At 35.9% G+C, this 144179-nt stretch overlaps 2 long non-coding RNA genes and 1 pseudogene across 2 annotated transcripts; 2 read left to right on the forward strand and 1 right to left on the reverse strand.

Annotated features, from left to right (window-relative positions):
- Positions 1–3296: 3296 nt before the first annotated feature.
- On the forward strand, positions 3297–117635 carry LOC119259406 (uncharacterized). The gene is made up of 10 exons (XR_008554112.1): positions 3297–3321; positions 5436–5482; positions 24845–24993; positions 44221–44303; positions 45149–45196; positions 50689–50783; positions 54784–54914; positions 110141–110330; positions 115799–115897; positions 117494–117635. It is a non-coding gene; the product is annotated as an uncharacterized LOC119259406 (long non-coding RNA).
- LOC119259407 (uncharacterized) lies at positions 38236–64129 on the reverse strand. The gene is made up of 4 exons (XR_005128449.2): positions 63803–64129; positions 61146–61204; positions 40625–40672; positions 38236–38450 (listed from the first exon to the last, which is right to left on the reverse strand). It is a non-coding gene; the product is annotated as an uncharacterized LOC119259407 (long non-coding RNA).
- Positions 97243–97627, forward strand: LOC119258492 (U6 snRNA-associated Sm-like protein LSm1; annotated as a pseudogene).
- Positions 117636–144179: the final 26544 nt, after the last annotated feature.

Here is a 144179-nt window from a genome sequence, read left to right on the forward strand (position 1 = left end):
AGAAGTGTCCTTCTAATTTAGTGAGTGAATATATATCACAGAAAGAAATAGTCTTGGATAATAAAACAACCCAACTCTGCTAAATAGACTATGTGACACAAAATATGTATTGCTTCTGAAGTAAATTAAATATGACTTAGGAAAATGAGCAAAAGAGACAATTTCTGGGACCGAGGGCCTAGAACCTCTTATAATAAATAAAATAAATCCTAACAAGTACAAGTGCTCTTTTTTCCCCTTCAGGCCTTTCCTATTAAACTGATAAATGATTATAAAACAGATACCCAGTTTCATAACCAAATAGATTGAATGGGACTGAGAAACATTTCATAACAGTAATTTTGATTCATCAAACTTCTGAGACAAAACTACTTTTAGATAAAGAATGAAATTTTAAATCAGAATAGAGTATGATGAAAAAACATTTCAATTCTAGTCCTCTTTTTGAGGTTGTATCTTTTTGGATGTTCATGTTTAATCATAGGACTGAGTTGGATTTATAGCCATAAAGCAAATGTTCAGAAGTCCTTGTCCCTCTGAGCTTGACTAACCTCACTCAGCCAACAGGGCTGTGAAACACCAGGGTTGGTTTTATTTATCCTGAGTAGGGGGCAGGAAGCAAAGTTATGCAAAACAAAATGAGAAAAGACATCCTTAGTTAAAATTCTGGGGCACTCAAATCTTTATTTTCAGCTGTCCTGCCTTCCCTGGCCCCCAGGTTCCGAAAGGACAGAGCTATGCTTCCTGATCTTAGCACCAGTTCACCAACATAAACCCACCGTCCATACAAACAGGTTGCTTATCTGTATGCCACTTGGAAGCCTTGGAAGCCGTAAATCCTACCGCCTTATCAGAGATTTCCAAAGAATGTGGATGCTCTTGCAGAATCAGCATAAGTGAATGAGTGAGAGGATTTGGAGGATGCAGCATAAGGAGCCAGGAAGTGAGTGCCAAGAGCCATCCCAGCTGCTGGCAGGAGATTAGACTGGTAGGATGAGGGAGGTCAGAGGCAGCTGCTGGAGGGGCAAGCTGAACCAGCAACTCCAGCAGAGTTGTCTCCTATGCACAGCAGAGAGCAGGCAGGAGCAGGGAAACTGGAGTAGAGCTGCCAAGCAAGGGAGTGGAGGAGGAGGCCAGCTCAAAGTCAGTCTGAGGTCTCAGAGAAGGGATCTGAAGAGTTAGTGGAAGTAGAAAAGCAGGCAAGCAGCAAACAGGGTATCACGTAATAGGAATATGAACCAGAGTTGAGGAGAGGGACTCATTTAATTCAAGTCCAAGGTATTTCTCTCAGTAGGAGGCAATATCAGGGGTAGGAAAAAGACTAGGAATCTCCAGACTGAGTGGGCGCCATGCAGAGGATGGTGCCTGGCTGACAGGTAAACCGTGATGCTCCATGTAGCTAAATAGAGGTAACCTCGTAGTCCCTCCACCTCCCACAAGTTGCCACTTACCTGGAGCACTGCCTGAAGGCTTGCTACACAATTTGTCCCTGCCATCCAGACAGATCTGAGCAGTGTTCCATGACACTCTCCAGTGCTGAGAATCAGAGGATCTCAAAGGTGACTAGGGACCTGTGCTTGTGAGCAACCTTAGTGGCCTGAGATTTGTCCTTCTGATTTCCTTCCTGATGACAAACCCCCAAGCCCACTGGAAAAGTCCTGAGCCTTATCCCTATGTCTTTAGCCATGCTCTGGAACTGTGAGAAAATACCTTTCTGTGGTTTAAGCCACCCAGTCTGTGCCATTTTGTGTGGTAGCCCAAGAAGGCCCAGATACGCTCTGCATCCTCATACCTCTTCACCACTGTGGAAATGATTTTATCACAAGTTCCTTGTGGGCAGTAACCAGCCCCATCAGGCATGCTGTGCAGTAATGCTTTACTCATTGTCTCCACCATTGTATTACACTGCAAATGTGTTTATTTTACAGATGAAGAAACTGAGTACTAGAAATATTTGAGAAACCTGCCTGCCTTTCCCACCACCCTGTGCCTGCTATAAACTCAGCTTCCTGGACATAGCTTTGTTAAATTGAATTCAGATTTGATATTAAAGTGGCTGATCCTAGGATATCTGTGGTAGTGGGGACTTTCTCTCTTATCTGTCATTTTTATCAGTTCGGCTCAACATCTTACTAGGATACTTGTAGGATTTTTATCATTATTCTTATTTTAATGATAAATATTGAGGAAGTTAGGTCAGCTGAGCCTATGTTAGAGATGTAAGTTTGATATTTTTGAAGCATATTTACATTTACTTAATAAATTTAGTTGAAGCAGAGGGAGTCTTATAGGAAGCTGGAGGTGAGGAAGTTGGTGGGAATTACAAATTTAGGTTATAAGAGTCATCAAAGCATGAGTTAGAGGTTTTAATATATCCAATGTGTGGGCCAGAAACACTGGCTAGCCACAATATAATACAAACAGGAGTGGTGAGAACAGAATCTAACTGGAGCAGTTATGCTTTGTTAAACATCTTCAAATTCTAAACCTTTTGAATAATGTGCAGGCAGCAAACCACATCTGCTCACTGAGTTCAAACTGGCCACTATTTTGCCACCTGAGGATTAAATAATTTAGATGTGTCTTTTGTAGGGGTAGAGGGTACAAAAATACCTCCTTTGAAGTCCACAGCAATATTCTTATTATAGCTGATTTTCATAGCAAACATCAAAGTTTAGTTTGCATTCCATGAACACACACAAAGTGAGGGTTGGGGGAGTTTGCCAAACATATGCTGAGCAATATGAGATACCATATTAAAATGACCTCTTTACAATATGGGTAATGTGCTCATAAATTTTTGAAAATGCCTTTCCTGTGATTTGCAGACCAGAGGGAGCAAATAAATACTGTTTAATACATAACAAAGTTACCAAGAGACAGATTTCTTTTCTCTAGTAGAACCTCAGCATTCCAGTGGAAAAGGATATGGACATGGGAAGCTGTCTTTGCTTGCCATGGACCTTGCAAGGGAAAAAGTGGAAGGCAGGAAAGTCCAACTATTACAGAGATAAACACGATGAGATATAGTCAAAGCAGAGTAAGAGAGGGTAGACACATTATCCTTTGTCTGTCTGTCTGTCTCTTTCTCTCTGACCTTGTGACCTTTCGGATCTTTTCCCACTTTTGTAGAGTTAAGTTTTGGCAGCTTCCTTTTTCAAGTAGTAGTTGTCTGCAGTTTCTCTCTCTCTGTCTCAGATTCACCAAATCAGAAGCTCTTCCAGTAGCAACCAGTGATACAGGTTTTAATAAACACTCCAGGTGATTCTGATGCATACTGATGATCAAGGTGGCCTGTCTGAAGGACATGACACTTTTATGGTAGGTATTTCTGCATCTTTAACTGATCAGTAGTAGATGGAGCAATCATTAGTAGGCAGAACTTCACAAATAATCTAGCTGAAACATTGCTAATACTAGCTTGTCCTTGTTGAGTTGTTACTACTTAAAAAAGTATGTTATGTGTAGTGACCCACTTTGTACCACAGGAGCACTATTATTAGTACAATATTATACAGGAAAAAAAATTCCAGAAGCTCAGAGAAATTAAGTAACTAGTCCCAGATCACAACATGTTCACTGCACACAAAAATCCATTCTTTTTTTTAAAAATATTTATACAAGAATTGGGGTACAGGCCAGATGCGCAGGAGGGTGAGAGGATTCACCAGAGACAGAGCAGGGAACAGAACAGGCAGACTGACGAAATGCACAGCTGAGGGGAGCAGTGGGCAAGACAGGAGAGGTCTGCGTCGCCATGTGGGACCCTCACCCGCTGGCCGGGATGGAACCCGTGCTCCAGAAGATGCAGACAGCTTCACAACGGCTCTCAACAGCCTGTGCCACCAGGGGAGGCCCCAAAAATCCATTCTTGAGCCATCTCCTATCAGGAAATCTCAGCTGGGGCTGTTTCTTAAGTGAAAATAAACTTCCCCTATATTCAAACCATATTATATTTTTGGGTCTTTTTTTTCACTGCAGCCTGGGTTACACTAGCAAAAGCACACAACAAGTCAATGGCAGAGCTTATATTCAAGTTCAAGTGCTTGGAATCCAGATTCTATGCTTTTAGCTCTAATACTGTACTTCCTGTCCAGAACTGCTGGCGATGCAAGAAATGTATTTAAAGGACGTCATCCTGTTTTTCACTTATATTGTCTATTGATCTCAGTCCTAAATTGAGTCTTGCGGTTTGATGATTTAATACAGCAATTATAGCATTGTGCCTTATACAAGAACATGGATATTTATTTTCCTTTAACTCCTATGCTGTTTATTTAGCAATGTCTCTTTCTCTCAAAATATATATTGCTGAATTATTTCCTTGACAATCTCATATTAATTTTCTAAATTCTTTCCTGGTATGTTTACTCCATTCTGAAGTCATGTTCCTTCCCCATCCTCACTCCCAAAGAATTGTCATTAGTGTACCTCATAGTCCTGATGCTCTAGCTTTTCTTATTTTTTTTTTGCCTTTTTAATGTCTTTAACTTCTATAAATGTCTTTTATTTTCATCCATTTGAAAATATCTCCCATATAATTAGTGTATGTTCCCATGGTTAATTTCTAATATATTTGATAACTTCCATGAATTTGACAAAATTTATGTGTTAAGTGACAACCTTGAAATTGCCAACTCATTTTCTCTAGGACAAATTTAACCAATAGTACTAGAATATATATCTATATACAGGGTTTGGTATCAAACATTTACGTAGTTTCATAAAGGCAGCAAGAGTACCACAGAAGAAACAGGAAGAGTGAAATCCTGCTGGACATGGACAGAGCTAGTGCAGGCACTGTCACTCGATGGCTGTGAGGCTGGGCATGCGCTCACTGTCTCTGGGGGACATTTGTGAAATGGCAGACTCAGATAATGCCTAAAGTTCTTAATAGTGATAAAATGATTTTTATTCTATATCTGAAGATTAATTTCAATGACATTTCCCACTGGGCCAGATATTCCAAAGAGAGACCCTTGATACTTAATGAATATAAGGCCAGTGTGTCAGTCAGGGGGAAGCCAGTCAAATGGAACACATTCTAAGTCTTTCAGTAGAAGAGATTTAATATGTGGCAAAATTTAACAAGTTTGGGAAGACCTTAAGTGGCCATAATAGGCTACTACTCCCAAGCTTTGTGTTGGAGGGGTAAAGGAGGAGGTGGCATCATGGCAAACCAGAACCAAGGGTAGGGCTACTTCAAAAGAGTTGGGCTCCCCATGGAGGTCACACTTGATAAGCCAGTGCTGGAGTCATGGTGGATGAGTCTCCTGAATGAGGTGCGAACATGATGGGAAAGGCTCTTGCATGAACTGAGCTACAAAGAGATATAACCAATGCCGGAACCATCTCCAGTAGAAACATGCGAAAAATTGTTTGTGTTTTTTTTTTTTTCTCCTCCGCCCCATCTAATTACTTTCTGTCACTTCCAGTTGATTAAGCTGAACTGGAAGTCAGTGGATGAAGAATCGTAGCAAATGTAAGTTGTTCTATTGAACATAAGAAAGAAACATCTTCTAAAAACTGTTAAATTAACATTGCATTATAACTTTATATTAGCTGCAGGTTATGCATCATTATAAACCTACATCTGCATATATACTACATTAAGTTTACCACTTAAAGTCCATTTTTTCCCTTCACCATGCAATTAATCCCTTTTTAAAATTTTTATTTATTATTATTTTAATTATATATATATTTGCATCATTTTTCATTTTTGCACAATGTATGCATTTTCATCTTGGTTATAGTCCCCATTCCCACCCCCTTGTTTTGATCCTACTCCCTCCTCCCCACCACCCTGTAGTACGTCTCTGGTTTATAGTTGCTTGTTGATTTTGATTTTTACTTTATTATAATTAGTCTTTTTTTTTTTTTTTTTTACCAATTTACTAAGACTTCTTCCACTTTCCCTTCTGCTGACTACTAACTTGGCTTTATTGTCTGAAAGTTTTATTTAGTTCATTCATTTTTTGGCTTCTCTGTATGCTACATGAGAGGTATGTAGGCTTTTTTTTTTTTCCATCTGATTTATTTCACTGAGCATAATAGACCTCTAGGTCCATTCAGGTTGTTGCAAATGGCAAGATTTTATCTTGTTTTACAGCTGAATAGTATTCCACTGTGTATCTATACCACATCATTATCAAAACATAATTGATGGGTATTTAAATTATTTCTGGCTCTTAACTATTATAAATACTGCTATAATAAAAATGGGGTATTTATATCTCTTCAAATTACTGTTTTTGAGTAAATACCCAGAAGTGGGAAAATTGGATCATGTAGCATTCCAATTTTTAATTTTTTGGAGTAATCTCCATACTGCTTTCATTTTCAATGAATTTCTTATCTTAAATTCCAAACTGAATGTCAGTGCATTTGTTTTTCAGTCCCAACTCTGATTAATATCCTATGGCAACTGTAAAACAAAGATAACTGCTCCTGAATATTCCTCCACAAATCCTGTTACCCTAGTCACCTCTGCAAAATACTGGTAGGATAGACAAACCTTCATGAAGAGAACCAGGATAAAGAGATTTATCTGAGAGCTGGTTATCAGGAACAAGGCTGTTTTTGGATTAGGAAGAAGAGGCATATGTACATTCTGTGGAGAGTGCCATTCCACCTTCACAGGAAGAAGCAGGTACAAGAAAAGGTATATAGAGGCAGGTAATGTGGTGCCTCTAAGCCAAGGACTCCAAAAAGGGCCTTCTATCCCAAACTGCAATACTGTATAAAAATGTGTAGTGCCTTCCTGAATGGAATCAAGGTGATTCCTTCCTTTTCTCAGCTTTCCACCAATGAGCAACTGAGTCCTATACTCCTGGATACTTGGACATAATACCCCAGCTCATGCTCTCTCTTTTGACTCAGTTAAACTTTGTAGCATTATTTTCAATGGAATAAAGTTAAAAATTGAGCCTCTAACATAGGTTTACTCTGCTTTGAAGTGTGTGTATATATCATTTGAGATTTTAGTAAGTTACAGACTCTGGACTGGATAATTCTGGGCTGGGCCCACAGTTCTGTCATTCTAGAAGTCCCCCAATTGGTGTCAATGGTGTTAGCCCACGTGCCTTCACCAAGGTTGTGCTGGTGGTTCTAGGAGGTACTCTTCAGAATTTTTATCAGGGACCACATTCCACTAACCCAAAAATTCAAGCCAAAAAGCAACAAGTAAAGGATATTTGAGTGGGTTCCTCCAATCATCTTACTCTGCCTGCAGACCCCAAAGTGGCAGACAGGTCACCTCACTGATGAAACAGTAAAGCTGGTCTCCTTGAGTAATAAAGAAAGATGCTTCACTTCACTGTATGGTGGCACTGTTTTAATAACTGATGAGAGAATATCCTTTAGGCAGAGCCAATAGGGTAGAAATAAACTGAGATGGGAATAACTCTGGATGGGTCACAATGAAGTCATGAACCATGTTGAGTTCCCAAATTGCTGTCACTTGCTTAGTGCCTATCAGAGCACCAGGGAGTTTTCTTCTCAGACACTGTCCACATATCCAACTCTGTTTTCTCTCCTTCCACAGGTGTTATGATTGTCCCCATAAAAAAGAATATGAAAGTTAAATGTCCTGGGGTTCTTTCTGAACAGCTCTAAAGGAACTTGACAGCTCTAGAGCTCTGAAAATAAGATTATATTAGATGATGTTAGTAATGGTTGATAAATTTTTATCTATTTTAATCTATGTTGTCTCTACATTGAGGTTCTAGGAGTTTAATCGCTTTATTCATATCTGTTTTTTTGGATTTTCTGGATTGTTTAAAGGAAGCTATGAAATTATTTTATAGGGAGAAGAGAAACAGTACACCATTTCTATTTCATACTCAGACTGAAGCGAGTGATTAGTATAGCTGGTAGTATCAATAAAAGAGAAAAGTTGGTCAAATCTAACAAATAAATAAATGTGCAAATAAAAAGAAATGATGAATTGGAAATTGGATCTGGATTAATGAGATAATCTCAGGGTATTACACTCTTTTCTTCACAATTCTTAGGGGTTTTGAGGTTCTTAGTTGATAAATTCTGAGAACTTTTTTAAAATTAATTTCTTTATTTATACATATTTTACATCAGTGTAGTCCCCATAGAATTACCACCACCCATTCACCTGTGCACCATCACCATAGACCCTTGTGCTCTTCCCGCCCTCGTTTTGATCCCTCTCCCTCCCCTCCCCTGAAGATTATCTCTGATTTATAGTTGTATTTGGTTCCCCTATATTCTTCCTGTAAGTGAACCCATCTGATATTTTTCTTTTTCCTTCTAACTTATTTCACTGAGCATAATCCCTTCTAGCTCCATCCATGTTTATGCAAATGGTATGAGTTTATCTTTTTTGATTGCTGAATGGTATTCCACTGTGTTTATGTACCACATCTTCTTGACCCTGTCATCTATTTTTGGGCACTTGGGTTGCTTCCAGGTCTTACCTATTATAAATAGTGCTGCAATAAACATTCTTATGAAGTAGGTCTTGTCTCCTATTAAAATATGCTTCCCTGTACTAATGCTTAGAGTGATGAGGGGATTTGGTCAAAGTCACATAACTGGGAATTTACGAAATTCCATTTAAACCCCAGTTTTCTGATTTCAATCCTTTGATTTATTCTGCTCAGTGCTCTTTCTTACATATACACACTATTAAGAGGTGAATGTTTGGGGTGCTAGGGGAATATGGGAGTGCCCCCTTAAGGATTTTGAAGCAGGATATTCTGTTGAGGTAAATAAACTTCTCTCTGTCATGAGGCATAGAAGTGGAATGATTACGTCTAAGCTCTTAAAATAAGTTCTTTGGCTCATTTCTGAACAAGGGATTATCAGTCTCATTAGTATTTTGTCATCTGTTTGTAGCCTTGTTGATATCCTTTGTCTGTTCCCCCTCTAGCTTCCACTTTCTTCTTTTGCTTTTAATGCAGTCAGCTGCTCAGTTGTTAGAGTTTTGTCATCCCTTCCACACATTTTCCTACTCATCACCTTTACTGAACCTCAGTGCCTTTATGTAAGGGATAGTATGGTTTGTTTCCTTAACTACTTCCCTTTTTCTGTTCTCAGCACCATGCAGGATTGATTACCTGTAGAGTTCGGTTGAGTTAACTTCATTTTATTTATCTTTTGAGATGTGTCTTTAATTGCTAAAGGGACTGCCTGCTATTTCTTTTCAAATTATACTGAAATTGCTGACTGAATTCCACACAACTACCTGGAGGCAAATTTGGTGGAAAATATTTTATGTTACTTCCTGAGCCCCATAATGAAACAGGCTCTGTTTGTTTCAAACTACCAAAGCTGGCTTTGGTCCTAAATAAAGTTTCTAAAATTCCTTTCTAGCCAAACATTTTAATTGTTTGTATTTTTAAAACTGCCAGCTTAAACAGCTAGGTTCTTCCAACTGTGCTTGTGAAATATTTGATCTCATTAAGGAGCAAATCATTTACACACTATGTCAGGGGACCATTGTTGGTGAAATTAGGACTCCTGTATCTACTGAGGTACTATCTCCTCTGGTGTTCAGCATTCCTAATATGATAGGATGGGATTAAGTGCATGCCCTTGCCTGGTTGGACGCCATATTGCTTATTACTCTCTGGCTGGCAGAGCAAATCACTCCATCTGCACTCACTCTTTTGTTTTAGCCCAAAAGACCAAATACTGCCTTTAGGCACTGCTGCATGCCTGTGGGTTAGATTTGGAATCTAAATGTCCTCTTTACTTTTGTGAAACACTTACAAAGGTAGACATTGAGTGTACAGTTGGTGAGTAGACCTGGTATTCATTTGTGTGAGCCAGTGTCTTAAGAGGGTATCTCAAATTTGCCTTCTGCAATGCCTTTCCTTCTGGTTTCCCTACAGATTGGTTCTTTGTGGTGGTGAATTACCTGCTCACTGACTTACTGCTTTCTACTATACATAGACTGCCTTCTGAAGATATTTGTAGTTGCTGAATGTTGGGGATGTGTTACAACTGGTGGCAAAACAAGCACACTGATCCATCTGCAGATGTTACTAATTAGGGCCAGTGCCATTTTTCACAGCTGTGGGCCCTAAAACTACAGTTCCCAACTGCGGGTTCAGAACTACCTAATCCCTAAACCAGTGAAAGTCTGGACCAAAGGGAATATGTGCAGCTCCTGTCTTTCTGGGTGTGAGAGCTCTAGTGAAGTTTTCTTCTGCAGAGTCCAGGCTCCTGGCTCGACTTCTGCTGGGGACTCTAGCATTTAGTTCCCATTCCAATGACTTACTGGGCCTGACCCTGATTTGGAGTTAGGGGCTTTAAATCCCTGTCCCAATTCTTGGGCACCAGGGATGGGCTCTCCTCTGGCATACCACTTTTAGAACCACCCATCCCTACTCCACTGTGGAATGGGATTTTATTGGCATGAGAAAATGTCTGCCATCTGCAGCTATGCCATGTCCTGCATCCTCAGGACAGAGCTCAGGGACCTGAGGACCGGCTTATGTTGAAATCAAGAGCACCACACCTCTTGAGCTTGGTAAGCTATACTCTTAGCTCCTCTCTAGAGTGATCCAGCCTTTTATTTCTGTCTGCTTTCTCCCACCTCTTTTCAAAAATGCCCTTATGGTTGGCTTATGATTTCTTGCTAATTAATTTTTCAGAATGTTGCCTTTTATTTAGAAATGTTTTCTATATATGTAAAATCACTAGCTGGTATGTAACATTTAAAATGGATGGATGGCATCAGGCACATTGATCAAGTAATAAAAGACAAATAGAATTTTAGGGATTCCTTGTTTTTTAATTTATTTCTGTTGTCTTCTTTGTGATTCCTCCCCAAGATTTTCTTTAAGATTTCTTTGTGCTAAAAGAATTATTTATCATTAATACAATGGGTGACAAATACTCGTATATATTTTCTTTTATTGCAGTTAAATAACTGAACTTTGAGCTCCTTATTCTTTCCCCTACTTGCAGATGAAGAAATAAACTTAGAGGGATAAGCATTTTGTTCTAAATCATACACACACAACACATAACCTTGTCATGATCCAAGCACAGGTACTTCTGACTTACAAGCTCCATTTAACTCTGCAGAGCCTAATTATTTGATCTTACAGTTAAAGAGAATAATACTCAGAGAAATTAAAACACTTGCACAAACTAGTTGATTACATTACATGAGTTTCCTGAGTGCAAAAGCAATACTTCTTCCACATTGCCTTCTAACTTAATTAGATAAAGCAATTGAAGTAGATTATACTAACATCCATGCAGTGGTGGAATATCACCCTTTATTTTTCTCTCCCTTGCCATCCCCTACTATCTTTTGTGAAATGAGGATGTTTTCACATTTGGATCCTTTTTCCTGTTTCTGTGCCCATGCCCTCTCTCTGTTGCAGGGCTGGCAGCCTCGGGGGAAATTTGAGTTGTTTGGACCCGAACAAAGTTGTTGCTTTTAAAAAAAATAATAAATTCCTGATAGAATAATCTCTTTCCCACCAGGTTAGCCCTTTTGTCCCTATATTTCCTGTACCATGAAATCGTCACTGTTTAAGCATCAGAAACCTCATTCTAATTCTGCCACACAAATTAGCTTACGTCAATATCCCCAGGGTATGATGGAATCAGTGAAGCACAGAATTTTTGAGCTGGAAAGGATCCTTGGTGCAGGTCTAAAGGAATTTAAGGAGTGGTTCTATTGAAATTGGGCATCATGCCTAAAAGGAATCTGATATATTCAGTGTCTGCTTTCAGTTCCCCTTTGATTTCCTTTTATAAGTGTCAGCATGGGTATAGACTTGTGCCCTCTTAATCCATTTCTGTGAAAAAGCAGTAGAATAAGGTGTGATGGCCTGGAAAGCAAATCACAGCTCTGTTATGTGTGGGTAACACCAATGTACATTTTTACACTGAATGCTTTTGAAAATGCTATACTACTAACAAGACTGATCTCTATGACAGTGTCTTTTACTAAATAAAGTGCTTTCTGGAATAAGGCAGAAACACATGGTGGACTCACTTTGGATATCCTGCATGCGAACTAGTTCCTCTGTCTTCTAGACAATCCTAAATTCCACTCAGTGCAAGTTTGTGTAAATTTCCTTGATTTTCTGACCTGAAGCTCAACAAATAACCCATAAACAAAATGACTGAAATATTTTGCTATAGGATCGTGATGCCAAAACAATTCAGAGAACCACAATATATACCCAGATTCACTTTCATTTATACAGGTATGAATGTTTTGTCACAGTTTCATAATATGATTATATTATGAAACAAATATTTGAACAAGACATTAAGTGACTAAATCATTCAGCCATGTTTATTTTCAAATAATTTCTTTTAGCACAAATCCATTGAGCTTTGCAGGATTGCATTGCCATTTAGAGAGGAGACATGTTTGGTAAGCTGAGGGCATAATACATTCATTTTGTATCAGATGAGCAAAGACTATTGGGGAAGGAATAATGTATTTTCAATTTTCTTCCCATATGATGGAATGAGACTTTGAATCATATAACTGACCAAAGTCCACATGATAACTGACATTAATTTTGCAACGTGAATAAACCTTGCTTCTTTTCCTCAGGAAACTGAAGATAGGAAATGAGAAAAGAAAGTACCAAAATCTTTGTTTATTCATTAACCACATATATCTATTGCACATCAGCTATTTGTTGGATTGTTTTATATGCATGGAAGGTACAAATGAAGAAAATTCCATTTCAATGCAGTTTACATTCTAGTGCAAGGAAACTACAATGAGACATACTAAATATACTAACCCTATACTATGATAGAAGACACTGCTATGGAAAAAACTAGAGCAAGGTTGGAGGGCTTAGGAGGTTGCATAAGTAACTAGAATAATCTGATAATCTTCTGAGAAAGCAACATTCCAGCAAAATGTCCAAGGAGGAGCAGGGACCCATGTGAATATCTGGGGGAAGGAAGTGTTGAGAAGAGGGAACGGCCAGGGCAAAAGCCTAGAGGTGGGAGTGGCTTGGATGGTTCCAGAAACAGTAAGGAAAGTTATCTGGAGGAAGTGTACAAGGAGGTAAGAACTGAGAGAAAACAGTGGGGTGTGGTGGGGAGTGGGAGAGGATAGCTCTTAAAGCTTTGTAAGCATTATTTTGACTCTGATAACAGGGAAGCCACTAGAGTGTGTGGAGCAGAGGAACAAGCTGGTCATCGGGAGCCCTGTGGCGCTGTGCTGGGTGGAGTGGGAAGAGGGAGGGGAGAGGCACAAAACTGGTTCGCAGCCTAGGCTATAACGTCAGTGCTGCTTGAACACAACAAGAATAATGGAAATGTCTACACTGGCAGAGTAGCCAGTGTCATCATGATATCGACGTAAGTGTGTCAAAATGCAGCCATTTACTTGATTTACAGTAATGCAAAATCAATAGTAATGGGCAGGGTGCTTGGGAAGTCTGTTCACTTTTTTATGATATACTGCAGTGTGAATTGGATTGTTCTATTTGTTAGAGACCAGCAGTCTTTAGATTTGAACTGTATCACGTTGTCTTCTGGCTATTTGTTCCAAACTCCACTCTGCTGAGATGAATGTAAGTAGAAATTTTTATTTTTAATAATGATCAGAACTCATTTAATCATTGATAGGGACTAACATTCCAGACTGAAATGAGGTCAGTGGTAGAACTTGAGCAACAGGGTTTGGGGGTGAACTTTTGGTGGGCCAGAGGAAGAGGGCTGATTTGAGAGGTTCACAAAGAAAGGCTCTAAGCAGCCAAGCTCAAGGTGTCAGCTCTGTGTGCATGAGAGGGAGTGTGAGGCCACTGAGAGGGATATGGAGAATTAGCTAATGGGAACTCCCCCTAATTCACACTTCCACTTTAGGGCCTCCCAGCACCCCGAACATTAGAAAAAGCTGGAACCTATGTGATTGGATTGGATCTGATACAGCATTAATATTTCCGGGAAATCTTTATGCCCACCATGTTTTCTTTAGGTTTGCAGCTGATCTGCTTGATTTCATTAGGTCGATTCTAAAGTGCAAGGGCGGTAATACTTCAGTGGAAAAGTGGTTTAGTTTTTTATTTGGAAGGAAATCTTTTTGTGACAGTAACACTAATTTTAATAATTAGATAAAGCAAAGGGTATTTCTAAGAAAGGAACTGAAATCTAAAAGAACCCAAGGCAGAGTAAGAACTCTGTGGAAGTTATGGCGTGAGGAAGAAGTGGAGAAACACTACGGAGTTGGGGGTGGTGGTTGAGGCTTCCATCCTCCCCAAGTCTGTGCTCCTCCAGTCCCCATACTCAATGCCACTTTGGAAGATGTCCTCTTATTGGATGTCGACACAAAATCATTTCGAGCCAATCCTTCCAAAAGGGCTCTTTTGGATGGAAAATCTTATTTGCTGACACTTTTCACCAAGTTAGTAAGAAACGTAGGCATGGAAAGAGAAAGAGAGAGAGAATATGCTTTGTCTCAGATGGACTTTTAATATATAAAAGTCTGGGGTTTCAGCTTCTTTTGTCTCTGGCAGAGCTACCATATCATTCAGTGAATGTTCACCCACCAGTGATGAGTCCTTCCTCTGCATTCCCCACAGCCCTACCCCGACTCTGCGGCCTCTTCCATCTTGGTACTGCGACAGGAGAACGTGGAGGGATGACTGTGGTCTCCTCCCTCGGGCTTTCTTCTACCTCATTGAGAATTTCATACATACTTTAGTAAGGGTAAATTCTTTTACATTTGGAAAAGGCTTAAAATGGAAATAGATGTGGAAGAAAGAATATTGATGTACTGAGATGAGTTAGGTAACTTTCTTATTGTTTCTTGTTAAAGCCACCAAAATGCCAGGCTAGCAAGACATGAAGAAAACATTGAAGTGGGTACAGGAGCATGATGCCATTGTGTTGTATGTGCTGGTGGAAAGGTCATCAGATGGGGGCCAGTGACCTACTCTGGTGTTCGGTTTCAGTTCCTGTGATAACTCCTTGCTCCTATTTTATATCTTTCTCTTCTCTGCCCTTTGTTTAATGTTTCCTTATTAATTATTGTAGCCTTGGCCTGGTCTTTAAAAAGAAACTGAAACAAGTTTTAATGCAATGTAGATGATGAATTTCCATGTAACCAATCCCTTTGACTCAGAAAGCACAGCTAAGGCATTGGTGGTTATACCCTGACAGCGCCCCACATTATCTGTCCACCTGGAAGTGAACAAAGACCTCAGGAAGGACTGCTGCATCTGAGGCTAGATATGGGCTGGTACATTTCTAGAGTATGTTAGTGTTAAGAAGAGAAAGGTGAGGGGTCATCTCTAAGGGCATCCATTTAAACAAGGGCTGAACTTGAACTATCTGTCTAACCATTTCCTGACAAACATTTTCCCTTGTCTTTGTTTTCTCTCTAATTCAGCTAAGCATTGAACAGATATAATGACAATTCTGTAATTGAGAGTGAGAACCACAGTAAGTGATATTTTCTTGAAGAATGACTTAGCAAGAGTTTTGGTTTTGCAAACTCCCCTGTAATTTTGCCACACTCCCCCAGCAGATGGGGTATATTCCTCCTTCCTTTCCCTGAACATGAAAGAGTATTTTAGCTTCTTCAATGAGTAGAATGTTGCAAAAATGACAGTACCCAACTTCTGAGGCTTTGTCATAAATTGGAAGATGCCTTCTGTGTGTGTGTGTGAGAGAGTGTGTGTGTGTGTGTGTGTGAGAGAGAGAGAGAGAGAGAGAGAGAGAATCTGTGTTTGTGAGTCTGTGATTTTCTCTGTATGAATCCATGTGCATCTGTCTGCATCTTTGTGTCTCTCTGAGTGAGCCTTTGTGTGTGTGTTTCTCTGTATGTGTGTCTGTGTGTGTGAGTCAGGGTGTGTGTGTGCCTCAGGATGCTTACCCATACAACCCAACCATCACACTGTCAGGAAGCCGAGCTCCCCGAGCACTATGTGGAGACTTCTGGCTGTCATCCCCATCCAGCTAAAGTCCCAGACAACAGAATCAACTGCCAGGTATTTGAGGGGATGAGACAGATTTCAGATGATTCCATTGCCTGTTGAGCCACTGAGCAATGCCAACAGCTGCCAAGTGGAGTAGAGTTGAACTGTCCCTTACAATCTCTTCCCAAAGTGGTGGTTTGTAAGCAAGGTAAATGTTGTTTTAAGTCACTGAGTTTTGGGATTGTTACAAAGCAATAGCTAATTGACTAGGCACCTAAATTTGTATTCGTATAAGAGAAAATTCTGGTCTATAGCAAGAACAGGTTTTCCTTTTAAAGGAAATGAAAACATAATACAGTTATAGTAGATACAGCTTCTGTGTTCTTTTCACTAATTTTATTACAATGTTTTCCATAAAACATTGTTCTTAGAATAAAATCATTTGATAGTGATAAAAAGAAATATGGGAAACACTGACTAGGCTAGAAAGGAAAATATATGTATATACACATACGCATATACACATAGTGCACCTAGATACTACTGTGTAATCTGTTCCAGGACGATGCAGCCTAGGGGTCTGGCTTTATTCGTGAGTCTTCTAATCTAACACCTTCTACTCGAAGGGTGCGGTTTTGTTTATTTCCTGTCTCCCATCTCCTGTTCAGCTGTCAAAAATGAGACTCAAGGTCACCAGAGGTTATCGGGTGCCTGCAAAGTAGCCAGCAGCTTTAGAGTTTGCTGAGCGCCTTAGATTATTGCTCTACTGCTTACGTGCTGTTATACGCTGCCAATGACATCCCTTGCATTCTTGTAAAATATAACTATTTTTTTAAAATCCAGTATTTGTACTTGTTTTCCAACAGAAATATTAATTTTCAGGGTATGTGGGCATTCATTTTCCAGAAACAAAAATTTGACTTTTTTATTAAAGGGGTAATTTATATTGAGTGATAAATACTCTTGTTTGTTTCCTCTTATGTTTCAAAATAGAATTTTCAATATAATATCCTTAACTGGAGATCACAATTCACTTGAAAGTAAAAGCTTGAAGTTTATTCTCTATATGATGCTCTCAAATAATTAAGGTAGAAAGGGAACTTTGGCTTTTATTTTTCAACTTTCTTTAATCAAATAAAGTCAAGGGTATAAATGAATGACCTCTCCTGAGATTTCTTTGAGCTTCATTTGGTAACCATACTTTATTGAAATCATTCTGGTTGGGTTTTTCTTTGTGGGTGCGGTCTTGAGTGTCATGAAGAGACTGTTAGGAATAAACTGCACCATTTTTTTTTTTAAATAAATGTAACCACTCTATTCAGAAGCAGTTGCAATAACCCTAAAAGTCAGAAGAATTAAGATGGGGAGAAGCCAGCTATTTAAAGATTTTAAGTACTTGAGCTATTTTGTTATCATTTCTGAGTCCTTTGGACCCTCCTCTACAATAGCATTTCCTTGTGCTTCCATAAGAAAATATATGCACATGTGGAACATATTCGGCTGCAAAGTGTGGAGAGAGATGCAAGTTAAGCATGCAGCTGGATCCCAGGCATTTGTTAAAATTTTAAAGCTTGCAGGGTAGAGGCAATTTTTAAAATGGTAACTTTTGCTTCTGAGGCGGAACAGACATTATCTCAAGCTAGCTCATTTGTGTTAGATTCTCTATAGTTTTTAAGGACATTTTTAACCAAATGACCAATCTGGGAAGACCGAGGAAATGAATGTCTTATCTATTATGGCTTGAAGGTCTCAATGCATAAATCATAAATCAAATGTCAACAGATGCTATATGAAGCAACTTTAAATTCAAAGATTCAGAGCTCTGAATGGTAATTTTGTAGGGAAGCCGATAGATAGTCAATAAAGGAAACAAAAGTTATTGGGATAAAAAATGAACAAATAGGGTTGACTTGAAGGAAAGTCATTTAAAATAACATCTGGGTATAAGGCAGTCTGACTTATATGAAGTGAAATGTATTGAAAAGAATGATTAGAGAGCATTTGATTATTAGGTAACTCCTAATCACCTGTGATAACTTGGAAATGCAATACAAATAGTTTGTAAAGTTTTACAAATTGTGATTATGGTACAATTTCACTGAAGGTCAGATATGATCCTCCAGGCTCTTGGGGATGAGCTGGTTTACTGAAAACTGAAATCATTGCTCTGAGGAATATGAGAGAATTGGTACTTTCAGTTAATTGCTCACATTCCCTCAAACTAAACTTCATTTAAAATAAGTTTAAATGCTACTGACTTTTGACACTACAAAGCCCTAAGAAAATCATTGTAAATCAAGAATAATTTAGATGCAAACCATCAAAGTTTATTAAATAAATAGAATTAAGCAGCTCTCTGTACATTGGATCCAAGTTTTATAATATACGGTACTATGCATAAATGTTTTTTAAAAGCAAGACACCTAAGGTGCTTAATTAATTGGAGAAATTCATAAACTTAGTACTTCAAATGGAAGCACTTATGGGGAGGCAACATTAAATCATCAAAGCAAACAAAAATTAAAATATACATTAATTGTGTAAACATTTCAGGTAAATCGAATCATTCCCTTATCCGTCCCTACAGAAAGGTAAACCATGAGTCCCATCTCTGACAAGAGACTTCAAAAACAAGTCCTTGAGCAAAGTGCTAATTAAAAACTCAGTGCTTGAAAATCTGTATTATTTACCAATGAGTGGATATAGGAACTAGGAACAGTAAAACCGTCATCTGTTGCTCTTTTAATTCTTTTTTTTTTTTCTTTTTTTTTGGTGGGACCCTCTTCGGTGGCCAGGGATCTAACTGGCACTGCAGAGGCTGCAGGCAGCTTCGCAACCCAGCGCTCAACTGCTGCACCACCAGGGGAGGCCCATCTATTGCTCTTTTAAAAATTCCTTCCAGGTTTAAATAGACTGAAGCACAGCCAATTAATTAACTGGACCCTTTTCCAAAGGGTTTTGAGATTAGCAATTCTACATAAATTCTAAATGGCTGTGCCTCCTGTCATTATAAAAGAAGATGTTGATCATAGTCATAGACTAAGTTAGATATACACTAACTCCCTCTTACTCATGTCCATTCATTCACACTGAATTTATTCAATCAACAAACATTTTTGAAGTGGCTACTTTTCTAGGTGCCAGGACCATTAAAGTCAATAGAAACAAGAAAATATTTGCGTTCGTGGGGTCAGATAATCATTGTACAAAACCTGTCGATTCTTCATCACTAGTTTAATGTTTGCTTTGATCAAGTATGAATTCATTCCACTGATTCTATTTATTTTCTCAAGTAGTAAAATCCAATTTCCTATCCATGACTGAGACATTTATGATGTATAGCCAGACCAAAGATGAAACCTATTATATAAAGCAACATTTTAAGTGCCATAATGTATAAGAGTAGATAATTACATAAGCAATTATGAGGAATCACTACCACTTTGCAGGTGTCTGGAAAGGCTACCTAGAGAGAAAGATTCATATTTTGGGATTTTGAGATTTGAAGGTGATTGCAAGTTAGTTAGGAGGAGGAAAGAGGATGAATAGAATAGTCTTTTTTTTTTTTTTTAAAGCAGCATGTTCAAATTACAAGGTGTGCAAGGGTGAGTCTGCAGATAGTCAATGAGGCTGCAAGGCAGGTGGGAACGGGAAAGGGTGAGAAAAGATGAGGAGAGCCAGATAAGTGCAGAACAGTGTAAAGAGAAATATTACGAATATTGCATTTCACCTGATATCCTTGGAGGATTAATGAAGGCTGTATCTGGGGCTATGGCATGCTGCAGAAGGCACCCTGGCACTGGGGTAGAACCGTCCTCTTGTTATAGAGCAACCCCGATATTAAACGGGTTCCTGGCTGTGGGTCCTCACCCGCGCGCTTTAAAGGGACTTAGGAATACTCTACTACAGACACACGCAAAAGGGTTAATAAAAGGTTTATTTACAAGAGGAAAGGAAATAAGGAAAATGTACAACTCAGGGAGAAAATAGGGAAATAAAGTCTTTAATGCGTCCTACCCGATCCGACGACCTGGAAACCCCAAAGTCACTCTCAGAGCTGACCGGACGCTGCTGCTGGCCAAGAGCCCAAAAAAATGGAGAGAGCCCCCAAAGCCCACATGTCTGCCTTTTGTATCCACCTGGCTGCTTAACCCCACCCTCAGGTCCCAGCCACCTTCCCTTTGGTGGTGATGGGATTTGGAGTTCCCAGTGTCTTTGGCTTTGACCTGGGGTGGGGGTGGAGTCCACAAAGCCTGTATGGAATTTGCTTTGGGACCGCCTTTTCCCCCTAACACTCTGGATGCATTCTTCTATTAAGGAATTTGTTCTTTGAATGCAGGTTCTTGCTGTTCTGTTCTTTAGTTTTACTGTTCATTCTGTCTACAGTAGTACATTTCCCTGTCTTCCCATTTCAAGCACAGCTGTTTTCCAAGGTCCAGTGAAAATATCACTTCCCTATTCAGCAATCTTCAAGGAATATTATCAAGTACCTGCAACATCAAACAGACATGTCTCCTGCCCTTGTGGAGACTTTCCTGATTATGCTAAGTGGAGGTGAATTCTCTTCACCTCACACTCCTATAGGAGTTTGTTCATATTGCTTAGGTGTCACTTATTTGAAATTCCTTTTTTTTTAAAGATTTATTTATTTATGCAGACAAGAACTGGGGTGTAAGCCAGAGGTGCAGGGGGGTGGTAGTGAGAAGATTCACCAGAGAGAGTGGGGAACAGAACAGGCAGATCTACTGAAATATAGTGCTGAGGAGAGCAGCGGGCGAGCAGGAGAGGTCTGCTGGGCCATGTGGGTAGCTCCCTGACCTGATGGGGATGGAAACTGTGCTGCAGTGGTCCTCACTGAGGACATTAGGGGGTAGAGTCAGAAGCATTGCCTGCTGGCTCAGAGGTTTTTCCTTCAACAGCCCTATTTCTATTTCTGAAAAAGCAAAGGCACCAAGAATTCACTAGAATTGAGAGTTATAGCAAAGAGTCTCTTGTTCTGGAATTGTGCCTTCAGTAGAGAGATAGAGCTAAATGAAGGCGAGAAGGAAGGATGAAAGAAATAAATACCTGACTTTCCTTATTTTATGCCCTCTGGTGCCTTCCCATTGGACAAACCCAAGTGGAATCCCAGGAATTCATCCCATGTAGATCAACCTCATGAAGCTAAGAATGGGGTAGAAATAGTAAAACAAAATGAAAAACAGATGTGGAGGGACAAACAAGGTATCTAACATCCTGTTATTATTGCTAATCACTTTCTCCCTACAAACACATCCCTACAGTCTTCCTGTGTTTGAAAATGTTCAAACAGCTAAGGGGTGTTTTATGTAATAGGAGCTTAGAACTTATTTGTTGAACAAGTAAATGATCGATAGCTAATTCTAGGAATGAATAAATACAGAGAGAATATCCTTTCTACATCAGGTTTCCCTTTCCAATTCCATGTGGATTTAGAGGTAAGATACTAATTACAATTAGTTTAAGTAGTAAATAGTCCCATTATTTCCACCTTATACATTTTAAAGTCTAAAACATAGGATTAAACTGGTTTATCAACAGTGTTTAAAATAGAAGCAGTCATCAGTCTAGATTTATTATAAATAAAGGAATCCTGTTTCTAAAGTGTGATGTGAATGAAGAGGATAAAGAATTTGGAGGTACCTTAGATATATTGGTGAGGATGTCTCAAGGCAATATTGTCATACCTAGGCTGATAGCAACTGTGGCATTTCTTCTTTTTTTTAATTAGACCATTTTTCTAATGGAAACTTAGAAGGTTATTAGCAAGTTAAGGGAGACTTTATCAGCTAAACTATGCCTGAGACTCCAAGTATTGTTTGGGGAGGCAGTGTATGCAAAAAGGTGTCATTATGGTAAACAAAAGTTAATGGTACCCTGTTAATTGTTTTTCCATTTGCGTGAATTACCTCCTGTTAATAACGAAACTAATGCAAATGGGAAGATGAATGATTTGTTTAAGACATGTCTCAAATGAAGCAGAAGAAAGACTAAAGCAGTTATTATCCTTCCTAATGATTAGTGTTGCATTATGGATTGAATAAAATAATGTTTCAAAACTGTGAAATATTTGGTAAAATCACAACTACTCTATTCAAGGCGATGTGCTAAAATTACTAACCAGAACTGTCAGAAGGCATCCATTAAGTCATTTACTCTCTGAGTGTCCCTCAACTTCCCCCAATTGGATTTTTAATTGAATGATGCAGATATTTATCTCCGGATCACCAAGAAATTTGGAGAATGTTGACTATAATAAAATATTCCAAGTAAATAAGTATCAGATCAAGGATATCAGAGATCTAGAATCATGAGCTTCATTGTGATACTTTTCCCATAGTCATGCTACCACCCAATTCATGATTTGGTAGTAGATTTAAAAAAAGGAAATGTGATTTAGTGTGTTATCTATCTAATATATGTATCTATATGTTATCTATCTAATATATATATAATATATATATAATATATATATATATATATATATATATATATATAAGACTTGACTCTCTGTTTTTAAAATGACAGTGTTATGGGTTTCCTTGAAGAACATCCAGTAGTGTGTTCATTGTGATGAGAATCTTAATTTTTTTTAATTTAAAAAAATTAAAGATTTATTTATACATACAAGAACTGGGGTACAGGCCAGAGGTGTGGGGGGTGAGATGATTCACCAGAGACTGAGTGGGGAACAGAACAGGCAGATTGACTAAAATACACTGCTGAGGGGAGCAGTAGGTGAGTCAAGAGAGGTCTGCCCCGCCATGTTGGAATCTCCCTGGCCGGCTGGGAATCGAATTGACATTGCAGAGGCTGCGGACAGCTTCGCAGTGCTGTGCTCAACCCACTGTGCCACCAGGGAGGTCCCGAGAATCTTAAATTATTTTAAGCAGATCAATAGGAATTCTGTATCTTGATTAGCAGCAGTTTTGGCATTTCTGAAATTCCAGTTTTATAGCATCCTAACATGTACTTAGGAGTGAAAATTAGTTCTCAGGTGGCTGATCAAAGAGTATTTTTTGTTTTACTTGCACAGGAATTTAAATGCCAACAAAAGAAGCAGAAAGCCTGGGTGCATATTTTAGGTGGCAGGATACAGTTCTTTCTTAAGTCTTTTTTCTCCCTACATTTCCTGTCTTAAATATTATATATTTCTGTACCAAACACTAGATTGAATTTAATGGTGCAAAACTCTAATGAAACAATATATTACATTCAAATTCAATTGTGATAATGTATATTTTTATTTTCATATGCCACTATGAAATAAAAACATTTCACAAAAATAGACTACCTCATGTCTATGGACCAGAGATAGCTTATGCATTTTAACAATATTTTCTATTCTCTCTACCTTAATCAGTACATTGTGCCTCCAATTTGAGTTCAAGACACTTACTGTCAATGTAATATAGAAAAACAAACTTACCCTTTGAGCCTATGCTATGATGTAGGTGGAATATATGTATGATTGATTCCACTCAGAAAGAATAGTTATATGGTAGCAAATTCTTATTATGATGTTGCCTCATCCTAAAGTAAAGGTTATACACAGATTTAATTCCCTTCAGTACATAGATTCACAAATTTTCATGTGATATTTAAAATTAAACCTATTCAGATTGCACAGATTCATATTAGAACATATTGTCTTCCTTCCTGAATCTCCATTTATTGTCCCATATACTTCCCTGCCTTTGTCATTGAAACTGCCATTCCCTCTAACTTATTTTAAGCTAGTTTTTATGCTAGTTGTATTGAAGTCTCTTTTTAATTAGTCATTATGCCTTGCCATTTTTCTTCTTCACAAGCCTCTCAAACTTATAGTTCCTCTACTTTTCTATTGTTACTGTCATTATAATTTATACCTAAGGTAATTTGAAGAGTTTTCAAGAGCAGGGGGAATCAATCTTGACAGATACACAGCTGGTAATAATGCAGTCACTGGAAACATTATCAACTTTATAATTTTCATGTATAAACCAAGGGAGTTTAAGCTGAGATAAGGTGGGGATTTTGCCTAAGGTTTGAACTTAGTAACTTGGAATCTCCATTCATACTTATTCCACTCTGCTGTCTGACCTGCATTAAAGAGAGAGACTTCTCTAATTGTAGTGTTTGGAGTTATTATATGTGTGTTAGTTTTTCCAACAAATATAATTTCTTTTAAAAATACTTATGTTCTAATGCTACGGGGATGATTTTCTGTGAGTTAGGATATAATGCAGTAGACATTGGGTGGGAAATTGAGTGCTTTTATTTCCTAGATAGTAAAACTCTGATCTCTGGGTATGGCTGTGATTTCTAGATAGGAGTGCAGCTTATATGTTACTGAATCAGAAAAGGGGGATGTGATGGAAGCCACAATGATACCTACCAAGACAAATATCTAATATTGGATTCAGAAGAATTTGCAAGATGTTGGAGACAGAGGAGCTAGAATTGCCCAATATAGTATTCTGGATAGATATTTAAAATAATGTTCTTCAAATCTTGTCATCAGGAAAGAAATGCATTGTAATATAGCATCGTGCCCTGAACTGAGTGTTGTATGTATTTTAGTACATTTTGCATATTGGTTTTGGGATTTGGAAGAAAACTATATGCAAAAAAAAGATCTTTCTAGTCTATCCAGGAATATTTGAAAATGTTCCTGAAAAGGTTAAGATGTTGCTTTGGTAGAATTATACAATTAAGTTATGCTTATTATTAAAACTTTAATATCATGTTAAAATGTCTGACTATAGACTCCTTTGCTCTCTGCTATGCAGGGCAAGATAATTTTACTCCTTAATAATAGTACATTATCCTTTCTTTACCAAGAACTTAGCCAAACTCTAATCATTTCTGTTCAATTAATTTCATCTTTTGCTTAATTAGCTGGTTATCTTTTTTTTTTTTCTCGGTATATCCTCTGCTGTGGAAATATACAGCTTTATACTTCAGAAATGGACAAAAATGCCTCTAGGTTATTTCCAGCTTCAGTTTCTAGCTCCATGGTTACAGCAACATGAATCATCTCATCAGACCTGTTCATTAAAGTGCAGCACCCCATAACCCATGAGACTGCATCTTGTCTAAGGTCAGTAATTTTTTTTCTGGGTTATTACTTCCATGGGTCTTTTGCTGTTAAACATCTATGATTTGCATAATTTCTTCCAAGAAATTGTCATCATTTTTCAGTCTTAACACCATTTTCTGTCTTTTGTTCATATTTATGACTTTATAATTGGACTTTGTAAATATGGAGAACATCTTATGTTATACATATAACATTTATCTTCTGAATAACAGAAAATTCTTCATACTCTTCGTTCAGTTAATCATTAACTTCATTGTTCAAAAGTCAGCTACTGATCTTGTGTGATAGATATTGTAATTATTATAAGACAGCTGGTAACAGTGTCTACCTTTGATGAATTTGTGATCTACTAAGAGTGATAAGCAATGCACACTCATGCTTTGTGTTCATTTTTAAAATTCTTAATCTGTCACATATGTACTGAAATATTGGTTAAGACATGAGATCTTAACTTGAATAGCTTTGCACTACTATATAAAAACAGTTCTGACTGGTTCTGATAAGATAAAACCAGCTCTGTCCAGTTCTGATTAGATAAAACTGGTTCTGACTGGTTCCCATCAGTTCTGACCAGATAAAAGTGGTTCAAACTGATTGAAACCCATTCTAACCAGATAATTTCAGACCGGATAAAATTCATTCAAACTGGTTCTGACTGAATAAAACTGATTCAAACTGATTTTGATTGGTTCTGAATAGATATAGCTGGTCCTAACTAGGTAAAATTGATCCAGATGGGTTCTAAATGGATAAAACTGATTCTGACTTTATAAAACCAGTTCTGACTGTGCAGAACCAGTCCTGATTGGTTCTGATTAGATAAAATAATTCTGACCACTTCTGACTGTGTAAAACCAGTCTACACCGGTTCTGATGGGTTAAATTTATTGTTGTCATGGCCTCAACTGTTTGAAATCCAATAATCAATATTTAGTGAATTACACCACTAAAAGCCCCTATGCCAGGACTAGAATACTGAAGCAGTAATGGAATAGAAAGCTAAGAATTGGGAGGTTGCTCTAGTGGCTCAGGGTGACTGAATAAACTAAGGGGCATATAAGGAGATGGGGTGGAGAAAGACTAGATACTCAACAATTGTTTCTGGTTCATCCCCTGTCTCCTGAATAGTTTTTATCCCTGACTCTCTCACTTTTCAGAGAAGCCATCCAGTAATAATTGTCTACTCTAGCTCCATCAATCCCAGGACACTGCTTTCCAAATCTTCATATCACTTATCAATGGCTAACAACGTTTCTTAGTTTGTCTGTTGCTTCTCTTACTAGAAACTAAGCTTAGGGCAGTGAGTTCTTTGCTTGTACACTGAAGAACACTTAGTACCAAGTAATCATTGATTAATATTTGTTGAATTAATCTATGAATTTTTTTCTTTGTTTGAAAAAAAGTGAAGTTTATTTAAAGGAAGAAAGCAAGGACTCCCAGTTACTCTGTACCTGGGAGGGGCAAGGAAGCCCTTTCTGAATATTTCTGGAGAAAATAATTTGATACCCCATCATTCATCTATTTCTTCTGTTCTCTCCTGGTATTTCATGAACATCCATGTTCACCTTTGAAATTTCCTCACAGTTCTTGAATGTTATTTTTTTTAGCTGTTGTTGCATTTCATTTTGGAAAGTTTCAGTAATTCTAAAACTATGTCCCTATACAGTGTCATTAGTGATGAGTATTCTCTAGTAAGTAAAGAGAGGGTATATTAGAAATTGTGAAATGGGAGTCAAGTGCATTTAGTCTCCTGCTTTTATGAGTAAGAAAACCTTTTCAGTTTCTCTAAAATAGCATCCAGCAAGTTCATGACTTGAGAAGATTTTTGAAACATGAAAACACTATGTAGAACTTATAACTCCTTGAAGCTAGTTCAATATATTTAATAGATTGGCATTCTACTTTGGAAAAGTCATTCTTAGAGCAACCACAGGTTTTGAAAATTATTAAAATGAAGAATAAGTTAGGTGAAATTGATGTCCACCTCTTTATCTTACTCAGTTGACTTTATCTTGAAGATGGACAGATGCAAACAGGTGTACTCATGTTCCAACATTTTTCAAAGAGCTAGGAAGCATTTCACAGTGAAAACTTTCTCATTGGAGAAAGGCTCTTTGAGATTTTATAGGAGAGGGTTATCGATAATTATTGATGACGTACTGAACAGATTTATATGATAATCATTGTTACATTGCTCTGTTGGTATTATTAGTTAAATGTTTTTTTTTCTTCCTTCATGTTCTTCATTCTCTTGCAGATATTTGTTGATTTATTTGATGTGGGATGAACTGTTTCTATCAGGTCCTGGGAAACAAAGATGATAACATGCCCCAATTTGTGAGCACATAGATCATAACCAGAAATCCTAGTTTCCACCTCTTACATTAATATGTTTGTTTATAGCCTGTAGTATATATATATTTTTTAAATTTCATGGGCATTTGGTGTTTAATGTTTAACGTATAAAAGCGTAACTTTAATGTCTATTCAGGAAAGTCTTCTGTTGTTTTTGCCTCTATTTGAATTTTGGATATCATCAAATTGAGCACTTAAATATTAGTCACTACAATCTGAAGATTTTACTTTGATCTATCTATTTGATTTATTGTTATTTTTAGCGTGTAGTAATATGTCACTGATTAAATTCACATTGTACATTTCAGTAGCTACAGTTATTAGATTAAAAACACATGTGACTTAAGAAAAAACATGTTTTATAGAAGCTTGGATACTCTGTTTTCTCACAGTTCAATAAATACCTAAGGCTATTGAATTTCAGCTCTCAGTACATGGCACATCTCTTCAGTTAAGCTTTTTTCAATTTGGCTATGAGCATCCTACTGCTGTAAGAACGTGAAAGCTCAGCATTTCTTTTATTTGCTGATTTTATATCTAATATGCTTCCTGTGGCAATAGTAAATGCAACTGTTATTATGAATTTTATATATAAATACATATCTTAGAGTTTTTTGGAAGCAGCTATAACAACAGTAACAAAGTGTAGCTTTGTATCGCTGGAATAAAAAAAATCTGTATTCACTTATACCCATACATTTTCATAATAGGCATATTAAATTAACCCATAAGCAGTCATAAAGGAAAATATTTGGAAAATGGAAATTCATAATTTTCTTTAAACTGTACATGTATATTATATATACATATATCTTCTAATAAGAATGTTTCTACAAGATAAACAAATACAAAAGTCATTTTTTAAAGAAATAATAATAGTTACCTAATATATTTTCTTAGATATAGCTAATATAAGTGACAGCTGAAAGCATAGCCCACGATAAAAGAATGATGTAAGAAGTCTTGACATGACTTTTCTTTTAACCAGTTGTGTCACAGAAGCTACACGGATTGGGCATGCTTTTCTTTTTTTCTTTTCTGTTATTTTTTTAAAATTTTATTTTGTGTATCTTTTACATCATTTTTCATTTTTTCACAATGCATGCATTTTCATCTTGGTTATATTACCCATATAATTCCCGCCCCACTTTTATTGACCCTAATCCCTCCTTCTCCCTCTCCCCACAGTATGTCTCTGGTTTATAGTTGCTTGTTGATTGTGATTTTTAAAGATTTATTTATTTATATATACAAGAACTGGGGTACAGACCAGAGGTGCAGGGGGCAAAATGATTCACCAGAGACAGAGTGGGGAGCAGAACAGGCAGATGGACTGAAATACACTGCTGAGGGGAGCAGTGGGCAAGACAGGAGAGTTCTGTGCCATGTGGGTAGCTCCCTGGCTGCCTGCGGCTGGAACTTGCACTGCAGAGGCTGCAGATAGCTTCACAGTGCTGTGCTTAACCCCCTTGTGCCACTAGAGAGGCCCTGTGCATCCTTTTCTACATATCTTTCAAAGGAAGAAAATAAAGCTGTGATTGATTATTTAAAGTATTTTCTATTTGAGACTTTAAAAAAGAATCTCAAGTGCATTTTGTTGCTATGCAGAAATAAAGAGGGGTGTGTGTGTGTGTGTGTGTGTGTGTGTGTTAGTTCACCATACTAAATGTTCTGTATCATATCACAGATTGAACTTGACCCAGCTCTTTCTTTGTAGGTCCAGTTGTTTATCAGTTGACTTTTAAACACCTATTCATTATTACTCTTGAAACGCAAATTCAACATGTCTAATACTGAATTCCTCACACAAAGTCATTAAATTAATTAGAATGTGAGATTTGTGAAAGAGGCCACCCATTCTAGGTATCTTAAGAGAAAAGCTTTACCCTTCATATAACCAACTCTATCAATTAAGTGGCTTTAAATGCTTCTTTGCATTTCACCACCACTGTTTGGTTTTAAGATTTCAACATTTTTCATCTTAATTTCTGAAAGAGGCTCAAACTAGTCCCTCTGATTCAAAATGAGTTTCCCTACAATCCATTTTGCATATTCCTACTTTGCTTTCAGGATAAAATGTAACCTTTTCTATATAATATACAAGAATTTTCATAATGTGGTCTTCACTAATGCTATTAGGTAAGAGCTGATCATACATTAAGCCATGTAGTATCTTATCCTCTTATCCTTTGTCTTTCTTCCATTTTTGCCCCTATAACTCTTTGTCACTCTTTTTGTCATCTTTCTATACTTCTACTGACTAAATTCTGGAATACCTCTGTGGGCTTCTGTCCCTCAGTTACAGCTTCATTTAGATCCCTTCCTACCCTGTTAGACTTGATTCTCTTCCATTTCCACTTTGTATTAAATGATAGTCAGAAAGCCTGTGATTTGAAGTTCACCACTCTGGGGCGCAACTCCTGTTGTAAGTCAGTGCCTTCTCTAGCGCTCCCCTAATACTTCTAATATTTTGTTTTCTCTTTGTAAAGGTGGTTGGTCATACTTTTAGTAATGAAGTCTTAATTGTTCTACTTAATAGAACAGTTAAAATACTTTTGTGTCTTTGCCCAAAGAGGTTTCCTACTTCAGGTGCAGTGTTGCACTAAATGATCCCCTAAGTCCCTTTTAGCTGAGATAGTTGGATATTTATTATTCCATAGTCTTTGATTTCATGTCTACAGTATTGAAATGGGAAAAGTTGCAGACTTGTATACACTATAAGCTAGAACTCTCTGTGTCACCTTGACCCTAGGTTTTTTGGTTTTAGAATTTCAACATTTTTCATCTTAATTTCTGAAAGAGGTTCAAACTAGTCCCTCTGATTCAAAATGAGTTTCCCTACAATCCATTTTCCATATTCCTATTTTGCTTTCAGGATAAAATGTAACCTTTTCTATATAATATAAAAGAATTTTCACAATGTGGAAATGTTCTGTATCATATAACAGACTGTATCTGTATCATAAACAGCACATCTGTCTCCTTTATTCAGTCCCTAAGCTTGTTTTTTTCACCTTCTGGTTAGGTTCACCAGATTCACCAGCTTCTACTACAGGCCCCAGGGTCTCCAGCAATTCAACTCATCACTGTTTAGTAGGAAGTCATTTTTTAGGGATTGACCCCGATCTTAAAATATTGCCAGTTTCTTTGTGTTGTGATTGTCTGGAAAATAATGCTTAAGCTATTCTTAATGTAGTCATTGAGAAAGTGCAATGCCTCAATATATGTTATTCATTTTTAAAACATTAAAGATATCTACTATTATACAACGGCAATACCAGGATGCTCAAATGACACATATCTTTGGGTTGGGGCCTATGTATGTAAGGATACAAAAAAATAGTTGCATGAAAGATAGGCAACTGTGAGAGACCAGGGGATATGAATGAAGTTGATAACAACCTTGAAGTGTTTGAACTTAACAGGGCTCAGAACCTGGAGGCACATACAGTGAGATTCAAAGACTTTGAAAGATAGCAAAGAATCTTTTATTTGAGAGTCATAGAAATTCTGCTACCACCGAAGAATTATTGAGCCACTCTACAAATTAGAAAATAAGAACATATCATTGCATGAGTGTTGAGCATCTGGGTAAAAGGAAGGGAATTCGTTCTGTTCTATCAGAACAGAAGTGAAAAAGTTCTCTAACCATAATCTTGGTCACTATGAATCTACAGTAAATAAAATAAGTTTTAGAAGGAAAATGTTGAATGCTCATGACTTTGAGAGGCTGCCATTAAAGATATTTGGGGCTTACTTTGCAGCTAGTATTTTACTGTCTACTGCACATTCAATCAGAAAGGTAGAGGTATCCTAACCATTATTCTTGTTCAAAGAGGTAACTAGATTAAAGATATGGTCATTTAAGTTTGTTTCCTTTCTACATTATATTTCTGTCATTTTCTCTTTCTTACTTTTCCAGGCTTAGTTTAGAAGTTTAAAGGAAAATTTCAGTTATTTTCCCACTCTCAACTCTTTATTATATTCAGTTTTGTAAATGGTCCATTCTTTAGAAAGTTAAAGGTGCTCTCTAGTCAGATTTGCATATTATGCAAAGAGTAATTGTAGATTTCATTTAACTCACAGTTTGAATGTGAAGTCTCTGTAACTAAAGCCATCTTATACTTTCTAATACACTTTTTCCAATCTAACTTGAGAATAAACCAGAATCATGTGAAAAATGTCAGCCAAAAAAGAAAATGATCTCTAACTATAATTTAGAGCCCCATGAATCAGTGGTATAAGGAGCAGGCTGGGAAGGAATATTTCTAATCCTCCTAACTTTTAGAGTCTTTCATTAAAAATAATCAGGGACTTAATTTTGTGTCTACTGTTATACTTTCATATTAACTATCAGAGCTAGTGACAAAGATTTTAACAAAAAAATATTTTTTTTGGTTTTTCATGTAAGTAATGATAAATTTGTAATGATAAAAACTCCAAACCCCTCTTTTCCTATCTCTGAGTATGTATATATGTATGGATATATGAATTAAATGAGATTAAATGTATGACTCATAATAATACATATTACTTTTCATTTATGATAAAATTATTTATTGCACACCATCTGTGGGAAAGAAATAATTAATAATAATAGCTCCAATCCCCAGGACAATATTACAAAGAATTTCTTTTTTCCTGCTTTTATAGGCCAATAGAAAGAGGCCTACAAGGGATAAATTGATTTGCCCAAGGTCACCAAGCCAGCAATATCACAACTGGAAGTCAAACCCAAATTTATTTACCTCCAAATTTGACATGTTCAATTTTAGCACATTACCTTACAGAATCACACAAATTGAACAAGGAAGAGAGAAGTATATCAAAGGTATAGACATTAGTGAATTTAAAATAGTTTTTAGGAAATTTGTGGCCAGGGGGCTTGATTAGGAAAAAAAAATGTGGACATGAAAATAACAGTAAAATATATTGCAAAATATTCCTTGAGAAGTAAAAGGACAAGTCTAAAATACTTGTTCTAGCCAGAGTGATAGAATATAGAGACCATTTGCTGCTTGTTAAGTAAATTACAAAATTATGCAATGAGAGAAAATGTGTAAAAGTCAGAGAAAAGTGATAATTGATGGAGAGGACATTATTTCAATATTAACTCCTTTTCTTCTCTTTCCTGCCATTGTGTTAGTATTTTTCCATCAGAACATAATTGACAGAGTGCAGGCCATAAATTCTATGCTTGCCAGTCCCATCCCAGAGGGCAGAGGGGTTATGGAGTTATGGCAAACTCCAATGGCATGGCTGGAAGCCACCAAGAATTTATTTCTGTTTTTGTGTTGTAGCAATGCTTGAGGTACTGAGAGGGAGGGAGAGAGAGAGAGATGAGACATAGAGCTAGAGGGAGGGAGGAGGGAGATAGTGAGAGAAAGAGAGAGAGCACAAGATTGAGAGAGAGAACAAAACAATTACTTCTTTAACACCACATTTCTTCTTGATGCAATGGTCCTTGAATAACAAGATATAACCAAGGGTGGATATTGCAGACATAATAAGGGTAATGGTTGACTATTACTGAGTGAAATAAGACCTGTCCTTGGAGAATATTCGTCTCCTAACATGTTATTACCAAAGAGGGCAAAAATAGCTAGTGCAGCTTGTCACTCACAATAGAAGAAAACACTATACTTTATCCAAATATTGTAATTGAAAATAAAGCAACATATTCTGTGAAGGCAAATTGTTAAATGTTAATAACAATTTAAAAGGTTTTAGTTAAATAATCTTATTAGAATGAAGTATAATTTTGTTATGAGGAAGGTTGTAATAGCTAACTGCATAGGTCAGTGGCATTAAGTACTTTCACATTTTGTACAACCATCATCACTATCTTCTCAAGATCTTTTTTATCTTCCCCAATGGAAATTCTTATCCCCATTAAATAGTAATTCTCCATATCCCAGTTTCCCCTACCTTTTTCTTTTTGTCTCTGAAACTGAATACTCCATGTACCTGATATAAGGGCAAATGCAGTATTTGTACTCTCGTGTGGGACTTGTTTACTTAGTAGAATATCTTTAAAGTTAATCTGTGACATAGAAAGTGTCAGAATTTTATTTCTTTTTAAAGATAAATAATAGTCCATTGTATACATATACTACATCTCATTTATCCATTCAGCCGATAATGGGACTTTAACATGTTTCTGCATTTTGGATGTTGTAAATGCTGCTATAAAATTTAGTATGAAACTATCTGCTCATGTTGTATAGACAATTATTTCAAATCTATATTTGATCTCTTAAAAGTCAGGAGACTTCTATGTCAGTTAACAAAGAAGATAACAAACTAGTCATAAATCCTTGCTTACTCTGGAGTGTTTACAAATGTGGCAATTGAGAGACTTAGGTTTTAAAGATCCTTCAGAAACATGAAGTAATAGAATCTTAGGAACAGGGAAGATGTAAGGTTGGAACTGAGAATCTCCAGTTCTTTAACCCTCCGCCTACACAAATACACATACAAAGTCAAATACAATTCCAGGAGAATAAATTTATGTTAAAAACTCAATTAATAGATTAAAGGATAAATTAGCAGCAAATGAAGACTAAATGAACAAGAAAGAAAAAGCTAGAGAAGTTAGCACAAATTCAACTAAAATATAGAGAATTTAAAAGAAAAGTTAAGCTTTTCTGGAAAAGATGAGAAAGTTTTAAAATGCTTAAAACATAAATGCAAATTAAAGGCAATTCAGTCTAGAAAAAATGATTTACTAACAGGTCATTGTGGATGGAAACTCTGAAGCATCCACTTGAGAACAAGGGGATTCAGAAGGGAAGGTTGAGAGGTAAGAAAGTGAGACTAATAAAGCATCTGGCAAACCTCTAAGTCATGTAAATTATACTGACTGATTCAACCTAAAAATACTCACAAATAACCAGGAAGAAGCAAGAAAATTGATTTGATTGTCATGATGGCCAGAAAACAAATAAATATTGTTTAAGGGGATACACTAAAATAAAGATGCAGAAAAGCTAAAGTTATAAGAATGGAAAAATATATGCCAAGTAAGTAACAGCCAGAATCAAGTATATGCATCTGCACTACTTTCAGACATACTACACTTTTGGCAAAAATCATTACTCAGTATAGTCAATGTATGATAAAAGCTACAATAAACTTATGATTTGAAATGATAAAACAATTTTATAATAGTTAGCTTTATTTGCTATCTTAAAAGATGTGAAGAAATGCATTAGTAAAGCTGTGAAAAAATTGATACAAGCAACATCATAGTGGGGGAATTTAACCATCTCTCTCCTTAATTGATGGATTAAGCAGAAGATAATTATAAGACTATAGAAGATTTGAATAGCATAATTAGTAAACTTGACCTTTGCTCCCAACGACAAAGAAAATATAGTTTTAGCTAGCAAATTATTGATCACACATTAATCTCAGCAAATTTCTAATCATTTCTATGATATAGAACTTGTATGATCAACATGATTATATTGTAATTTAAAAGCAAAATAAAAACATACTTTGGTGTAGGAAAAATACTTAGAATAGGGTCATGAATGACTTACAAGTTGCTAAGTATCTAAATAAAATATCAGCAAGGTTAATATAGCACTGTAAGTGTTAAAATGAACATCATGCCCAAGTTACTTTGGATACAAGCGTATTTACCATTAGAAAATCTATTTATGTAATTTACCACAATAAACATTTTGAATAAAGACTATATGCTTACATTAACAGGCAAATAAGTTACTTCCAAATATTATTAAAAATTTGGAATCTAATGGAATTTTGATCCTAATAATATCTAAATCAAACTTATAATTAACAGGAAATGTTAGTTATTGTCCCTGGATACCTACTGTGACTGTAGTATTCGAAATTCTGGCCAGTAAAGTAAGACAAATTATAGATATTAAGACTGAGAAAAACAAATATGTCATTATTCAAGATTAAAAATTTCTACAAATTAAAAAAAGTACCAATAAATTTTTAGAATTATCAAAAGACTGCAGCAGAAATAACTTTTATACATAAGCAATATAAATTTTAGAATTTTGACATTTAAAGAGAGAGCATTTACAATTAGCAATGAAAGTCTCAAGGAATACAGTCTAAATACACATGGAACTTCACTAGAAATGATAATAGGTATAATTCTATATTATATACAGACACTTTCAAATGCTTTGATATACATTAATTAATGCAGTTACCATGACAATCAAATGAGGTAGGCAATATTACCACCCTAACTTAAAAATCAGGAAACAGACACACAGAAAGGGTAAATAACTTTCCTTTTATTCTAAAGCTTGTGGGTAGTGTTCTAGGTCTCAAATCAGAAAGTTCTCTCCACAGTTTTTGCACTTAAACTTTAGACAGTACAACATTTTGAATATGATATTTAGATACGTTTTATAGTTGCACTGGTAAAGAACTGGATAGAGGGAAATAAAATAAAGACACAGAGATCAGTGGATTAGATAATAGAATCCAGGTCCAGAAAGAGATTCAAATATATTCTGGAATAAACAAATCGAACTTATATTATTTTTAATCAATGGTACTTTCCTATTTGATCATAGAGCTTGTTGGGAAAAACCATTTATATTATACAATATCATATATCAAATAAATTCAAAAGAGATTTTAAAATAAAACTTAAAAATAATTAAAAGGGCCTCCCAGGTGGCGCAGCAGGTTGAGCACGGCGCTATGAAGCTGTCCGTGGCCTTTACAGTGCCGGTTCAATCCCAGTCAGTCGGTGAAGGTCCCACATGGTGCAGCAGACCGGTCCTGCGTCGCCCGCTGCTCCCCTCAGCAGTGTATTTCATCAGTCTGCCTGTTCTGTTCCCCGCTGTGTCTCTGGTGAATCCTCTCATCCTCTCACGACTCTGGCCTGTACCCCAGCTATTGCATAAAATAAAAAAAAATAAAAAAAAAAATCTTTAAAAATAATAATTAAAAGGATTATTAGCATTATATTTGTGAAAATATGCGGCTAGGGACCTTCCTAAATAAGTCTAAAATATTAAGCTATATACTTAGAGATGGAAGAAAAATAACCACAAAAATAATTTTAGGAGACATTAAAATAATAATGAAACATATACATACATTAACCCTAATACTCAAAAACTTCCCACAAACGAATAAGGAGGAGATATACTACCCAATAGAGCACTGAAAGAAAGATGTGAATCAGCAGTTAGGAAAAGAAATTAAAATGTTTAATAAACTTGAAAAAAATCTCAGTCTTATATTTAGGGAAATATATAGGAAAGCAAAATAGGACATTTTCCACTGTCAAACTGTCAGAAAAAAAGAATAAGTTCTGATGAGGACAAGAAGTGGGAAAATCTATTATACATTGCTAAGGAAAGACTGTAAATTATCTCTAAGTAAGATATACAAAAGTAACTGCAACATTCATTAAAGTAAAAAAGTAATATAATGATTTTTGATTCAGAAATGCTACTTTTAATGACATTTCCTAAAAGTACAAGGGCCCGTATGTAAGCATATGTGTGTAAGAATGTAACAGCCTTGTCTGTAGGGTCGAATCTTGAAAAATAAATCTTGACTGATTTTGAATTGGTAATTGTTAAAATATTTGCTAAATCTCTACTATGCAGCATTATCTTACAACAATTAACTCTCAGTAATATCTATAAATAGCTTTTAATTAAATACATTGTTTAATGCATTTAGAAGCCTTTGTGGTGGGAAGGACAAAGGAAGATCTATACAGCATAATGGATGAGAGGAGTACACAGAAGCAAAGTGAATGTCTGAGATCATAGCGATTTTCATATTCTAGGATCCCTTTTCTCATTCAGCCCCTGACAATGGGGTTTTCATTCAAACACCTAAACATCTGTAATGTCCTAATTTTAAAATTAAATATCCTAATTTAAAAATTAAAATAAAAAATGTTGATGGGGGTGATGAACTTGCTAAGCTACATACATTGTAGTGCTTATATATAATGTTATTACTTTTATTATGACTTATTTTTTTTTCCTCTTGGTCTTTAAAGAGGGACAGATTCATGGAAGGCAGACAGAAAAAAACAAAAATGAAAGCAGGATCCAGGAAGAGAAAATGGTTTGGACAAGGATTTTGATTTGTAAAACAAAACATATTTAAGTTAAACTCCTGTGAAAAGTCTATATTTAGGATAGAAGGCAGTAAATATGTAAATGAATCAGGAACTGTTGAGTGAGATGCTGAGGCTTGTTTTTCATTTTTGTTATAGTTACTAGAAAATATTAACCTACAAAATGGTGTACTTGAATGTAGGGATAGAAACATGATGATGGAAAATATAGTATTTTTTACTATGCTTTTATGTCTTGACCACCTCTCTTGCCAGAAAATGTATAAATGTTTTATGATAGCCTGCTTTTAGCTGTGCATTTGTTTTATATTTTGTGTGTAGCTGGCTGCAGAAAAAGCATAATCTGTGTCCTTAATGCCAAGTCATAGGTAAATTTAAACCCTGTTTACTGACCTGAAGCTAAAAATTGACCTTATGGGATCAATTATTTCCTGTCTGAAGAAAAGAGCATTTGAGATAAGCAGGACAATGGATTAAAAGATTTAAAAATATTGACTAGTTACTGTAATTTTGAAAAACAAAAAAACAAACTGAATATTGTACAAATGTACATATATATGCATATGTTTATATGTATTGTGTTGTGTGTGTGTTATACACACAATATGCTGAAATGACCTTGCCTCACCTTCAAATCTTTTTAGGTACTTGTCCAATAATTCCATTGTTTATTTTGATAGTGCTTATTAAGTATCATGTTGATAAAACTTTATGTCATTGGTATTCAATACTATATGGGATGTTAATGCAAGAATAAATACTATGAAAATAATGGAACATGAAAATAGTACAGTTTTTATTGAAATAGCTATTATGTGCCAGGCAATGTAAAACCAATTCACTGACAAGACCTGTCCCTAAGTGCCTATCTTTTTCTCAGGTTTGCAGAACTGTATCTCTATGGGTTTGCTAGATTTCTTTTCACCATGCTATTCTTGTCTTCTCTTCTTGTTTGTAAGGATTCACATCAGTCATTTTGTACCTGGCAGCTCTTGAACCTCTACAATGACAAAAGTGATAAAGGAGTTTAAATGGTTTGAGATGAAATTCATCAGAAACATATCCAGAAATTCCCATGTCTTTCTAGTACCATATCATATCTCATGCCTTTCTAGTGACATTAAAAATTTAACATTTGAGTTTTATAGAAAAGATATAACTATCTCAGCAGACTTTGTCAAAGGCATATAACAAAGAATGATCATACTGTGAATTCAAAGCTACATATTAAAACAAGAACTCATCATCCTGATTGTTTTATCTCTAAGAGATAAGTCATTTTTAGAAGTAAATAGTTGTACAAGAAAAAGATTTGCTTGTACTTTTTAACTCAATTAAATATTTACACATTCTATAGACATATGTATGCACATATTTATATACAGATATAGAGACATGAATACTTATTGTTGCCTTGTAGCAAAAAAGGGAACTAGATTGTACTGGACAATGTTAAATATTACAGAGTTGGATATTGATATAGTCACTGACATATTTTTCTGTTGCATTTGTATCACCACTGATGGTATCATACAATAGATAGAGGACAGGGCCTCCCTTGTGGCACAGGGAGTGAGCATTGCACTCTGAAGCAATCCGCAGCCTCTGCAGCATGAGTTCAATCCCCAGCCAGCCAGGGAGCAACCCACATGGTGCAGCAGAGCTCTCCTGTCTCACCCACTGCTCCCCTCAGCAGTGTATTTCAGTCAGTCTGCTTGTTCTGTTCCCCACTCTGTCTCTGGTGAGTTCCCCACACACACCTCTGGCCTGTACCCCAGTTCTTATATCAATGAATAAATAAATCTTTAAAATAAAAAAAAGAAGTCAAATTCAACCTAAATGCCCCAAAACAGATGAGTGGGTCAAGAAGATGTGGTATATATACACAATGGAATACCACTCAGTGAACAAAAAAGATAAACTCATGCCATTTTTGGCAACATGGATGGAGCTTGAAGGGACAATCTTGAGTGAAATAAAACAAAAGGAAAAAGATAAATACTAGATAGTGCCATTACTATATGGAATATAAAGTAACTAAATTAAGAGACAGATAAAGACAGCTGAAAAACTAACCCTTGGTGATTGACTACAGAACTCAGACATCAAGAAGGGAGAGTCTGGGGAGGGGAACAAACAAACAGAGAAGGAGGCCCAGTGGTCTATGGTGGTGGAATATGGGTGAGCGAGTGGGTGGGGGGTGCACTATGGTGGTAATGCCTGATGAGAGTACACCATTATTATCTCAACTAAAAATAAATCAATTTAAAAATAGTCCAATCCAATGATTTGTAGGTTTCTTTAAGAAACATTTCACCAAAGCACTTGATGGCACTGAGAATAATATTATATGGTAAAATATGGGCACTCTTATCTGTAAAGTATTTCAGATGAATTGCTTTGAAACGTTTTAGGAATACATTGACCAATTTTTTTTCTCTTCTATTTTCCTTTCTCTATATGTCTGACAATAACATATAATAAAATTTATGTATGTCCAATACAGATCATTAAAAATAAGTATAAATTAAATTTCTAGTTCCAAAAACAATACATGTATCAATTACAATGCATGCAAACTTTTTACTTTCTGGTGACCCATAAGTAATGCTACCTCTTACAATGTATTAGAATCTAGGATTAATTATATATATATAATATATATAATTAATTATATATATAATTTTATATATATAAAGAGAGAAATATACAAATATTATGAAAAGAACAATAATAGCTCAAAATTTTCCATAGCAGATAACCTCCTATGTGCATTATTTTACTCAATTTTAACAGTGATCTTTTTTTAAAAGATTTATTTTTATTTATGCGCATACAAGAACTGGGGTGTAGGACAGAGGTACAGAGGGTGAGAGGATTCACCAGAGACAGAGGGGAGCAGAACAGGCAGATCCACTGAAATACACTGCTGAGGGGAGCAGGAGGCAAGACAGGAGAGGTCTACCGACCATGTGGGTTAGCTCCATGGCAGGGGATTGAACTCATGCTACAGTGGCTGTGGGTAGCTTCCAGTGCTGAGACTTAACCCCTTGTGCCACCAGGGAGCCCCCAGGGTGGAAATTCTTTAAGAGTGCTCTCTAGATATTTTACCCAGGAACTGTGTTTACATCCCTCTTTCTTGAACCAGCTATAAAGAAAGCTGGGGAATCTGACCTCTATTATAGATGCCATATGGCCACCGAAGAACCAGGAAATCTATTCCTAGGAGAGAAAAAGACAAAATTGGTATTAAGGGACAATTCTAACTTTGAGACAAGTCTATATCTTACTCACTTTATCTACAAGTCTATATCTTACTCACTTTATCTCACTTTATCTTCCATGGAATGTGTATACCAGGAAGACACTGGCCCATATTTCCTGATTCTATACTGAGTCAGCTTTGTGAAACTAACAGTCCCCACACCATCAAAGGAACTCATGGCCCTGTGCAATTATTGTTCTTCACTTTTTGTTTTTGAACCATGAATCTACCTATTCAAGACATTATTGTCCTAGAAAATCTTTTGACTAATATGCTGCACACATTCACATCCCAACATTTATCCAGTAATAAAGGAATGTTAAAGCTTCAGAGGTGTTCAATGTCAGTTCAAAGCTGCTTGCTCTCCCTGTAACCACCTGGTTTTTCTAGTTTTGTTCAACATGTTTGTTTACAATGTGATCTGTTTTCCCCTGGTCTAATGTCTTCCTTGCATCCTTAAGTTGAATTGGTAAAAAGGTGTTTGTTTTGACATCCTTGCTGTTTAATTTGGTATATAAACAGGCCACTCAAGGTCAAGTCAGTCTGTCAGGTTACTTTCCAATTCTGAAAGAACTTGCTGACTAAATTCGCCCATGGCCTATGTTGCCTCTATTAGCGCAGGTGCATCTGTGATGGAAGACTTTTATTTGTAGTAAGGTTCCAATTGGCTCACAATTAAAAATAGGCAAAACCATTAAAAAAAAGCATGAGGATGAATATTTATCATTCAGGATAATGGCTGACACTAGGGAAAAGCGAGATGATATTGGGAAGAGTACAGAGAGAGGCTCTGAGGTTCTGGTGATGTGCTCTTCCACTTTGGACTGCAATAACATGGGTATTGCTTTTATTTTCACTCTCAAGTTGTCCATGCATATTTCATGCGGATCTAAAGACTCTAAAATGTATTGTACATGGAACTTTTACTTGTTACCAAAACTAAGGAAAAAAGACCTCTCTCCATTGTCATGAAGACGCATAATTTCAGTCATCCAGCAATTTACTGCTAAACAAATCTTTGTTGCCTAAATTCTGCTCTTTTCCATCGAGAGCAAGAACAGTTTCTGAACTACATTAGAACACCTAAAATATTTTCAAATACTCAATACAAGAGTCTAACAATACTTGAAAACTTCAGTTCTGGATGAATGACTCCTATACTGTTTCAAAACTTATGAGGTCTCTGAGCTTTTCAGTCAGAAATGAACACTTGTTTCTCTTTAGGACTTTCATGAATTGTCGTATAATTGATTTTACCAAGGACTGTTTTGTCAATCACAGAAGGTTATGCACACAAGCGTTATCATACCTTCTTATTTTCCTGTTGCAAACAATTATGGCTTTAATTTAGGTGAGCATTATCATTTTGCTGATTAAGAATTCATGGCTTGAGGTGGTCAACTTTAGGTAATTTTCTTTCTTTTTTTAAAAGATTTATTTGTTTATTTATACAAGCACTGGGTAGAGTCAGAAGCTCAGGAGGGTGAGAGAATTCACCAGAGCCAGAGCAGGGAACAGAACAGGCAGACTGACGAAATACACTGCTGAGGGGAGCAGTGGGCGGGGCAGGAGAGGCCTGCATGCCATGTGGGACACTTGCTGGCAGCCAGGGATCGAACTGGCTCTGCGGAGGCTGTGGGCAGATTCGCAGCCCAGTGCTCAACGGCTGCGCCACCAGGGGAGGCCCAACTTTAGGTAATTTTCTTTGGAATTCTCATAGGAATCTCATCTTCCCTCAAGGAAATATAATCCAGCTTCTTAGTTTTATTTTCCGATTGTAAAAGAACAATTAATTATCTATAGATTTCTTACAGCAACATGTTCTTTAGTAACATAGGCTTGAGTATTATTGTCCAGGGCTGTCGCTGGGATAGTAGTTGCTCAACTGATTAGTTGCTCAACTTTGCAGTGGTTCCTGTTACATTCTCTTGTAAGCAAATAGGGAATCTGTCTAAATTAAATCTGATCTACCTTATTGTGTGAATCTTAAAATGCTCATTTTTATTTTCACATTTTAAAATCTGTAAAATCAAGAGGCATTTTGCAATCTATGCTGTCTGATATGCTATCAACTAGGAAGAGGTTGTAGTTGAGTTATGTGAAAATCTTCTTGAGAGAGAAGTACAGGCAAGCACCAAAGCATTTTTGATTGCATAAAATATGGTGCTTAAAAATGTTCTTAGATATTTTATCAAATGAATATTTGTACGTGGTTTAAAAAGCATTGTTCTTGAAAAGCATTATGGAAAGCATTATTTTTGGCTTTATAGCTACATCTTGAAAAAGCACACTTACCTTCCTTTTTTTTATTTATGAATTTATTAGATTATATACTCCCTTCTATAAATAAGAATTTTGTTGTTTATACTCTCATCCTCTTTCCAATCTAGTGCTCCAGCTTTCCTCCCACCCCCAACAACTAGATTTTGTCATTTAGACTCCAACTTTTACACTGTCAAGGTTGACTGCATTTACATTCTATTCCATAACCATAATTAAGGCATCAAATCCTTAACTCTAGATTAATTTTCTCCCCACTGAAAAAAACCCCATAAATGTGTTTACATGCTGATGATGGTATAAATATTATTCACTGTAGATCCTGAGAATACTATCATTATATTTTATTTTCCTTTTCCTCAAGTAAGACTTTCATGTCATTCAAAGAATATTAATATCCATTCTTATTTCTTCTAACTCAGCAATATACAAATCATGCCAAATTATAGTTTTCCTTTCCTGAACAGTTATCTTCTTTGAGTTTCTAATTACCCTCCTTTCTTCTTCCTGGAAGAAAGTTACCTCCTTCCCTCATGCCTGAGAGCCTCCTACTTCTTACCTATTCAGACTTTGTTTGAACTCCATTCTATTCTTTTTTTTTTAAGATTTATTTATTTATGCATATAAGAGCTGGGGTACAGGCCAGCGATGCAAGGGGTGAGACGATTTACCAGAGACAGAGTGGGGAACAGAACAGGCAGACTGACTGAAATGCACTGCTGAGGGGAGCAGCGGGAGAGACAGGAGAGGTCTGCTGCACCATGTGGGTTGCTCCCTGGCCGGCCGGTGATTGAACTCATGCTGTAGAGGCTGTGGACTGCCTCATGGTGAGGTGCTTAACCCCTTGTGCCACCAGGGAGGAACTCTCCATTCCATTCTTCTCCTTGAAGGTCACTTTCAATTTGGCTTATTTACTCTATACCATGATTTTCTTGTCCAACATTTTAAAAGTTTCATGAAATTTCTGGAAGTCTTTATTATTTGTATTTTCCTAGACACCTTTATTTTAGCTTCAAGGTTTTTAATAAACTATCATTAATTTTTTTCTAAAAATCTCCCCTCCTATCTGTTCTACCATTTTTTTCTGGATACTTCTCTTTGAAATTCTCTGTCCCCTTCTTCCTGAATTGGATGTTTACTACTTTTTTTTTTAAAGTTGTGATTTCTATTCACTTAATTTCTGAACTACATATCCTTATTTATTGCCATCTTTGTTTTATTCCAGTGCATCTTCAGGTAAATCCATAAGAGAAGATATGATTTCTTCATGTTTTGAAAAGCTGCATTCACCTTTAATTGATGGCAAGGGTGAGTATAGAACTCAAATGATTTTTTTTCATGGGTCTTTGAATGTATTGCTTCTTTGCCTTCTAGCAAACACTAATCACTACTGAAAATCACTAATCACTACTGGTCACCCCTTTTCTTTCTGTGTATTTAAGGAATTTGATTTATTCTTCGAGTTTAGAAATTTTACAATCAGGATTTTAAGTGTGTTGATTTTCATTTCACTTGTTTTTCTTTAGCTGTAGGTCATATTGTCCTATTACTGTCATTATATATAAATATCATTTTCTGCATTCTCTCTTTTATCCAAGTGTCAATTACTGAACCCATTTTATTACATTATCTTTAATACTTTTATGTGTATTTCCAATTTTGAGAGGTTTCTGAGTTGTTTACTGAGCAATTTCTGTAAATATTATTTTTTTTTGTCATTATACCTTGAGATCTTTCTTGTTTTCTGATTGTTCTTTTCCTGGAAATTTATGGCTGCATTGACTACACAATCTTTTAAATAATACTATTTTAAATTTGTTTCCTCTCAAATTATTTTGATATATTTTCCTCCCTTTTCATTTATTATATCTCATTCCTTTTCTTTCCTCACTTTGTGCTCTCCATACTCAAAATTTAATCAAGTACAGTTTCTTTTTTTAAATTGGTACTTACGGTGAGTCAATAACCCTGCGATTTATTTTTTAGATCCTTGTTGACTGGCAGATTTGTTTGAGGCATTAGGTTGCTTGGATACACCCCAAATATCTTGGTTACTGTAACCCATATTACCTGTCCCAATTCACCATATAGTTTTTCAGTTTGTTTGGAGAAGAATCTTACTGTTTACCTCCCTTTGTTTTTTTAAACTACAGTGTAAACAGCAAACAGTGGCTTGGTTTTTCCTGGTGGCAGAGGGAAAGGTAAAACTGTGCATTCATCCTCCTGTTTGCCACACCTTCTGCACTTCCCATTTTCCAAGTATATGGATTTCCAGTTCCAAATCTGCATAAGGTGTGACTGTCAAGATCTGCACATGCCTTGCCTGCTATCTTCTGTGCTGCTCTGGAAAGTAGCTCTTCTACTTTGCTTTTCGATCAATATTTATCTACATTTTATATTCTAGGGAAAAAATTGAACTCTTGCCTCAAATGGCCTTCTTCATTTTCCCCATTATTCTGAGTTTATGACTTCCCACTCCTTTCGTATCACTGCAATTAAGTCCTGAGAGGGAAGGAAGGAAGGCCATACCACTTTGGATTAGAATATCAATCTTATAATTAAAAATATCTGAATTGATTAGATAAAACATATAACATGTTGTTAAGTGACTTCATTTTCTTTATTACATGTAACATCAATAAGAGGTAGAAATAAAACAAAAGACAACCAAGATAGTGATATGCAAGTGGCATACTCTCTGTAAAGAGGAGGTAGTGGCAAATCCAGGTTCAGTCAATTCAGTGACGTGAGACCTGGAAATATATTTAACCTCATAATTTATGTCTCAGTGAAATAAGGAACAGAATTTACCATTAGGGTTCTCTTGAAGTTCAAATGAAATTATGAATGTAAAGAAGTTAGTAAGGAGTTTTGTGTATGGTATACATGCAATAAATGGTGGCTTTGCTAATACTATTTGTAAAGGGGAAAAAAAATTCCACTGTCTTTTCTGGTTTCTCACTTTTACCTCCACATTCTTGCTTTAAGAGATTATCAATATACAAAACAACCTTTTTTTCAGAGTTTTTTCTCTCATTAAATATTTATTGAGTGATAAAAGGAAAAGAAAGGGAGAAGTGTTTGTCATGAAGGAGCTGTTTAGTAGTGGGAGGATGAACCAATAAACCCAGATGTCCAGTCCAGTGTGAGAAACACTGTGGAGGGTGTATCAGCAGAGCGCTGTGGAGGACAGAGGTGATGGTGACTTTCCCTAAAGAGAACCCACAGCATAGCAGTTAGCTTACTAAGTAAGCAGTCACCAATCTGGATGAGAGGAAATGGGGGAAACTATATGTAAAAGCACCAAATATTAAAAATTCATTAAAAACTCATTTAGAATATTAAATGAATACAAATAAAATGGATAGAAGAGAGTAGATGTATTAAAAAAATGACCTGTGTCCATTAGTATACTTTAAGTGAAGGCTGAAGGAATCAAAGGGAAAAATTTATCTTGCTACATAGAGAGACACTGGTATGTTCATTGTTAAAGGGGCTGGAGAGCTTGATAGATGCTAGATTCTGAGGTAGCAACTGCTCAGAGAAAGGAAAAGCGAGATTGTTTTAATGTGTGAGGATTTTAGTTTTGAAGATTCAGAGGAATATGTCTTCTGGAAGGTTGTTTAGCACAGGTGCTGACATGAATGCTTCTAAAGGTGAAGAAGAGGACAATTGGGTAAGATTGCTCTTAATGAAACTGGGAAAACTGCCATTTAGCATTAAGTCAAGGGCAGTTCTAAAGATTGCTGAGGATTAAGGGCCCATTTTAGCTTGGATTATAGCTGTAAACATAATCAAGAAACCAGTTCTATTTGTAATTAATTGTATTAAAGCATAAGTAGTAGTTAAGGAACTTAACTGTATTGATAATGCTCATCTATATATCATTATAACATCATACTGGCTGAACAATTATTTAATATTCCCTTGTCTTTGGATTTGCAGAATGCCATAGAAGTTTAACTCGTGTAAATAGTGTGGCCCTAGTGTCATGGATGTGAACATTTCTCTAAATTTGAATCATTTTAATTTAAAAAAAAAAATTATTTATTTATGTGTACGAGAGCTGGGGTACAGGCCAGAGGTGTGGGGTGTAGGGTGAGAGGATTCACCAGAGACAGAGTGGGGGAACAGAACAGGCAGACTGACTGAAGTACACTGCTGAGGGGAGCAGTGGGAGAGATAGGAGAGGTCTGTTGTGCCATGTGGGTCACCTCTTTGGCTGGGGATCGAACTTGTGCTGCAATGACTGTGGATTGCTTTATAGTGCTAATGCTTAACCCCTTGCGCCACCAGGGAGGCCCCCAAATCATTTTTAAAGATACATTTCTAACAGTAATATTACTGAATCAAATGAGTTAATATCATTCTGTTTGAGAAAGTGAATTTTTTATATTGTCACATGCTATCTATTGTTATACCATTTTCACTAACATCTCAGTCACATTGGGCAATACAATGGTTTGATTTTCTAATGGCACATTGTCCTTGTTTGCATTTATTTGAATTTTTTATATGCACATTTGTTAATTTTATTAGTTTCGTGCAGCTTTCTATTTTATCCAGTCCTATTAGTATATTCTGAGTTATCTAGGAAAAAATTATTTTTACTTTGATTCTCTTTGAATTATTCACAGTACATTCAGTAGCAATATTACTGAGTTGAGCAACATGTCATTTAGTGAGAATCTATAAAACTTAGCAATAATAGAGCAGAGCTCAGCAAACTTTTCCTTAAAGGGTCAGATAGTAAATATCTTAGACTTTGTAGGCCATATGGGATCTCTGCAGAACTCTTAGCAACTACCCAGTTCTGCTGTCAAGCTGGAAGTCAGCCATAGAAAAATATAAACAAGTAGACAAGGCTATTTTTCAGTACATTTTGATTTACAAAATCAGTTTTTTTTTTAAATACCTGATTTCAAGGTATACTATAAAACTATGGTAATTTAACAGTAAGTTTTAGAACAAGGATATGCACATAGATCAACACAACAAAATAGAGAATCTAGATTAAAAATTAACACATGGTAGTTAATTTTTGACCAAATGACAAAGCAATTTAATGAGAATATAAAGGTCATCAAAAAATGCTGTAACATTTCTACAACATATGAGAAAAAATGAGCCTCAAGACTCTTACTATACTCTTCACTCTTACTATATGGAGTAATTAATTTGAAATGCATATTAGAGCTGAACATAAAAGTTTAACTAAAAATGTAAATAAGCTACTTCTAGAAAAAAAGTTGGGAAAAACATAGCCACTCTATGTAGGCAAAGATTTTTACAATAGTTTACAAAAAATATCAGTGAAAGATTATTAAGTAAATGAGAAGACAAGCTAGAGGCTGAAAGAAAATATTCATTATCTAACAGAGGATTTACATTCAGAATATATAAAGAACTCAGAGGGTTCAATTATAAGTGTGCAGAAATCCTATAAACATGGTAAAATAATGTCCATTAGCAAGTAAATGGATGAATAATTGTGTATCCATATAAAGTCTCATTTAAAAGAATGAACTTTGGATACACTAAACTACTGAAACACCTAAGACAAATGAATATATAAAACCCTTGTAAAACTTTATTTCTCGATTAAAGAAGCCATTGACAAAAGAACATAGATTTTCATGCATATGAAATTCTAGAATAGACAAATTCAATATAATAATGATGGAAAGCAGATTACTGGATGCATAGTTTCAAGGCTGAACTTGTGATTCAACAAAAAAAGAATTACAAGGGTATGTTATGGAAATTTTATAACTTCCTGGAGGTAGTAGTTTTATGATAACTTACTTTATGGCAAACCTCATCAAATTATGCACTTACACTTGGTACAGTTCATTGTGTAAAAATTTTATTTCAATAAAGTTAACCTAAAAATGTGATTGTTTTTAGTAATGACACTTTGGCCTTTAACTTTAATGTCTATATTTTTCAGGAGCTACTGTTTACCCTGCAATTTCTGTCCTATAAAATAGTCGTAGTCACTATCTCTATAGACAAATTTTTTGTTCCATATTTCATATATTCTAGCAGAGTTTTTGCTAATTGATTTTTTACAGTTATTTGCAACTAATAGTTGCTTAAAAGGGAGGGTAATATATTAAAATTATTGCTACATTAGATCTTAAGAATATTTGTTGCTGAGTATTTTAAGTTAAAGGTAATTTGTTTTTTCATTTTTATGATTTTGAATGTAAATATAGTAATGATTATTACTACTATTTTCATGTATTACTATACTATTACTAAATATTTACTACTAAATATTTTACTACTAAAATATTTTAATAACTAAATATCCAAATAATTTTTAACTAATACAGAGGAATTATAACCCAAAATAATAATATATAAATTTATTATAATTAATACAATTTGCTATTGGTACTTTTGGAGGAATGATGGACATATATTTTGATGGAATAGACTATGAACACCATAAACAGACCTGCACAAATATAGTCAACTGACTTTTGTGATGCAAAGATAATTGAGTGAAGAAAGGATAATTTTTTCAACAAATGATGCTAGAAAAACTGTACATTCATATGTGAATGAAATAAAATAAAGCTGAAACTAAAGCGCTCACATTTTATAAAAATTAGTTCAGGATGGTTCATATATTTAAATGTTAAATGTAAAGCAAAACTTAGAAGGAAATGTGTGAGAAAATTGTGATGACCTTGGGTTGGTCAATGAGTTCTCTATGACAATGAAAGCATGATGTGTACAAGAAAAATAATTAACTTCATAAAAATCTGTACTTCGTGAAAAATTCTCAGAATTGCTTTGTAGAAGATACTCTTAAGAAAATGAAAAGAAGCAGTCCAGTAAGTTGGTGACAGAGTCAAGATTCTGGGCTTCCTCATACACGTACAACCAAATTCCAACAAAAGAAAGACAACAAACTTTGAAAGATAAATGAACAGCTGTCTCATGCATAAGGAGCAATAGCAATAGCAAAAGGACAAACTGACTGAATTGTGTAGAACAAGTGGGAAGTACCATCCATAACTGGAAGGGAGGCTGCCATGGGGAGCTCTCTACTGTTGCTGACTCTGGGAACATGCCCACATTTGGAACATTAAATTCTAGGCACTACACAGAGCAGTGGTCACTACACAGAGCAGCCAGGAATCAGGCTGCAGGACAGAGGTTGCACCACTGGACAACTCTAGTAGTAAGGGTACAGAACAAGATTGCTGTTTTGGTTACTATTTACTACTCTGTAGTCTGAGACTCCTAATCTAGATCACTTAGAGCCCAAACCTGCAAGGAGAGTCAGGTTTGATTAATTGTACCTCCTGGAAGGTGTTACTATTTGCAGCTTGAGGTTGTGATATTCAAATACTTGCTTTATTCCTACCCAGGGCCAAAACTGAGACTATAACCGAAAGCTCTCACTAACCGGAGTTTAAACACCTATATCTTAATAATAGGAGCAAGCACCCCAGGGCAATAATAATAACTAACTACTGCTAATTATTGAATGTATTTTATAAACAAATTAGTTGTTATCAAGCAAGTTAGGCATTATTATTTCCTCTATTTTACAGATGAGTAACTGAGTTAACTGAAACTTAGAGAGGTTAATTAAATTGCTCACAACTAAGTAGTTGGCAAAATCTGATACAAATATTTTTTTTCTAATTAAAATTCTTTGTTCTTTACCTCTCAGCATTGTCTTAGTTCATGATATGGGTGATGGGAATTAAATACCTTCTTTTATGAAAGCATCCTTTCTAAACTGATAAGGATCTCCTGATGAGACAAGTGAGTAAGTCCACATTATGTAATAAAATAAATCTAAGCTTCAACAATTTCTAGTAGAGTTGTACCAAGCATTATCTTGAATGTGTTTGCAGTTGGAGCAAACACGTAAAGAGCACCAGATGCAATAACTGATCGCATCACTATTTGCCAATATTTACACCATCTTTTAGTATCACTCAACTTCTCCTCTATGATCTCATTCTCTTTCTTTCCCTTGCTGTCCCTTTGTCATTATTGCATATTACTGGTCTGCCAAGACCCTCAGGTACAGAGTACTGTTGATCTCTGTGTTAGTTAGTTTCCTAGGAGTCAAGATCTTCATCTCATTCTCCTCACAATTTTCAGGAATCCTCTAACCTGACAGGCAAATGGTCTGGCAAAAAAGTCCGATCCTGACATTTACAGTGTTAGGTGACATGAGTGTACATAAAAAAAGTAAAATAATTCCGTTCCCAACTGGCTGCAGACACCCATATGCATGGCAGCAATGTGTTGTCATGTGGGCACTGGTAAAATATGTAACCCTTCACATAGCACTGAAGAATGGTGGTTTTCATAAATGGTAATGGGAAATTCAAAATTCTGCGAGGATGGCTTATTTCAGATGTTTTTGGAGGTAAGATATGCCCTTGATGAAAATATTTTTAAAAGTCACTTTGGTAATCATTTTGGTTATTTTCCCTCCACAAATAACCAGAAACTATGTAACTTTGCCTCCATCCTGTTTCTCCATTATGTTCACTCCTGATGTGCATGGGGATTAATTTATTTTGTCTTAAACAATTTTCTCTAGTTATTTGGACATAAGGCAATTGAATCTCTCATCTTTACCATTAAAATTTGACGGCATTACTCCTTTTCTATAGATCTTCACCCTCAAACTGTCTTAAAAATTTACTTATTTGAATTAAATATATACCCTTCTTTCATTTGGTAAATATTTAATAAGCAACTGCTCTTTGCAAGATACTCTTTTAGCAAAATCAAGGTGACAGTGGCAACTATGCATGTTTATGCATTATTTAGTTCAGATTTCTTTACTTACAACACTCTCCCACATGTTATTGAATATTTTCCAGATGCACCTTTATTCAAAGTACATTTATTAAACATACCTTTTTTTTTACCAAGAAAATGTCAGAACCTAATGGATTCACAGCCTTCTAAGTTTAGTTGTGTGTTGTATTATTTTGCTTTTAAGTGCTTCTCTGAAGAGTTATGTATTCTGGATATTGCCACTTAAAAGTTATCCATTTAGGAAATATCTCTTCTTCATGGACATTCAGTGTGGCTTTTTAGGGAAACCTTTTTTATGATTTCCTAAGAATCTTATAACTACTGACTATGATTTTTATATGCATACACTTTGAGGACACTATGGAAATCTGTTGATTTCTTTAAGAAAGCAAAACAAAGAACATCCAAGATCATGATAGAGGGAAAGTTTCCATATGGGAATAGGGACTGAATCTCATTATCTTGTCTTTCTAAGAATTTCTTCTTGAAAATCCCTCATTCATCTGTTATAAGGGTTGTAAGAAAATTCACTGATTCTCTTATCACATAAGACATCGCAGATGGATGATCCAAGGTTAGCAATGGAGAAAGAAAACAAATGTTAGAATTTTTCCTCCGTGATAAATATTTGAAAATCAGTACAGTACCTTATTAATTAGTCAGTGAATTTCCTCACGTAGTTTCTCTTAAATTGCACACCAAATTTGAAGATTCAGACAGCAGTAGACTGATCCAAAGTGTGAAGCTAGAATAGGAATCAAATTTTTCAAAAGGCCCTGCCCTTTGGCATTGATAAGATTCTTCATTTTAGCTATTCTAGTAGATGTGTGGTAGTATCTCTTTGAGGTTTTAATTTGCAATTCCCTCATGTCTAATCAAGTTGAGCATTTATGCATATGGTTATGGGCTATTTCTGTGTGTTCTTTTGTGAAGTGTCTGTTTCAATCTTTTACCAATTGTTAATTGGGTCTTTTGTGTGTTTTATTACTGGATTGTAAATTTTATTTTTGATAAAAGTCTTTTAATATATGCATTGAGAATATATTTTCCAAATCTTTGGCTTACCTTTTCATTTTCTTAATGGTATCATTGCAAAAGTCATAAGTTTTAATTTGTTGAAGGCCAATTTGTGAGCCATAATATCCTGCAGATTTTCTTCTGGAAGTTTCAGCTTTGACATTTAGGATTCTGATCCCACTTCAGAATTTTGAAGATAGAGAAAATCCTCCTTCTAACAAAAGGCTGTCTTTCAGTCTTACTTTTCAATAATGCCATATGTTAATTTTTCTTTTTTCCTCTTTTTACAGTTATTTTTAAACAATTTAGATGAGACCTTTTAGGACATGCAAGTCATTTGCCACATTAAAAGGGAAAGTTAATGATTTTCAATATTTTATTTCTAAAGTGAATCAAAAATTCCTGTTTTTCAAATGGTGGTAATTTTCTACTTTTAAAGAAGTGCTATATTTCACTGCAATATCAAAATTATCAGTATATTCTTGCATAAAATTCTTATGTTTCACTCTATTAAATGTATATTAATATATCACTTCCCAATATTATAAATTTTTATGTTTCAGGTACTTTTTATATTTGAATACTGTTTCTCTTTTCTATATATAATACTAGCTACTCATTTATTCAGTTGTTTTTCATTTATAATCTAAACTGAAAAATAGAATTTTTCTGCAGATTATTTTCATTAGAATAAGCTAACAATAAATCATGTGTTTTTTGGCATATTTCTGATGTGTCAAATACATGTAGAAGCATGTCTTTTATTTCAATTTAAGTGTGACTCATGTTGAGAAAGACTACAATTTACTTTCAAGGAAATAGATTAACCATTCTTTTAATTCAGGTGTTGGTATTCAAATACATCTCACCAAATATATAGGGTTAAATTTGCATAATTAAACATGATGTAGGGTAAACAGAGGTTAAGAATCAATAAGTGGCTCAATTTGAGATCTCATCACTGAGTGATTTGTGATACACTTATCTTTCTTCAATCTACATAATACTCTATTAACAGGTAATGGGATTTTATAGATTCTTGAGGAAATGATGAGCATCCTGGGAGGTTTGAATGTTTTTATTTTCAGTACATTGTTTAGAAATTAGCTTAGTCTGAACAAAATGATTTCTTGAAAGCAGAACATGGCTTGCATATAAGAGAACAATTGGTTATTTTGAATTCTATGGACTAGACCCTTCTAGTGAAAATAATACATATGTTTTGATGAGTATAAATAAGGCAAAAATAGCATGCCTAAATAAAGAGTTCTAGCAACCCAATTTTTAGTCCATAATTTTAATCTCATTAAAAATTTCTCTGAATAGATTTCCATAATGATTATTTTGGACACATATTTCCCAGTTCCCCATGTATCTGTTTCTAAGAACCAAATTGAAAATATGATATGCAGAAAAATGCATTTTAAATTGTTGAAACAAAAATATTTTATTTTTGTGTTTTTGTGTCTAATGTATTTATTTTAAGTGGAAGGTGGCAAAAGAGATAAAATTTTTGAATCACCCTGATTTCTCTACTCTTCCTCAAAAGACATAGCATTTCAGTTCATAAAACAGTAAAAACAAAATCAATAGTAATCGAAAAACTAAATTGCATGGGTAACAATCAAAACAAAGTTAAGTGACAAAATAAACTCAGAAATAATAGTGTTCAGGGCCAAGCCACTAAGAGCAATAAAATCTAATTGTATGACCAAATGCACAGGAGGAAGTGTTAAGAGCAAACAGAACTTTTATGACCAAGAGGCAAACAGTCTAACAATCAAGTCACAAGTTATCTTTCCCTAGACTGAGGGGTTCTTTCTTTGTGTGGAAGGCATGGGAAATCTGTTCAAGAATTGCAAAGTCTGTGTATGTCAGGACAATGAGACTTGGGCAAAGTGGGGAAAAAGCAGGTAGTATAGTTTCAATTGATTTTTTGAAACTAATAATTTAAGTTTACTTCCAGGACAAAGACACATACTGAGGAGAAACTGCTGGGAGAAGCTAAATTGAAATAGAGATATTTTATGAGGAGAAGAAAAAGAAGAGCCAGATAAAAGAGAATATATGGAAGAAAGATGAGAAAAATCCCAGAAGGTAAAAGACTCTCTTGTTTCATACTTAACTATAATAGGAGACAAATAATCCTAAGAGCTATAAAGACAGTAAAATGATCCTAAATCTCCCTTTCCTGTAAGAGTATGAAACATATCATCTCAAATAAAACAACATAAAGATTATGGTTGAGTGTTATAAAATTTCATTATTAAAAACAGTGATAATAATGAAAAAAGATACCAAGAGACAGCTGAACAAAATAGGGAGCTAATGATATTATAATAAGGATGTTACAATAAAGGTGGCCATTAGGAAAAAAGCATGTTTCTGTAAAATATATTTTTCAATATTTAAATAATCTACAAAGATCTTCCAAAATAAAGAGCTAAAATAAAATTATATATGGAGAAAAAAAGACTATATATGTATTTCATAAGATATTACAAAACTGAGATGAAACGTATCAATCATATCTGTAAATAAAAATAAGCGTAACTCCCCTATATAAAACTAACCTAGACTTTCAGTTAACTAACAAAGCGAATCCAACATAATTATGTATGTGAAATACATACTAAAACAAGGAGGTTTGGAAGATTATACTAAAATTAGGAAGTTTGGAAAGATGAAAAGTAAAAAAGAAGGAGAAGTTATGCCAAGATAAATTCAGTATAAAGAAAACGGGTCAAAATCTTTAGGTCTAACACAATAACATTCAGACCAAGATATAACAGGAGAACTTTGAATTGCTGTAAGCACAGTAAAGGTGTAAGTTATTAGTAGTTATGCATCCTGTAATAAAGCAATGACTTTCTTAAAATATATATAGAGATAATAAAAAAGGAATACAAAAGACTTTTATTTTTTTATCATTATTATTTTTTAAAGATTTATTCATTCATTCATTCATTCAAGCATTGGGTATAGTCAGAAGTGTGGGAGGGTGAGAGAATTCACCAGAGCCAGAGCAGGGAGCAGAACAGGCAGAAGGACCGAAGTACACTGCTGAGGGGAGCAGCGGGTGGCAGGAGAGGTCTGTGTGCCATGTGGGACCCTCACCCGGTGGCCTGGGATTGAACCAGCACTGCAGAGGCTGCGGGCAGCTTCGCAACCCAGCGCTCAACCGCTGCGCCATAGGGGAGGCCCACAAATGACTTTTAAATATGTAAAGATGCTCAATCTCAAATGCAAGCTAAAATTAAACTAAGACCATTGTTTGGGCAATAACTCAAAGATTTGATAATATTCTCTGTTGGTACAGTACTAAATATTTGTAAACATTGCTTAATTGCATTCAATTTGTTAAAATCCAGCTCTTAAGAAAATTTGACAAAATATTTTTGAAATCATGCATACATTTATCTTTTGACCCAGTAAGTCCATTTCTAGGAATTCATACCACTTATTTCAGTGTGAAAAGACCTATACAAAAGATCCTTTTTTGTAAGTGTATTTGTATTAGCAAAGAAACAGAAAACTGCTTTGTGTTCACTAATATGTACTACTGGAACAAAGTTGGTACCCTGATGAATAGAAAAATATTTAGGATATCTGTAGGTAGTGCTATGGTAAGATTTCCAGACTAAATTAAGGGAAAATAACATAATATAGAAAACTACAAATAGTCTGCTATCATATATTTCATAATTCTGTCTATTTTACATTCATGGATGTGTTTATATAAGAATTTATATATTAAAATGGAAGAATAAATTATAAAGGAAAGTAGAGATTATGGTGGAGAAAAGAAAACAGAAGCTGATTTTTCTGATGGTAACTTTCTTTGTGAATTTTATTTTTGAAAATCATACCTATTTCACATAATTATAAATCAAAATTTTATGATAATTCCTATGACTCTGAGTGGCAGGTGTGATGTGGTTACATATACCTTAAGAGATGGGAGCCTATATTCTGAATCATATACAGTGTTGTCAATATTACCTTTAAAAATATTAAAAATGGGCCTCCCCGGTGGCTCAGCGGTTGAGCTCTGGGTTGCGAAGCTGCCCAGAGCCTCTGCAGCGCCGGTTTGATCCCCGGCTGCTCCCCGGCCACCCTTTGCTCCCCTCAGCAGTGTACCTCAGTCCTTCTGCCTGCTCTGCTCCCCGCTCTGGCTCTGGTGAATTCTCTCACCCTCCCGCACTTCTGACTGTATAAATAATAAATAAATAAATAAATAAATAAATAAAATCTTTATAAAAAATAAATAAAAATATTATTTAAAATGTCTAAGAATTAAATGGAACATATAAAAATAAATATAATTGTATATTAAGTAATTATTTTTAGTAACCCCATTGTAGGTGATAGAAATTTGAGGGTAAAATGAAAACAAAACAAAATCTTAAAATGTTTTTATCAATGATTGCATTGGTGTAATGTTGGTTTTATGGTTCTGAGACGTTATGTTTGTAGCATGTGATGAAGAAAAAAATGGAGTCAGGTCAGTACTATTGAGACCTGAGATTTTCAGAATAGGCAAAAAGGAGTAACATAAATAAAATTAGGGACTTAAAGTTAAAATTCAAAAAATTCTGAATTCAATTTGAAAATCCCAGTGTGAGCTAAAAGCGTAGTTCGTCAGAATCTATTTCCTCATCTTTTTCACTGAAAAGATCTAGAAACAATAACCAACAATGATGTTTATATTAAGGTCTTCAAATATTATGTTTCTAAAACAAACTGGGACTATTTAAAGAAATAGCTGATTCCAGATCTAGAAATACCTAAAATCACCTGGAGAATTTTGTCATTACCAGGAAAAAGGAAGCTATCCAAGAATTCTGCATCTGAATCAAAGAACCTATGAGCCAACTTATTTAGTATATGCTGGCCAATATGGGCCAAATTTTTTTAAAAGATTTATTTATTTATGCATATAAGAACTGGGGTACAGGCCAGAAGTGCAAGGGAGGGAGTGAGAGGATTCACCAGAGACAGAGTGGGAAGCAGAATAGGCAGATCTACTGAAATACAGTGGGGTGAGACAGGAGAGGTCTGCTGTGCCATGTGGGTCACCTCCCTGGCTGGGGATCGAACTTGTGCTGCAGAGGCTATGGATTGCCTCATAGTGCTGACGCTTAACCCCTTGCACCACCAGGGAGGCCCCAATATGGGCCAATTTGAATAAGAATATAACAAGAGTAGAAATTTTAAAAATATATTTTAATGCATGAATTCATAATAATACATTAACACATTTTAACTCATTAATCTATTTGAAGAATGTTGGGGAACACTTCATAATTTTCAGAAGACTGATAAATACAGAAAAAGAATGTAACATTTGTCTGGCTTCCCTTTACTGTACAAACTGTAGTTCAGGATAACTAAGAAAAAAGCTGATATGGGAAAATTTATCTTTACAGAAGCAATTCAGATAATTGGGCGCTTTGAATGAACATGTTTTATAGCACCATAGAGTGCAATTTGCAAAAACCCAGCCTGTTTCAATTCTATAGGAAATGATCCAGTTTCGCCAAAGAGCAAATTGCAAAAAAAAAAAGAAAAAAAAAAAAAAAGGAACAAATAGTTGGAATTTGTCACGGTGGCAGAAGGATGGTTTCTGAATTTTCTGATTCTGCTCTATGTATTGCCAAAGGGTACACATGAATTTTCTTGCCATACTAGACTGGGAGTAAACATTGAAGGCTTTGATCCAAATTTTAGAACATACTGGGAGGTGGCACTTCCTTGGCTGTACCCTGATGTAATGAGAATAGTTACATACCCTGGCATCTGTTTCATGGATACCTTGGGAGTTCTTGAAACCAGCTTTCAGATGGACAGTATATGAAGAAGAAGAAAGATGATGCAGAATCTTCCAAAATAAAATATTTTAATTAGAGGTAACAATCATGAAACAAAGATTTAGGATTTCTTCCCTTAATTTTGGTTTGCTTCTTTACTAGAATATTTTAATAGCTGGCAGGATTTAAATACAATAAGATATTTGTCAAGAGTACACTAAAGCAGACATTATAGGTGTATGGCATAGAACCTGTTCTTTGCCTTTTAAATTATGCTTATTTTTTATTTTTATTTTTTTTTTTAAGATTTATTTATTTATACAAGCACTGGGTACAGTCAGAAGGGCGGGAGGGTGAGAGAATTCACCAGAGCCAGAGCCGGGAACAGGACAGGCAGACTGACGAAATACACTGCTGAGGGGAGCAGCGGGCGTGGCAGGAGAGGTCTGCACGCCATGTGGGACCCTCGCTGGCGGCCGGGGATCGAACCAGCGCTGCAGAGTCTGCGGGCAGCTTCGAAGCCCAGTGCTAAACTGCTGCGCCACCAGGGGAGGTCCTATGCTTATTTTTTAAAGCACAACATTTTAATAAAAACTTCAGAACCTGTCTCTATGGATTAGACTATATGCCCAAATTGTTGATGGCAGAAATGGGCTTCTGAGGATGAGAAAGCCAATGCACAGCTCATTTCCTTTGGTTTGACTTCATTCTGCTATTGTTTCACCCACTACTGCAATCTCTTATCTAATCCAGAGGATATTAAGGGCCACATATTGGGAAATGAATAAAAAGAAAAGTTAATTGAGTACTAAAATCATTAAGAATGCAGTCTTCTCAAGTGCACATAAAACATTCTTGAGAACAGACCACATCTTGGGTCACAAAACAAATAAATTCATGAAGATTAGAATCAAATCAAGTATCTTTTCTAATCACAGTGGTAGCAAACTAGAAATCAATTACAAAAAGAATGTGGAAAAAACAATATATGGAGTCTTAACAACATGCTACTTAATAACTATGGATTAATGAGGAAATAAGAAAATTTTTAAAAACCTAAAGAGAAACAAAAATGAAGACACAAACTATCAGAACCTTGGGACCACCATGGGACACAACAAAAAAGCAATGCAACAAGAATAAACAAAACCAAAATTCATTATAAGGAAATAATAAAAAAAAAAATAAAGCAGAAGTAAATGAAATATAAATTTAAAAAATACAAAGGTCAATCAATTTAAAAGCTGGTTCTTTGAAAAGATAAAGTAGACAAAACTTTAAGCAGATTCATTAATTAAAGTAAAGGAGAAAACTTCAATAAGTAGAATCATAAAAGAAGGGGAAGTTGCAACCATAAAAGAAGGCGGAGCATACAACCTCCCAAGACTGACTCAAGAAGAAAGAGAAAACATGAACAGACTAATTAATTACAAGCAAGGAAGTTGAAATAGTAATCAAAAGTCTCCCAAAGCAAAAGCCCTGGACCAGAGGATTTTAGTAGTGAGTTCTACCAAGCCTTTGAAAATGAACTAATACCTATCCTTCTCAAACTTTTACAAAATTTTGAAGGGAAGGAAATGCTTCCAAACCTCTTTTATGGGTCAAATTTGTCTGATACCAAAGCAGAAGGAGACATCATAAACAAAAATATCCACAGACCAATATCCTGGATGGACATAGATATAAAAATCCTCAACAACATCTGAGCACACTGAACTCAACAATACATTAAAAAAATTATATGTCCCTCTCTTACTTCGTCCATCTTTCCCTCCCCCTGTGTCATCAATTCCTTTCTTCTCTTTATAATGTTGTTTCTGAGACTTTGTCATTTCATAGCCTGGCTTGGAGAGCACACCTCTCCCTGCCACCCTGTATCCTGTTTTCACTTTTTATCCTATGTTTAGGCAGAGTTATTTCCTTAAGATTCTACATGTTGATTTCCATTTTTATCATCCCCATTCGGAAGCCTCGTTTTTTTGTGCGACCACTTGACTAGGCCTCCTTGATCCTGACTGAGTAACTTCACCATGGTTTACCAGCTCTTAAAGACCTCCTGCCAGCCTTTGTGAGACCATGGCCCAAAACCCACTGTGTAGCCTATAAAATAGCTTATTGTAAAGATATATAAAGAATCATGGAAATACCGGAATGGAAACTAGTAAGCTGAAACTTGAAGAAGACCATAACTGAAAGGTGGTTCTGGATTCGTGCTGCCTCTAAGGAATCCTGGCAGCAGAATTTGAGTATTGAATGTAGCGTGACTCGACACTGTCATCACAATTACATCATTCTTTTCATTGGCAAGCTCTTCCTCGTTGGCTTCCCCAAAGCTTTAGCTCTCTTGTGCCTTGTACATAGCTTTGACTTGTCCAGACTGAATTTTCCTCACAGCATTTTCCCAGCTTCTGTTTCACCACCAACTGCCAAAACCTCATTGTAGCTCAAAGTGAGAAAATGGGGGCTGCACAAGTGAGCTTTCTGAGCGAGTGTGAACAGCACACAGCCTCCAACGTACCTGGATAATGACGCCCCAGTGCTAGAGCCTTCCCACTGTCTGTTGCTGTCTTTAAGCATCTGGAAAACAGGGTAAAGGATATTCCTTCTCAGCAGAAGCCTGAGGGAAAACCTGTTTCCCTTACAAAGAGAAGTGAACCAGTTACAAACAGCCCATCTGCACCTGCACAGACACCTTTTCTGACAAGCATTGTGCCTTCGGGATGTAAACATGGAAAATTCTTCCATGTTATCTATAAAATATCAATAAACTGGACATGTCAAAATGCTAGTTATTTTCAAAGCTTTGAAGATTCCCATGTCTGGAGACAGGAGGCAAAATATACAGCATGTGGTCTGATTCGAGGACCACAAAAATGCCTTCCACTCCCAAAAACTTTGTTTTTCTTCTATTGAACTACTATTTCCTCACCCCTTGGGTTATGAAATTTATCTCTAAGAGAACAACTGTCAAAATAAGAGTAAAATATTTCTGACAGAGTGAGTTGACTACCCTTTCCTTTTTGCAACCGTATTTTTCAGAGCTTTTCTGAAATGTTTAGTATATATGGCATTGTTTACTAATAGCTTCCTGGTCTGAAAGCTACTGAGGACAGAAATTTCATTTTACTTATCTCTGTGTGCTCAGAATTTTATTATAGTGCCTAACATATAAAATTCACAACTAATGGGTATTGAATTGAGTGAAATGAAAAAAAAATGACTAAAGAATTTGCAATCCCTTACTTATAACAGGAATTCATTTAGTAGATTAGCTACTGAAGTGTGCATGGGAAAGAGACAAGAGTAGGTAAGTTTTCATAGACTTCAGGAAAACAGGTCTGAGCACAGATTCATGGCAGGCATTTCGATAAAGGGTTTTAAAAATTCTTGGTATGGTAGGAGATATTTAGAACTGAAAAGCAGTTAGGGGGAGTTCAAGCAAAAGGAGATGGAAAATACTTCAAAGCTATTTAAAAATTCTGAGGTCTGGCTTTTACTAGGAACTTGCAAGTCCAGAGATTAAAATACTGAAGTATTTCCTCCAATTAAACTTCTTTTTATAGTTCAAAACATATGTACCAACAACCTACTCCAAAGAGAAGAATTAGTATTTATAATTCCAAAATTTCAGGTGATAAACAGAGTTAAAATAGGGCACAGAATGACAGCAATAAAAAGGTAGCATTGTTCCTGTGTGATTTCCTTTAAGCAGTGAGAAATTGACTTTGTTTTCTTTTCATTTATTTTGGCCTTATTTGTTGTTGTCATCATTGTTGTTCCTTGGCAAAAGGGAGAATAAGGAATACTCCATACCCACATATCACTGCAGCTTTTCAATGTCGAGGTTACTGTCATGTTGTATGATTATTGCAACAAAAGTTGTTTACCACATTCAATTTACCTGTCCCATCTTAGATGTCTGAAATGTTGCTACTCTGAATAATCTTTAATTATTTAACAGTGTATGCTTGATTAATATGTCACTAAGATATATTAATGTGCTGGGTGAGGAAAGACTCCTTTTAAATTTGCATGAGCTAAAATATAAAATTAATGAATCTCTTTTTTTGTAAAAAAAATTGTACTCTTACAAGCTTGTTTATTTAAACATGACAATATTGTTTCAGTGCCATGGATTTGTACCTTTTATAATGATTCATTTACTTTCTATAAAAATTTATTTCAGGGAAGAAATGTTTGCATGCCTTTGAAGGTCTCTGGAAAAATTTTTCTTTTGTGAGTGAAAATGGAAAATCTTTAGTCACCAATTATATTTTTGACATTGGAGAGCTCTGAAAGCACATGATACTCTGTTGGAAAGGAATTGATACTGGATGTTAAAAAATACTTTCCCTAGCTAAATCTCCATGTTGTTTTTATTTCAAAAATCAGTGCACATACATTGTAGGGAATTTTTTTAATCACAAAAAAATGAACTTTTCAGCTCATATAGTGCTTAGAGAAATGCTAATTGGGATCAACTATCTAGAAGATATTTATCCTTTATATTTGAAAGGTTCGTACATTTTGACCCAATTGAATGAATGACTTTCCTTTATGTGAAAATCAACCACAGGAATTTGTAAATATTTTTTTTCACGTTCAGAATAATTAAAAGAGATCAATAATTCATGATGATACAAATAGAGCCTCTTTTACTCTATAAACCATTTCAAGTTTGTCCAATATTTCCCACTAATGTTTCTATTCCATCCTAACAATATGCTTTCTATCCCTGTTACCTCATTAAAACATTTTACCAAAGAACTCTTAATTATCTGAACCATTTTCTTTATTGTCCTTAATATTTTTGTGATTTGGGGACTTAAGGCCTTTTTACCCTTCTGGAAATAGCTTCTCCTTAGCCTTCTAGGATAACATAGGGCATTGTCCGCTTATTTACCTGACCCTTGATGCTCCCAAGAAAACACACTTCCTCTGGAAGACTTCCCCCTGGACTTTAGATGCATTATCTCATGTAATTCTTACAATCCTATAGGGAATTTTTGAGCTCAAATGTTTGTTTCCCTAATACAGTAGAACTGCCAGAAATGCTGCATAGACTGTCACCTTAGAAGTTTGCTTTTCTGTGCTTTCTTGGCCTCCTGCCCAACACATGTGCAGCTTAGAAATCAGCAAATTCTGAGGGAATAAGGAGGTCAATGTAGGACTTACTTTATTGTGTTTCTTCCTTCTTAGGGATCTTGCTCCTTCAAGTACTCACTGCCTTGGCTATAAAATCTGATGTATGCAAAGCTACATATTTTATTCAGTTTTAGAGGAGTTCTGAGATGAGGATTTGGTCTCATTCAAGCTGTTCCATCTAGGCTGGAAATGAAAATCCTCAGTAGTGCTGCTCAAATGGCCATCTGATAACTCTATTTTACTGGCCCGTGATGAGATCAGAAGGTTGTGCCAGAATATATGCCAACATTGCTTCCTTTATCTAGAGAATTTTATCTATCCACTACCTCTTCAATGGAGGCTGAACTAAAGAGTTGACTTATATTCCTTGCCTTAGTGAATATACATTATGACACATACTCTTTATTTCATCACAGAGTATATAGAAGAGTCCACTGACCAATTATCTAGGGTTTCACTAGTTATAGGGCCAGAAAAATGACATACAATATAGCCATAAGTAAACTTTAGCACTTGCAAATAATTATTGGTAATTCCTTCTTGTTGAATGCCTATCCTGAGACAAAGATTTATTAGTTCTGCAAAAACTCTGATAACTACCTGTGAATATTCTAAAACTTCTTAAAATTTTTCATATTATTATAGACAAAAAATATGATACTAGAAAATTGCCTCCTGTCACAGACTATTCTGTGTGTGTGTGTTGGGGGGGGGGCAGAATCGTTTTTATTTCTGTTTCTTAGGTTTTTTTTTCCCTAAAGATTTATTTATTTATGCAAGCACCGGGGTACAGGTCAGAGGCACGGGAGGGTGAGAGAATCTACCAGAGGCAGAGCAGGGAGCAGAACAGGCAGAGGGACTGAAATACACTGCTGAGGGGAGCAGTGGGTGAGACAGGAGAGGTCTGCCCCACCATGTGGGAATCTCCCTGACCAGCTGGGAATCGAACTGGCACTGCAGAGGCTGCGGACAGCTTCACAGCGCTGTACTAACCCACTGCACCACCAGGGAGGCCCATTAAATTAGTTTTTAAATTAAAGTAACAGTGTGATATAACATTATATAAATTCCAGGTAGATATCATGAAAAAATCAACATGTGTACATGCTACACTTAGTACACTACTAAAAGTCCAATTCTCTCTGTCTTTCACTCTGAAACTCATCTCCATCCTGATGTGTTGATGCTGCTCAGACTTACCTCTCTTCTCACTGTGCATCTATGTAACAGCTATGGCTCAGTGCCCATATACTTGTGGCACCACCCCTTCCCTCCCACCCTGTCTCTAGCTCTAACCACTGTCCTGAGTTTCCTATCTGTGTTGCCTACTTTTATATCTCCTTCAGGCACTTCCCTCTCTATGTTTGAAGACGGGCTCTGTATTGACTTCTCTAATTTTCCAAACTTATTTTCTTGCAAAAATGGCACCATTGTCTTCCTTGTCAGCAGAGTAACAGCAGAGGTAAGAGGGATATGTTAACTGTCATCCCTGCATTCTTACATCTAATACATTCCCAATTTCACTTGAATCATCTCCTAGGTATTTCTTGATTTTTCTATTGCTCTTTCCCCAGTTATATTAGAGAAATTCAGGCTACATGTTTTTAATTATATTGCTAAAATTGTCTTTAAATCAATATTATTAAATAATTTCTCCCATCAACATTATGAAAAAAGTAATAGTTTAAATATTCAAATATTATTATATCATTTGTCGCTCAAAGTTCTGTAATGCATTCACACTACTAGAGAATGAAGTCAGATTGTCTTCATGTGTCTTCACATGTCATGACCCTTATCTACCACTTAATCAGTTATCTTCATCTTTCCTCATATTCCGATTTTCTAGTCACACTGATTTTAATTCATTAAATGACCAAACGGTAGTGCTTCCAGGTCTTTCATCTTTTTTACCCATTTCTAGGGCTCTTCTAAACAGGCTTTCTATTTATGACCTCTGATTCTAGCTTTCTTTTCAGATCAACAATCCTTTCTTTAGATGTGTCTAGAAGATACTTTTAGTACAAACCACGCACTCCCATGACTGTGATATCCTGAATTTTATTTGTTAATTTACTAAGTCAACACATACAATGGCATTCACATTTAAAAAGAGCATATTTTAATACTCAAAATGTTAGTCATATTGTAATCTTTATGTATTTTTTAAAGATTTATTTATGTATACAAGAACTGGGGTTTAGGGCAGAGTTGTGGGGGAGGTGGGAGGATTCACCAGAGACAGAGTTGGGGAGCAGAACAGGCTGATCTACTGAAATACACTGCTGAGGGGAGCAGGAGGCAATACAGGAGGGGTCTGCTGCACCATGTGGGTTAGCTCCCTGACTGGCCTGGGATCTAACTCGTGATACAGTGGCTGGAGATAGCCTGATACAGCTGTGCCTTTAACTCCTGTGCCACCAGGGAGGCCCATAATCTTTATGTATTCATGGACTATTAAGAGCTGGAGATTTGATAAAAGGAGATTGGGGGTTTGACAAATTTGAATTCTTAACAAATTTGAATTCTTTTCAAATTCATTGCCCAAAATAACTTGGTTCACTGAATTGTTTTATTTTCACTATTTTGTATTTCCTCATGCTAGAAATTGAATGCAATTTATAAAGGGATTACCAATCAAGGAATTCCCCATTATACAGTTAGTACAAAAGCAAAGATAGTAAATCCCAGTTTTATTTTTTAAGCAAAACAGCTTTATTGAGATATTAGAGATATTAGTCAAGATTTCTGTCATAGTATTGGAACCTAACAGTCCCCTTTCCTAATTCTGATCAGGATCTAAAATTTTTAGCCCCCTATATATGATGTTGGTTTGTAACATTGGGGTCACCCTCAGGGTAAACAGGGAAGAAAAAAAGAGAAATAACTATGAGTTTTCCCTTTATATTCTTTGAATTTCAGAAGTACTTTGCAAGCTCTTCTGTTTCTTCTGTTTCTTAGAGGTGGACAGAAGTTTTACGTTATGCTGCTGTAGTAGTGCAGCTCTGAGACTGGAGATAAGACAGTGCTGAAATGGAGCAAAAGAAAAAATTTGAAAATTTCCCCCACACGTCCTAGTTCATAAAATGTCTTTTCCTGATCACCTGGACAGAAAAAGGATATTTCTCTCAGAGTTACTTCTCTGCATATTCTGTAGTTGGGCTTCCCTGGGATCAGAGCTAAGAATTAAAGAGGGAAAATAAATCCTATTTCTGTACAGGCCATTCTCCAAGGGTTGACTTCCCTCCCCTACACACCATGGTTTGCTTTTCAGGGTCCTTGTTGATTTGCTTTTTTCTATTCTATTAATTTTACCTATAATTGAATGGTTGATACAGATTGTAGTAAGGTCACACCCACCTAAAGTCTGATTTCTCTCTTAGAGAGAATATCTAAGTAGATATAAAGTAAGCAAGGGGATATATTCTTTTGAAATCTAGGATAGGAGAGTGAATTGGACATATAGTAATAAGTCACCATATTTTCAACTCCTTACTTACTTTCAAGAAAGAGTAAACATCTTTTCCATTTTGTTTTAAGGACACTGTATAAATATGAAATGTGGAGGAATAGTTTTGAAATAAGTAAATAAAACAAACCAGAAAGGAAATTTATCATAAGCCAAATTTCCTTCACCCATTTAAATAATTTCTTTAAGATTTCTACATACAAAATGGACAACTGGAAAAATAAATAAAAAGAAGTGCCTTTAAAATGGGGTAAGTTTCATATAATTGTTGATCCATGCCAGCAAAGTTAAAAAAAAAAAAAGCTATTTATGGCTACTTTACAAACACCTTCACAAATAGCATTATATCACATCAATGTAAGTGAAATGTTAACTTTTATTACTTTGCCTTAAGGAAGGAAATAATGCATAGTTGAATCAAATAGTTCACTGTAATTTTGCCTGTCTGCCATAAGTAAGCTGAGCTATTTCTGTGGTGATTAGTTTACTAGCACTGACCACACTAATTTTCCCTACCATTCTTTTCCCAGTGGATTCCTCCAATAAAGCATGTCTTGATTTCTTTTTATTTTTAAAGATTTATTTATTCATTTCTATAAGCACTGGGTACAGTCAGAAGCGCGGGAGGGTGACAGAATTCACCAGAGCCAGAGCTGGGAACAGAACAGGCAGACTGACGAAATACACTGCTGAGGGGAGCAGCTGGCGCAGCAGGAGAGGTCTGCGCACCATGTAGGACCCTTGCGGGTGGCCAGGGATCGAACCAGCGCTAAAGAGACTGCAGGCAGCTTCGCAGCCTAGCACTCAAACGCTGAGCCACCGGGGAGGCCCCAAAGCATGTCTTGATTTCTAATTTGACAGTGCTGTCCACTCAGGCACATTTGAAGAAATTCCTTAAACTTTGAGGTCAGTCTGAGGAATAAAATATACTATTAGAAAAAAATCATGAAATGGTATGATTCAAACTATATATGCATATTTTCAGTGATAAATTCCTATTTTCTCCACCACTTAATGAGAAGGAACAATGAAATGTGAATAAAAACTATCAGAAATCTAATCATGAGTAAGATCAGAAAAATAAAATTTTGCTATTTTACAGAGGCAGTTTAATGTTCTTTATATTCATTAAATATACATAAAAATGATAAAATGATGAAGAGGCTTTTCATTGCTTATAGATAGATGAGAACCCACCATAAGGAGATCGCTGTCAAATTGATTATTCTGAATTTTTAATTTCATACACAACTCCATATTTAGAGATATTCACTTGTTCCAAATACTTTAATGAAGCCAAAGATACATTTTACTAATTGAAATTATGTCCTGTTGCTATGTTAAAAGGGACTATGAATTCCTCCCATAATTATAAACTCAAGGACAGAGCCTGCATCTAATTCCCCTAACATAGTGGACAATGAATATTGTGCTTTCCTGTCTTTCTTCAGTCTTATCATACCTTTTAGGGCAGGTTCAAAAATGATACACTTTAAGGTATTTTTGTTTCATTTTTTGTTTGTGCATTCACATTGGGATTTTTTTTTTATTCTCATGTTTTCTCTAACTTCTGTCCAGTGCTTTTTGAATCATTGATGAAATTGACAAGAATTCGATCACCTGCTTTTTTAAATTTTTTTGCATATGACAGAATATATAGTGTAGTGCAGTATACCCAGTAATTATTAAGCAAATACTTGATAAATTTAACTGCACTGAATGCTTCCTTTATAGTAAGCAGATATAAAAAATATAACCCTGTCAGTTGTAGATTAAACCTCCTCTCAGTCTCTCTCCTCTGGTATTTACTTGAAGTGTCTTTGAAGAGTCTCAATGACTCTAAATGGATTTTGAAATCTATTCAAAATCACTATACCTCTGGTAGATTTTGGTAATAATGGTATCATCAGATGTTAGTATTATTTTTATTGTGAAACAGGTTTGGCAAAGTTTAAATTAAATGCAATGAATGGAAATGAATCTAAACTGTAAAGTGACATCTACATGTTGTGATTGGAATATCCAGTCTGTCCCAATGGAGTGTCACTTCTTGTTCTGCCTGCCAACTCAAGTCACATGAGGAGTGAGATAAGGCATCATATCCCTTATAAATGGTGTAGAATGTAATTTTCTAATCCCTAACAATCCAAATGTATTCAGTAACACACTAATAAGCAGAAAAATGAAATTACTTTTCTCAATTACCATTCACTGCCCTTTAAAACAAAGAGGTATAATTGATTTTCTCTGGTTTCTCAGATGTTGCTGGCAGAAATAGAAGTAATATTTCTGACCTTCATGATGTTATACAACCTGTGAAATTAAATCATAATGATAGGAAAAAGGAAGCAAACAAATTGTTTGCATTGTATCATAAAAATGAAGTAAATTGGTTAAATATTTGTAAGTATAAGGAGACATAGCAAAATAGAGAAAAGATTAAATTCTACCATATTCTAATCAACTTCTGGCTCTGAATCACTAAAACAAAGAAAAACCCCAGATACATGGGTTAAGACAAACAGAAATGTTTTTCCTGTTGACAACAATATGTTTATAATCACCAACTAGATGAAAATACTTTCCATAGCAGCAGGCACCTGTTTGCCTAAAAATCCATCTGTCATTTGGGGATGGCTCAATTATGCAGTGACGGGTGCTATGTCAATATTAACGCATCTTTATGATCTTGAAATCCCTTCAGGGTACACATTTACCTTAGTGCTTCTTTTGTAAATATTTAAGAATAATTAGAGCTAATAATAATCTCTTTTGTGACTCAAAAGTGGTAACTGGAAAAGCTGATAATCTTTAATAAAACAATTATCTAACATAGCCTTCTTAATGAAAGCTCACAAAAATCAGCTGTGGAAATATCGCATAGCTCTCATGAAGGATTTGTATCTAAGTCTATGTAGACAATATTAGTTCTGCATTTTTAAAATCAATTTCAAATTATCTACTTAAACTATTTTATTTCACTCAGTCTATGACTGTGTCATGCTTTTCTCAGGGTTTTTGTTTTTTTTTCTGGATTCATCTGGTGATTTTCTATAAATTCATGATCTTATCCTATAGTTTTCTGTCTGTAAAGAAATTGTACAGTAGGGTTGGCTGTTTATAGGTTAATGATTTCTCATTCACATGATGGGTCGATTGTTCCCTATAGAAATGGAGTAAAACAACAGTATATAATGTGCTCTTTCCTGGCCAATTGGGGTAGACTACCCTTTAGGAGGTAATGATGGGGCTGGAGTTAAAATAGGCTTCTAATTATCTGGTTCGGTTTTTCTGTTGTAAAAGATAATAAGAATATGAAAGACATTTAGTCATCAGAAATATTGTAAGTAGATGATTTATTCATAGATGATATTCAGACTATCTAAATGTTAAAATTACTTTGCCAAATTAGCACACGAATTTTTGAGAAAAATCTTTATTTGAATATAATAAATATTAGATTAGATTTGCTCATTGTTTCCATCTGTGAATACAAAAGCTAGGAAAAATGTGTATCTTCCGTTGGAAAACTGAAAAACTAACCAACCAACAAATGATTAACCATAATTTAAAATTGATTCTAGTGAAACTTCAGTCTACTCTTGTTATTTTTCTCTGACATCTTTAGTAGATTTTGAACAAAGAATGGTCAGTACTATCCATTTCTGTCTTCAGAACTTAATGCATTGCCAATATAAAGTGAGTAGAGAGAAACATTGGAGGAATAAGTAAATGAATGAGTGAATGAAGACATCTCAGAGTTTTGAAGATTTCATTGGATATAAAATTTGAGGTTGGATTCCTTTTACCCCAAGGCACATTAATTAATATAGTGTAATGGTTAGGTTTAAGTCCAGAGTTTAAGAGGCACTCATGAGTAGCACTATCAACAGTGCAGGTTATGGGCCTCCCTGGTGGTACAACGGTTAAAGTCTCAGCTCTGTCAAGCTACTGTCAGCCACTTACACATGAATTTGATCCCCAGCCAGGGAGCTAACCCACATGTCTCAGCAGACCTCTCCTGTCTTACCCGCTGTTCCCCTCAGCAGTGTATTTCAGTAGATCTGCCTGTTCTGCTCCCCACTCTGTCTCTGGTGAATCCTCTCAACCCACACACCTCTGGCCTACACCCCAGTTCTTGTATGCATAAATAAATAAAATAAATCTTTAGAAAAAAAGTGCAGGTTACAAAGATTCTTTCAAGTAGACTTTGTGGAATATGGATTTAATATACTTTTTTAAAAATATTTATTTATTCATGAATATAAGAACCAGGGTACAGGCCGGATGTGCAGGAGGGTGAGAGGATTCACCAGAGACAGAGTAGGGGAACAGAACAGGAAGACTGACAAAATACACTGCTGAGGGGAGCAGCAGGTGAGACAGGAGAGGCCTGCCACGCCATGTGGGATTTTCCTTGGCTGGCCGGGATTGAATGCGCGCTGCAAGGCTGCAGACAGCTTCACAGCGGTGCGCTCAACTGCCTGAGCCACCATGGGAAGACTTAATATACTTTTATGCCACAACTGTGCTTCCCCTCTCAAAGCCTCAATAGCCAATTCCATGGAAGAAATTCTCTGAGTCAGCTGTAGCAAGAACTTTCTGTCTCCTGTTTAATATCAGCTCCTGTGTGGCTCCGTATCCACTGGGCATTTAAGCACCAGTCTATCTATTATCTCTATTGATCATCTCTCTCTGACAGGCCATTCCAAGAGGCATCTGGATAGGACATTCTTAAAGTTATATGAAGAGCTGATTATTTCTTTATGGTTTACAATTAAGTGTTCACTGCATTTAACACTCTTGAGGGAATTTGCATCTTTACCCCAGTCTGGTACAGCCAATTGTTTCTCCATAACTAATATGATGATGTTGCTAAGTGCAAAAAATGGAAGACTATTGCTGAAAAGTTAAATTAGCTGATCTGTTTGCTGCTGGGAAAACCATTTAAACCTAATTTTCATCATATAATAAGCCATTGAGATAGCTTTTAGCTTGAGAGGTAGGTGAGTGGGCTTATTTCATTTAGATCCAAATGATTTCACTCTCTCTCTTTTAATTCAAATTATATTTTTGGGGTCTAATTATGAAAATATTTGTCATGGAAAAATAGTGTGTTAAACAACTACCAGCTAAAATCTCAATTTATCACAGGACTGCCATTCAATCTGAAGAGCTGATTTTAAGCAGCCTCACATAAAACAAAAATGTCTACTAGACAATTTCTTATCTTTTTAATATTAAAAATTACTGAGGTCCAATTATTGGAATATTTTTATGTTAAGTTCAAGACACTGCATAGAGGGAGATTGGGGAGGATGATTAAGTAAGTCCTTTGACTGTAAAATGATTTTACCACTTATATGCAGAGGAGTGAGAGGTGATAGGTGGAGAGTTTGTTTAGCAAAGCTCTAATTGGAGCAAAACTGCTGATGGGTTATTTCATTACCTGGGGATGACAGGGCACACTTGACAGGGGTTTTAGGATATGTAAGCATTGAGAAAGAGCTATGCTTATATCTTGTCCAAAGGCATAATTTGTAGTGTAGCAGCAGTCTGGTGTAGGGCCTCTGCGTGTAAAAATAATTGCATGAATTTAAATAGATAACTAAACTAAAGGCACAGATAACAAAGTACTAAATATATTATATCACAATGTAATTTATGTTTCTGATTATCAGGTAAGAACACTGGATACTTCCAAGATATATCTTTCAACTAAAAAAAGAGGGAAAAAAGCAAGTTCCTTCATTGGATCTAAACAATGTATTTTTTTACCCTTGAAAGATAATTTTACCAGGGTCACAATTCTAGGATAATGGCTATGTTCTCTAACAATTCTGCCTATATATCATTCTTGCATAAGTGAACTTTCTTTCCATTTGGATTGATTTAATCTTCATAGTTAATCACTTTATGCAGTTTTACTAGAATGAGTGTAGGTGTGAATTTATAGCTATTTATTCTGCAAGTATATGATATGATTTATGTATTTATAGATCCAGTGGTTTTAATGCTTTAAAACAATTCCCATCCTTGTATCTTTTAATATTGACCCTTCTCCTACCTATTTTATCTTTCTTAGACTTTGATTAGATGTCTTTAGACTTTCATATTTAATGCTTCATATCACTTAAGGCTTGTTGCTTACATATTTTGGCTCTCTTTTTGTATGTGGTACATTTTTGTTAATGTCTTTAATGCCCAATTTTCAGTTCAATGTTTTTCTCTTTAGTGGGGCTAATTTAATACTTAATCCATTCATTGAAACTAATTTTAAATTTAAATTTTAATAACTTATTCTTTAACCTTTCAAGCCACTTCAATATTCTCCTCTAGCTTTCTCACGTTGTGATTTCATGTTTTTTATTATTTTATTCATAACTATTTATGAATCAGCATCACAACATTAGAGAACTTTCTGAATTTGAAAATATTCTCACTTTCATGGTGAGCTTTAGGGTCTTGTATATTTTCTTGTTGCTATTTAGCATCCTTTTTTTTCAACTTTATTAACTTCACTTAACATTTCTGCTAAGGCAGATGTAATGCTGACAACCTCAACTTTTATGTTTCTGTGAAATTTTGTATTTCTCCATTTCTGAAGGATAGCTTTGCCAGATATAGTATTCTTGTTTGACCATTTTTTCTTTCAGTAATTTTAATATATTATCCCACACTTTGCTGACCTGCAAAATTTCAGGAAAGAAATTGACATAAGGCTTTATGGGGAGATGGCCAGCCTCTATGTGATGCGTCTCTTTTTTTCTTGCTATCTTCAAAATTATATTCTTTTTTCTGGTAGTTCCAATAATAAGATTGATTCCAACTCTCATGTTGACTTGTTTCCTTGTGTGCTGTTTGTTTCTTTTTAATATTGAGGTAATACTTCTGGAAGGCCTCCCCTGGTGGCGCAGTGGTTGAGCGCTGGGCTGCAAGGCTGCCCGCAGCCTCTGCAGCACCGGTTCATTCCCTGGCCGCTGGCGAGGGTCCCACAAAAAAAAAAAAACTTCTGGATATTAATCTTGTAGGCCTAAATTAGGCATGATTTTCTTTAGAAAGAATTTGCTTTTGCTTCTACCTGAACTCTTGTTGTGCTTAGACTTTATTTTAATAAGTTCCTCAGGAAACAGAATCAGAGTTATAGATTTTCATGTGGAAGATTTATTGTGTAGTGCTGTGGAGAAAAAAAATCCTGTGAGAGAGCAAAGAAAGATTGGGGCAGAAGATGGAAGCTGAACAGTGATGTAGTTTCAATATATGCTTCAGTGGATCTCACTAGATTTTTGGAGCTGGAATACTTTATAGTTGTCCTTCAAATTAAGATCAGGATGTTAAATGTTAGCCTGTGTGCATCAACAAGTCATTATTTTTAGTGTCACACTGGAAAGAGGTAAAGATTGTGTGATCCAAATCCCTTCGGCCAAGGGAAATAAATGGACAAGGATGAAAGGCAAACTCTCAATAGTCTGCACTCCCATGTGCTAGAATAGTAAGTGTATTGTTTCTGAAGGAGGAAATCTAGTCCTCCTTGCACTTCTCAGACCTAATTAATTTTTCTTGGTAATTCCACTTAAAATGGGAGATTTTGGGAGTCTCCATAATCTGAGGAAACATACTGGGAATGTTGGTGGGATAGAATACAACTGCTAGTTGCTGCAGTTTGTCTCAAGGCTATAAATGATAATTTTCTTCTTCCTTTACTGACCAATCTGGATTTCTCACCTTCATTTAGCACATTTTCTTTTTAGGTCATTTACCTGGTTAAGTTACCCAGACCTCCATTCCTGAAGAGTGTGAGTTCCCAGCAGCATGTCCTTTTCAGGTTGTGACTCTTATACTTTTCCATTTACCACCAAAATTCAGTATGATATGACTGCTAAAGACCCAGTGGATTGCCAGAAGCCCACATATATTTTTTCCTATTTCCAACAACTCTTTTTCCTTTTGATAATCAGGGTCAATGACTCCTGCCATTATAACAGCTCTTTTCTTTGTCTGTTTGTCTTTTGACATGAAGAGTTTAAAATGACTGACTGGCAATCATAGCCTGAATTTCAATGGGATTCTATTGTGTCTTTTATATGTGTGTGTATGTGTGTGTGTACATATGTATGTATATACATATATACATATATATATATATAATATGTCATTCTCCCTTTTTGTACAATGTATGTTTTGTCCTCTCAGGTGTAGTCCCCATAAATTTCCATCACCAATTCACCCATGTACCATCACTATAGTCCCTTGTGCTCTTCCCGCCCCTGTTTTGATCCCTCTCCCTCCCCCTTCAGAATGTCTCTGATTTATAGTTGCTTATTAATTTTGGTTTTCTATTTATTATAATTTTTCCTGATACCTTATTTGGTTCCCCTACATTCCTCCTATAAGTGAAATCATCTGATATTTCTCTTTTTCTTTCTGGCTTATTTCACTAAGCATGATCTCTTCAGCTCCATCCATGTTGCTGAGAATGACATGAGTTTGTCTTTTTGGATTGATGAGGAATATTCCATTGTGTATGTGTGTGTGTGTGTGTGTGTGTGTGTATTCTTGATCCAGTCATGTGCTTTTGGGCATTTGGGTTGTTTCCCTATCTTACCTATTGTAAATAGTGCAGCAATAAACATAGGGGTGCAAGTATCCCTTTGAATTAACGTTTTGTGTCCTTTGGGTAGATCCCTAGGAGTGGAATTGCTAGGTCATATGGTAGTTCCATTTTTAGTAGTTTCAGGAAACTCCATACAGCTTTCCATAGTGGTTGGACCAGTTTTCATTCCCACCAGCACTATAGGAGAATACTTTTTTCACCACATCCTCGCCAACATTTGTTGTTTCCTGTTTTTTTTTTTTTTTTAATATGTGCCATTCTTACTGTTGTAAGGTGGTATCTCATTGTGGTTTTGATTTGCATTTCCCTGATTAAAAGGGATGTTGAATATTTTTTTCATATACCTGTTAGCCATTTGTGTTTCCTCTTTAGAGGAGTGTCTTTTTAGCTCTTCTGCTCATTTTTTGACTGGATTGTTTACTTTGTTTTTGTTGAGTCAAGTCAGCTCACTGTAGATCTTTGTGATCAATCCCTTATCAGCTTTATTGTGTGCAAAAATTTTCTCCCAATCAGTAGGGTGTCTCTTTGTTTTGGTTAATGTCTCTTTTGCTGTACAGAAGCTTTTTAGTTTGATGTAGTCCCAGCTGTTCATCTTTTCCTTCACTTTTCTTTGCTTTGAGGGATGCCTTTAAAGATGTTACTGAGTTGTATGTCATGTAGTGTTTTGCCTATATTTTCTTCTATATATTTTATGGTTTCAGGTCTTTTTTTTAAAGATTTATTTATTTATTTATACAAGTACTGGGTACAGTCAGAAGCGTGGGAGGATGAGAGGTTTTACCAGAGCGGGGAACAGAACAGGCAGACCGACGAAACACACTGCTGAGGGGAGCAGTAGGTGCAGCAGGAGAGGTCTGTCGTGCCATGTGGGACCCTCGCTGGCAGCCGGGGATCAAACCGGCACTGCAGGGGCTGCAGGCAGCTTTGCAGCCCAGGGTTCAATCGCTGCGCCACCAGGGGAGGCCCTGGTTTCGGGTCTTATGTTCAATTCTTTCATCCATTTGGAGTTTGTTTTTGTGCATGGTCTGAGATATAGTCTAGCCCCATTCTTTTGCATGTAGCAGTCCAGTTTTTCTAGCACCATTTACTGAACAAAGTGTCCTTGTTCCATTGCATATTCTTTGCTCTTTTGTCAAAGATTAGTTGTCCATAAATATGTTTGTTTATTTATTTAGGAAATCAGAACCCACAGACCTAAAGAACCTAAATTTTTAGGGACAAGAAGTATAAATTACCTAAGTGCATTACATTACTAGAAGTAATGTTAAGCAGAGCCAATCCTTATTCAACCCTTTGGTTCCTCGATAAATAAATTCTACCTATGGGAAAATAGTGCTGGAAACAGTGAGCACTGATAAAAGATGTATATTATTTCCTAGATATTTCCCATCCTTGGAGGATATATTTTATAAGCATCACCATCCCTTTACTAGTCTACAGAGTAAATACAATGGTCAATGCCAACTGCACCCCCTTTGCTGTAAAATCGTTCTCTTATACTTGGAGTTGTTGCATACGTTCTCATGTTTATGGATGAAACTTTCGGTAAGCTTCAGATAGCAGTGCTGGTCAATGTTTTATGGGAAAGTTAGGCAAACATGTTCCTCGAATATTTGTTGATATCAGTCACGTTGAACAACTAACTATACTTTTCTGAGTAGAAGTAGTTCAGTGTAATCAAATTCCTCTGAAATGCCTGATTAAATTTCTTAAGATAAAGTGCTATATAAACAACTCAACATTGGTCACTACTGCTAAGAGTTTAGACACCACCAGTGGAAGAAAATAGACCAACTTGGGTCAGTGGGAAGACATATAGTCAGTTTCATGCCTAACCTCTATTACTGCCTTCCTAGTTTTTCTGCCTATTAACTCATTATGCCAGCCCAAGGTACAGAAGCTCATTGAGCACAAGTCATCTATCTACTTGTTCATTTAATGTCTTTCCCTTGGTGGATCTTCTCCAGTGAGCATGACGTTTCTCTTGACATTTTGTGTCCTTGCAACTTTTTTTTTTTTTTTCAGAAAACTTTGTCCTCAGCTTTCTAATCTTTTTCTTCCCAGGATTCAACCAACTGGCTAAGTCATTTACCACTGCCTCAGGCCACCTTTTTTTTCCACACAAAGTAGTACACTAGAAAGATATCTTTCAATATTGTCTCTCAAGTACACTTGTGATTGGAATTGTAACATCTCACTCTTCATTCTGTAATTGTGTACCTGAACCAAGTTAATTCACCCATGTACCATGTCTAGTATTTTTTCTCCTTTATTAGTTGGCCATCTAGGACCACATGATTATATCATCACAGGTGTAAGCTAAGGAAGATGTGATAATGCAGCTGTAACTATCTCCCTAATTCCTTTCAAATTATTAAGTACTGTCATTTTCCCTTCTATTACCTTTGGGATACTATAATCACTATTTCCATTAGAGAGCCCAGTAATATAAAAGTATCTCCTATTGTTAAACCTAGCTGACAGAAGACAGACACAAATTACATCCTGTGCCTCCTTTCACTGATTTCCCATCCTGCTTAACCACAGAGGAGATTTAATGAATACATCACTGCGGTATGGTAGGTTTGTTGGTATTCCACATGTAATAAGATTGGGTTCCTTATGAGGGGGTCCATGGGAAATAGATTCTGAGATGGAAATTTCCATGAAGAAGCTTTATTGAGGAGTGCTCTAGGGAATGTACAGTAAATGAATGAGGTATATAGGACTGGGCAGAGGAAAAAGTTGAACTGTAATTCTGTTATAACATGTGCCTCAGCTAAGGCCATGGGAAATTCAGGACCTGGAATGCATTTTCAGGGCTATTTCCCCAAATTGATGAAAGAGTGCCCAACCTACACATTAACACTCTTTCTCCATTAGTTATTGATAATTATTGTGTTTGCTCTGCCCAGAAGGTTATATAATTTTGGATGAATTTGCTCCCTACAACTGTATTCTGGAAGCTAGAGAAAAGGATGACTTAGTCCTGAAGAAGAAACAAGATCATATACAACATAATCCACTACAATCCCCTTTTAGAATATCTATCTTATATCGAGAATTAGCTTCAGCACTTCCACAACACTCTGTCTAAGGCATGGTTTTCAGATTGTGTCTCATGCTGATAATAGCATTTTTCTCAAGAATATTTTGGTTTTTTTAAGGTTGGGTTGCATTTCAGTACTTTCTTTGTCCAGTTCTGAGCTCAAATTTGAGTTCACTTTTTCTTTTTTGAAAGGAAGCAGCATTCTTGAAAATTTCCCTTACCTTTTCAGAACCCAGAAGAGAAAGTATTATTTATTCATGACCTAGTTCTTTTTCACTGGCTAGCTCCTCATAATATGCAGCAAACTATGTAGTTGTAAGCAGATGTCCCTTAGGGTTTAGAAAAATATTAGATATGGTGAGCACCATTCAGATACCCCTTCTTGGAAGAAAGATCCTTTTGCTTCAGTTACTCTGAATGTTTTCAACAGTTCTCAGTCTCACCAGGGCTGTCTTTACTACAGAGGGTTACCTTTTCCAAAGGCATGCTCTTTCCAGAACAGGGCACATTTGATCAGTTATTTTAGCTCTTCTTGGACAGTCTGATATCCTTTATTGTTGCAGCATTCTCTCTGCAATCACTTAAGGCTATCTTTGAGTCTCCATCACAGGTTGACTTCTTCATCTGTCCAAGTTTGCTTCCTTCTCCTCTGCTCCACAGGTGTTAATGCTGGGGTGCTTCTGAATAAACAGCCCAAACACTAAACTCTTTCTCAGTGTTTAGAAACTCTTTCTATTTCTTTGAGTACTCAAACTATGGCATTAAGTATATACACACATTCATAAAGGACATATATATATATATATGCCATATATATATATATATACACATACACATTACACATACACACACAGAGTGGTAACACTGCTTATATCTCTTTCGTATCTGAGTAGGGTAGTAATTTTTAGCTCTTGCTATAATATTGCAGCTATTTACAGGATACTTAGCAACCATTGTATAAATTGGTTAATTTATATATTTCTGTGTAAGTGCTAAGTCTTTTTTTATTATGTGAACACTGGAGAGAATGTGAAGAAAACAAGGCAAAATAAAGCAACTTTGTGTAATATAATTTTACTACATCAATAAAATTGAATCTTCAATTATGTAAAAATTTGAACATTTTGCCTAAATTCAACATTATTCACCTCTAAAATGTTTTGTGTTTCTTGTATATACACTGTATAATGCTGGTTTGAACAAATTCATATTTTTTGTTATCTTCCTCTAAAGTTTTTTGAATATCCAGTTGAGTACAAAAATTAGAAAGCACAGATGCCTTGTATGGTGATTATTAGGACCAAACTGGATAGGTGAATGGTCTTCCCCTTCATTGTCCAGGACAAATGGTTGCTAAATTTTTTGGTTTTAGATATCTCACAACTTAAATCCAACGTGCTGTGAGACTGCCTTCTTATAAATAAAAAGTGAAGTGTAATCTAAGTCTGTATCGCCTTATTTTATGAAAATGTCTTTGCCTTAGACATGATCATTTTGATTCATGGAAGCCCCTTAAGAAAGTAGACTTTGTAAAAACAAGAATCCTCATATGTAGTTATGAATAAAAACCAGTGTTTAACCCTCTGAATCCCAAAGCTTCCTGTGAGTCATGCTATCTGTAATTTAGCTTTTTCTATGATCTTGTAATAATACTGGCTTGGAGGAGAGGAGGGCATGGCTAGATGTTTCAGTGTTTCTCTTATCTCCTTACCTAGGCATTTTCAAACTGGGCTATTTTCTCTGTAGAGAAATGTGACTCTAGAAATTTAGTATTCATCTTCCTGGATTAGCCCCTTACCCTGAATTACTATAATGACTACCATGGATTTAATATTTGATATGTCTAAGCATTATTCACCACTTTTACTTGTCTAACTTTGATAACTAGCATCTAAGGGAAGTATTATCCTTCTTCACACCCATATTATAGTTAAGGCAGCCTGAAGTCACACAGTTGGTAAATTAAACTGCTAGAGGTTGAACCCTCACCTGTCTTCATCTCTAACATTTAGTAAGTACCCATGCTGTATCTGGCACTGTGCTCTTACATTTGTATTCCTTTTTATATTCATTAAGCTAATTCACCCATGTCACCATTTTCTGAATTCATAATGTGACCAGGGACTGTTTTAGTCACTGAAGAATCAGCAGTGAACAACAAAAATTAGTCCCAGAACTTAGGAACTTACAGGATTTTGGAGAGATAGAATATAGTTACTTAGATAAATTAACTATGCCAACTGAGACTGACTGTTTTAAAGAGAAATTAAAACATAAGATTACTGAAAGCTGCATAACAAAGCAGAAAGTACCTTAAAAAAAAGATTGATTTATTTATGCATACAAATACACACACACACACACACAGACTGAGAAGTTAAGTACCTTGTCCAGTATTAGTCAGTGCTTATAAGTGACAAGTGACCAGTAAAATCAGATCCTTTGATGGCCTCCTGCCAAAATCTATGACCTTCTCAGTGTCATGCTTGTGCTCTAGTTCTCCCGTGTACTTTTGTGCTTCTATAGTCCCCTTCAGAACTTGCAGTCCAGCAGAGACTTGTTCCCTTTGCTCCTTGCCAAGAAAGCATGAAAGTGAAGTATTTTCCATAGAGAAGTGCAGCAGAGAGATAGGGAAAGAAGGGTCAGCTCGAACTAAAACGTGTGTGAAGAAGGAATTTAATACAGCAGGCTGGTTTTCAAAATGTCTCCAAACATTGCCAATGTTTTCCTCTTCCTTTGAGTTCTCATGATGTCTATGGCTTCTTAGGAACCATATATTCATCTCTTTATTTCTTCTTTTCTCATCCTTTGCTCCTTTCTCTGCTACTTTGAAATTCATTTTAAGGTGTTAAAATGTGAAATGGCTTAATTCAATAGGACACCAAGATAGATTGTGAATTTTTATAGTTACCTTCAGCATTCATTATCTGAATTGACAAAGTGAAAGATTCCTTCAGTCATGAGAGAAACCGTGGTTCTGTCAAGAAATATCTGCTGACTTCGTGAAATCCACTGTGGAAGCCACATAGCTGGCTTGTGTGGTAGTAAAAAATGAAAAGTGTTTTTAAACCATGTAATATTATTAGTGTGGCTTTTTTTATGGACAAGAGAAAAAACCAAAAAGAAGTTCAACAATAACATGTATCTATCCATGTATACATGGAAGAAGCCCAGTAAAATTGAATAATTCATTCACGTGGCTTCAGTCACCATCTTGAATAATCTCAGTTAAATTCCCCCAATCTCACTGGTGGGGGATGGAGAGCAGGGAGGAAGATCTGCAAAGGTGGTCACCAGGAAAAGCCCACCCAGCTAGGGTGGGTCTTGATGGGATCATATCTATGATTCAGTTGTCTGAATAACTTTCTTCTGTTCTCCATATAGCAAATTCTCCTGATCCTTCATGATCTAATACTGATGACATGAATTTTCACTATGTCAGATATGAGTTCTTACTTAAATTTGTTTCTCTTTCTATACATAAACCAATGTCTAGCCTAAATTATAACCTCACAAGTAAAATATAGTTTTGAAAATAATGTAAACTCTTCCTTCCTCAATACCCACTGGAGTTTTCTTTCTTTTCTTTTTTTTTTTTTTTTTTTTTAAATTTATTTATTTATTTATGTTTATTGATTGATTGATTTATACATACATGCATACAAGCACTGGGTACAGTCAGAAGCGCGGGAGGGTGAGAGAATTCACCAGAGCCAGAGCGGGGAGCAGAACAGGCAGAAGGACTGAAGTACACTGCTGAGGGGAGCAGCGGGCGGCAGGAGAGGTCTGCGCGCCATGTGGGACCCTCCTCTGGTGGCCGGGGAGCAGCCGGGGATCGAACCGGTGCTGCAGAGGCTGCGGGCAGCTTCGCAACCCAGCGCTCAACCGCTGCGCCACCAGGGAGGCCCAGTTTTCTTTCTTTTCAATTTATTTTATTAGGTAACATTGGTTTACAACCCTGTGATTCAGAAAGTAGCATTTTTATTATATTTTACTCTCCCATTTTTTATCTATATTATACTACATTTTTATTAAAATTATTAACATTTGGAATATCATTTGAGTTTAAAATATTGTTTATAAAGAAGGTGTAGATATACTTTCCAACTTTTAATATCTTATTAATGAGTTCAGGAAACTGAAAATACTCATTTCTCGAAAGGAAGAATTTACTATTGGTGATGGTATCTGTTTTTCAGACTCTTCTCTGAAGCAAGAAATTATGTTTTAATTGAAGCCGTTATTGGCCATGTGCAAATGAAAATGCTGCAAAATTCTAAAATACATTGAGTTTTGCTTTATTGATCATTTGAACTCCTTTTACTGATTAGAACAGCAATCAGAGTTTGATACTGAGTGATCTTGCAAAATCTCTTCTGTCAGTTACATAACCTGAATGAAGGTAGTGAAACCATTTATTGAGTCTTTTAACTAAATCCTGCTGGGTCAAAATGATGTTTTACAAATGTAGGCAGAGCATTTTTCTGGACTTCTCATGCTGTTTCAATTCTTTCCTAGTCATACTGACAATGCATCACTTTGATTTTCTATGACCTATCCAAAGTTTGTATGTGGGATGCCCCCAAAATAATGATTCTGTTCCTTATAAATATTAATGAATTAATGTTTTTACAGAAGACAGAACTCAAATGAAAATTTTAAGATGGTTAAAATCAGTGACTGATTTAACTTCCTCTCAGACCTAGAGCTACACAGCATGAGACCAGTGTAATTGGCAGCTGAATTCCAAGTCAAAGTATCTTTGGTTTGGCTTCCAACAATGCTAGTGCTAACTGTATGAACCTGGGCAAACCATTTAACACCTCCTTGCACTTCAGTGTCATTATCTGTAAAGTGGGCAAAATGCTGTTTATGCTGAGGGTCTTATGAGAATGAAATGTCATCATACATGTTGAAGTATGCCTTCATGTATAAAATGCAATATAGGAAGGAATTGAAAACATACACCTGCTTTAGTAACTCAATTAATTTAAAAATTATGTGATTGACTCTGTCTAGTGCAGGTGACTCTCTGTTCAGTAATACACAGCCTGGGTGGACAATGTTCTTATTTTACTCACACTTCCTAGGAGCTAATCATGTTACATCCACACAGATATTCAAGATCTCCTTGACAGATTTTTAGACTAAATGTAGTTGTTAAGATTCTTTTTCCTGTTTAAAATTCTACTTTTATTGCTTCAGAAATGTCACCCTAAGAACATAAGCTGACAGATGATTGAGGGTTCCAGGCTGAAGCAATGGAGAAAGCAAATACATTCTTGAGGGAAAAGTAAATCAGAAATGTTGGGTTCATTAGAAGGCACATAAGCTTTTGTGATCAGTCTGTGAGCAACACCTATCCTCCTAGAGAGGCTTGATTTATCAGAACTATCACATCAATGAATAGAGAAGCAGGAAATATTAAAACTCACAATGAAGTTAAAAAAAAAAAAGCTGTGTAGAGGATATGAGGTTACTAACACTATTTTGATGGGCAAAAAAGAATGGAAAGGGTTTGGAAAACAATGGGTAATGATACCCAGAGGGGTCCAAGTCGGGTGAGGTGTAGAGTTGGACTTTAAGTGGTGGACTTAATGTGGTACATACACATGCTAAATTATAATGATGCACACCTAAAACATATAATGTTATAATGCACTGTTACTTCAATAAAATTATTTTAAATTAAAAAATGAATATGAAATAGCACATGAATATCATCTATCTTTACTGAGGTCAAAGCAGAGTGAGAATAGTGTATCCAGAGTAGAGTGTAGCACCGGCACGCAGAACAATTGCAAGCAGTCCTGTCCCTCTGGGCTCTGTTAAGAGTATTAAAACACAGTCTTGGGCCTCCCCGGTGGCGCAGCATTTGAGCACTGTGCTGCAAAGCTGACCACAGCCTCTGCAGCGCCGGTTCAATTCCCCGCCAGCCAGGGAGAACCCCACATAGCACAGCAGACCTCTCCTGCCTTGCCTGCAGCTCCCCTCAGCCTTGTCTTTGGTCCGTCTGCCTGTTCTGCTCCCTGCTCTGGCTCTGGTGAATTCTCTCACCTTTCCGCACTTCTGACCTGTACCCCAGTTCTTGTATAAATAAAGAAAGAAAGAAATCTTTGAAACAAACCAACCAACCAACCAACCAACAGACCAACCAACCAACCAACCACAGTCTTGCATCACTTAATGACAGAAACCCATTCTGAGAAATATGTAGCTAAGTGATTTTGTCATGCAAATGTCATGGAGAATATTCACACAAACCTAAATGGTATAGCCTCCTACATACCTCAACTACAAGGTACAGCCTGTTGGGGCCACTGTCATCTATAGTACATTGTTGGCCAAAACATCATTAAGCAATGTGTGACTACAGCAATAATATGAAGTCTATGGAAGGAAGCTAGATCCAGCTATATTAGATATCTTTTGCCTTGGTGACCACCAAAACTGGAAATTCCTCTCACTAAGAGAAATGCTTTCTTAAATGACCTCATTTAAGACACTCAATTTAAAAATGTTTGTCATCAGTTCAGAACACTTAAAAATTGGATAGAGCTTGTTTTTTGGTTAAAGTTTGATTTGTAGTTTATAAATAAGTTTTGACACTACCCACACTAAAAAGTGATTTGGAAAATCCAAAGATGGTTTGAAAATAGTGTAGTGTTAACATAATCTGGGATCTTGGGCCTCCCCGGTGGTGCAGTGGTTGAGTGCTGGGTTGCAAAGCTGCCCACAGCCTCTGCAGTGCTGGTTCAATCCCCGGCCACTGGGTGAGGGTCCCACATGACACGCAGACCTCTCCTGCCACCTGCTGCTCCCCTCAGCAGTGTATTTCATCAGTCTGCCTGCTCTGCTCCCTGCTCTGGCTCTGGTGAATTCTCTCACCTTCCCGCACTTCTGACTGTACCCAGTGCTTGTATAAATAAATAAATAAATCTTTAAAAAAAAATAAACAAAAACATAATCTGGGATCTATAAAAAAGCCTCTTATCATTTGGATGGGTTTGACTGTAAGGGATTGTATCTTTGCAAAGACATCTAGGAAGCACTAGCTGAGATCTGAAATATGCTGAGGTCACCAGTCAATTTTTATGATAAGATGTGGTAAGATAAGGCGTGACATTCCAAACTTTATTTGGGTCCAGAAGGATCTGCTTAGAGGATTGGCCAGTCTTCTCTTGAGGGATCTCTAGGTAGAACACTGGATGAACTAAATAGTGGGGGAGAAGTGATAGTTTATAAGTGAATTGTTGACTGGAAAGCACCTCTATTTTGTTGCTATAATTGTGTTTCTTTGAGCATTTCTGAAGTTCTATAAAATAAGCTTCTCATGCTTAGTTTGGTACAATCAGAAAAGTTAAAAGATCATGTAATGATGGATCTGAATTGCTTCCCTGATTTATGCCACTGTTGAAATGACTGCATTGAACAAAATGTGATCTGGGCATGATGAGATAGACCCTCTCCCTATTCCGTGTGATTTCGTAGGGCAAGGGAGCAGGTAGCAGGGAAAGAGATGCTTGGATTGCACTTTATACCCCCACTTCTTAATGCCTTGCCCATAAAATTGTTGGTTTTCAATAAAATGTTTGTTTTAGTAAATGACTGAACAAATGAAGTTTTCACTTATATATAAAGGGGGAAATGGATGTAGGTGTGACAATATAGATGTGGAATATGAGCAGTGATTTATCCAGACTTTACTATGAAGTATTATTATTACTGTTTCCTCAGCAATAATGACAGAGATTGAATTACATTGCAGTAATTGCATTTTCTCCAAATATTAAATAGGTGGCAAATAAAGTAACAAGGTTTGTTTTTTGGTTGTAGATTTTTTTACAGGAAAATTGATAGAATTAGTAATATATCCAGACAGATAAAAGTTATTAGATATTGGTTTTTAAAAATAAGAAATAGTTTGATTTCACATAGATGGTAAAATTGCTGCAACATTTCTGAATGGAAATATAATTCACTAGCATGCTGCTGTAAATTCAGTTTTAGGTCAGCATGTATTAATATTTTGCAAAGCCTTGAGTACTGGTTAGAGTTATCATGAGACTTTCTATAATCTTCAGCTTAAAAAAACTACTGGACATAGTTATGAATATTTTAGGTCAAAACATCTTCGGTTTTCTGTCTTCATTCTGGACATAGAAACAGGATCTATGATATTTGTGTCATGTTGGTGTAGGAATTGGGCTAAGTATAGAAATTAGATTTTTGTTCTTTAATTCCTTTCATCACTGCAATTCTTTCCTTAGAGACCACTTGATAAATTTTCTTCGTATATTAAACTTAAAAGCAGATGTCATCTGAGAGATGTCTGCTGTAAAATTTTCATCTGTCAGCACACTCATGGAAAACATTTTTCCTTTTGGCTATAAGACAACATTCAAATGTGCACATGTACAGCATTTTTATACCCTGTCACCTAATTCCCAATTTGCATGATAATAACATCATAATAGCATAAAGAGATATTAAAGAAAAAATAACGTGAACTGCTTATGATTCCAAAATTGAAGAGATGCTATAAAAGCATTGTTGACTGGAAAACAGCTCTATTATCTCCTTCAGGCAGGATTGTGATGAAGGCTTAATGGCTTATAAGTACTAGAGCTTTCTTTATTCAGTGAACTCAGGATGTGTTTCTTTTCTTCTCACAAAAAACCCCTGAGACCAGTTGCATAGTCTTCAGAAGGTTGTTCAAAATTTTCAGTCCTATCAGAAGGTTGGACTGTTTGCTGTGGAAGATTTAACCAGTCTGGTAGAAGAAAGTTCCAGAGAGGTGTATGTTCCATGAGCTTTTAATACTAAATTGTGTATTCCCTATATACTAATATAAATTCTCAATACATACTCTGTGCACATGGATTTATTTCTTCACACTTAGCAACTGGGGCATATTGCCTTGCCCATAGGTCACTGTAAAATTCTCAGTCAGTGGTTCTGGCCCAATTGTTTAGGCCCCGTACTTTTTCTGATACATGCTATTATATGTCAAGAGGAACTGGAGGAACTGTTTATCCTTCTGGTGCTCTGTGAGTCTTACAACAGATATCTTTGTTAATAAGAACAGATTCAGAGTAAAGTTAACATTCTTTCTGCTTGATACAACTAAATATTCAAGTGGCATGAACCTCTAAAATAATCCTTGACATCTAATATTGATAATTTGATGAAGACAGGAGGGCTTGAGGAGCTGAAAAAATTAAACATTATACACAACTTCTCTGAGACGTCTTCTAGTTAGACCCACCATCAAATTGAAATGGGGTGCTTGTAAATGGTGATTTTTGTACTCTTTTCCTGAATTGATGAATCAGAATCCTCATTGCCAGGACTTTGATAGCAGGCATTCTGGGTAATCTTGTTAAGTACACTAAAGTTTGAGGAGAACTTATTTGAGACTCCTGCCAACTTATAGTTACTGTCAATATCTGCTGGGATAGTTATGAGTCTAAATGTCAGCAGATAGGCATCTGAAAGAGTTGTGGAAAATCTAGGTAAGTTTTGTTTCCTAGTTCTCTCCCAGCAGTTGATCCAGGTATGCTAGGTTGACCTGCATGGAAGTCAGTCATAGGAATTATCTACTTATTACCATAAAGCCCAACACAAGATTTCATGGTATGTTGCTGATCAGCATAATTTTGTTGTTCTCTTTCCTACTAGTCTCTACTTATGCCGCAAATTTGCAGATGCAATAGTCTCATCCTCTTTCAGCACAGCCTCTCGAGTAGAACAAAACTGCAACAAGTTCAAAGATTAAAGCCAGTGGTTCTAGATAATTTCAGCTTCAATCTGTGAGTGAGGAGAATCCTAGCAATGAGAAAGTCGTTTCTCATCAGTCATTACATAATGTGAGATAAAATATTTTATGGGTTTATATCCCCAAATATTTGTTATCCAGAAATGTACAGTTAATGGTAGTTTCTTGTAACTGTTAACTCTACAGGGAGACACTAATATTCTTTCAGTGTATTTTCAAAATATACTGCTGATCACCAGGGAGAACATAGTATACTAAATTGCCTGCAAAGTTGCCTTTATTATTTAGGTAAGCAGTGTTGGAGGAGGCTATTTTACCCAAGAGCTGACCTGAACAATAGGAGATTCTTATCCCCTCCCCTATCCTTGAAAGGGACATTATGCCCACAATTCCCATACTAGGAAGCATTTCAAGGACACAGCCTTGAGACAGTTATATGTCACTGAGACCATCAGGATGTCATACTAAACCTGGGTACGAGCTCTATAGAAATTGTAAGTTCTGGTGAGTAGGGGTAGAGACCTAGTCATCCTGTAGCTACCCAAGACAAGCCTCATAAGTAAGTTCCCTTGGTTCAAACACTATTTAAATGCATGCTTTTGGTAGGTATACAGTACATTTTAGGTGGCTATTACACAAATTTAAAAAAAAACAGCTTTTATGTAAATGAATAAATCCCTTGTACTTATATACTATATGTTTTGAGCCTGCTCCATCAGCTACTTTTTTTTCACAACTGTGTGTTTTATGAATTATTAATCTAGAAGCTTTATTTTGGGAGGCCAGTGTTGATCTTACATTACGCAAAGTAAAGGTCATTTTCTTTGCTATGTCTCTTTTAAAGGTATAAAATGAAACCATACTCTAGTATCGTAAACCAGAGTTACTTCAATTAGAAAATTTAAACCACAGTAACATTAATATAATGTTTCTAATATGAAAGTTATGATAAACAGTTTATGCAAAGCTTTTCTTTGGAATCATGGGGAATTATTTCCTCTCTTGTCAGTAGTATTATAATATATATAATAATGGCATGTAGGCTAGTATATTAGTAAGGTGCTTTCCAAGATCAATGTGCTCATATTTTGCTCATAAGTAGGACCTGGTATGCATACATCCACCCATTCATTCAAAACCACACCAAAGAAAAGTATCTATGTTAAGCATAATGACAAATAGAAAAGATTGAAAGAAGAAAAATATTCTTTTTTTAGTTTATTTATTTATTTTTATTTTTTAGATTTTTTAGATTTTTTAAATTTTTATATTCCCCATACAATTGCACCCTCCCCTTATTTTGACCCCAATCCCCCATTTTCCCACCCCCCCATAGTGTGTCTCTGGTTTATAGTTGTTTGTTCATTTTGATTTTTAATTTCTTATAGTTATTCTTTTTCCTGGTCTCTTATTTAGGTTTTCTAGATTCCTGCTATGAGTGAGACCATCCAGTATTTTTCTTTTTCTTTCTGGCTTATTTCACTGAGCATGATCCCTTCCAGCTCCATCCATGTTGCTGCAAATTGCATGAGTTTATCTTTTCTGATTGCTGAGTAATATTCCATTGTGTATATGTACCACACCTTCTATCCTGTGTATGTCTATTTCTTTATGCTCATTTTCTGTCACACATATGAATGCTTTATTGTTTATTGTTATTTCTAGATCTTTGAAAACTTTTGAAATGCTCAACCTCAGAACAAATAGAATTTTATCCCATTTGAATTAGGAAATTCACTTGGAGGAGTTTTACTTGTTTCCTAAGGAAACATACTTTCATCATTTAGAATCTAGTCAAGAAAAGGGAAACTAATGCAACTGAGACTGAGAGACTTTAACACAGTACATTAATAACAGAGATGCTAGAAAGGATGAAGAGTAGAAAGGAAAAGTGTGGGTTGAATTAGCTAAAGAAAGAAGAGGTGGGATGTAGTGATGGAGGCTGACTGGGTGGGGCAGTGGTTGGAGGGGATCAATTTGATAGCACCAGAACTTTAGTGGTGGGGACAGTGAGGTATAAACACGTACTGAAGTATGAAGCGGGACTTCTTGGAATTTTATTGTTTTGCAAATAACTGATAGGTCAGTACAATTTGATTATTTTTAAGATTTTTTTATTTATGCATACAAGAACTGGGGTACAGGTCAGAGGTGCAGAGGTGAGAGGATCACCAGAGACAGAGTGGGGAACAGAACAGGCAGATTGACTGAAATACACTGCTGAGGGGAGCATCGGGCAAGTCAGGAGAGGTCTGCTGCGCCATGTGGGAATCTCCCTGGCCGGACAGGAATTGAACTGGTGCTGCAGAGGCCGAGGACAGCTTCACAGTACTGCGCTCAACCCGCTGTGCCACTGGGGAGGCCCTAGCTAATATTCTTTTTAATGCTATGCTGTGTCTTGAAGAACTTATTATCACTTTTCTGAAACTTAATTGAATTATTCTAATTTTTGTATTATTGTACTTGTCTTTTCTCCCCCTTAACAACTTGTGTTACTTTAGAGTAAACACCTAGGGAAGTACTGTTAAAAACAACAACAAAAAGCTGCCCAAGAAGAGGAAACTATGACAGAAAATTTGTTTTACTATTGAAAAAATGATACTTTTATTTTATAAGTGTGGGATTAAGAAAGAGGAAAAGTTCAAGAGTAAGCGTTGGCATAGTCTGAATTCTCTAACTGAAATTCAAAAAATGAGAAAATCTTTGGCATGAATTTACAAGTAGGAGTAAAGATTGACCAATCTTCTTGTTCAGGAATAAAAAAAGAAAAAAAGGAATCACATTTGAATGTGAAAAAAAATATTTAGAAATTTAGAAACAAGGATAGTTGTCACTATGCTATACAGGTATCAGTTCCTTTCCTAAAAGAATTTACATTATTTAAAAATGGGAATCTGGGTCTCCCCTGGCAGTGCAGGCAGTTAAGTGTCGCACTGTAAAGCTGTCCACAGCCTCTGCAGCACTGGTTTGATCCTGGCTGGCCAGCGAGGGTCCCCCATGGCGCGGCAGACCTCTCCTGTTGCGCCCGCTGCTCCCCTCAGCAGTGTATTTCGTCAGTCTGCCTATTCTGCTCCCCACTCTGTCTCTGGTGAATCCTCTCACCCTCCCATGCATCTTGCCTGTACCCCGGTTCTTGTGTATATGGATAAATAAGTCTTTAAAAGAAAAGAAATTATATTAAAAAAATGGGAATCCTTAGTTTTTGAATATAATAATGCAAAACACAGTGTTTGGTACAGCCCATGAGAAGTTAAGGGAGAAAAACTGTCTTGGGTCAGAGATGTCAGAACAAGTTCTGTGAAGGAAGAAGGAATTACATAGCAGGAAGAATTTAGAGAGTTTTAAATTAGTAATTAAAAACAACACATTATAGTACACATGATGTGGGCTATAATAATCATAAACAATCAGTGTGTGCCTGTTCTAAGCACCTTGGATATTATCCCAGCCTACTATGTGGGTATTGTTACTGCCTCCATTTAATTAGTGAGCACACTGAGGCAAACAGAGATGAAGTCATTTGATGGAGGACTCACAGCTAGTTAGTAGTGTATCCAGGATGGAACACAGCCCGGGGAATGTAGATGTTTGCGGTTACTGCCACTTTGCCCTGCAGCTCAGTTAGTAGTGTGCAGGTTAGGAGACATAGCATAACAGAGCACACAATATGAGTTTCGTCTTAACTCTGTCACATTTTACCAACCTAATCATTTTATCAGATGTTAACAATTTAGCTAAGGTCAGTTTTACTCTGAATGACAACTTGATCAATTTCATTTTCAACAAAGCTTCCATTAGAGATGAACTAATAATTTTCCTTTCCATAGTGTGTTGGCCATTTCACCTGGATGCTAGTGAAGAGGACACAAGTCTTCATATATTCTGCTGTGTCAAAATTTGTGGTTTATTCAGCTGCTCTTTCTCTATGACTGATTGTCTTGGAAGTGGACAGGGGAGTGAGAAAGCTGTTCCTGTATTTTCTAAGAAAATTTCTAAGAAATTTTCTAAGAAAATGTTTCTAAGAAATTTCTAAGAAATTTTCTAAGAAATTTTCTCAGAAAATTTTCCTGTATTTTCTTAGAAAATACAGGAACACATTATTACTATTATATTGAAGTAGAAATACACCCATACATTTTTAAAAATTAAAACTTCTGTTATTTCCAAGCTAGGTAAATCAATATACTAAAATTTTTCATTTTATTTTTTTTTTGTTTTTTATTTTTTTATTGCTGTAACATTGGCTTGCAACATTGTATATGACTAAGGGATATAAGACCACCCCATTTAGGTATTGACACCAGACCATACCCACCACCACATACCCATAGTCCTCTACCATAGCCCATTGTGCTCCTTCATGATGTTGCTCCCTTCACGCTCAGCCCCCTCTAATAGCCTCAATTCTACAGTCTGATTTCTAGAGTTAGTTCATTTGACTTTATCTGACTCTATTTTGTTTTTCTATATTTCCACATATAAGTGACATGATACAGTGTTTGTCTCTCACCTTTTGACTTATTTTGCTTAGTGTAATCCCCTCCAGTTCACCTATGTTGTCTCAAATGGCAAAAGTTTATCTTTTATTAATAGATGAGTGGTATCCCATTGTATGTATGTATGTATGTATGTATGTATGCATGTATGTATGTGTATATATATGTATGTATTGCAGTATTGCATCTTCATAATCCTCTCTTTTGTCTTTGAGTGCTTAGGTTGTCATTTCTATAGATTTGCTATTGTAAATAGTGCTACAATGAATATAGGAGTGCACATTTTCCTTCAAATTAGTATTTTTGTATTTTTTGGATAGATACCTAAGAGTAGAATTGCTGGATCTTATGGTCAGTCCATTTTAATATTTTGAGAAACATATATACTGTTTTCCATAGGGGCCAGTCTACAGTCACACCTACATTGTACAAGGTTCCTTTTCAGCACATCCTCACCAATACTTGTTTCTGGTTGTTTTGGCATGGGACATTATCACAGGTGTGAAATAGTATTTTGTTGTGGATTTGATTTGCATTGTTCTGATGATAAGTGATTGCAAATATATTTTCATGTGTCTGTTGGCCATCTGTATGTCTTCTTTGGAGAAGTGCCTATTTAATCTTCTTCCTATTTTTTTTTTGATGGAGTTGTTTCTTTTTGTTGAGTTGTATGAATTCTTTATAGATCTTGGATACTAGCCCCTTATCAGATATATGGTATACAAATATTTTCTCCATTTAGTGGGATGTCGTTTGTTTTAGTGATAGTTTATTGCTTTCTGCAGACACTTTTTTAGTTTGATGTAGTCCCATTGGTTTATAGTCCTTTTTGTTTTTCTTGCTGTTGGAGAAGAATCTGCAAAGACATCAATGAAACCGATGATGTACAATGTTTTTCCTGAGTTTTCCTTTATGTCTTTTATGGTTTCAGGTCTTACAACCAAGTCTTTTATTCATTTTGAGTTAATTTTTGTATATGGTATGAGATAGTATTCTAGTTTCACTTTTATTTGCATGTGGCTGTCCAGGTTACCCAACAGCATATATTGAAGCATTTTCTTTTCTCCAATTGTACTGTGTACACCTTTGTTGTAAATTAACTGTCTATGTTAGTATTGGTTTATTTCTCACTCCCAATTCAATTCCAGTGGTCTGTGTGTCTGGTTTTGTTTCAGCACCATAAAATTGTATGGTTTTTACATGTTTATGGTGTTCTTAAAATTTCTAGCCTCTGTAAACCAAAGATTTTTAGTTACAATTCTAAGTTTTAATCAGAAGGAAATTCTACCTATACTGTTTAAAACATTTGCTAAGATATTACCTTTTCACAGGTCTTATTTTGAGATACCCTATCTGAGACACTATTAATGTCAGGGATAGTGCTATATGCTAAACTGTTAGTCTCCACAGTTTTGCCTAAGTGCCCATGATAAAATTTTTTCTCAGGAACATTGCATCATAATTAATGTCATTATTACTAAATATTTTTCTTTGTAAATTCAAGTAGGTATAATCCTTCCCTATCCATAAAGAACTAAAATATACACAACTGTTGTCTGAAAAATATTTTGGTTGAAATATTTGCACATTATATTCCCTTGAAAAAATTAAAGGAATATGCCACACTTTTCATCTTCGTGAAATGAAATGAAAATGGTAGGTTAAATTTCTAAGATTTTGTTGGTTTTTATTATGAGCTAAGGGTTTTGCTAGGTAATTAATATACATTCATTATCTGGTGTAGTCTTTACAAAATTTCTAAATGGGTTAGTTTCAGTATTGCCATATAGTTTAGGGTTCAGGAGGGTCTTCGATTGATTAAGTGACAGAACAAAAGTCAATAATTGACTGAAAGGCAAAGGTGGTATTTGAACAAAGGTGGCTTAATGCCGAAGCCTGTTCTATTTCCACTACATACTTTAAAATGTTAGGCACATGGGTGGGTGTATAATTTCTTTTGTTTTGTAGGGAAGGAAAATTCTTGAGCTCTAATGAAAATAGAAATGTGAACTACAGCAATAGTTAACTGAAAGTTCTACTCATTAGCTTGGGAAAGACATAAATCTGAATATTTCAGTGTTTAACGGAAAGAGAAATATTACTGATAGAAAGTTGATTAAGTTACTATTTTGGGAAATAAATTATTGGAAATATATGTGGTTAAGGAAAAATATCACATTAATTCATGATCTCCACACCTTGGAAAACAAGATATATTGAGTCTACAAATTGTGGAGAGATTCGGGAAAGAGGGGATTATTCAGAGAAGTGATCAATGAGTACAAAGAGTCAGCTCACCATGTGTTGTGCAAACATAGGTGAACAAAACAGGTAACACTTATCCAGGAGTTAGAACCTGTATGCATTGTTTTTACTTTGATACCGATGCCCTCTCAAATAAAAAAAAAAAAAAAATTAAATTTTCACCTCACCAAAATTGCTGGTACCTGTCCTGACCTTAGTTACTTCCAGACTCCTTGGGTCCCACTGCTGCTTTCTTTGGACTCTTAATCTTGCTCTAACCATCCTTGCTTCCCTTACCACAGAAGTGATGTACTCGTATATGCAATTCTCCTTGCATTCTGACTTTAATATTTCAGCAATTCGGTTTTAAGTATTGTCCTTTAAGAACCATGCCCCTCTCCTGCCCCTAATTCACTGAAGGCATCCACAACCACTTAAGTGTTGCTTAGTATAGTGCTGCCACTCTTCTAACTCATGCTACCTTTGTCCCTTCTTCTGACTTGCTGTTCCCTCTCCTGGACCTATTTCACCATCTGTGATGCTGCTACTCATTCATTTAGGATGATGCATTTTATCTTACATCCAAAATTTTTATTTGTTTGTTTGTACATACACTGGGTACAGTCAGAAGCGCGGGAGGGTGAGAGAATTCACCAGAGCCAGAGCGGGGAGCAGAGCAGGCAGAAGGACCAAAGTACACTGCTGAGGGGAGCAGCGGGCGGCAGGAGAGGTCTGCGCGCCATGTGGGACCCTCCTCCGGTGGCCGGGGAGCAGCCGGGGATAGAACCGGCGCCGCAGAGGCCGCGGGCAGCTTCGCAACCCAGCGCTCAACCACTGCACCACCGGGGAAGCTCATTACATCCAAAATTTTAATAGATACTTAATGTATGCAGAATCCATTACGTATGAGTATATTTTTAAAATCCAAGTCATTTGTAAATACCTGTGTATTTCTTACTGCACATCTTCTCAAAACAACTAATAAATATGTATGGTCTCCCAAATTGGTTCATATTACATTAATTTATAATATAGTTAAATGTCTGTAAACTAGAGTGGACAATTTCTGAATCTACAGAGGAATTTAAATATACATAGTGTAAAATACTATTGTTTTCTTTGAGTTTATTATAAATATTGATACTTGAAAGAAAAATGATATTCACTAAGAGGTGTACATAAGGCTGACAAAAATATTTGGGGAGGTTTGAATTCAGAAGGCCTATATGATTAGGTGACACAGATGGACCCTTTATTTTTCTAGAATTTTACTTGGAAGTTTATAGTGTCTGTTTTCCTTCAAGTGGTAAACCAAGACTACTATTTTTTTAAGGTTATCTGGTGTGTTTGTAGTCATTTAATATGATAAATAGAATGAGAGAGGAAAGGAAGGAGGTGGATTGGAAGGGAAACTCAATTAACTCTCAAAGACAGAGAATGTTCCTGAGAAGATTAACTAATGATTAGAAGACAGATGAAAAGGTGAGATGTTTTTAAGTAAATTGTGAGCAAGTTTGAAAACTACTGTTTGAGGTATAATTAACTGCATTAAGGTTGGCCCTGTAGAAGAAAAGGTGAACCTATGTTTTTCACAATAGTTAATGAAAAGAAAATCAGACTAAAGAAGACTGAATTACTCACTGTTCAATGTATTTAACAGGGAGGATATTAGACTGAAGTGATGCTAACGTGATGGCAGACGATATAGTGAACATACTGGTCTGCATTCAGATTCCTGGCCTTTGGCCCACTGAGGCCACACAGCCTTATTAGGCAGATGGGGTTTTGGGTGCACTGCAGCATCCTTATCTTAACTCACAATGAACTATATGCCTGAGACCTCTGGCCCCGTCAAAGGTAATGACAAAAAGCACCTGGTCCTTTTCAAGATGGAAGAACACTACCAGATTTTTTAAGAAGCATTGATCAGTTTGTTAACTTCATGCTACATTGGACTGTGGAATGTTTTCATGTGGGCAAAAATTGTGGTGACATTCCTCAGGGGATTTTTGTGGGCAGGAGAAAATGTGATCGTACCAGGAAAAAAACTAGGAAAAGGAGAGTGATGCACCCTCCAGCATGTATCTATTGAAGAAGTGCTCAGAGAACAAAAGGTGGATGTGCTGAAGCAGAGAAACTGAATGTTCAGGCACTTAGGATGGAGGGCTCGCCCTTCCTGGAGCAAATACCTTAGATGAGTACTGAGTCTTCTTCTCAGAAGTTGTTGCTCTTGCAGAGACTTTCATGGGCTAGGAGTGGTATCCTGATCACCTTACACAATTGACTAAAGACTGCAGGGTTTTGAAAAGTCATTTTTTACTTTAGATTCGTCCACATATGCAACATGAAGAAATCAAGAAACTTTTCTTTCCTTTTAAATAACAAGATCATTGTTTAAAAAAGCCAAGGCATGGACTCCTTTCACACATCATGGTGGAGCCAGCAACTAGTTCTTCATTTTTGCTTTTCTCATCTCAAATTAGAGTTTACAGGGGACATGCTTCATTGACTTGTGAAATAAAATTATCAATCTCAAAAATAGCTATTAAATAAATTTAGAATGTCAAAGAACTGACCAGATGTAGTTAATAAAAATTTAATGAAAGTTATATAAGAAAATTTTGTTTTAATTAAAGTAAACAAAAAAAGACGTAAATCTATAGCTAATATATATGGAGATATAAGGAATAATCATGACCTATCAGACATATACCAGATATACAAAATCAAACAAATGGAACAAATGATATTGGCATATAACATAGGAAACCTTCCTGAAGTTTGCTAGTCAAAAATAAAAATTGTGTTCTGATTATAATAGCTATAGAACAATCAACACAGCCACATTACTATTTACCAGACTTCAAGAGAAGAAAATGAAGTCCAGGAAGAAAATAATTTTCAATATAAAGAAGAAAAAATTGAAGCCGAATCAAACACATTTCAGACTTCTCTAAAAGTTCAGTGCCAAAAGGTAATACAGTAACACCTACAAAATTGTGGGGGAAAGTCAAGTGTAATGCTGGAATAGTCACTCAACAAGTTACACAAATACAATAACTACAGAGAGAATAATCTGAAGTAAGATATCCTTGAGTCTGTGCTAAAAGAAATAACAACAACAAAATAAAACTACTCAACAACTAAATCCAATCAATTAAGAACTGGAGTCAAAGAATACTCAAGAATAAAAAAACCTTATTAAAAGGACCAGTGTTTTGTTTTTCTGTTGTTTTTAATATCAGAAAGAGAAGCTTTATTATAAAAAGGAAAAGAAGAGCACAGGACACTTACACAGACGCAAACAGTCAGAAAGAGCTGCCCTCAAAGGGACAGGTTTGTTCAAGGAGAGGCCTCATAGTCACAGGTGGGCAGAAGGGAGGGAGAAATCAAATATTATACAAAAAATGTATAACAATGTAAGAAATAAAACTTAATAAAAAATAAAATGTTAATGAAAAAAAAAGTTTTAGAAAAAAGGACCAGTTTTGTATAGGAAATCATTTAAATAGAGGCAAAAGACTATACACATGTGACTGCATTTTTTTCCTCCTCTGGCATGATCGGCAGGCAGACTTGGGTTCTGGTCTCATAGTAGTAACTGTGCTTCTGTTCCTCCCTCCTGTAATTTTCCAAAAATTTTGTAAAATGGATGAGTAATACAAGGATGGATTATGGAACGTTTAAAATGTCTTCAGTGGATGGCTATAATTAGTATTTAAATTGAAACAATTGTCTTTAAATAATGACTATTTTTAGTTATTTGAAATTAAACCACTTTTATGACTTAATTTATTGGCAGCAATATGACCAGATAATTTCTTTTGAATTACTCATTGACTTTCATTACAAAAATGATAAGAATTTAATGTTCTCTAAAAAAAAGCATAGCCAAAATTGCATTCAATTCAGGCATTGCGTTTGCTGAAAAAAGGGGGGAAAGGTATACATTTATGTTTTAAATAACCAAAGCAAAAAATAAATGAAGAAAAATGCCAGTATTAGTTGGATGAACTTGATAGATGTTAAGAAATTAATCAAATAGAGTCTAAATATGAAGCAACAAATCCACCTTGCTTTGAATAGGTAAATAGATTTTTAGGTTGAAATTGGTGATTTTGAAGTGATTTGTTTTAATTTTTCTGTGATGACATTTTCATAGAAACAAGCCTCCAAATTAAAAGATCACTTACATGAATCAAAGATTGAATAGAGGAAAGTGGGTAAACTTTCTAAAAAATTGAGGCTTTGGATGTCTCAATCAAGATCAAGAACTCTAAAGATTATATATATATGTCTGTAGTAAGCTATCCTTTCCAATAGCTAACTTCTCCTGACTTTGAAGGTCAAGGTGATGTGTAATGACTTGGCAGTGAAGGCAAAATATCCCATTATAACACTTCCTTTCTGAGAGAGAAGAAATAAATTTGTGATGAAATGTTTGGGCACATTTTAGATAAATATTATCATCTTCCTCATGTTTTTGAATAAGACTACACAAATAAAGATTAATGTGATTTTTTCTATTCTTTGCAGTCTAGCTTTTTTTACTAGCTTCCTGGAATGTTCAGACAATGTTAGGATTTGGAGGGGTAACAACACACATCTCTATATCTCTGGGGATTTTTTTGTACCTCTCCCATTTTATTCCACCAAGATAATAAATGATTCCTCTCCTGCTATGTTTTATCAAACTTCCACCACTTATCACACACTTTTTAAGTGCCTACTGCATGCCAAGAATTGTTCTAGATATGAACATAAATCAATGAATAGCACAAATTCCTTGCCTGCAGGGAGTTTTCATTCTGGCAGGCTGGGCAGACAACATAGTGATGCTAACAAGTAGTTGTTCCCCTCCAATCCCCCTTGTGCTGACACTACCTTTGGGCTAGACCACTGTTTCTCACCTTCAACACTGATTGCATTAGGCTGGATAATTCTTTGTTGGGAGGCTCTGTCCTATGCACTATAGGATGTGTAGCAGCATTTCATGTCTCTACACTGGGATTCCATCAGCATCCTAAAGTTGTTCCAACCAAAATATTTCAGTACAATGTCAAAACATCTCTGAAGAGCAAAGATTTAAAGTAAAATTGAGGTTTAGAATCACTGACAATTCGTTGGAGTTTCCTTTTTAAAACTTTCCCATAGTTATGCTACCTTTGCGCTCTGTCAGCATCTGCTCTTAGGTGAAGCTCCAATATTCTAGACAAATGCAGCCACTTTCCAAGTCTACAGTTTTCCAGGCCAGAGTACTTCACACCTGGGAGTGGATGCTGACCTAGCAGAAATGATGCAAGAAGTTTCTGGCAAAATAACTTTTATTTCAATGTCGTATCTGTTTCACTTGTATTCTGAGTGTGTGTGTTGCATATTGGTAATCAGTTGCTTCTCTAATTGAGTCATGCATGGTTGCTGATAATTTTGTGTGTGTGCACCACAATGGTTTTGCTAAATGACTTTTCATAGGCCTATTTCTAATACATATAAATATATTGGTAACTTTATAGCATCCAAAACTAAGTTTTTTTTTTTTTTTTTGATTCTGTGACATTTATATAAGGTTTGCTTTATCCAAACACCTCACTCTTTACTGGATCACACAGAATTAAATCAATGAGAAAATAAACTGTAAGAGTCTTTCAAAACTGTAGTCTTGGTGGTTTAATGTAGTGTTTGGTGGTGTTGGGATTATTGAGCTACTCTATGATGGAAACTTTTTGTAATCGGATTTTTCTCTGATTCCGTAGCAAATGTTGGAGACCTGGCCCTGTGCACATATCTAAATTAAACAACGCTGTTTTTAATTGAAGCCTTTTACATCTTCCTTTTGTTGTCCTTGGGAGAATAGTTATTGGCAGTGCTTAAATTTCCATTACCAATAGGAAAAAAAGAAGTGTAAGTATATTCTATTATAAGCAATAGCCAAGGATGTATTTATAGTCTGTCAAGAACAATATGAACTCCTCTGCCATGCTGCTCAATTTAAACCCAGCACTAAATGATATTTACACGTGCACCACCCCCAGTTGTTTCTTCCTGACTTTGTGCAATTGATTCTGCATGCTTTCCATTTGTGGGCATGTTGTGGCACAAGTTCCAATGGCACACATGCCAGTGTTTAGCACGTTCCAGGTTTCCTTGTGTGTCTTTTCTTATTGAAGACAATTGGTGAATGAACAGTCTATTTTAGTGAGCCAGATTGGATGGAACCATTTACTGACTTGCTTCCACAAGGGTGGTAGAAACAAGGTAGGTGACCTGAGAGTGTCCAACACTCATGCACATATACTCTTCCATCTGCCACATTGTTGATTCCAGGACTTTGCTTATAGTAGTATGTTAACCATGCTGTTTAATCGGGTTTTTGGTTCATCAATTGCAGTGTCATACACACACATACACACACACACACATATGAAAGTATCACTACTTTGCACTAATTCATAAAATAGCCAAAGATTTTATTTTATTTTTTTAACAGAGTAAACTTCTAAGAAAAGGTTAAGAAGACCATATAGTCCAGTGGGGTCTTGCTGAGATATAATTTAGCTGAAACTGAATGCTTTCCTCTAAATCTAGACCTTTTTAGTTTCAACAATATCAAGGAAAAGATGCAGAACTCCCAGTTGTGATGTGATCAGTGGTCTCTGACTAATGATCATGAAATTTTCTACCTGTGTCTTCTCTCATCTGCAGTGCGTAACTTTTAACATCTCTTTCTTCTTGCTGTAGTAAAAATAAGTTTGCAACTCAAAGGATAATGACTACTAGGCAACAACAGATTTTAATGACTATCTAGCCCGAAATATGGGTTACTCTAAAATATTGAAATTGCAGCCATGATTCCCCTTTGAATTCCTGAATATTTTGCTGCACTTTGCCAGCCCCTTTATCCTGAAATACATGAGGATAACAAAAGAATGACAAATTTAAACTGCAGATGGTTTTTCCCATTCTCTCATTTCATTCATTTTTAATGCAGATGATGGGATCTTTGGGACTTAGAGCCATATTTGACAGCTTTTTCATGTTTATTTGGACTTTGAGTTATGCTACAATTTGGATTTGAGGCACTCTTTCCAAGAATAAGTCATTTGTAATCCATGTATTTTTTAGTGGCTAAGATGTGAATAAGCAGGTTTTATTGTTTCTTGCTTGTGATTTATACTCTTCTATATGTATATCTCTTTTTTAAACAAAGACTCAGTTTTCTTCTGATTTTAGACAAAAATAGTTTGCTGCATTTCTGATTTTAGTGCGGCATTGCTAAAGAGTGTGAAGGCAAACAAAGAAGCTATCACAGTGAAATCCCATTGTTTATTTTAAGAAATAAAAATTATTCAAGTCCATAAATAAAATTTCTTTTATATTTATGATACTAGCTCCTTCTTTAGCATTTGTCCCAGAACTGTTCCCCAGTGTTCTGCACAGCCCATATGCACTATAAATGTCTTGTGTCTCCCTAAAGGAAACACTTAGTATCATGAGCTCTTTTTGAAGGCTAATGCAAGCCTAGCTATTAAAAAAAGCTGCTCTACAATATTAGAGAATCTTAGACTATTTCTTCTCTTGCAAATGATTTTTATTACATGTATTTTCTTGTTTCAAAACCAAACAGCTCTAGAAAACTTACACAGTTTCACATAGTTATCAGATTTTTTATTTCTTTATTTTTAAAGATTTATTTATTTATGCATACAAGAACTGGGGTACAGGCCAGAGGTATGGGGGGTGGAGAGGATTCACCCAAGACAGAGTGGGGAACAGAACAGGCAGATCTACTGAAATACACTGCTGAGGGGAGCAGTGGGTGAGACAGGAGAGGTCTGCTGAGCCATATGGGTAGCTCCCTGTCTGGCTGGGGATCGAACTCATGCTGCGGAAGCTGCTGATTGCTTCACAGTACTGTGCTTAATCCCTTGTACCACCAAGAAGGCCCTGTATCAGAATTTTTTAAAAAAAATCTACCCTTTCCCTCATTCCTACATTGCTGCTACCACTCTCTTATTGCCCAAATAATTTTTCTTCTTATTGTGTGGTTAAATTTGGAGTGGGAATGGACATTGAGAGACCAGGAAAAGAAGAAAAATGGTCAGAATGATTGATATACTACTCCTGTCATGGCAAAATCTTGGAATCTGGTAGCCCTTCTAAAGTAGAAGCTATCTTGAAAGTTTGTTATAAGAGCACATAAGATGTTGTTTCAAGTCTAGAGAACTCAGGAAGTGTGTATCTTTTTCATCCTATTTACAGTTACCTTCTATGCAATGGGCACTGTGTGAGGTACTGAGGTAGTGGACAACTTAAGATGATTGAAATTCATTCCCTTTCTCCTAACATGATAAAATCCTGCAGATTTTTAAAAATATGCTAGTTTACCAACAAATCTAGTCCAAATTGATTAATTATTTCTCTGAAATTTTATAAGGCCTCATATTTCTTTTGCTTAAACCACTCATTTGGCCCTGAGTACACTAAGCCGAGAACTCCCACAGAGCCAGAACCATACATTACACTATTGTGTCATTTCTGGTATTCATTATCATATCCAAAAATGCATGAAAAATTATAGTCCCAGATCTGTTAACAATCATCTATGTAACTTCAAATATATCCTGATGTCAGTTTCTCTATAAATAAACACATAAATAAATGAAATATGCAAATCCTTGTTTTTTTAATAACAAAGTGGTCATCAAATTCTCTCTGCTCTGAGTTGTTAAAACTGACCAGATACTATCTATTCATTATATTAAACTAAAATATCCTGCCCTGTAGAAAAGTGTTGAGGGATAAAATTCCGTTAGCTTAAAGTTTTCTTGTTTTTATATTGACTTAAAAATGAAATCATCTCCTATCATTGAACCTTCACTGAATGCTAGTAGATTACCATGTGAATGAAACAGTGGAGAGTTAATGTTAATTAAAATTGAAAATAGTCAATAATTCATAATTCAGTTCCTTGATTTTTGTGATAATCATGAGTATTTATAAGTTTATTGTACAATTAAGACTTGGTATCCAATTTTCTTTACTCTAAATTCTGCCTTTTAGTATGCAGGAGAGGCAACTCGGAATCTCTGAACTTCTGTAAAATGAAGAAATAAAGCTACCATCTCCATTTTGTATTGAAACGGGCACATAGCAATTTATGTGTGCATAGAAATACATCCAAATATATAGGAGGGGTTAGAGTATTTGGATCAACTCATTGGCTAAAGACAATTCAAATAGTTCTCCAAAATAACATATTTTTTCTTAAGAGCATAGAGAACTGTGATTGAATATGAGATAGCAGACCAAAGTTGCCACTGAAAAACAATGAGAAAATCCAGGTAAAATACACTTGAAAGTCTTTTTGAAATCATCCTGTGCTATTGAGGTAATAACATGAAGAGACCAAGATCTTAAAGGGAGAAGAGTCCAACTTTGTCATACTCTATCCCTTACAGAATTTTCCAAATCTTAGGGCTGGGTGACGCTGACAAATGAGGCAGAAGGTAGTTACCTGGCAGGAGCCAAAGAATTAAGAAGCGCATTGGTAGTCTGACAAGTTGGAGTGTGAAAGTCAAAATACCAGTAGCGTTTGAGAAACTAACATCCTGAAGGATATAATAATGTAATAAAAATATGTAATATTTATCATAAATTTATGAAATAGAGAAAAGAAATATGAAAAAGAAGAAGAAATTTAGGGTATTTAAGAAAATTATTCATGACTGTCACACATGCTTCTCAAGGAGAAGCAAATGCCCAGCGTAAGTCCGGCAGACCAAGTGAAAACAATGGATCTACTCTAAGGCAAATAATCAAGACATTTTAGAACACTGGAGACAGAGACATTTCTAAAAGCTTCCAGAGAAAAAAGGAAATGAGACTGTTAGTTTTTGAAAATCATATACAGAAATATATGAAATAAAAAGGTCCTTGGACTTTTAGTAACAAAATTGGAAGCAGTGTCAAAATTCTGTGTGAATATGAATTTCAGACAGGGATTCAAATACAAATTCTAAACATTTTCTCCTCTTTTTATTTTTCAAGGAGCTATGTAGGTTTTATTTTGCTAATGTGAGGCTCTAAACCAAAGGAAAAAAAAAATCAAAGGTAATCAGCCCAGAGGAAGGGCGAAGAGAACACCCTATATTGTGCGAATGGGAGAATCCATGGTGCTCTCCATGCTAACACCAAGAAAGTAATCAATCCAGACTTGAAGGAGAGAGTACCTTTAGGAAAAGGGAAAAAATAGAATTGATAAATAATTGAAAGGCTCTTCATTGAACTATTAGAGGAGGCAGAAAAATTAATTTACATGTACAAAGAAAAGTAAACAAAAGCAAAATAAAAAAGCAGAAGAAATTATAATAATTACCTCCAGGGAAAAAATTAACTGCAGAACAAAAATTATTCTACAAGATGTACAGCAGTGAACAATATTTATAGAGCTGTAATAATGGAGACGCTAAATAGGAATTTAATAAAATGCAAACACATTTGTGTTCAGGTGATGGGAAAAGAGGAAGAGTGGAAGTTGGTGAAATTGGATCCTTACTTACCATGATAGGGAGTCAAATTACAATGTCAAATGAGAAACAAGAAATAGATAATGGTGCATTATCTACTATACATTAATTGAAAGCAACCTTCCAATTCTTGTTTTCTTTGCTAATCTTTCTGCATGTTTTTTTTTTTTCAATAAGCCACCTTCTCTTGAATTCCTAATGATTATAGAATCCTCATTATCTAATTGTTGATAATTCTGATAATTCCATATAATTTTATATAACCTAAATTCTGCTCACATTCAATCTAGTTATTCTTGCTTAAATATTAAATGTAGGATTTTTCACATTTGTCAGACTCTCACACACACACATACACATGAACCAACCATCTTAAGGACCAGAGTCATTTTCTCTACTGGGCTTTATCATTTATTTCTGACTCCTTATCAATATATATTTGATGAGTCAGACCTTTATTACTGTGGTCCAGAGTTTAAAAAAACAATATAGAATGATTTTAAATGTAATTGTGTAATATTTCATTATGTATATATGCCACATCTTGATCCAGTCATCTATTTTTGGGCATTTGGGTTGTTTCCAGGTTTTACCTACTGTAAATAGTGCTGCAATAAACATAGGGGTACAGGTGTTCTTTTGAATCAATGTTTTTGTGTCCTTTGGGTAGATCCCTAGGAGTGGAATTGCTGAATTGGGTCATATGGTAGCTCCATTTTTAGTAGACTGAGGAACCTCCAGACAGCTTTCCATAGTGGTTGGACCAGTTTGCACTCCCACCAGCAATGTAGGAGAGTTCCTTTTTCTCCACATCCTCGCCAACATTCGTTGTTGCTTGTTTTGCAGCAATGTGGATGGAACTAGAAGGAATTCTACTCAGTGAAATAAGCCAGAAGGAAAAAGAAAAATATCAGATGGTTTCACTTATAGCAGAAATCTAGGGAACGAAATAAGACATCGGTGTAAAAAAATAGCAGTACAAAACACAACAAAGCAAAAACAGACAATTATAAATCAGAGACATCCTGCAGGGGAGGAGGAGGGAGAGGGATCAGAGGGAGGGAGGGAGGAGCACAAGGGACTGAGGTGATGGTGCACAGGAGCCTTGGGAACAGAAACTCTATGAGGACTACACCTGAGGGGTATAGAGGGAAGCAAATATTATTTAAAAATGAACAATGATGTAAAAAATAAAAAGTTAATACAAAAAATAAACATATTTTAAACAAAAGAATAAATGTAATTGTGAACATAGTTCTACCTTTAACTTTTAAACACCCTAGTAAACAGTGAGGCTGCAATCACTGCAGGCTGAACCCATTGCTGGAGCTTATTTGGTCACTTAGTTAATCTTGCTAGGCATAAACCATAGATAGCTAATCCAACTAAGGAGAATATGCTTATTTTCCAAATTAGTTACACAAAGAGTTAAAATACATTTTTCAAAAAAGGTGCCTATATTGTTTTTATTACATTAATAAAATTCCTATGGAAAGTCATTTAAAAATGAATAAACATCTAAATAAAATTGGTCCTTCTATGTTTTTCATATCTAACTTATCTAACTTTTTTTTTATAGAGGCATGTTTATTTATTTGTTTGTTTGTTTTTGTTTATACATGCACTGGGTACAGTCAGAAGTGCAGAAGGGTGAGAGAATTCACCAGAGCCAGAGCAGGGAGCAGAGCAGGCAGAAGGACCAAAGTACACTGCTGAGGGGAGCAGCGGGCGGCAGGAGAGGTCTGCGTGCCATGTGGGACCCTCCTCAGGTGGCCGGGGAGCAGCCGGGGACCGAACTGGCGCCGCAGAGGCTGCGGGCAGCTTCGCAACCCAGCACTCAACTGCTGCGCCACCGGGGAGGCCCTCTAACTTTATTTTAGTCTAAGATATTGGTGCCTGACTTAATCCTTGCACCTGACCAAAGGAGCTTTATAACATATCTATATCCTTACCTTCAAATAAGAAAATATGCAGGTTGAACGGCTTTGGGGCACAAAGTATATCCTTGGATAGCAACCTTTTCCCATGTATCTATATAGATAGTAATTACTATGTTCCTAGAATTCTGCAAAAATTAAAGGGATAACTTTAACTGGTGCTTCCAGTCTTTGGAATAGCAAATTAATTTTGCCATTCCTTCTGACTCTCATTTCACTACAGATGTAATATAAAAGAATGTGTATATTTAATAGGATTTAAAGCAAGAGAACACGCCACTGAAATCAACTTTATTACATTTTCTGCATTTTAGAAGTGTACTTTTCATTCTGCTTTTATACAAAAGAATCTACTCTCCCCCAAAAGATGGCAAAGTATTACTTGAAATCTAAATACAGCCCCTAAAATTAATCTGAATTTGTACCCATCCAAATCTTGTTTTACAAGTCAATTCAGTTTACCATCTCATATAAACATCTGTAGTTAACAGAGCCATATCACTTGCAAGGTGTTTAAGGGTTTCCCAACATCTTGTTTTGTTTAATGTAATATTAGTCTGAATAGCAATATCTTTTGACTATAATACTAGGAAGACTGATTTTTATTATGTCAAAGGCATGATGATGACTATCATAAAATTTCTTACTTCTGTCTCACTAAGAAAACAATTCCTCAGATAAACTTTTTTATGTTACACATGTAGAAATGTAAACTATGAAACTTTTTATTAAGATTTAAGAGAAAATTGGAGTGTGCTTTAAGATTGACAACTTAATTCAAGGCGACCTTTACTTACCTCCAAATGTAGAAAATTTTGCGGTACATTTAAATCTTTAGAAAATTGCTAAAATACAGTAGATAATGTCTCTAAATGAAATGTACATCATTGTTGGAAGTTAAGGGTTAAAAGCAGGGCACAGAGCCTCAATTAGCATCTTTAAATGAATGTCACCCTTGAAAGTTTTTTGAGAAAGAAATACCAAATTCCTCCATAAGAAGAATTAGGAACCAAATAGAATTGGAAGTGAGTGAATTTGCACTGGCAATAATTCAAGATTATATTCAAAGGTTTGGAGGTGTCCACTTGAGCTAAGGAAGAAGGAAAATATAGTACTAATGGACTTTTAGTGCTAAAAACATGAAATTTACCTTCAAGATGAGAGAGCAAATACATTTACTATTTGAATTATTTGCATCTACAACTTTTTGCCCTTAAAATGCCTCTGCCAGAAATGATTTCTTTCAGTACATGAAATTTTCATGGAAAATGAACTCAATTTTACCTTGATTATGCTTTTAAAATGCATATATATTGCTACAGTCAGTCTTGTGAAATTGGTTCCTCACGTACCTCTTTTCATAATAACATAATACCATAAAGTAGCAACTCAGGATATGAAGAACTGCATATTTTACCTTGATATTGGTCAGGCTGACTTCACATTAGTGGGGCACGGAAGAATAAAATGATAAGAGATTTTGCGGTCAATAGAGAGAAACAAGATATGCATATTAGTCACACTCAAGTTAATTCCCCATTTATTCCTTTTTTTTTTTTCTTCTTCATTCTATAAAACATGGTAAGAATGGTACTACTGTCAAGAACTTCATATTATAGTGTGGAAGAAGGAAATCTAAACTAATTATCTCCATGTAGGGTACCCTAACAACAACCCCCTAACTTCCAGGAACTTAAATTCAATACAATGAAAGTCTGGTTAACAGAGACTCTGGGCAGCTGTTGTTCATGAGATGACTTAGTATTGTGATCCCTCACTAGATGGTGCTTCCACTATTCTCTCAGCCGAGAAGAGAGCAATAGAGTCAGGCATTGGTAATTAAATGTTGCACTAGGTCAGTCACTTCCTCACACTCATCACTCCATAGCAAGCCATGCAGTCATGCCTACATCAAAGGAAAGAAGCCAGTGCTGCCCAACTATGGGTCCATAGGAAAGGATTTATGACAGAGATGTTCACTGACAATACTGTCACATTAATAATTACAAAGAAATTTCCAAAATGGATATAAAATAGAACTTTTTAAATGTTATAAAAGCCAGAGAAGGTATTATTTTTGAAGACCATATAAAAATTTTTCTTGAAAGATGAGTAGACCTCCCAGCTAGGAGGAATGATGGCTGAAATGGTACCACATGAAAGGGAGAGGCAGGATGTGAGAGTTTAATGCTGTGAGAGTTTACTTGGCAATTTTTTAATTCTGTGCTAAGGATCTTGCATTTTTTTTCTTCTAGCACTCTCGTGTTTTCAGAAGAGGGTTAAGAGACAATGTTTGTGTTATAAAAATCACTCTTGTTGGAGAAGAGAGAATGGATTTGAGATGGAAGAGGCTTTGTGGTATTATGTTCTGGCAGAAGATGATGTCACTCTGAAGTACATCACTAACACATTGACATTGGAAATGGATTTGAGAGACACCAGGAGGTAGAAACCAACATGGTTATTGATAGGCTGCTATCTTTTGAAATTGTACTGTGAATAAAAACATAAAGACACAAGGTATCTATCTCTAAATACATGATTATTACCTAATAGGAAATTAATCATATAAAGAGAAAACAACAGTAAAAGTGTATGTTGTCATAAAAAACATTCTTATGAACATGCCACAGCCAATCCTGCAGTCTTAGATCATGGGATCATGACAACTTATTATGACTTTTTAATTGCTATTCTTTGGGATTACTTCTCGGCTGGCTTCTCCTTTATTTCTATACGTTGACCTTAAACTATGTCATATGTGTTTAGCAAAGAATATGTTCTTGCAATGACCTACTTGCCAGTTTATTCTGAACCACCCATTCTCACAAATTCATTTGGAATGTTATTGTCATCTAGAATTACCACACTTCTTAATTAATTTAGTAAGTCTCATTCTCTTGGGTGATAATATTTGAAATCTTGACACTTGATGGTTAGAGTGGTTGGGATGCAGTTAAAATATACTGAAACATTCCTTAAAGTTGTCAGCCTTTTTATTCTGAAAGACCAGCTAAATATGTACCATACATTGTTAGTGTTCTTATCAAACATGAAAACAAACATAACATAGAGGGAATGCCAGTATTATTCTTGGTCTTCATTCTTCTTATATTTCTTTTCAAATTATCTTCTTTTTGAGTTGTTGCTGGTACTTCTGTGGCCCGCTGAAAAGAACTCATATTTCTATGTCCTTTTTGTGCAGTGTTTGAGGAGATTCTGAAATCTCTGTGCTATTTCCTTCTCTGTCATTTCCAACTTCTGCTAACTAGGTAGGAGCATTAGAAACAGCAGCAATTAGCTCTAGCATTTATATCACCCCTCCCTTCTAAGTAAATAAAACTTTATTGTTAAGTACTATTTGAAATAAACCACTGTTTTTACAGCATATAAATCATTCATGCAAAGGAACTTTATGGTCATGCTATTTAATATTATGGGAACTGACTGAATTATGCCCTACTTTATTTTTGCCACTTACTTATGGCCCTGTCAGTTTTTATATGATCACTTTAAATTTTAATTCCTCAGAGACAATAATTACATCCATGATACTCTATGTAGCAAAACTTTGTCCATTAGCTAATACTGATTTTTTTTAGTTTTGCTAATACAATTGAAGTTATTTTAAATTTTGGAGAAATAGGGCTAATTAATTACTAACAAGGCTTTCTGTTAAAAAAAATATTTCTTAAATTTTTATATTCATGGGTGAACACTATGTCTTGAAATATTCATATAAAGAGATGCTAAAATTCCATATGAAGTTCTCAATAATTACCAAAATATCTTGACTAAATTTATTTTCATCTTATACTTTAAAGAAATATTTTGAGATAAATATGCAATTAATCCTCTGTATTACTTTTTTTGAAAAGCAAATGGTTCATTTGTTCACAGAATGACTCTCCATGAACTGTGCTTTGATACAGTAATGAATCAAAAAATCTGATTCAAGAGACACTTTATTTATTTTAAAGATTTATTTATTTTTATATAAGAATTGGGGTATAGGCCAGAGGTGCGGGAGGGTGAGAGGATTCACCGGAGACAGAGCGGGGAACAAAACAGGCAGACTGACTGAAATACACTGCTGAGGTGAGCAGCAGGTGAGACAGGAGAGGTCTGCCTCACCATGTGGGATTCTCGCCAACCGGCGGGGATCGAACCCGCTCTGCAGAGGCTGCAGATAGCTTCACAGTGCAGTGCTCAACCACCTGCGCCACCAGGGTAGGCCCTCAAGAGACACTTTAGAAACCATTTTTATTATAAAGATGAAAAACTAAGGTCATAAGAGGTCAAGTGTCTTCTTCCAGATGCTTCTACAAGAAGGAACATCTTTTAGTGACAAGAACACCTGCTTAGAAATTAAAATATTTTAGGGCCTCCCCAACGGTGCAGCGGGTTGAGCACAGTGCTGTGGAGCTGTCTGCAGCCTTGCAGCGCGGATTCGATTCCCGGCCAGGCAGGGAGATACCCAGATGGCATGGCAGATCTCTCCTGTCTCGCCCTCTGCTCCCCTCAGCAGTGCTTTCAGTCCTCTGCCTATTCTACTCCCCGCTCTGTCTCTGGTGAATCCTCTCACCCTCTTGTGCCTCTGGCCTGTACCCCAGCTCTTATATAAAAATAAATAAAAATCTTTAAAGATAAGAATTTAGAACATTTTAATTTCATCTAGTTATATATTTTATATGTAGGTTTCTTTAATTTCTTGGACAAAAGATGGATTGTATAATCTTGAGGTTCCCTTTTTTAAAGATTTATTTATTTATGCATATAAGAGAGGGGGCATAGGCCAGAGGTGTGTGGTGGGGGGTGGTAAGAGGATTCACCAGAGATGCAGTGGGGAGCAGAACAGGTGGATTGACGGAAATATACTGCTGAGGTGAGCAGCAGGCGATTCAGGAGAGGTCTGCTGCATCATGTGGGTTGCTCCCTGGCCAGGAATCAAACTCATGCTGCAGTAGCTGTGAATAGCTTCATAGTGCTGATACTTAACTCCTTGTGCTACAAGGGAGGCCCCCCTTTCAATTTAAAAATGCAAAAATTGAAGTTAAAGTCAAGCTAGAATTAAAGAGTCACTTAAGAGGACTTTGACCATCAGTGTCAAATTGGGTGAATGTTAGAAGTTAAACTGCTGTCACAGCAGTTCTAGGAAAGCCAGGAGAGGCAGCATTGGGAGGTAATTAGTGAGTATGGTTGACACCATGAACAATGAACACTGTGAGATCAGGACCTGGCAGCTCAAGCAGATCAGGACATGCAGAGTCCAGAGGATAAGAAATTCAGTGGGCAGTGAAACTAGAGACCACAGAGCAGAAATAATGACAGAAAAGCTTGCAGGAGCATGAGCAACCGGAGACTCCTCATCTCAAGAAGTATGCTAGATATTCAACTTCTAAGTTGAGTCCAAGGTCAGGAGTAACCTCAGAGGGTGAGCAGGGAGCACAGTTTGAGATAAAAGGGGAAGGATCTATGTAAGGGAAAAAAAAATCTTGTGTGTGTGTGTGAGTGTGAGTGTGCGCGAGTGTGTGTGTTAAACATTGAATTCTTATTAGAAAAGATGTCACTGAGTTATAAGTGCAGATGGAAACCAGAAACTCATAGAGAAGGCAAAATTGTTCTGAATAAAGAAGTTTTGATGAAATTCTTGAGAGAGGTGAAAGTCCCGAAAACTCCAAGTAAGAGGAGGGGTATGAAAAACAATAGAAAGAGCTGGTGCCTCCTGGAGATGTTTGAAGAGGATTTTTTTCCTGAAAGGGACTTCAAATAATTTGTAAAATGCAACCTTTCTGGAAAGATTTAATAAAATATTCACTTCTTATTACTGCAACATGAGCGCTAAGGGCATAGGAAAGTAGACAATGTCCTCATATGTCCTGTCTCACCTGGACCCCCACATACTCTCTGCCGCTAGAGAGGAGTTCTCAAGTGGAGATTTATAAACGGTAGAATGTTTCTGGAAATGTATCATCAAATTACAAATATTTTGCCCAATAACACACATCTCCACATGTACACTCTGTGGACAAATACCCCACGTTCTGACAGGTACACCAACACAGTCCTTTGATATTGACAGATGCTACTCTAAGAGCTACTCACACATTTGCCTCTGCTCCATAATAATAATCATGGATTAATGTGCTTTTAGTTTTTCCCCCCTCTATGTATAAAGGACTTTTATTTCTTAGGCTCATCCCTGATAATGGAATGAAGTTTAATTCTGTTATAGCCAGAGAGCTGCTGGTAATTAGACCTTTCGGGTATGTAAAGGAGGGCAGGCCCCATCCATGCCTTTCCTGCATGGACTTAAGTCTGCATGCACCTGGCTCTTGCTCATAGCTCTGTTTCCAGCTGGGAAAGATATAGCTCCTCTTAGCAAGAGGCAAATATTTTCCACTTTTCAAAAGGCGTTATCTGTTCCTCTACAGATAAGTCAGGTTGTAAACCTGACCCTTGGCAACACATCAGGAGAAATTTATCGGGAAACTTCCCTGGAGGAGGCACAACACTACTGAAACAATAACTGAATCCCACACCTGAAAAGAAAGAAGAGAATCTGGTTTAACAAGTTTGAGCACTAAAATATGTATCCACTGGAAACACCATCCCCTTAAGTCTGTCTTCTTCACTCTCCCTCAGGCTTCTTCATGGCCTAGTGGTGAGTGCTGGCTTAGGGATTTTCTCTCAAGATTTTATATCCACTAGGTATACCTCCTCTCATCTGCGGGTACAGTTTCATCCTTTGCTTTTCTCCCACTCATATGTTCCTATCCACAATTCTCAATGTACAGTCTTCTCCCGTACTGGCAGCTTATACCATTTCCAAATTGTACTGTCCTATTCCCTCCTTGCCATGGCTCCTTACTATCACTCTCAATAAATTCCAGCTTCAGGCTCTTCTGTTGACACTGTTTCCAGGAAAAAAAAAAAAAAAAAAAAACTCTCAAATGGAAGACATCTATCTTCTTATTCCTTTCCCAGTTTGGTAAAAGTTGAGCATTTTCCACTTATTCAAATCTGTTTCTGTATTTTAGCTTTGCCAACGTATTTCTTTTTACTTTGAACTCCTTTTCTTTTGAAATATGTCCTCATCTGTACCATTTTTATGTTATTATTTGCTAACTCTGTATCTAGTTTATTCTAGCCCAAATAGAGTGGTTACAATGTGCAGGAGTTGTGGTTGAGGTACTGCATAGGTACTTATAACAATGTGACAGAAATGGAGCTAAAGTGATGTGGAATATCAGAGGAGAGATGCGATTCTTTTGGCTAGAATAATAAAGGAGTGCTCCCAGGAGGAAGAGCCATTGAGATGAAAGTTGGGCTTGTAAAATAGAGAGGAAGAGAGGCGCAAAGAGCAAGGGGATGAAAGCTTGAGGGTTGGTGTGTGCACCATGACAAAGAGGAGTCAGTGTGATGACTCTTGTTTGAGAGATGTGTGGGTGTGATAAGTAAAGTATGTGATTTGGGTTCTTCTCATTCAGAAGGTGAGAGAATAGGAAGGAGTCAGAGAGGCTGTGATTTTAGTCAAAGGACAATTAGAGATCAAACTGCATGGAAGGCTTTTATCAAGAGATCTGCTATCATGAAAATAGTTTTCAATCGCAGACACCTGAAAGTTATACAGTATTTTAATGCTATATCATTATATATATTATATATATACACTATGCTATAACATTATATATGATATAACATTAAACATACACTATATATATAGTGTATACACGATATATAACACTATATATATACCCTAATGATATAACATTATATATATACACCAAAGAATATGCACACACGCACATGCACACACATATATATCTAAAGATTATTTCTGGAGATGACTCTAAATCTGGATAATCTTCATTCCTTTAGGTAATGGTAACCATTTCTTTTGAATCTTTCAGGGCCTCGATCACCTCAGTTCTACAAGCTAAGGTAGCACATATTGGAAAAAGTCTGCTCTGGACACTTTGGGGAATCCTATCCTATTCAATCTTTAAAAGGTTATTAGTTAATACCTATATCATGTACATAGTTATATTTTTTGGTGAGAACATTTAAGATCTGGTCTTTTAGAGATTTTGAAGTATATAATTCAGTGCTATTGAAGAGCTATCGTAGTAATCATGTTGCAGTGAATAACTGCATTAAATCCATGTGCTGTATATCTTAACTTATACAATACCATATGTCAATTGTATTTCAATGCAAAATAAAAATTAGTGAATTTCAAATAAAGAATCTCCATAAAGTCAAGGGACATAAGGGCAAAGAGTTATGAGTTGTAATGAAAAAATAGAAAAATACATATACCAGGCTGTATTTTTAGACATTAGTGAAGACAAATGATTTGGTGTAATTTTGAGAAGGTTTGACAATATCCTTTCTTCAGAGGAAGGATATTTAAGAGTTAGAATGTACAAATAATAGAAAGTCAACTAAGTTATAAATTTTGTAATCTTTTCATTAAGCCCCTCCTTTATAATTTGAAAGGATTCTTGCTTGTCCTTTAATCTCTAACTTTTCCTAGTTCTACAGAACCTGTGTAATGGGGAAATTGAGAACACCATAAATGAAAAAGGCTAAAATAATATATTAAAGAACTGAGTCAGATTGAAGTTGAAAGAGATAAATATCTACCCAAGTGTTTTTTGTGTGTGTTATAAAGAACTAGGAATTATATTTGCATGATCAGGAGATAGCTGCAGTTTGTAAGGCATTGAAAGTGAAAAAAATAGGTAAAGAGATCTTTCAAGTACCACTGGCATATATTATGAAGAAGCTCCTTTGTGATTTCACAAAATATTCAATAAAATTTAAAAATAACAATTACTTTAAATGCTAGGTTAATTATTCTATAATGCCACCTCCTACTAAAAATGGGTAAAGGAGGGCTCTGCTATATAAATTTTATGTAGGCCCAAATGCTGTCCTCAGGTATGTAGGTGATTGGGTGTAAGTATGTGTGCAATTTCGTAGAGGGTAATGGAAAATACAAGACAAAAGAATAATTTAAAAAAATAGGCAGGGAGCATGAAATCAAAAGATAAGAGGCCAGCCCCTTGGAAGGAGGGTAGTGGCATTTTTTGAAATAAGGAACCTGGAAGTTCTGAGTTAAAGGCAGAGAAACTGATGATAGTCATGCAGAAAAATGGAAGAAATGTCCTCTAGAGAGACTAAGGGGTTTGGTGGTTTCAGTAAGTGAGAAAGTCTTGGAATAGGCATGTTCAATAATGTTGGAATAAAAATATGTGTACAATCATCTCCAAGTAGCAGTTGAGATCAGATTTCTAGGGAAATTTGATCAAATTGTCTTATGAATCTTTCTCACAGCTATCATCATGCAGAAGCAGAAGCATGAGAATTTTATAGTGGAAGATTTCTAGTGAACTGTATACAAGGAAACACTGATGATTGTTCTAGATCTGCCATTAATTACTGGTGTTTTGTTCTAAGTTTCTTCAACTTTAGATACAAACTCCTATATTTATTTTCTAAGGGCTTCTAAAACTGGGTATAGTGAGAGGACAGATGCAGAAATCAAGTTTGTGGGGGTGAGAAAAAGGCAGGCAGGCTGACACATGATCTTGGAATTTCAGGTCTACAACTGGGGAGCTGTATTTGTCAAGCTTCTCCTCCCTCGGATTTCTCTTTTTCTCCTTTTCTTGCTGCAACTGTGGAAGGAAGTCAATATGTGCACTCTGGAGCTAGGAGTTGGTGTCATGCTGCAACCCTGTGACAGAAAATTATCTCCATAAGATTTTGGATTTCTGCATGGGAGAATTGTATATTCTCCTCTATTTCTTTCTTTAGTCAATCAGTTATTCAGATTAGTGTGGATTCAGGTATGTTTATACTTTTGTTTATAATACAATACTACCTTTTGTTGTTGTTATTGCTCAAATCATTTCTTCTTTACTCACAGAGGATTCTTTCAGTTGTTTCCAGTGCCCATTTACTATACTTCACTATGTGTTTTTCATATCACTTGAAGAGAGCAGACACTTTGTGTATTCTTTCAATTTTTTTTTTTTTTTTTTTGGTGGGACCCTCGCCAGTGGCTGGGGATCGAATTGGCACTGCAGAGGCTGCAGGCAGCCTTGCAACCCAGCGCTCAACCCCTGCGCCACCAGGGGAGGCCCTCTTTCAATTCTTAAAAACCAAGTCAGAGGGCACACTTAAGTTTTCTGTTTTTCTGTGTCAATAAACAGCATTCCACAAAGTAGCACTTAAGCTGAATATTTGTCTTCATTTGATGCCTTCTACAAGGATTTGCATGTTACTCTATGTCATTTTTTCACTTTGGACCTAACAGTGTGTACAAGTTTTATAAGCACATGAATACTTAACGCTTGAAACTGAAAGTATTTTCCTACAATACATATTTTTTTAAATGTTGTGAATCTAATAGAAAGTGAACTTTAATTACATTACCTTATACAGCAAAGAAATTTGGCATTGTTTAGTAATCAGCTAAGCTCCCTTTACAAATATCCTTATTATGTATCATTTAGTAAAGAATTTTGAGCTGTGCATAATTTAAGCATGAATTATTTTATTATAATAGATCTGCCCTTTAATACTATAGAATGTCACTTCAGACTATGTATATTGTGGTCTGTTAATTGTATTTCATCATCAGAAATCAAGTTATGGTTTTACATCTATTTTCAATTTACCAGTTCTACTTTGTAGCTTCCTGATGTGCTTTTAATTGCATCTCAGATTTCAGTATATATTTTATTTGTTAAATTAAGTATAATTTAGCAGTGGTACAAAGTACTCCTTGTTAAAAATGACAGTGTTGAAATAAGGATATTCTGACTGTATGCTTTTGATGGCACAATCATTTTTGACCATAGCATTTTGACCTTGAGAAGGTTTGTGATTTGAAAATCTGAAGTAAATAGCATGAACATGAGCACCTTTTCATTGTGAAGTGTTTTTTGGAATAATAATAACTGACTTCCCAGTGTTTTCTGTAGTGCATTTAAAATCTTTTCTAGGTCAAATGGTTGATGGGGTTGAAATATCTTGTCTGCTCATTCATTCAATAACTATTCAATGAAAACTTTGATCAAGCTCAGTTATTTGCATTGGATAGAACAATGAACACACTGGGCAAAGTGTCTCTCCTCTGAATGAGGAGCAGAACAGGTGGATCTATTGAAATACACCGCTGAGGGGAGCAGGAGTTTAGCTCTTTGGCTGGGGATCGAACTCATGATGCAGTGGCTGGCAATAGCTTGATAGAGCTGAGATTTTAACCGCTGTGCCACCAGGGAGGCCCCTCTTCCAAATCCTTGAATGTTTTGCACAATAACTAATGTTTTTATATTTTTCAGTAGGCAGAAGAGGTCATGGGAGGTGATGGATAGGTGACAATTTTAGAACAAGTGGTGAGGTAGAAAAAGAACCCATAAAAGGATAATTTGGCCAAAGCATTTTGACTATAATTCTTATTTTCAAAGTTTAAGTTATTTTTATTGACCCACATTCAGTCATTGCAAGGATCCTTTGGGTTTATTCTCAAACCTCCTCCATATTGTTAGAGATCACTAGTAAAAAAACATTTTCCCTAAAATGCTCAATAAATTTATATTTTCCTCCAAAAATGATTATAAGAATGAATACAAAGAGCTGCTTTTGCTGTACAATAAATATTGTATAACTAATGAATGAATTATAAATATTGATTTTAATTCACTCGAAAGTAATATAGCTATATTATACGTATAATGGATGTAACAAAAAGTTAATTTTCTGCTGTGTCAACAACATGCTTAGCACTTCTCCCACCCAAATATACTGCCCATCGTGTGCAAATTTTTTCTCTTTAACTTTCTTGAGTACTTGATCAGAATGTCAAGCAGGAGTGGGAGTTTGTTGGGCACAGTCCTTGATGCCTGTCTCTATTTATTAGTAAATAGGGTCCTCCCAGTTTCCTGTGACTTTTCTCTCCTGGTACCATTAAGAAATTTGTCTGAGATTGTCTTCTTCCTCTGCTACAGTAAGATAAACTGTATTTTGTTTCTAGGCCATGAATTTAATGTCTTAAGGGGAGAACATTCATCTCTAGACTTTATTCCATCTCTGCTTCTAAGCAAGTTAAGTTTGTCTGAATTTCTTGATAGAGGATATTTATTCTTTTCTTTTTTTTCATTTGACTCTGCCTTGATATATAACTTTTTCTTGCTTATTCTTAATTTTAATTCATGATTGATCATAAAGGTTTAATTTATAAGCAAATATGTATTTACAGTTAAAATTTGGCTGGTAGTAGAGAAAAAGATTGAAGGAAACCAGGTAGTTCATATAGAACAGTAAATGATGTTTTAAAAATGTACAAAGAATATGTTATTCTCATACCACTCTCAAAGATAGCTTTGAATTTTATGGGAATCAATACCAGACTTGATTTCCAATTCTAGCTTTCTGAATACATTCCTATATTCTAAACCTAACGTGAAGGAGCAATGAAAAGAGTTTGAGATGCTCATGAGCATGTTTTGTCACTGATAGTGTTATTAAGGCAAAAGCAAATTTGGTGGGTTGAATGGAATTTTTCAGGATCAGGTGAGTAAACTGTAGGTTCTATACATTTTACCTGTAGGAAAACTAGACAGAGGGTTTTTTTTTTTTTCAGTAACTTTAAAATAACATTTTTAATAGAATATATTTCTGAAATTTGTACCTTAGATTTTGATAACTAAAATATAAGGAAAGCAGGTATTTATAAGTTTATTTTCTTTACACCTTGATATTATGAGCTTCATTTTGTCTAATACATTTTCATTCATCCACTAAACCACTCATTCACCCTTGTGTGCATTTATTCATGAAACTGACTTTGAAGAGTTCACACTTGCTGTAATAATCTGACTCATAAACAAAGATGCTATAAAATCTATGTAGAATTTCTCACTGATGTAATTTATTGTAATAAAATATGTTTATTCTATAAATTTCTTCAACTATACTGCTGAAATCTTAATGTTATGCTGGGAAAGAAATCCAGAAGGAAGGAAGGAAGTCTCTTAGTAGAACTTCTGAACCGTTTTGTTGGATCACTGGGATTTGGGCTCTAAACTCCCTTTTTTATTCTATCCCTTTTTCTTTTCTATAATATGGGAATATTTTCTCTACTATGAAATAAAAATTACTTACTTTCTCAAAATCTAAAAGTTCCTGTTCCTACGTCATGTAAATCATTTCCAAAGACTTGATCTCAGAAGGGGTGTCTGTTCAGGAAAAAAAATAAAATTGTTCCTCCATCATGGTCTCACAAAGCATCCCCAGTAGCCAGTGTTAGTATGCCATGTACCTGAATAAAATCATTTTGTCAATCAAGAAAATATAGTACAATGTGTTCAAAGAAATACAAACATAAAAGAATCATTGACTAATGTCAATTTATTTACCTATAGCTTAAAACAGAATATACTACATATAAGGTCAAAGTTCCTGGTGAATTGTCAATCCTCTCTTGATACCATCCCTCTTTCTCCACTCCCAGAAGTAACCCTGTCACTACATTGAAATCAGGGTGTATCATTTATAGTAGTATTTTAATACATATATACTGTCATTGTAGTCCTAGACTATACATACATATGCATGTATATATGCACATGTGTGTAGTCTTTACCTTGAAATTGATGTATAAATTTTATATGCATTATTTATAACTAGCATTATACTTATATAATGCTATCAGTAATTTTAATTTGTTTAACTTTTCTATACTATTTTGTTAACTGAGAATACAGTAAATTATCCATTTTCTATTGATATTAAACACTTCTGTTGTTAACTATTTTGTTTTTTGCTATCACAATGTTTTTATGTACTTTCTTGTATGTTGATTGAAAATCTACTTTATTATCATGGCATTAAGCACTTTTTTTGTCTAACACAAATAATATAAATATTTAGTAAATATACCTTTATGACTAGTGAGGTAGGGGGTATTCCTATAACTTATTCAAAGTTTTTCATGCAGCAGAGGTAGCAAGAAATCAAACTGTTTTTCTGGTTATTAGTCTCATACTCCTCACCATGCTATGCTTGCATACTTTCCCTACAGTTCCCACCACATTTATATTGTGATACTGGACACCAAAATAGGACAATAATCATTTTTATCTTTCTGATCCATGTTTCCTTTATGCCCACTCTTTCTTTTTTCCTACATATGCTTATTCTAAAAGAGTAATAGACATGATTCATATTCCTTCCAAACCTATGTGATCTGGACTAAGTGCTATTTTAAAGCAATGCATTCAATAATGATATTGGTTTCTTGATTATGTTATTGTGATATTATTAAATTGTAATCTTCTTTGTGCAGTTCTCCAAAATCTTGTCACTGACCTTGGTCATTTCTATTACTTTCTTTTTTTTTTTATAAATTTTATTGTTATATTCCCCATACAATTGCAGCCCCCCCATTCTGACCCCAATCCCTCCCCTCCCGCCCCTGCCCCCCTAAAAGTGTCTCTGGTTCATAGTTTTTTGTTGATTTTGATTTTCACTTTCTTATAGTTATTCATTTTCCTGGTCCCTTATTTAAGTTTTCTAGATTCCTGCTATGAGTGAGACCATCCGGTATTTTTCTTTTTCTTTTTGGCTTATTTCGCTGAGCATGATCCCTTCCAGCGCCATCCATGTTGCTGCAAATTGCATGTGTTTATCTTTTTTGAATGCTGAGTAATATTCCATGGTATATATGTACCACATCTTCTTGATCCAGTCATCTATTTTTGGGCATTTGGGTTGTTTCCAAAGCTTAGCTATTGTAAACAGTGCTGCTATAAACATAGGGGTGCAGGTGTTCTTTGGAATTGATGTTTCTGTGTCCTTTGGGTAAATACCTAGGAGTGGAATTGCTGGATCATATGGAAGCTCTATGTTTAGTAGGTCCAGAAATCTCCACACAGCTCTCCACAGTGGCTGGACCAGTTTGCACTCCCACCAACAGTGCAGAAGAGTTCCTTTTTCTCCACACCCTCGCCAACATTTGTTGTTGCTAGTTTTTTTAATATGTGCCATTCTCACTGGTGTAAGATGGTATCTCATGGTAGTTTTGATTTGCATTTCCCTGATGACAAGTGATGTTGAACATTTTTTCATATACCTGTTGGCCATTTGCAATTCCTCTTCAGAGAAGTTTCTTTTTAGCTCTTCTGCCCATTTTTTGACTGGATTATTTTCTTTGTTGTTGTTGAGTCTCATCAGCTCTTTGCAGATTTTTGTGATCAGTCCTTTATCATTAGTGTTGGGTGCAAAAATGTTTGCCCAGTTGGTGGGGTTTCTCTTTGTTTTTGTTATTGTCTCTTTTGCTGTGCAGAAGCTCTTTAATTTGATGTAGTCCCAGCTGTTTATCTTCGCCTTCACTATCACTGCTTTGGGTGATGTGTCTGTAAAGATGTCTTTGATGTGCAAATCACGTAGTGTTTCACCTATATTTCCTTCTATATATTTTATGGTTTCAGGTCTTATGTCTAATTCTTTAAACCATTTTGAGTTGATTTTTGTGTATGGTGTGAGGTAGTGGTCAAGCTTCATTCTTTTGCATGTAGCGACCCAGTTTTCCCAGCACCATTTATTGAACAAACTTTCTTTGCTCCAATGCATAGTCTTTGCTCCTTTGTCAAAGATTAGTTGACCATAAATCTGTGGGTTTATTTCTGGATTTTCTATTCGATTCCATTGGTCTGTATGTCTGTTCTTGTTCCAATACCATGCAGTTTTGATGATTATGGCTTTGTAGTAGAGTTTGAAGTCTGGGAGTATGATGCCTCCATTCCCTTCTTTTTTTTTCAGGAGAGCTTTGGCTATTCGGGGTTTTTTGTGATTCCATATGAATTTCATCAATAATTGTTCTATTTCTTTGAAGAATGACATTGAAATTTTGATTGGAATAGCATTGAATCTGTATATTGCTTTTGGAAGGATGGCCATTTTAATAATGTTTATTCTTCCAATACATGAGCAGGGGATATCTCTCCATTTCTTTGTGTCTTCTTCTATTTCTTTTAACAGTGTTTTATAGTTTTCTTTGTATAGGTCCTTTACCTCTTTTGTTAGATTTATTCCCAAATATTTGATTTTTTTGGTTTCAATAACGAAAGGGATGGTTTTTTTGATTTCTTCTTCAGATTTATTGTTTGTGTATAGGAAGGCTACTGACTTTTGTGTGTTGATTTTGTATCCTGCCACTTTACTGAACTGATTGATGAGTTGAATTAGCTTTTCTGTGGAGTTTTTGGGGTTCTCTATGTATAATATCATATCTTCTGCAAATAGTGATAGTTTGACTTCTTCTTTTCCTATTTGGATTCCTTGGATGTCTTTCTCTTGTCTTATTGCCCTGGCTAGGACTTCCAATATTATATTGAAAAGCAGTGGTGAGAGTGGACATCCTTGTCTTGTTCCAGATCTTAATGGAATTGCTTTCAGCTTTTCACCATTGAGAATGATACTGGCTGTTGGCTTGTCATAGATGGCCTTTATGATGTTAAGGTATGTTCCTTGTATCCCAAGAATTTCAAGGGCTTTTATCATGAATGGGTGTTGCACTTTGTCAAAAGCTTTCTCAGCATCTATTGATATTATCATATGGTTTTTATATTTCTTTTTGTTGATGTGTTGGATAACGTTGATTGATTTTCGGATGTTAAACCATCCTTGTGTCCCTGTAATGAATCCTACTTGGTCGTGGTGAATTATCTTATGGATACATTGTTGGATTCTGATAGCTAAAATTTTATTGAGGATTTTTGCATCAGTGTTCATTAGGGAGATTGGCCTGTAGTTTTCCTTTTTTGTGTTGTCCTTGTTTGGTTTTGGTATTAGTGTAATGTTGGCTTCATAGAACGTGGTTGGTATTGTCCCTTCCTTCTCAATTTTTTGGAAGAGTTTGTGAAGGATAGGCACTAATTCGTCTCTGAATGTTTGGTAGAATTCATTTGTAAATCCATCAGGTCCTGGGCTTTTGTTTTTGGGGAGGTTTTTGATTACCATTTCAATTTCGCTGCTTATAATTGGTCTGTTTAGGTGTTCTATTTCTTCTTTATCTAGCTTTGGGTGATTGTAGAGTTGTAGGAATTTGTCCATCTCCTCTAGATTGTTAAACTTGTTTCCATATAACTGTTCATAGTAGTTACTGATTATTCTTTTGATTTCTGCTGTGTCCGTTGTGATTTCTCCTCTTTCATTGATGATCCTGTTTATTTGTGCTTTCTCCCTTTTTTCCTTTGTGAGCCTGGCTAGGGGTTTGTCTATTTTATTGATTTTTTCAAAGAACCAGCTCTTGGTTTCATTGATCTTTTGGATTGTTTTTTAGTTTCAATTTCATTTATTTCTGCTTTGGTTTTTATTATTTCTTTTCTTCTACTGGTTTTGGGGTTTTTTTGTTGTTCTTTTTCTAGATCTTTGAGCTTCGAGATTAGGTTGTTTCTTTGAGTTCTTTCTTGTTTCTTGATGTGAGCTTCTATTGCTATATATTTTCCTCTTATTACTGCTTTTGCTGCATCCCATACATTTAGGATATTGGTTCCTCCTTGTCGTTCAATTCAAAAAATTTTTTAATTTCTTCTTTCATCTCCTCATTAGTCCAGTGGTCTTCCAGTAGTGTGGTTTTTAATCTCCATGACGTAGGAAAGTTCCTTGCCTTCTTTTTATGGTTTATTTCTAGTTTGATGCCTTCATGGTCAGAAAAGATGGTTGATATGATTTCAATCTTGGTATATCTGTTGATGTTTGTCTTGTGCCCCAGTATGTGATCAATCCTGGAGAATGATCCGTGTGCGCTTGAGAAAAATGTGTACTCCGTTTTTTTGGGGTTTAGTGTTCTATAGATGTCTGTTAAGCCCAATTGCTCTAGGTCCTTATTTAGAGCTTTGGTCTTTACTTATTTTTTGTCTTGTTGATCTATCCATTGTTGATAGTGGTGTGTTGAAGTCTCCCACTACGTATGTGTTTTCTCTGATGTCTGTTTTCAGAGAGGACAGCAGTTGTTTGATATATTTTGGTGCTCCTTCGTTTGGTGAGTATATGTTAATGAGTGTTATTTCTTCTTGAAATATTGTCCCCTTGATCATAATGTAGTGACCATTGGGGTCTCTTTTTATCTTTTTGAGTTTGAAATCTGTTTTATCTGATATAAGTATAGCTGTTCCTGCTTTCTTTTTTGGTCCATTTGCTTGTAGGATTGTTTTCCATCCTTTAACTTTGAGCCTGTTTTTATCTTTTGTAGCTAAATGTGTTTCCTGGAGACAGCAAAAGGTTGGGTTTTGTTTCTTAATCCAGGCTGCAACTCTGTGTCTTTTTATTGAAGAGTTTAGTCCATTTACATTTAGAGTTAATATTGATATGTTAGCATCTGTATTTGCCATTGTGTTTGTCTTTCCTTTGATTTTATTTATTTATTCTTTTAATAACTTTTTTTTTTTTTGGCCTTCTTTCATTGTTATTCGTCCCTCTGAGGTTCTGGCTTTAGGTCTCCTTGTAGTATTTTTTGGAGTGGGGTTTAGTTGCAATGAAATTCCGGAGTTTCTGTTTTTCTGGGAAAGTCCATATTCTTTCTTCATGGAGGAAAGAGAGCTTTGCGGGATAGAGTATTCTTGGTTGGCATCTGTTTTCTTGGAGTCTGTTGACTATGTCCCTCCACTCTCTCCTTGCCCGTAGTGTTTCTTCGGAGAAGTCTGATGTCAGCCTGATTGGCTTTCCTTTGAATGTTATCTGTTTCTTCCCTCTTGCCAGCTTCATTATTTTTTCCTTGTCCTGGATTCTTGGGAGCTTTACTATTATGTGTCTTGCTGTATTTTTCCTTTCGTCGTGGAAGTTTGGTGTTCTTCTTGCTTCTTGTATATCAATTTTCAGCTCCTCCTTCACATTTGGGAAGTTCTCTTCAATTATCTCTTTGAATATTTTCTCTGTTCCTACTTCTCTCTCCTCTCCTTCTGGTATTCCTATAACTCTTATATTTCCTTTCCTCATGGAGTCAGATAGTTCCCGAAGTCTTTCTTCATTCTTTTTCCTTCGTACTTCTCTTTCCTTTTCTGTTTTGGTTCTTTTTATTTCTGTGTCTTCAAGAGTACTTATTCGTTCTTCCATTTCATCAATTCTGCTTTCATTGCTTTTCCCAGAATTCTTTAGTTCTTCCATTAATTCTTTGATCTCCTGCATTTCTTTTACTTCCCTCTTTAGGGACTCAATTTCATTCTTCTGACCGTTGATTATTTTTCCCTTATCATTGTTTTCCTTTATGACTTCTGTCAGTTTTTTAATCACGGCAATTTTAAATTCTCTTTCTGGAAGGCTCAGAAGTTCTTCCAAGTTACTGTCGTTGCAATCTGGGGGCTGGTTTTCTTTTTGTGGTGTGCTTTTTCTCTGGAGAGTTGCTAGGTTGCGTGTGGTTCTTCTCCTCCCTACTGTCTGTTTTCTAATTTGCCGTATGCGTTGGGACACTGTGTAGTTGGGACTGGCCGGCATCTTGGGTGAGCTTCTCTGCTCCCCTCTGGTTCCTCCAGGAGTCATCTGTCAGTTTCAAGCAGTCTTTACTGGAGAAAGGTCCCTGTTCTAAAATGCCGATGTGGGGACACACTCCCCTGTGCACCTGGTCTGCCCCGGCGGTGGGTTCCTGCTCCCCCTCTGGGCTTGGACTGCAGGTCAGAGGGGGTCTGGCGTGGGCGAACTTCCCCCGCTCACCTCTGGCTCCTGAGGAAGCCTTCTGCAGGTAGTCTTTACTGAAGAAATGTCCCTATTCTATAATGGTGATGTGGGACACACTCCCTGCGCGACCGGTCTCAGGCACACTCTTCTGCGCGCTTGGTCTGCCCCGGCTGTGGGTGCTCGCTCTCCCTGTGGGCTCAGACTACTTGTTCGGAAGGGGCCCAGCGTGGGCTAACTCCCCAGCTGGCCACTAGCTCCTTCAGGAGCCTGTGCTGGCTTCAAGTCGCTAGATGGCGCCAGAGATCTCTCCTAGAGCCCTTGGGGAGCTGATTTTCCACCCCGTGGGACAGGGAGCAGAGCGGGGATGGTAGGGTACACCTCAACGGCTTTGGGGTGCTGTGTCTGCCTTGTGCCCCACCGTCGTGGGGATCCCACGCCCCTAATTTCGTGCCCCGGGTCTCAGTTCCAAAGCCCTCAGTTCCAGGACTCGGGCTGTAGCCCAGATCAGTGGCGCGGGAATGGCGCCTTTTGAATCCCGCTCCCGTGCCTGGCCGCCTGGTTCCTGCTCACTCAGTGAGGGCCTCCACGCGTCTCCCCGCAAGCCTAGGTCGCAGGCGCGGGGACCTGGGCAGCTGCGATCCGATCTGGATCCGCGTTTGCTTTTCAACCGCACTGCTTTTCAGCGCGATCCGCGCTGCTTTCCGCGCAATCCTGACCGCGATCCGCGCCTGCTTTTCCAGTGCGCCGCTTTCCGCGCAGGTTTACCGGGCAGCCCGTGGCTGTGTGCTGGTGCTGGTCTCCTCCTGGGCGGGTTCTCTCTTTAATGGCGCCTGGAGCTCACCTTCGTGGCGGATCCTGCAGGGTTCTCCACAGCTCCCGTTCACGGGGTGTGGTGGCTGAAATAGTTCCTTTCCACTCACAGTCCCGCTTGCTGCGTCGTTTGTTCTTGTGGGCCGTTTTGGTTTGTTGTTTCCTCCTCTCTGCCGGTTGGAGAGTGCCGCCTCTGTGGGCGGGGGAGGGGAGCAGGGTTCTGCGCTTCCCTCCCTTCTGGTCCTCTTTTATGGCCACTTTCTTCTTCGGGCAGTTTGCTGGAGTCGTCTGTTTATCTTCCATGTCCCAGTTCTCACTGGGACCTGCCGCTTTTCCTCCCTATTAACTTTTTTTTTAATGGGAGATCTTACTCGCAGCGTCTCCTCGCCACCATGTTGCTCCGCCCCCTCATTTCTATTACTTTCTTTTTGTTAGTTCATTAACAGGAAATGTGTATCAGAATTCATTATACTGACCCTAGAAAATCAATGAGCTTTTGCAATGGCTGTGCACATTTGTGTATGTTTTTTCTGCTGTGGATGATGCTAACTATGCCTTTGGAATTGCATGAAAGATATTTTAATAAATGTAGCAACAAACAGCATGGGGGATAAGATGGGTAGTGTGATGGATATTCATTGTGCAGATGAAAAATGATGTGTAGGGCTGATGCCCTCCCATGAAATGGCAAGGGTAGGAGTGAAGAGGTCCTAGTGATTTAGAAAGAGCAAGGTTATGAATTGCCAGCATTTTTGTTTGAAATTTTGTTTGAAAGAAAGCATTTATGATAAAATGAGGACTATCATTTGGTTTAAGGTCTGGTTTAGGGTGAGGGTTTGCCCTAATTTGTTATAATCCAATGTTGTGTGCTTAATGATCTAAGAAGATAGTGGTTTCTTAGTAAGAAGCAGCAGAGTTAAGTATTCAAAGCATTTATTCTAGAGCTCAACTGCCTGGATTCAAAGCTGGCATTTACTACTTTCAACCTGAGTTATTTTGGTCACTTAAGCTCTCTGTACTTCAGATTCCTCATCAATAAATTGTTCACAGTAATATTTCATTCATCACAGTTTTTTTTTTTTTTGGTGGATTACGCAAAACTGCTAAGCACAAAGTCTTCTTAGTACAGCGCATATAATGAACAATACATAACAAAAACATGCATAAACAAAAACAAACAAATAAATAAATAAAAAAAATGCCTCTATAAAAAAAAAACTAAAATAATAATAATAATAATAATATACAATGTATCAAAAATCAGAACATATATATATCTTCTTTTTTTTTAAAGATTTATTTATTTATTTATACAAGCACTGGGTACAGTCAGAAGTGCGGGAGGGTGAGAGAATTCACCAGAGCCAGAGCGGAGAGCAGAGCAGGCAGAAGGACCGAAGTACACTGCTGAGGGGAGCAGCGGGTGGCAGGAGAGGTCTGCGCGCCATGTGAGACCCTCCTCTGGTGGCCGGGGAGCAGCCTGGGATCGAACTGGCGCCGCAGAGGCTGCTGGCAGCTTCGCAACCCAGCGCTCAACCACTGCGCCACCGGGGAGGCCCTATATATCTTCTAATAAACAATTTCAGTCATATTTTGTCTGTGTTTGGGAACAAGGGCCCAATCATTGTATTATTAATCTGATAGAAGCATAAAAACAGTTTGATTGCTGAGTGAAAAGAATTTAGAAATATTCTGTACAAAGGAAAAAGAGAGATTATTTTCTGCCTTGGCAGATATTCGGCATCAGGAAACACATAGCAGATGGAACATGAAGGAGGGAAATAAAGACAGAACAGTAACCTGGCCTAGGTTTAAAGAGCAGGAACAACACATGCCAGACAACGCTGTAAGTTTAGCTATAGAATATGATTTGCTTTTGTATTTGGAGTTCTTTCCCCTGACATTTTACATTCAAAGAACCAACACTGATTAATTTAAGAACATTCAATTGAAGATCTTTCTAAGTTTTAGCACTGACTATAAGTACGCTCAGTGCTCAGTGCTCAGTTATGTTCAATGATTCTACATTCCCTGAAATTACATAAACTCAGGGCTGCTTGGGCTTTTGGTTTGCCATGACTGGACAGTACCACAAGGTCTAATGGAAGCTATTCAAAGCTTTAAAAGCATAGTATAATCATGTTTGCATTTTCAGTTTTCTCATTTGACTGCTGAGTAGATAACAAAATTAGGATGATGAAACAAGTCTGGGAAACCAGTTTGAAGAACTGCATTATTTCAGTAATGCAGGCAGAATAACTCTGACTCAAAATAAGGACCTAATAACAAAAGATAATGAAAAGAGAAAGTCAAGAGACTTTTTAGGATTTTAACTTGAAAGTCTTGAAAACTTGAAAAGTTCTGGAGTGTGATAAGAGGAATAAACAGATATCAACAATGACTTCCAGGATTCTGGCTTAAGCCATAGAGAAATATGTCCAAGTACTTTATGATAGCCTTTACAAAAAAGTCCCAGTATGGAGGAAAGAAAAACAATACTAAACCACTATGAAAATAGAGTCAGTTTCATGTAATTTCCAGAACCAGAATACAAGTAAATTCTAAATCATAATCTAGGACAAGTAACAAGCCTCAGTGGGGCCTTGATCAATGATGTTAACCCAAAATACTGTTTGAAGACTCTAACAGTCACCCATTTCCTAATGACTTTCTTTTTTTTTTAAAGATTTATTTATTGGGGTCGGGTATCGAACTCATGCTGCAGTGGTTGCAGACAGCCTTACAGGCTGCATCCTTACCCCTTGTGCCACCAGGGAGGCACCCATTTCCTAGTGACTTTCAGTATAGCTAAGTTGACAAAATACCCTTTTGGCCTCCAGTCTGATGGGTCATCCCAGTTTCAGAGTTACTTCTAGGATTAGCTGAAACTTTTGTGTGAACTCCATCTTACTTTAACTTCTTCCTCTGCCCAATCCTGTTTCTGTCCCTCTTCCCACAGGTGTTAATTATGAAACACTCCCCAGTAAACTTCCTTTGGGCAAATCTTCATCTCAAATTCTTCTCCTTGGTGAAACCATCCTGTATATCATTTCAACAAGTCCTAATTTTTCTGTCCCTTCAACTTGAAATACAGGCAATATTTCTCAAGCTTGTATCTATGAATTTGTGATCTGTCTTTTATTATCTAAAAGCACTAGACTTTAGGGATTCATTTGAGTATGTTGATTTTTCCTCAGAAGATAATAATGTCCCTGTGAAATTGGTATTAAGGATTAACACACTTTTCGACAATTAATTCCATTATAATTATGATATTTAACTGTTCAATCTTATAATTGAGCTTGGGCCATTTTGATAATACTGTAATCTTATTGGTTAAATCAAATATAGTTTCAAACAGGAATAACAAGATATTGAGATATTGAGATGTGTTTTTATGGTAATAATTACATAAAAAGTCATCTTGTCTAGTGTAGTGCTATTTTAGAATCAATAATTAGTTTTACAAGTTAAGTGTTACCTAAAATAAAAAAAAAAATCAAAGCAAGGACTGCTGATGGTAATACAATAATGGAACTGAAGTTCATTACATTTAAGAGGCTCTTTTTAAACATCTTTGTTTCACAGCTGTATTGCATTGACCTTAGATTTGAGTCTCTTTCCCTAAGTGCTAACCATAGACCTCAAGCATTGCGTTTACATTTGATGTCAAGAACACCGGGAAAATGAGGGCCTCCCTGGTGGCACAGCGGTTGAGCGCTGGGTTGCGAAGCTGCCCGCAGCCTCTGCGCCTCCGGTTTGATCCCCGACTGCTCCCCGGCCACCGGAGGAGGGTCCCACACGGCGCGCAGACCTCCCCTGCCGCCCGCTGCTCCCCTCAGCAGTGTACTTCGGTCCTCTGCCTGCTCTGCTCCCCGCTCTCGCTCTGGTGAATTCTCTCACCCTCCCGCGCTTCTGACTGTACCCAGTGCTTGTATAAATAAATAAATCAATCTTAAAAAAAAAAAAAAAAGATAAAATTTAAAAAAAAAAAAAACACTGGGAAAATGAAAACTATGTTTCCAAAAAGAAGGGACATTTTCATCTCACATTGCTGTTCATGGATGATAACATGATTTGAGGAAATTAACACTCTAAAAATATAGTCTTACAGTTTGTTTCTTTGGGCTTGAGATGTTCATGCATTGTGAAGAAAACATGGGAGGTGTTGGAAATAGTTGGATTGGGTTGCATGGAAGAGGGATCAGTTTTATTAAAATGTCAGAATGACACACAGAACTAAGTCTAATAGAAAGGTACCAGGCCCTGTGTTAGGGTCCCAGTTTTCTCTAAGACTGATGAACAAATGGTAGATCTTAGTTCACTCATTCTGTAGGATGTCTATTACAGTAACATAAACAATTGTGTACTAGATGGTTGCTGTTTAATGAGCTGACTTTGATTTCTGCAATGAGACTTACAGGGATGTCTTTAACATGGTTAGCCGGTGAAAGGTGTAGAGTCATATATGCATATTGTGTGTGGTTTCTGGGAGTGGGGGAGAACAGGGAGGGACTACCATTTTAGGCAAAAGTCACTTAAAAAAGTAAGAAGAGATTGAATTCAGACTCTTCACTGAAAAATGCTTTCAGTGTGTATCTGGAAACTTCAATTTTCACTCTGGAATATTTTAATAGTTATTCTATATCCACAGCAGGCTACCTCCTTCCAACCAAATCGTAAAAACCAGAACAAAAAAATAAAAACAAAATCCAGCAAAGCACAGAATTTCAAAATATATGTTTTGTAGAAAGCAAACAAAAACATTAAATACAATAAAACCAAACAATATATGAGAAAAATACACAGAACATCATCCAAGCATGTCCATGTTTAAAATGAACTAGCATTTGACATTGAAGGGAAGTAAAACGTGCATAATTCATTGAAAATAAAAAACTCGTTTTCTTTCCAGGACAGTTGAAATTGAGGAACAGTCCTGCCTGTCCAAGATTAATTTTTACACTGAGCCATAAAGCTGACAAAACTTCTGTTGTATATAAATTCATTTTCAGATCTAAAACAGAAATCTAAACCATTTCACAATTTCATGATCAACACTAAGTACTTTTTTTATACATAACTTTTAGATAGTTTAAAATTCTCACTTTGTTGTCATCCAATATCTCTAATTATTTTAACAGTTCTTAATTATTTTTCATTTCTTTTCAGACTTTTAATTATTAAGTTCTTGGGCTAAATTCCTTGTAAAACAAATTAGCATTGTGAGTAAGAGATAAAGACTGAATTCCACACATTTTAAATGGTTTCCCTAAGGAATGGCAGCCAGTCTCCTGCCGACCAACAATGAATGTTTATAGCCTTTATCATCAGCACCTGCTGAGTTTATCCTTTTTCTATCTGCATGAAGAACCCTTGATAGCATTATCATATAATTTATGATTTTAAGAAAGTTTGTTTCTTACTTATCCTTTCAAATATTTTGTCTCCTTTATTCTCAGTGTATGACATTCTTCATCAATTTTGATTCCTTAGGAAGCCTAAGACAAGGAATGGAGATTGTAGACAAAGAGAAGGAACGACAGGCGATTCACATATCCTGGGCACTCTGGGGAGGGCACATGCCTCAATAGTCACTCCTTTATATAAAGGCAAAAAGGACAGAGTGATATTTGGAGCACAATGTGATTATTGTCTTCATCTCCAAAATCCATTATTGATTTTTTTTTCTTCTTAGTAAATAAAAAAGGGCAGCTGATATCTGTGTGACTCAGTGTGTTAGGTATTTTACATATATAAAAATTTATTCACTCATTTATTTGGTAAGCATTTATTGAATATGTATTCAACAATACAATGTCAGAAATGGTGCCTATCTTTGAAGGCGTCATACTCTATAGGAGAGAAACACCATGAGAACTTTCATTATAGAAATGTATGGTGATTCAACATAAAAATACATCAGTAAAACCCATCATATAGTGGACCGAATGAAAAATAAATATGGTCTTTTAATTATTATTAACAATATTTGTAACTTTTATTTTTCAAACCTGAGGTCATGTTACTATTCTCCTATTTTCCAAATGAAAAAGATCATAGCTAATAGTTTAATTGACCTGCTCTCAAATTATAGTTAAGTTTTGAGCTGTAATAACATTAACATGATTATGTCTAAAACAATAAAGCACTTAATTTTAACAATACTTACTGAAATACTGGCACATATAAAATAACACAATTTTTGGTATTTGCTTGAATATTAAATGAGTGATTTGAATCTGGGTGAAGAAATAAATGAAGTAAGAATAGCTAATTAGATCAAACTTTAATTTGGGCGAAACTGTTGTTTATTTTATAATTGTTACTACTTTTGACTATGAAATTTATCTTAATAAAATGTTAAAAATATGTAATTGCTATCTTAATACTAAACTTTATAGGACCCATGTGAAGAGAGATTAAAATTCCAACAAAGAACACTAACATGTTGAATAAACTGAGAAATAAACCATTGATAAAATGTGAACATTAATGTTATACATTTTATCAAAATTGGTATAAAAATGTAATGATATAATCTCGGCAACTCTTTATTTTAATTGTTTATAAATATGCAAGAAAAACCCACAAATAAGAAAAGAAATATTTGTGCTAATATGCTAATATATATTATACTTTGTTATAAAATTTAATTAAACACTGAAACACTGATTTGTTGGGATAAAGGAGAGATGATGGTGTCAGAGAAGGTACCCTGTTTTACCCTGGAGAGAATAAACCAGAATAGGCCAGGTGGAAACCAGACTCAAAGGATCCTGTGACTTGTGGGAAAACTGGAGCATTCATAAATATCAGAGATGAATGCTGACAGTGTGATAGCAGATACAATGAGGAAATTTAACTTTAGGCAACAAAAATTGTGTGGGAGAGGGATTCACTAGAGTGGAAACAGCAATTCATATCCACACCTGGGAGGGCAGAGATGCTTGCTGTGGATAAAACCATGCGTAGGTATGGGTGAGAGTGATACAGGCATGATTGCACTCACCCACTTCTCTCAGGATCAGGTGGATATGGGGATCGAATGGAAACAGTAAAATGGAGTTGGAAAGCACTGGGAAGACACGCAGACAGCCCTGCCTATAGACTGCTGAGAAGAGTCTGAAACCCAGAGAAGAGGTGTCTAAGGGATATAACAAACATGAGCTCTTCTCGTGCATGTGGTGTTACCAGCAATGGACCCCCTGAAGCACCTTCCTGCACTCCTAGAACAGCTAGATACAGATTAGTTTCCCCTGATATATAGCACCATCTACTGGAAAAGTGGAAACCCTGTAACCTTAATACTTAGAAAGCTAATAATGGGAGGACAGAAAATACAACAAACAGCACATGAATTCTCAGGCAACTACTACACTACAGAGAGAGAACAAATCAAAAACTCCTTATTCCTTCCCTGGAATAAAATCAGACCAATGGAATAAAATTGAAAGTCCAGAAATAAGTTAACATCTATATGGATAGTTAAGCTATGACAAGAGTATACATTGGAAAAAAAAGAGAGCCCTTCAATAAATGGTATTGGGAAAACTCAACAGTCACATGCAAAAGAATGAAACTGGACCACTATCTCACAACAATAATAAAAATTAACTCAAAATAAATATGCATAAAAGACTTAAGTCTTATCTTAGACTTTTAAGATTTGAAATTATGAAATATAAAGAAGACAATATAGGCAAAAACTCCATGACATAGGCTTCAAAGGATACCTTTGTGGATTCACCTCAAATAGCAAGGAAGACAAAAGAGAATATAAACATCTGGGACTACATCAAACTAAAAAGCTGCTGTGAAAGGAAATAAAAAAAAGGTCACCAAAACAAGACACACTAATGAACAGAATAAAATAATTGCACATTATAGATCAAAAATAAAAAGGGGGGACTGATATCCAAGATCTATAAAGAACTCATACAACTCAACAAAAACAACCCAATCAAAAAATGGGCAAAAGAGCTGCACATATACTTCTCCAAGGGAGACATACATATAGCCAAAGAGACATGAAAAATGCTCCTCATCATTTATCATCAGGAAAATGCACATCAAATCTACAATGAGATACCATCTCACACTTGGGGAACAGTCCATACAAAAACACCAAAATCAGCAGATGCTGGCAAGGGTATAGAGAAAACAGAACCCTCATGTAGTGCTGGTTAGAATGTAAACTAACCTACAGTATGAAAACAGTATGTAGGTTTTTCAAAATATTAAAAATGGATCTACTATAGAGTCCAGCCATTCTTAAGAATGCAAAAATACTAATTTTATAGGCAATATGCACCCCTATGTTCATTGCAGCACTATATAATAGCCAAGCTATAAAAACAGCCTAAGTACCCCAAAACTGGTGAGTGGATCAGAGAGATGTGTTCATAAAAACACATACACGCAATGGAATACTATTCAGCTGTAAAAAAGATAAGCACCATTTGCAACAACATGGATGGAACTGAAGGGGATTATGCTAAGCAAATCCATTGAATATATAATTGCAAGAATAAACTGAATGCAAACTCTGGACTTTGGATGGTTATAATGCATCAATGTGGTTTATGTAACAAGTGCACCAGTCTGGTGGGGGATGTTGATAATAGGGAACCAATACATGTGTGGGGGGTGGAAGATGTGGGAATTCTCTCTACCTCTATCAATTTTTCTGTGAATCTTAAACTTCCTAGAAAGATAAAGTATTAAAAATTTTATGACATTAGAATAATAGAAAATAAGAGAATGAAAGACAGGAAGAAGGAAGGTTAAAGGAGCGTAAGAAAGGAAGTGAGGGAGGAAGGAAAAAAAAGAATATGAAAAGCCAGACCTTAAATTTACAGAACAGTAGATAAATAGAATGATTATTTACTCAGGTTTCTTGCACATGGAAATGGATGAAATAAAGAAATACGCCTCATTATACATGATCGAGGCATAATCAGTGTAAGAAATCTACATATAGTATGATATTGTTTCATCAAAGGTCAAAAAGAGAGGAAACTGCTAATTGGATGTTAATGAATGAACATATAAGTTGTAAAATATAAAGATAAATAAGTATAAAAAACTTTTTTAGTATAGTCATATTTGTGTAAGAGGCTAGGGGTATAGAAGAAATAATATATGTAAGGAAATTGTAAAATTTGATTTCCATAGTGGGTTCATGGGTATTCATTTTATTATAGTGTTTTAATGTATGAATATATGTTAATTTATTCTTTTCCATGCATCTAATACTATTACACCAAAAATAAATATGTAAGCAAGCACACAAATGGCAATTTTAGTTGGTTTTTCTTTGGCACCTCCCTTTGCTCCTTAACCATCTTCTCTTAACTTCTCTTGCCCATCTCCTTTGAAGAGCTATTTTATTTCCTTAAGACTTTTTCTTTGATTCACTGAGTCATTTAGTACAAAACAACTAATAAGATTATTCATATCTATGCTCAACATGGTGCCTAACTCCTCATTATAGGATGTGCACCAGATTAAAAACAATCAATGAGTCTCTGTTCCAGACTGTGCAAATATTGCAAATGGTAAGTCTATGGGAATTTCATAAGTCATCTGGAAAGCAGATTTTGTTCCAGCTTTCAGAAACAGCACAGTCCGACATATCTGCAGGGAAATTGGATTTTTCATAATATGTTCTTAAGAGAAAGCAGTAAAAAGAGCTTCATAAAACAGAAGAAGCAAAATGCATATGTGCCTTTCTGAAAATGTTGTAAAAGCTGACGATGATATTTCTCCTCTGGGTATTAGATCAATCTCATGCATAAACAGTGAAATACAAAGAGACTTACTAAAGAAATAGATCATTGGATGTCTAAAAGCATTTGTGTTATGGGACTAGTAGAAAAATAGCGAATACTTTCTGTGTCTGCAATACAGTGGAGATCTTTTTTATGAAAATATATACTGCTTGCAATCAAAATCCTTTGAGAAATACAAACTCAGATATGTAAGGTTAAAAAAATAATTAAAAAATAGCAAAAGATTCAAGCCTTATTATAAGACTAGAAAAGACAATTAACTCCAGATAGTGTTCTAAGAGGAACACTTTTAACCCAATGATTCTTTCTACTTGCATGTATCTTGTTCCATCTTCAGAAGAGTTGAAGCTATGTCAAATAGTATCACATGTATCACTTCAGCATACATATATTTTGGGGGAATAGTACCTCATTTATAGTTGACATCATGGAGCTCTGTTTATGGTATTGGTTCTGTGTATGTGTCAAAATCAGTACATTTCCTAAATCCTTCTAGCTATTTATCATTTCTACTTTTTGTAAAGAGCATTCAGTTTTCTTCTTCTTTGTTGTATCCTAATAAATGGGACCTTCCTTATACTTTTTAGGAAGAAGATGCACAAAGGTAGAGGCAGGCTATAAAGAAACATCACCCATCTGACAATGTTGGGGATTACGATTTATGGCATATCTGGTTTACCAATTTTTTGAGTTGGATGCAATTTGATTTTTCTTCATTGTTTTAGTTCAGATCTTATTATAATCAGGAAGTGACAGTTTATCTTGAATAATCACTTCTCACTGGGAGGTGAGCTTATTAGTTTGAAGAGCAGACTGGTATCAAAAACAATTATTTTTAGGGCCTCCCCTGGTGGAACAGCTGTTGAGCGCTGGGCTGTGAAGCTGCCCGCAGCCTCTGCAGCACCGGTTCGATCCCCGGCCACCGGCGAGGGTCCCACATGGTGCCACAGACCTCTCCTGCCATGCCCGCTGCTCCCCTCAGCAGTGTATTTCGTCAGTCTGTCTGTTCTCTTCCCCGCTGTGGCTCTGGTGAATTCTCTCACCCTCCCGCTCTTCTGACTAAACCCAGTGCTTGAATAAATAAATCTTAAAAAAAAAAAGTTAAAAAAAATAAAAAGAAAAGAAATTATTTTTAATGAAAATATTCTTTTAGAATAATATTATTCCTAAACCATAACACTAGTTATATTCAAATTCATCTCTATCTATTCCATGCTCACATCCATTTGAAGGTGGTTGGAAGGAACCACAGACCCATACTGACTAGTCTCACTTTTAATTTGTGACTGCACACTTCAGGGTACCCTAGAATGCTGCCTGACAATTACACTGAATTTTCTGGTTCCTTTATTCTCATAAGTTCTAACCTCTCCTCAAAATCTTAACCCTATGAATATTACCAGATTTAGCAAATGAAAATACAAGATACCCAGGTAAATTTGAATTATTTCTAAGAGCTATGCATATGTACTCTGAGATAAAAGAAAAGACTACACTGAGCATAGTTACACTTAAACTAAATTATTCATTGTTATTTGTTATGTTTCCTGATGACTTGGTTCTCCTGAACAGTTCCTTTTTTCACAGCATCTGTTTACAAAATTCTTTGCAGTCTGTGGTTCATTTACTTTGTAACGTATCTTTCCAAATTCATCACATTTAAGTTATTTTGTCCTTTTGTTCACTGAAAATGTATTAATGAGAAAACTCACTCAATTTTGGGATTATAAGTCAACATGTGATCATGTACTGGCATGAAGTTAGTAAGTCTGAGAATTGCTCTTCAAATTTGGTTTGTTGTAAAACATAATACCACCTGTCTTGGCATAACTCACTCACTTTTCATTCTTCAGAATCATGTGACATCTCTTGGATGACTTTTCCAATGCTGAGTCCTGAATAGAAAGCATTGTCTTCAGTTTTCATTCCCTTATTTTTTGGTGCTATACATGATGGCTCCATTTGTTCCCCTATAGCATTCATGTAGAAAGAACAAATTCTTTAAGGCATAAATACATTTCAAACAATATCCATGGCTCAAAACATAAAAGATGAAAATTCTCTTTCATTGGAAGCAATGTTGTCTCTTTAAAAAGCAAACTAGACACAAAGGCATACTTTTTAATGAATTCTTAATGCATTCCACAGGTTTCTTTAAGCAATGAAGTACTGGAAAGCATTGTTTGCTCCTCTTTTAATTTGCATAATCCTATTGGCTAAAGAGTTATTGAACACTAAGAACAATAAATAAGTAGAAATCACTCAATTATTTAAAAAATCAACAAGAATGAGGGGGTACTTTAGAACTGTTTAATTTGAATGCTACTAAATTGTTGGAGATTTTCTCATCTGTATTTGTTAAAGAGAATCTCTTGCTTCTGAAAGCAAGAGAACTGAAGAAAACTGAATTCCAATGAAATCACAAAAGTCCTTAGAACACTAAGGTTGACAGACAGTGCAAATGATAAAATTAGAGAACAGTTTCATAGACTCACTACAGTGGGGATAGAAAGGATATGAATTCATCAAGCAGAATATGGGCAGAACAAATAACATCTTTCATAGAATCATTCATGCTTGGCTTCACATTTGAGTAAATTCTGTTTGCACTTTTTCACAATTACTACAATCTTATTTTGTTACTTCTACCAAAACCGTACCATTTTTCTCATTACCTTTAACTTAAAAAGAGAGTCTCTGTAAAAATGTGCTTTTACTTCTGAAGCCTGACCTGAAATAGAACTTTATTCTCCATGGCCTTAAAAAGAACGCCTTCTCATGAGAAAAAATATTGCACAAGCAAAAGGAAAGTTATGTCTACATTGTGATGATATTCACCATGGCTGTTTTGTAAACCATTAAAGTATTTAAATCTTTGATGGTAGCAGTTTGTAAGATTATTATTATTGCAGTAGATTTAATTCTGGAAGTTGAAATTTTTTTTTTGCAATTTTGGAATAAGAAAATACTTTGGATAGCTCTATGTTCAAAAAGGCATTCTAGTTGAAAGATCGATATTGCTATATACTGTGAGGAAGGCTGTTGCAATTTCTAGTGCAATTATATATGAATTTCACTTATAAAATATGTTATTTTATCACTGTTTTAGTATCTCATATGACTACATTCTGGTTTCTAGCTGACTTTCCACCATTTTCGATATTGAATGAATAATTGCAAACTGCACAAAGAGCTCCAAAAGGAATTCCCTTTATTTAGAGAAAGTTCATTGTTCAGAAACTTCATCACACAATTTATTATTTTTTCATGTAGGGGGTTAAATTAAAAGAGAAAGATATTAGAGACCACAACAATGATAAGATTGGATTTAATAATCTCTTGACAGCATTATTGCCTCTCTTACATGTTCAGACTCATAAGTAACCATAAATAGAAACTGAGCTGTTGAAAGGATCGTGAACTTGCAAACAATAAGTTGAACCATCTAATGCTAAATGTGAACTCTCAGTTTGCCTGAAAGTGAGAGGGTACTTGTAAGTCATTGTTTCTGTCAAAAAAAAGTTAGAAATCATGGTATATAAGGTTTTAGGAAGCTTGACTTTAAGATTGACAGATTTCCAGAAGAGGGGTGTGTTTTGGAGTCTCAGTTCTCAGTATATCACTGTAGTAAGGCTGCCATTGACTCACTACCTTTCAAAAACACGGAAAGTGACGGAGGTAAGTGTGTATTGGCTACTGCTTAGAATCAGGGATTGCGACTGATTGAACTTGGAATGGAGTTGTAGTGATTTGCTAACTCAGTTACTTTGTTACTTAAGTAAGGTTGTTGTTGATTGGCTGATTTTCAAAACTTGTACTAACATGATGTTATCTCTAACGGAGGTTATTTATACACAACTTGGAACTTTCACCAGGGAATCTTCTTTTCCTTTCCTTAAAATGAAAAATAAATACTTTTAATCCTCAGTTCTCTCTTCTGGCCTTTTCTCAACTAACCACATATGAAGGATCATAAGGTATTGTCCAGATCTTTATTTGTGGAGGTATGACTTTTATTTGTGAAGGTATGTGATGTAAGCTGTCAAATAGTCATGGAGAAATAACTCAAATAGCCAATTTTTTGTTTTTGTTGTTTGTTGATAAAAGCAGAGGACAGGATATATAGGATATCAGTACAGAACACAGGGTAAAATGATCAGATACAGGATATATACTTTTTTTTTTTAAGATTTATTTATTTATTTATTTATAAAAGCACTGGGTACAGTCAGAAGTGCAGGAGGGTGAGAGAACTCACCAGAGCCAGAGCGGGGAACAGAACAGGCAGTCCGACAAAATGCACTGCTGAGGGGAGCAACAGGCGGCAGGCGAGGTCTGAGTGCCATGTGGGACCCTTGCCAGCCAGGCAGCCGGGGATCGAATAAGCGCTGCAGAGGCTGTGGGCAGCTTCGCAACCCAGCGCTCAACTGCTGCGCCACCAGGGAAGCCCTACAGGATATATTCTTAATGTAGGGTACATTTGAGAACCCTAGCCCTCCATCTTTATCATCACTCTTAGTTATTAACTTGATTCTTTATTTTTATTGAGAAAATACTGGTGGATGAAACTATTCCCATTTATCCTGATTTTTATCCAATTAGTAATAAAGATAAATTCTCTGTGAAGCCAATAAAAGCGATTATATTTACTTAATAAATTTCATCACCTCTTACATGGAAAAGGACATAATTCAATCAATTCTTTTTTTCTCAGATTTTTATGTATACCCAAGACTTCTTACCGGAACTTAAGACCTGTGCATCCAACAGCTTACTGAATGTACCCACTTGATTGTCTAGTAAGCTTTGTACTTAGTCTTTAAGCATCTACAGCCAAAATCCTTATGACCCCTTATGAAGCCCCTGACACTTCCACCACCACCAGACACCAAAGCACTTGAATACTTCCTTTCTTAGTCAGAGGTGATGCCATCATTCCAACTGTTAAGGCCAAAATGTCCATATCAATGCCGTCAGGAAAATCCAGTTTCTCTACTTTTGAAATATTTCCAGTATCAAACCACTTCTCATCATTCCCATAACCCCTTATCCAAGCCAAATCCAGGTTATTGATGCATCCCCTTTAGTGATCTTCCTTCTTTGCATTCAATCTTTTCTTAAAAAAAAAAAAAAACAAAAAACAAAAAACAAAAAAAAACAGCTAGAGTGAATCTTTTAAAACAAAGTCAGAGGTGAAATGACTATTTTCAATGGCTTTCAATTATCTACCACTTCACTGAAAGAGCCAAGGACTTTACTGTGGCCATCAAGGCATAAAGGATTGTCCTCTTGTTAATTCTACTATTACTTATTTTTTGTTAACTCAGATCCAGCCCCACATTCCTTTTAGCTGTTTCTCAAACAGTGGGCCTAGTCCATTTCAGAACATTGCTGTTCCTTCTGCCTTGAATGCTTTTCCCCGGAAATTCTATGGCTCCCTCCTTCACCTCTCAAAGGTCTCCATTCAAATACTGCCTTCTCACCTGCATATACTATTGAAAATTGCAGCACCCCAATGTTCCATATACCCTTTTACTATTTTATTTTCTTCCATAGCATTTATCATCACCTAACATTCTATATTTAACTATTTACTCTGTATCTCTCCTGACTAGAATATAAGGACAGAATACAAAGAATGAAGGCAGAGATTCTCAAATATTTTGTTAATTTCTATGTTCCTGGTACTTAGAACATTGCTCCGGTATTCAATGAATGTTATAATTACTGATTTTGTTGTTGTTGCTGCTCTCATTGTTATCAGCTATAGTAATCTCATAACAAATTTGGGGGGATTAAACTGTTATCAAAATGTAATTCATGTCCTCCTAACATAGCTTTACTCTTTTTACAAATAGATTACCTGATTATAGAGATACAATTTAACATAATGAGATATCTTTGAGTATATATTATCCACTGCATATTGACCTACTTCTTTGATTGGGGAGATAATATAAATATTTCATATTGTTCTTAGAAACTTAATTTTTTTTCTGGAAAA

This window comes from Talpa occidentalis, unplaced genomic scaffold (genome assembly GCF_014898055.3).
Source record: "Talpa occidentalis isolate TD23 unplaced genomic scaffold, MPIMG_talOcc4v2.1 talOcc4.5, whole genome shotgun sequence".
Classification (NCBI taxonomy): Eukaryota; Metazoa; Chordata; class Mammalia; order Eulipotyphla; family Talpidae; genus Talpa; species Talpa occidentalis.